A 142,317-nucleotide genomic window follows, 5' to 3' on the forward strand; every position below is an offset into this window, starting at 1 on the left:
GTTTTTGGTTTTGGGGTTTTTTTTGGTAGGAAGGTAATTTCAGCTCTGCAGCCATGCCCATGGGGCATCGCTGGGGCAGGCACCAGGGCCAGATGTGTGCCAGCTGCCTCCAGGGCCACAGATCCTTGCGTTGGCAGAGCTGCCCTGCACTAGGGCAGTGCCCTGCCCTGGGGTAATACCTTGTCCTGGGTTATTACAGTGCCCTGCCCTGGGGTAATACCCTGTCCTGGGGTGTTACAGTGCCCTGCCCTGGGGTAATACCCTGTCCTGAGGTGTTACAGTGCCCTGCCCTGGGGTAATACCTTGTCCTGGGGTGTTACAGTGCCCTGCCCTGGGGTAATACCCTGTCCTGGGGTGTTACAGTGCCCTGCCCTGGGGTAATACCCTGTCCTGGGGTGTTACAGTGCCCTGCCCTGGGGTAATACCTTGTCCTGGGGTGTTACAGTGCCCTGCCCTGGGGTAATACCCTGTCCTGGGGTGTTACAGTGCCCTGCCCTGGGGTAATACCCTGTCCTGGGGTGTTACAGTGCCCTGCCCTGGCAGAGGAGCTGCTGCCTGAAGAGCTTGAGGTGGCTGAGGAGCAGCAGGAGGGACTAAGGATGCTGGTCCCGACCCCAAGCCCCCTGTCCCAGCACCTGGCTGTCCCCTCTGCCCCATGGGACACCGTACCCTGCGGTACTCCTTCCCTGCAAGCAGCCTTCCTGGCCACCCCAGCAGAGATCTCCTCCGGCCAGTCACACCTCCATCATGTTTTGTGGCTTGCCATTGTCATTCTGGAAGCAACGCAGCCAGCTGATTTTTCTTCTCTGTAATATATTGCCACTATAATACCAAGTCTAGCAGAACAATGAACTCTGGAGGATGGAGATACCTTCCTCCTGTTTTGCAAACTAAACATAATTTTTATTTGTGCTCAGATTTGTGGCTGCTGCAGAGGGGGGCATGGGTTGGAGAGGGGGCTGGCGCGGGGCAGGGGATGATGCCCCATCCCTGGGTCCTGCCTGAGGACCGAGCACTCTTCCTCTTTGTCCCTGCGGGTCCCCAGCAGCATTGAGATTCAGAGGGGGATGCCTCCTTTTGTCAAACACCGCGGGGTTTCAGAAGAAACCCTTCAACCCAGATTAATTACTGTTATCTGTACCCACTGGGGCCCGGTCCACCTGCCTGTCTGCTGCAGCCAGAATGTGCTGAAATTCTCATTCCCTTTCTGCCTTTCTTTCTCTCTTTTTTTTTTTTTCTTTTCCTATTTACTTCTGCTTTAATCTGCATATTATCATCAGTGCAAAGACCTCTGAAATAACATCTGACAAATGATGCCTATTAAAAAAAAACTCTGCACTGTCCTCTTTCACCGCCTTCCAATTTGGACTAGCACTATAACTATGCATCAATAGACAAGCAATATTATGTTAAGAACATGATAAAATACCAGCAGCTTCATAATGGCAGCAGCCAAATGGTAATTTCTGCTTCAGAAATTGGTCATTTATTTTGCTGGTCTGTTCTTACGTTCAAATTAGATGAAGTTTAATATACTGTAAAATTGAATGTATTCTATCCTTTTCAACAAATATGGCATGTATGAAATGATTTATGGGTCTTACAAACCTTAAAATGTTAAATAATCTCCTTTTTCCTGCGCCTTAAGTCAGTGATGCCAAATAGTTTAAGTACAGAGAAGCAAAACTTTATTAGCTCCCATCCTGATCATCACTTTATTTTGCTGCATTTACAGAGGCAGGAACAGTATTTAACATATTAGAATGAGTTTTAGAAGCAGCCATATTAATTGGTACATTAATTTCACCCTATTAACTGTAATTGGTAGGAAAGCGATTCTTCCCCGGTGAATGTTGTAATTTGTGGTTTAAATTTTTAATAAAGTCATGATGGCACTGCAGATCCCTAAATAAGGGTGCTCCTTTTGGCTCGAACTTCTGGCCTCTGCTGTGATCCCCCCAGCCGGTGCACTGTGGGGCTGCCCCATGGCATCTGGGGACGCTGGCCCATGGCTTCATCTCTGCCCAGCATCCTCCCTGGTATCCGGCTCTGCACCCCAACTGAGGTCCCCCTTGATCCCCTAGTGACAGACTCCCGTGATTCCGTATGAGCTCAGTCTTGCCCGAATCCAAACGTGCCTCCATCTGTGCTTCCCCTACAAGGAGTCGCAGCGTCGGGCGCGATGGGCTGGGTGGGTGTGAGGGTGCTGCAGGTTTGTGTCCCTTGACCTGCTGCTCGTGGGTCTTTCCGAGGTGTGCGCCAGTGGGACGTCGAGGACGCTAAGGCTGTGGTAACCTCCATCCCTGACCAAAGGCAGGCGTGACAGCTGCTCCTTGCACATACACAGCCTTTGCTCCGGTCCCCGCTGTCACCATTGTGCGGGATCCATCCCAGCATCATAACCGCGCACACCCTGGGTTGCTCCAAGGGCTGACAGAGCTCCTTGAAACGCCTTCCAGCTTTGCACGCATGAGTGTGCCACACGGCAGAGCGGGCAGTGAGATCCTCCTGTAGTGATTTGGACGCAGCGGCCCTTGGAGAAATCCCTGCATTCCCGTGAGTGAGAAGATTGTCTGAGTCTGAGCTGAATCTGATCTACAAGTTGCTCCCCGTGCAGACAAGGATATCAGCTCCTTAACCGCATAAGGAGAAGGGAGACAACCTCACCCTGCCTGACATTGCTCTTCACAAGCACCGTCCCTGGGCTCTCTGCCAGCCCGCAGGCAGAGCTGGCTTGCAGGGTCCGGTGTCTCTGATCCGTCTTGGAGCCGGCAGCACGAGGTCCCTCCGTCCCCGCGGAGCCGAAACAAGCAGGGCTCTGACCCTCCCAGGTGGTGAGTGAGCTGCTCTGCTCCGGAGGTGCCGAGCAAGGATCAGCATTCTGGATGGGTTTGCTAAAAATTACTGACAATGTGTGAATCCCACCTCGAATTTGAAAATAGGCATTTATACCTGTTAAATTCAAAGTTTTCGAGTGCCTTGTGGCATCCAAAGCTTGCAGCAGTAGCTTGTGTGCAATCAGCTCCCTACAAGGCTGGTGACAGCAGCTCCTCCGAAGAGCGGGGAGGCTGGTTTGACGGAGGCTGCCCTCCCCTGCAGGGTACCTGCTCGGCTACGGGTCAGGAAGTAATTCCTCTTCCCCAGCCTGAGAGCGCATTAAACCCTCTCCTGAGGTCTGGCCCCAGATCCCAGGAAAATCACTGGGGCGACTGCCCTGGCTGTGGGGTGGGGTGACGGATGGTGCAAAATGAGCCAAGGAGCAGAATGAGGGTGACTCTCTCCTGGCTTGTAGTTATTTAAAAACAACTTATCTCCTTGCCCTTAGCCCTTTCTCTGTTTCCTGATCCGCAGCTTGTCCCTGAGGATAAGCCTCAGAGCAGCACAATCTCCTGCAGTCCCCTGGAGCTGCAGCCCTGTGCACCAGGATAATAGAGAAGCCTTTTATTCTGTTTATTTGCTCTATATAATTTTTCCTGCTCTTGCTGACCCTTCTGGGAAGCGTTCCACCCTTCAATCTCTCTGCTGGGTGCCAGAATTGTTGAGCTTAGGCTATATTTGCATTTCATACCCTAGTTAAACCAACATCATCAAGGTCAGAACGCACTGATGAATTGGAATAGGCTACCAGACAGCGTCCCCCTTCATGGCGCAGGGGCGGCGCAGAAACCGGACCTCCACTCCCAGGGAGAGCCCATCCTCGTCCCAGCCCGCTCCCAGCAAAGAGGAAGGGGGATTCTGCCCAGGGGCCCTGTGGCTAGAGGTGGCCAGGCAGGGGCTGCTCCGCCTTGCATCCCGCGGGTCTGCTCGCGGGCAGGTGCTTGGCAGAGGCAGGGGCTTCAGCTCCGGGGTTTGCTGCCCCGGTTTACAGCCCTTTGGTCACCCCCCTCGGACAACGGGTAAGGGCAATGTGGGGTTTTTAAGGAACGCTCTCCCCTGGAAAAGGCTGGCTGCTCCAGCAACATCCCCTCTCTCTAGGGACCTCCAGGACATTCAGGGGCAGGGTTGGATGTCCATTCCTGGCCAGTTCCAAGCTTTGCTTGGGGCAGCAGGTACCCTCACTGCCTCCTCTCCGCCCTGCTGCTGTGCCGTCACCATCCCCTTCCCCATTCCCATCAGCCGGTCGAGCCAGGGAGGTTTCTCCACTTGGGCTGCCCTTGCTCTGACCAACCTGTCCTGCAAACCCTCGGCACAGCCGAGCCGTGGCCATGGGTGACAGTCCCCCCAGGGCAGGCACAGGGCCCGTGTTTAAACACTTCTGTAAAGGCGTATGAGGAGAAATAGGCAGAATGAGAGAGAAAATTCAAGAAACAGAAGCAGCAACCCTCCTGCTCCCCAAAGGTAGCTGGAATTTATGCCCCATTTCAGAGCATAACCTCAATGCAGGGATGCTAATGTGCGTCTCCATGCGTGCATGTGTGTTCGTACAAACAGGCTTTAAAAGACAGCAGCTGTACAGAGCACAGAGCTACACTATAATGATTTTTACATCCGTGCACCCAGTCTGTCTTTCCTGTCATTAAGGAACATTTCTTATGGAAAAGTAGCTGGATTTCTAATGTGAAAAAACAATTCTGCTCAAGACTGAGAGCTGTTTAGAATAAACGCCAGACACAGTGTGATGGAGACATTGCATGGAGACTTAATGCTGGTCACATCTCTCTTCTCTGCCAGTAAGTCAAGGATGTGTCTTTGCTATTGTATTTGGTGACTCATCTTTCAAATAATCATCTCTGGAAGAATTTCGTGCCAAGATGAAAAAATGCCCAGATCCCAGAAGCATGTGTGTCTTTCCATGAGCACACGCTAGGAGGGAGCTGTGGGGCAGCTCTGCTCGTCCTCCCCACCATGGTGGGCCAGGGCGGTGGGGAGATGGGCTGGCACGGTCCGCTTGCTGGGCCAGCGCCTGCTTTGGGCACCAGGTGGGGAGGGAATGGACACAAACTCTGGCAGGAGGTTAGTACTGCCTTTTGCAGGTCCTGCTTGCTGTGATTTGGCTGGAGAATGGTGTCAGGCAGGTAGCCCCAGGCCACCAGCAAGCCCATGGCAAGGGGCAGCCAGTGGCACTCTGTCACACTTGCGTGTGCCCACCTGCCTCTGGGCTGGGGCCGCGACCGCTCGAGCATCCTTCCAGCACCTGGAGGTTTCCCTCACCCTCAGAGCAAAATATGCAAATGAGCTGAGTAAGCGAAGTGCTGTATGCTAATTAATTCAACAGACTCACTGTTCCATAACATCAAACCTACACAAGGAGGATGTGCTGGAATTAGCTTCCCCTGGAAAACATTTCCTCGCCGCTTAACAAAAAGTTACAGCAACTTATTAAACACTTAACAAGAAGGTGAGTACCGGAGAAGCGGTAGGTGCTGTGTGGGCTAAATCCGAGCAGCCGTGCCCACAGAGAGAGCAGGATTCCTCAGGGGCACGGGAAGGCTCCACCTGGTGAAACGTGCTGAAACGTGCCAACAGCATTTTATTTGTAGCCCGCAAGAAACCCGTAGCGCAAATGGCCCAGAAAGCAGCATGACCAGGCACCACGGGCTACAAACACCACCTCTTTCCCTCCGTATCTCATTGGGGTGGCTGCCATACGCACAGCACCACCAGGATGCTCACAGGGGTGACAGAGCTGTCACCCGCGAAGCCTTCAAAGTGACTCCACAACCTGCTTCTCTTAAAGTACATGCCAGGAGTAAAGTACACTCGCATCTAAAGTGAAACCCAGCCCCAAACCATGTCTGTTTGGGCTGCTCTGTGATTTATCTGGGATAAAGCAGCCCTTAATGTGAAAGGGGAGATAACATTGTGTGTCTTCCTTAATAGCGGGGCACACTCAAATGCAGCAGCGTGCAAGCACCATCCTGGGGCACCGCTTCTCTCTCACGCCTTCCAGCTGTGCGGCGTCTTCTCCCTCTCCTTCTCTGCTGGGATACGAGCTGACACCTCCAGCGTACACAGGTCTCTCCGGACCCAGGCCGTCTGGTTCTTCCCAAGCGAATCCAAAGGGAACTGCAAATATCACCCGAGAGCACTGCCAAAATGAGTGACGGGGCTGCGGGTGCTCTCCAGAACACAAACTGGTAAAGCCCCGCAGCAGGAGCATTTGCTATCACCTCGGCACAGCTGGGAAGAGCGGGTGGAAGAGACCGCTACAAAAGCGAGGAGGAAAAGGCTTTAGCAGAAACGATTTGACAGCTGCAATCAGGCCAGGAGCTGAAGGAGCTAAGGAAAGAAAGACGCGGTTGGGTAGAGGAGGAACGGTAGCAGGCAGCGCACCAGCTCCTAAGGTATCCTCTGCACGAGCACACACATTTAAATCTCCAGAAGCCCTACGCTCCCGCAGAGATCACTAGGCCAGCATGAGCACAGGGCTTCGAGGTTATTATTTAGTCTGGCTCTTTGCTTACGTATTCAAAATGCAAAATACTTTTCCCACCTGGAAAGGGGAATTCCACCTGGTTGAGGCCAAGGGTGCAACTCTGCACAGAGGGGCGATGGAAAGCTGCGGTTCCCAAACCATCTGGGCGGCACACGAGGTGCATGGACGCGCAGGAACGTCCTAAAAACGCCCATGCTCTTGCAAGGCACAGGCTTTATTGGGAAGGCCGTGTCTCTATGCATAACAAGATGGTGCAGGTCGGCTTGTTCGCTCCACACCACGGGAGGAAGAGTCTCCTCTGCTGCAGCGCTCGCATCAACACCGAGTCTGTCTCTTCTTCTTGGACACCACGCGCTGGTTTGTACCTTGCACCCTTGGGGATGCCTGACCTGTGTGTGTTACGGTCATAACTCCAGCTCTTATTGCTCTGTGGCTCCTTGTTTTCTGTGTTTAAAAGAATAAAGCAGATGCTGCAATTTTTGACAGGACCAATGGCTGGCTTTCTGGTTTGAGAGCTCTGCTGCCGCAACAGGGCGAGACAGATGGACAAGCCAGTGGCATATGCCATTTCCTCTCTGCATTGCATGAAAAGACATTTTTCCTAATAGAATGGGGATAAAACTCACAGTTCTCAGGGAGTTAGAGTATTTCTAATGTACGTCTGGGAACACGGGCTTGGGTTTCGGGGTTTTTTTCCTCTCTGAGAGTAATTCTCATATTGTAAATCTAACAAATCTACTTTGCCACCTAAGTTGTCATACCTGGAAGGAAAACACCAGACGTATGATTTTATTATTAAATCTTGCTAGAAGAAAATGTTAGTTAAACTATTTTTCTACCTTACCCTGTAGAGATGGCCCCCAACCAAACAGATGAGCCGAGTGTTTGCTGTTGTGTACGCACTCCAGCTCAGGAGCTGTAGCTCTCCAGAAACTGCAAAGCCCCTCTCAGCGTGGACCTCCTCTTCCGTGAACTCTGACAGATTGCGTGAACTGGAAAGTGGCCAAATTGCAGCCCAGATAAAGAGAACTTTTTTGCATAGTCACTAATGAACTGTCTTTGCAGACTGGCATCACGCTCGGCGGAGGCTGTCGTGGTGCCAGTGTTTAGGATTAAGGACTCGCCACGGTTGTGGCATTCAGGAGATGCAGTGGGCTTTTAAGACAAAGCAAACTTCTGAACAGTAAACCTTTGCTAGACAGTAAACCTTTGCTAGACAAACAGGGCAGCCCAGAAAGGGCAGCCAAAATCATTGGCACTTGGGCAAAACACCGTAAATTGCTCGACCTCCTTCAAGGAGATCATCTGCTGAGAGTGGCTCATCTTCATCTGCCAGGCCTTATTCCAGCAGCGCCCGTTGCCCACAAGTGTTTTCAAAGCCATGGGACAGTGTGGAGCAGACGGTCACAGTGCTGAGAAATTACACAAAATTAGCAGGAGTTAACTGTGGAGAGACACGTCTTCCCAGGAAACGGAGCACTTCTCCATCCTCTACCATCGTGCTGGACCAGGTGAGAGATTTCCTGCGCAGACACATCATCCAGCCCTCCAGCTTGGAGCCGGGCTGAAGTCTGACCCCCATCCTGGGTTTCATCCCCCAGCTCACAACCTGCTGAGCCGGGGGGAGCTGGAGGCAGCGCAGCCTCTGGTGCTTTCTGCATCTGCCCTCCCGTGCAGGGTCCGTCTGGAAAGGTTTCCTCCTCCTCCAAGCAGCCCAGCTGGATGGACCAGACCCCCTCTGGCCGGCAGGTGGGGATGGGCTGCCCTGGGCTGGGTCGTGCTCTGGGTCGGCCCTGGGGTTGGAAAGATGCTGAGCCCCCCCTTACCCACCCCATTTTTCACTGGAGGTTGGGTGCCCTCCTCCTCCTCAGAGAAGGACGTATCGGGGTGCCATCTAGTGCCAGACCCACCCAGCCATCCGGGACACTGGGGACACGGGCACTGTTGCTCCAGGACATGGTGAGAGCAGGGCACCCATCCGCGTGGGACCCGGGAGCCCTGCAGGGTAGTCAGCCCTAATGAAAGAGGTGGGAATCCTTTCACCATCTCCCATAGTGGGATTTGCTGTGTGGTCATGGATCGTCCTCCCTTCCCTTCGTCAGCAAGGAGGGAAATGATGGCAGTGTCCTCGGTACAGAAGGCAATGGCTGCTTTGTCTCATGGTCGTACACAGGATCTCACCACCATGTGGGATCTCTGGCCTGCGTACGTGGCCCTGCCCAAACCCCCACGTCTCTCTTCCCTCAGACCCCCTCTCCGCTGCAGACAGAGGAGGCTGAGCACTTAGTGGATGAGGGAAAAGCTGTGGATGTTATCTACTTGGATTTTTGCAAAGCTTTTGACACTGTTTCCCACAGCATTCTCCTGGAGAAACTGGCTGCTCATGGCCTGGACAGATGTACTCTTCGCTGGGTAAAAAACTGGCTGGATGGCCATGCCCAGAGAGTGGTGGTAAATGGAGTTAAATCCAGTTGGTGTCCGGTCACAAGTGGTGTCCCCCAGGGCTCGGTGCTGGGGCCGGTTCTCTTTAATATCTTTATCAATGATCTGGATGAAGGGATCGAATGCACCCTCAGTAAGTTCGCAGATGACACTAAACTGGGCGGGCGTGTTGATCTGCTTGAGGGTAGGTTGGCTCTGCAGAGGGATCTGGACAGGCTGGACCGATGGGCTGAGACCAATGGTATGAGGTTCAACAAGGCCAAGTGCCGGGTCCTGCACTTGGGTCACAACAACCCCATGCAGCGCTACAGGACTGGGGCAGAGTGGCTCGAAAGAAGCCCGGCAGAAAAGGACCTGGGGGTGTTGGTTGACAGCCGGCTGAATATGAGCCAGCAGTGTGCCCAGGTGGCCAAGAAGGCCAACAGCATCCTAGCCTGTATCAGGAATAGTGTGGTGAGCCGGACTAGGGAAGTGATCATCCCCCTGTACTCGGCACTGGTGAGGCCCCACCTCGAGTACTGCGTTCAGTTTTGGGCCCCTTGCTACAAGAGGGACATTGATGTGTTGGAGCGTGTCCAGAGAAGGGCTACAAAGCTGGTGAGGGGCCTGGAGGACAAACCTTGTGAAGAACGACTGAGGGAGCTGGGGTTGTTTAGCCTGGAGAAGAGGAGGCTGAGGGGAGACCTCATCACCCTCTGCAACTACCTGAAGGGAGGTTGTAGAGAGATGGGGGCTGACCTCTTCTCCCTGGTGACAAGTGATAGGACGAGAGGAAACGGGTTCAAGTTACGTCAGGGGAGGTTTAGATTGGATATTAGGAAACATTTCTTCACTGAAAGGGTTATTAAATGTTGGAATAGGCTGCCCAGGGAGGTGGTGGATTCACCATCCCTGGAGGTGTTTAAAAAAAGGGTAGATGGGGCACTGAGGGACATGGTTTAGAAGTGGCTTTTGTCAGGGTAGGTTAAAGGTTGGACTCGATGATCTTAAAGGTCCCTTCCAACCTCAACAATTCTATGATTCTATGATTCTATGATTCTATGATTCCCTGCTCCGGGCTGGAGCAAGGTGCTACAGGGAGCCCGAGGTGACTGAGCCCCCAGCATCCTGGACACACACTGGGGTCGGGGCACAGTAGGAGCGGAGCGGATGAGAATGCCCACTCATGGCAGAGTCCCCGCTCGTTGGGTCTGCGCCCATGGCATGGTTCCTGCTGGGAACCACGAGCAAGAGATTCCCGTAAGGGAGGAAACACGTCTGGGATCTGGCCAGTGAAACTAGAAGCCGTAGGTCACAGACACAGTGAAAACCTTAAAAACACTACTCAGAGAGACTGATGTCCAGGGGATTGTCACGTGAATGGAAAGATTTCCTGGAAAAAGCTGAATTTGTCAGAGGACTTGCTCTCGGCTGCTTATTCCGCTCAGAGGAAATCCTTCAAGAGGGGAGGGTGGTCACCCTCGATGACCTGCGTATTCCTTACTCCTTTCATTAACTGCAACTTATTCTGAGAGCAGCTTTCTAAGATAAAGGCAAAAATCATCCATCAGCTTTCCCTCGTTAAATTAGGGCTGAACCCCAGCTGAGTCCAAGGCTGGGTGCTGCGCAGGGTCCCTGGGAAGGGGGAAGGATGTCAGTCCTCAGGGAGGGACACTGGAGCACTGATGGACCTGCCAGGGGCTGGGCTGGTGGTGACCGTGCCAGCTGGGGGGAGCATGGCTTGGCCAGCACCTGATGGGGCGATGAAAGCCACCCCAACAGTTCTGCCCGGGCCGCTTACGGCTTCGTAACCCCTTATCTCCTCCTGGGACGTGTCTCCCTCTGCCTCTGCTGCGCTTCGTTTCGCCTCTGCTAACGAGGGGCTGCACGCCTGGCGGCTCTGTCGTACCTGCTGCTCAGGCGCCCAGCCAGAGCACCGGCCCGCTGGCTGCACGCTGGCCCCACAGACGCTCAAGACAAGCTTTGAAGGATGCTTGCACTATTAATGGGGTATATTTATAACTGTTTATCTCTGTCAGTTGGGTGGAAAATTGCCAGATGTGTCGTTTGCCTTCATTACACAGACATCTCTCGTGTTATCTGGATCAGTGCTTTTAAGCGGTGTGTCGCTACCGGGGAAAAGCTCATTGCTTCCGCGTGGTGTTGATGTTTGTGGGATCTGCCTTAGGGAGTGTGGAGAGCAGCACCCTGGGGGCAAGTGTCCCTGCGGGACAGATCTCTGTCCTCCGCTGCTCTGGATATTAGTCTCGTGGAAGGAAAAGGGAGTAGCAGAGCCGAGAGCTTCTTAACTGGGCTCCAGAGCAACCAGGGCTGCCTGGGCTGGGCACTGCAGCCTCGGAAAGCAGTACCCTGCCCCTCGGGCCAGCTTGTCGGGGACGGCTGTGTCTCTGTGCCATGGGGCCTGGCTGGCTCTGGGCAAACGGGCACGAGGAGGATGGGTGGAGTGGCCAGCATAGAGTGGGGCTGGCACTGCTGGGGTCGGCTGGCCAGAGGGCGGCTGCCCCTTTTCCAGGGCCATGATGTGCCAGCGCCTGCGGGGTAGGGACCACCCTGGGGCTACGTCTCATGCACAAACACAGATTATAGTGCCTGCCGCTGCTTAAGGTTACAGGATTAATTATCCTTCTTAAGAGCTGTAAGGTCCAAATGGGCGCACTACCCCCATACAGAAGCTTCTGTAACTGTTTCCTGGAGTCGATACCATGTGCCGGCCACCACCGCTTTGGCGGCATCAGAAAACCCACCGGACGGGGCCATTCCCCAGCCATGAGAAGTGCTCAGGAGTGGGAAGGGGCTTCCAGGTGGGCAAGGGGTCCCCACGTGCACTCCATGTGCAGGAGAGGCAAATCAGAGTCGTGCGGGTATCCCTTCCAACACAGAACAAGGGAGAAAGATAAGACCAGCTTAAATAGAAAGAAATTGTCTCCAAATAAAATGTTTTTCCTTGTTTCCCATGATACAGTGAAATTTCTTCACGGACAGATAGTCAGAGAAGAGTCCATTACACTCCACGCTTTTTGCCTTGAAACATAAATAGCTGCATATCATATAAGTGTTTGTTATGAGGAAATGTGTATGCTAGAAAAAGTTAGACATTAAATCATTATTTCATGCAGAAAGATATTGCTAAAGGGAGAGGATTACTTACTATATTAATTCTGTCCTTCAGCTACCCGTACATCTCTCTGCACATAATGACTTTAGTCACAAAACGTATTGTTGAAACAATCCTGGTTCCTCTCAATTTTGATTTCCTCGGAGACTGTGCACATAGTGTGCCTCCCTCCCGGCCCCATGCCCAGCTGCAGCACGGGGGGCAGCAGGGGCAGAGGGCAGTGGGGCAGCAGGGCAGTGGGGCAGCCCACCCCCCCAGGATGCCCACCCTGGGACAAAGCGAGGAAGGGTCTGCAGGAGGTTCCTCCATCCCGCCTCCGAAGATGGAGAAAGGGGAGGGAATCCAGTGGCTGCAGACCCTTTCCTTCCCCGCACAGCCGGGGTGCCTGGTGGATCCTCTCTAACGCAGGTGAGACGTGTCCTACCTCACCCAGAGCAGCTGTGGGGGCAAGGGCTGGTGGCACAGGGAGTTCACTGCTTTGTTCTGCAAAGCCACAATATCTTTCTCCTCTGCCATCCTAGACCATCACTAGGTTAGAGCAGAAATTCTTCTTCATCTGTAGGTAAATCCTTCCATGGAGAAACCTTCTGATCTGGCAGTCTCTACCCTTGCATGAGGTGCATACGGGCAAGTGCTCATATCTATTGGGATATTAGACCGTGCGTTACACCAAAAAATTTCCAAAATATCCTTGTTGGTAGTATAAAGTAACAGTCAAGTGACCCTCAAATGATTTCTTCTGATTCCAAGTCTTACCTGAAGTCGGAAAGAGCTTCTTAATAGGCATCAAGAACTTTCTAATCAGACTGTTTTTCCAGTGAGTGACTCACAGAGGGGTAGTTTCTGAGGTCAGCAAAACCAAAAAAAACCCTGAGCAAAAGGCACCATGAAAGCTGGGGAGGTGAGAGCATTGGGGTTTTTTGGTGTTTCTGCCTGGAACAACCGGGATGCCGCAGCCTGTTGGCCCAGGGCACAAAAGCCACCGCACTGCACTGCGCGGGGGTCACAGGCACCCGGCGCCGGGCCAAGGAGGCAGCGGCAGAGGGCAGGGGGCTGGAGAAAGGGGTTTATTCATGCTGACAAAGCTATAACAGGTCATTGCGGGTTTGCAACCTGGCCAAATAAATAATCCCCATGTTTCTCTCCTCCCAGGCTCGAGTGTCAAAGAAAAACTCTTTGTTCCGGTATGTGGAAAGCTGATGGTTGGAGCTCTTGCCTGATGCTCTGGTTTCCTCTATTTGCTGACGTAGGTGCAGAAAGCTCAGTGCTACACACAGCACGGGGGAAAGCAGTAAGCAACAGGGTCTTATATCATCATCTACTATGTTATCCTTATTCAAAGGGCTCTGTTTGAAACCTGGCATTGGCATATACAGAACATGTTGCATCTTTGCCGGTACCTCTTCAATCTGGTTTGCGAGACATCCTGGAGGATGTGACCTTGGAAGGCAGGCGGAATATTGAACCTGCATAACAAGAGCATCTCCGCATCGGTGGCAGCCTGTTGGGTACAGGGCAGTTAATAAATAATGAGGATGTCAAAGATAACAGCAGGAAAGTGGGAGCAGGTAACAGCTTTGCAGCCAGCTTTCTGACAGCCGCCTGGCAACGTCCAATTAAGAGGCGCGCGCCGCCGTTCAGCCCAGCGCGGAGCGTGTCCGGCGCCGGGACTGGGGCTGTCAGGATGCTGGCACCGGGGCAGCCTGCGGCACCGAGCTTGCAGCACGCGATCCCAAAGGTGGAGGGAGCAGGCAAACGCTTTGCAGTGCTGTGCGGGTCTTCCGGGGAGCAAATCCCCGGAGGAAGGGAAAGGCACCCGGCTACGGCGCTGGAGAGACAAAACGGCAGGGGATTGCCGGGAGGAGCAACGGTCCTCGTGAAGAGTTGTGCAAAGGGTGGTGAAGCCCCGCATGGAGCAGGGTGAAGAGACATTACAAGAGACAGTTGGATCTGCTAAATGTGGGACTCGCCATCTCGGGGCTTCCAAGAGAGGAGCACGTCGGGCCCGGCCCCGTGCCGAGGTGCAGGCGCTGCCGGGGCAGCTCCTTGGGATTGCGGTCCCAGCTCACACAGGTGTTTGTTTCAAGGGTTGAATTATATCACGCCACAACTCAGATATTAGGAACCTGACTACATTTGAGGTATAATTGATCTTCTGATGACTTCTTAAACATCTGGTAAGTGGGGACAACTTTCCAAACAGCAAAATCTACACCAAAATGATCTTGGTTTGAATAATAAGTATTCCGTCCTTGTTTGGTAAATATACCCAGCGTTAATGGTGCTTAATGGTGCCTGTAATTGGTGTCTAAAGTTATTTAAAAGTAAATTTACTAGAAAATAATTAGCAATTTTATAGTTCACTACTTCCTAATTTTGTTGATAAAAGTTTTTCAGTGGTTTTTATCAGATGACACAATAGGGCCGTGCTGTGAAATAGCTTTTTTCAAACTGCCAGGAAATTGTGCACACAAAATAAGATAAAAAAATTTTCCCCCTAATTTCTTTGCCTGGCAGCCAGCCCTCTCTCTCCTTTTATTATCCGCTGATTTATCCTTAATCAGCAGCAAGTGAAACCTCCCAGGCGTTGCTCGGGGATTTGTTTTTTGTGACCTTGGGTGATGCACCCCGAGCTGCCAGGCCACCGAGGAAAGCTGTCCCCCCACCGCAGTGACACGTTCTGCTGTCACGCACCGCGGGGACAATCCTGCTGTCCCCAGCGCTGGGCGTGGGGGGCTGGTGGCCGGTCCCTGCCTGCAGAAGAAAGCAGAGGTTGTGTTCTCTGTGGGTCCCTGACCTGATCCCGTGCAGGGCATCTTTGGGGATGCTCCCCATCGGGCTGGAAACCCCTCCAAGCCTGGGACCCTGCAGGTCCGGTGCTGGCCCGGGTGGTCCTGGTGTGGGTCTGGTCCTGGTCCTGGTTGTGGCATGCGCCTTCCCTTGGCCCTTTTGGCACCGGGGTGGACTGGCTAGTGGCCAGTGGACAGCCAGTGGCCACCGTGGGTCTGCGGCTTGTGGGGTGTTGGTGCTGCTGGGGGGCCTGGGAGAAATGGAGCAGAGAAATGCGGCTGCTACAACGTTTTATTGTTTAGTGCTGTGGGTTCAAGTGTTCAGTTCAGGATTTTCATATTGTTCAGGTACAGAGTGACACCGACAGACAGAGACGCGTTTGGGAGAAGGCGACAGCACAGCAGTTTGGTTTCAGAAAAGACTAACTCTCCATTTCCAGTCTCTGAACCATAAAGTACCAGCTTTTCCAGAACAATGAATCACCCAGTCTGTGTATAAAATTAAATATAATTTATGCTTTGCTAATTGAAATCAAATACAAAATTCAATTTCCTGTGTATTCTAATGCGGACATTTGAATAGTTAAAAAAAAAAAAAGTGTTATTAACCTGACTCCTTCTCGTTTGGCAGGCCACTCTCCGGCCAGATAGATAGAAAATAATTCCCCTGCCAAGCCCCTGCATTAGCACAGCAGACACGGGGTGCATTTCAGAAAAAAAAAATAACCCCCCCAAGAGGACACCCCCCCCATGCTGCCTGTGTCCCCAGCTCCTCCCTCCCCCCCCCCAAGGTGGCTGGTGTGTCCCTGCTCTCTCCCAGCGCTGGGAAGGGGATGGTGGCACTGCGGGGGCGTGCAGCGGGGCGGGTGGGTGTCTGCGGGGCAGACGCTCAGGGCGGAGGAGCGGGGCATCTTCTCCTGTCCCAGACAGAGATTGCAGCCGATATAAAAAATAAACCTCTGAATATATGGCAGAAAGAATGGGAGCAAGAGTCAGGCCCAGCATCTCCGGTGGCCAGCCCTGCTTCTGTAAACCATGGGGTGGCCCCTCCTGGGGGGCCGGGGGGGCCAGGGCTGGCTGTGCCCAGCTCTGGGACTCCTCCCCTGGGAGCCCTTCTCCAGGGCCTGCTTCCAGCTGCAGGACTGAGCCCCAGGCATGACTCGGCTTCATCCCAGTGCAGGATAGACGCTCCTTCCCAGCCGCACACAGCGACTTCCCTAACGAGGTGCTTCATTGCGTTGTAATTCTCAAAGATGCGTTTTCGGATCTCCTGTCCTTACAGCAGTGGGCATGATGAGAAGAGGTGGCTTGATGGCAGTCGGACACCAGAGGCTCTTCCTGGGAGAAGGTGGCTGGAGATACCCAGGGAGACATGGGGCAGTGCTGAGACCAGACCAAGCAGGGGCTGGGGTGTGCAGGGACACTTGCTGGGTGGAGATGGAGGTTTTGAGGGACTCTTTCAAGCTCAAGGAGACCTTGCTTGGAGATACTGCTCCTGGTTAAGCTGTGGATGGTGGCTGCGAGAGTCCAAGCTTTGGCCGTGGAGGTGATGCACGGTGCCATGCTGAGAACCGTTAACAACCACGGTCACACACAGCTGCCAACCTCCCAGGTCCCGGCGATGCCACGAGCTGGGATGGCATCCCCCCGCAGCCAAGCCCCTCCAGCAGGCAGCCAGGGCCACCAGTCCCACCGTGTCCACTGGCAGGCTCCACTCAGCACCGTCAGGGCCAGCCCGCCATGGTGTTGGGGCTGCAGCACGCTGGGAACAGGGAAAAAATTCTGGATATCCCGTCGGTGAGGAGCCTGGACACTGGGACTCAGTGAGCCCCTCATCCTCCAACTGAATCCATCAAGCAGCTTGCACCAAATTGTATAACAAGAGTTTTCGCTTAGGAGCCGATCTGACACTTTAATAACGTGTGAAACACTGTAAAATTATTCCTATTACATGCTTCCAATTTTCATGTAATAATTTTGGGATTTGTGGGTCTGTGAAAAACCGTGTTATGTCAGGAGCTGTTTTTAAATCTAATCAGGCTAATAGGAACTGACACGGCGTTAGCAGGGACCTTGCGGTGCCCCCCCCCGCATGGCCCGCGGTGTAAATTTTCCAAATGGCTTCAGCTCTTCTTTCATCCAATCCAAGGCACCAGCACCACTCCACGGTGTAAGGAACCACAGGAGAGGCCGTGAAACCCGGAGCATGTTCAGCTTCTTACCAAACCTAACGGCGATTTCACTCGGTTAGCTGGATCAGTAGGGATTCCTCGATCAAAACTGAGTCTTGGTCCTCCCAGAACGATCCCACGCTGAACCTCTGCTGCTTCCCAACAGCCAGGGACCTGGCACCCGAAAGGGGACAGGGGACTCTCACACAGCTACGCTCCACCTGGGAGGCGTCCTTACCTCTCATTAAAACAAAGACAGCGCCCAGCAATATTCGAGTGCCCTTAGAAATCGCCCGTGCGAAGGGAACATTTCAGCAACGGTATTTTTTCCTTTTGTTCCCTCTCTTACTGTTTTTCTCTCAGTTACGGAGCTGGAATTGGTGCAGCTGCGTCAAAGAGCTGCTGTCCTGCTCTGCGCTGGTTCCAGCATGCAGCTCTCATCACACTGCTGGAGGATCCAGTTGGGCAATGGGTTTCTTCTACAGTTTCACCAGGATTTGCAAATTTGGTTGACTTCGTCATTTCCACTAGAAAGCGCACATTTTTTTTGTGCAGAGCAGTGCTCACCCTGGGAATTAATTGCTTTTTTGTAATTCTGAAGTAAAGATGAAGGCTGCTTCCCCAGTTTGCTCACCCAGCCGCCAACAGCAAGCAGCAGAGATCTTGTTTTCAAGGTGCAAATGAAGGGCAGTGCCAGGGGTCAGCCCTGCCCAAACCCTAGGCTGGGGCTGTCCCCCCCCCTCCATGCCCCTGCCCTGCAGTCACCCCCTCGGTTCCCACCAGGAATGCCCGGCTCCAAAGCCCAGAGCAGGGAATGGCACGGCCTTGCCGGGATGCGCTGCCGGGCACGCATGGCTCTGCACTGCGCCTCGGCAGCCCGAATGGGCAGAGAGAACCCGGCTCGGTCCGAGCGGGTGCCTGGGAAGGGTCTTCGGTACAGCTTCCAGGAGGAGCAGGGGGGCTCCGGTCTCACTGAGCATCCCAGTAAAGCAGGAACAACTCTCTTCCAACAGCGGTGTCATACCCATCTGTTGGGGGAGAATCTGGCCCAGGTGTTTTGTGGCACTTGGTAAATACTAGTTTTAGTGCAACAAGTAATTGAAACATCTGGTGCAAATGAAGTTTCTATACATAGTTCCTTTGCAGCATAACTGGCTTTATTCCTTCCACACACAAATACCAGCGTGCATGTGAATGCACGTGTCCTGAATTTACCATGTCTGATGCTGCTGTTTGGGCAAAACTAAAAGCCAGGGCAGGAGAAATCAAATCTGTTGGTTTGTCCCAGTGCTGCTGGGTTCTGTGAGCCACCCTCCTCAGCTAGCCATGGCAGGAGGTCCTGGTCATGCCTGCCTGGCTGCGAGGGGGACACCAGCAGTGAACAACATGAAGCATCCCATCGCCCCGAGGAGCCCCTCTCCCTCCACTTTCTCCTCCTCCCACCTGCCCCCTGATCCCTCAGCGTCACAGGGGGAGTGCAACCCAAGGTGACGTGTCACTAAGGTTTCGGAGCCGGAAAGGCAGGGCAGCTTTGGCTGCAACCCTGACAGCGCAAGGTGCTTGCGCTCGCATGGCTGAGCCTCTAGCCCCGCGTGAGTTTTGGGTCTCTAACAATGATTTGCATCTCAAAAGAAAAGAGCTTTTTTCCTGATTTCGTGGTTCTACTTATCACTTTCTTCCTGCTCCCACTGGAAATCTTGGCCCGTCATTTGGTAAAACATGACATTGAACGGTTTGTAAAACTTCCGCAGTCTGTGGATGACATCTGGGTCTATTTTGGGGTGAGTTCGACCCTTGGACTTGCCCAAGCACCGGGGAGCACTGCTGTCCTCTGGCTTCTTTAGACAGGGGAACCCCTTGGTTTTATTAAAGTAAAAATGTTTCTCTGTCACAATCCTCTTGAGGCCTAAGAAGTCCTGGACCTTGGCCATTTCCCCGGCCGGGTCAGTGATGAGCCTCTCGCCACTGACAAAAAGGATTTGGGAGAGGGGGAAGTACTGGAGCCAGTTCTCCAAGTGCAGCGCGTAGATCCCAATGCGGATCGCGCTCCAGGAGGCATCGATCAGCCCTAGGGTCCGGTTCTTGAAGGCCAGCACCTCGAAAGTGGGGATCTCCGGCTTCTTGGAGAGCGTCTGCGTGTAGTCCGAGATGGCCCGGGTGACCGGGTTCCTCACCACCACGATCAGCTTTGTGTCCTTAGCCATGGAGTGAATGCGCCTGGGGGCCTCATTGGTGACGAAGTAGCTGGGCGTCTTCTCCATGGTGATCTGGCCGTCCAGCGTCTTGGGCATCACGTTCCTGCGCAGAAGCAGAGGAGGAGTGGTTAGCAAGGGGCCAGGCATGGGTGGGCACCTCAGTGTCCCTCCTGCCCCATGCAGATGTTGGTGGGACATTCAGGAGGAGGGATGCTGCTGCACCTGCGGGCCTTGGGGACCAAAGCACTTCTGGCTCTGTTTCTTCTTGGACCCTGGACATGGTGGGCTCCTTAAGTGTTAAATCAGCCTTGGTAACACATTATACAGTCAATTCGCCATAGGCATATGTAGACAAAAGTTAATTGACAATAAACCTGTACAATACCTGTCTGTTCAGCAAGCCATCTGCTTCCATTTGCTCAATTAAGCCCATTCACTTCAGAGCCTTGTACCAGAGTGGTGCAGTTAGGATTACACAAGACCTTTTTGTTATGATGACATGCTTTTAAATGTCTCAGCTAATAAAACTTAATACAGAATAAGATCCCTTGCTTCTAGTACAATAATTAAATTTATTTACTATCTTGTGTGTGAGAAAGAATGACTTTTCTTTTATCTCTAATTCACATGCTCTGTCAATAATTAATTGCTGCTGGGTTTTGAGCTTCCTGTGCAAGCACTTTTATTAGCCAAAAGGAATTTGCCTACTGGATAAATTAGCATGTAGCAAGACTTTCCTGGATAGCATATTACCATATAGTGAAATGAAACCGCAGCGAGATAGCATTTATATCTAAGAAAATGAAGAGGTAAATGCTTGTCCCAGCTGCCCCCAGTTAAAGATTACCATAGCAAGCCGGAAGGTATTAAATGATGTCCCCTGCAAGCGCGTTACAGCCTCTTTCACGCCTCCGGGTGCTGGAGAGGCGGGAGGGCAGTGCCACGAGCACTACCCACCTCCCACTCCGCACGTCTTGTGGCTGTGGCAGTGGCCAGTCCCAGCCTTAAGGCTTTCAAATACCCGTGCCTAGGCACAACCACACAAAGCGTACTTTGTTTAACCTGTTGTTGGTTAATTTGTCCCAAAGACGAGGTGCTTGCTAGCTGGGAGGCAGGAGGAGGAGCGGTGTGGCTGCTGCCGGGAAGCCCGTGCAGCGCTGGCCGAGTCTCCTGCAGCAGACACGGGGGATGGCGATGCTCAGGGTCTTGCAGGATTATCCCTTCACGTTGCGACTATTTTTAGCACAAACATATGGCGAGGAAACAATGTGAATCGGCTGGAAATGGTTCTGTGAGAGCACCTCGGGCACCGGCAACCGCAGCGATGCTGACGTCAAACCGTCGGGCCCCAGGAAACAGCCATTTCAGGAATTACGCAGCTGAAGTCTGCAAGCAGAAGTGCCTGTCAGGCAAGGCCCAGCTAGATTTGCCTGTCAGTGTTGCCTTGTATTTGTGACTGTTAAATGCATCGGCTTGCTTTAAAACTCCCTGTAATTTGTGTATTTACCGCCGGTGTAATCCACCCAGCTGGGCTTGTTTTGCCAAAGCGCTGCTGGAGGAGGTGCCGGGTCTCCTGCCAAGGCAGGAGCGAAGGTGGGTTTGGTGCTGCCACGGGGCTGCTCCTGCCTTCAGCATTTTGGGGTGAAGAGGCCAGCGGGGTCCTGGGGCTCCCCCTCTCCTGCAGTCAGCTCTTGAGCTCTGAGTCAGTATTTTACCTTAAGAAAAGCCTGAACAAATTGAGAAGGATGCAAGCACTTGAGGACTGCAGGTGCTGCAGAGTGACAGGCTGGCTGGGGGGTGGGGGGTGCGATCTAGCCCCCAGATTTAACAGCCCTATAGGAAGAAAGCATCTTTTATGGCTATCCACATCACAGCAAGGCCCACAGCATGACCAGGGATTGAGTCCTCAGGTCTCACTGCCGTACGAGTAGGGTACCCTTCGGCTGAGCGTGAGGCTGTGGAGGGGAGCGGGGCGAGGAAAGTGGACAGAAAACGAGACTGGGAGGTTGGCTACCTGGGCAGGCAGCAGTTGCCCCGAGGAGGACTGGAGTAGAAGTGCTCCCTGCTGCTCTCCAAAAGCGTCTGATGGCCAGGAGAGCATCGCTGATGGCTGGAGCGGGGCTCTCCCTCCCCAGTGCTGCGCAGCACCCGCCTCCAGCTTGCCACCCAGGCCAGGGGCAGTGGCCAGCTGAGCAGAGGCAGCACTGGCCACAGGGAGCAGTGGCTGAGAGCTGACCCTGCAAAGGCATCCCAACAAACTCCTGCAGCTGCACCGAGGCTCACCTGACTTCTCAGTCTCTGCGTGATTCCGACCAGTGTTTGTATTCCCACGGAAATTACGTTCTTTCTGCAGCAAGTCTCTGAAAGCGACTAGCCAAAGATAACCCCCGACTTCAGGACGTGATCCACTGCAGAAATCTCCCTGCTGCAGAGTCCCACTCCCTGGCCTTGGCAGACACTGCCTTTGAATGCGCGGCCAGCTTGCCGTGCACCAGTCCTTTCTGCGCTGACCACAAAACACAAGCGTGGCTGTGTAAAATTTCCCCTTTGATTTTTTTTTTTTTTTTTTTTTTTTAAATATTGCTTAAGAAACTCGGAACTGAAATGCTAAAATTTCTGCACGGAAATTAGGTCTCGGTCTTGATGTGTCAGAGCAGCGGAAGGAAGGAGGAGAGCTGGGGGGGGGCTGAATGGGAGGAGGGCTGGCAGCTGCCGGGGGCTGCCACAGGCAGCACCGCTCCGTGCGGCTGTTCTTGCAGCCCTGGTGCCAATTGCCAGCGGCTGAGGGTGGGGAGTGATCCACCTCCAGCAAGGACTCGCACTGGAAACCACTTTGGCAGCGGCTGGAGGCGGTTTCCAGCCCTGTTGGAACGAGCACTGCACACAGACTGAGCCACAATCCCTGCCCCGAAGAGCTTCCAGAAGAAGAGTGGGAGCCTGCGAGGAGGAGCGGCAGCCAAACCGTGCAGGAGCCAGCGCCTGTGGCTGTCCTTGGGGCTGTGCGATCGGCCTCGGAGAGCACGCGGAGGAGTAAGGCAAAGAACTGAGACCAGGGAATAAAGGCAGTTCCAATCCAGTGACTTTGCCCAGGGCGCTCCCAGAACAGGTTTCTATTGAACCATTAATTACCAAAATCAATCTGTTACTCTTCTGTTCCTTGCTCCACAAAATAGTTATTTTATCATCAGCTATAGCTAGCAATTTTTATGCATTTCCTTTCTAAAGGATTCTATCACAAGCTAGCCACAGACCACGTTTTACCCTGCTGCTTGCTGTCCTGTGCTAACACCCAGAGCACCCCCAGAGCACCGGAGCTGCCAGCCCCCAGGGACAGAGGTGCCACCACAGCTGGGAGTTTTCCTGCCAGCTCGCCTGTCTTTAACACTGGCCAGTAATGGGATCCCTTGAGGAAGGACTGAGAATCTCTCAACCAACTATGGGATTACTCTGCCCGTGCTCCTTTCCTCCTGATACCTATCACTGAATATTAAATGAAGTCCTGGAGCAGAAAGCTTTAGTCCTGCTTCTCAGCCTCTGTAGTTAGTGGCAAGTCTAGATATGGTTAACATGCACAGAGGCGTCCAGTCCCTCCTGTGTCGTGCCAAATTCTGTGCTCAAAGACATCAAGCAGCAACAACCTCCATGGACTTGTCCCTCAGTGCTCAGGCAGTTCTCCTTCGTACCGGCTCTGTATTCACTGCTGTCCTGCTCCGCCAGGATGGGAGAACAGAGTTCTCCACCTTCTCCCTTTATCCCAGCCTTCATTTTACACCATGGTAAAGTCTGAAAGGCCTGGACCAGCTCCAGTGCTCCCTTTGCCCCCTCTCCACAAGAATACTGAAGATCTCAGCTCACGGCAGGTTCTCCTGAAGCATCCCTTCCAGGCCAGGGTCTTGTTTGATCCTGAGCTGATAATCGGGGCGATGCTCTGGGGAGGCTGACCTGGGGCAGTCACTCCTGCTCCTGCTGCCCCAGCTGGGAGCTTGGATGAGGGCTTTGAGACAAGGGGGTCAAACAGGACCAACAGGATTGCAGTGAACCCGTGGCGTGTGGCATTACGGGGAACAGGAGGAGGCTGTGTGGTTTTTGTGTGATTTTTTCAGCTGAGACAGTGGCAGCCTGGATAACGGGAGAAGTAGCAGTGCGTAAAAGTCCTTCTGCCTTGCAAATGGTGCTGGAGTGCCAGGCAAGCAGAAAACACCATTACCCCGTGGTGTTCAATTACCCTGACACCCGCGCAGCAGCACCGCACACTTGTTTGTGCCGTCTCAGACAGGATAAGCTGTTTTCCCATGCAATTGTCTGAGCAGAAGGAGGGACCAGCACAGGCAGAGTTGGCTGGTGTACGCTCCTCTGAGTCAGGCACCCTGGCAGCATGCAGCAGGCTGTCAAATGTCAAAACGTGGCGATTATGAGATGCTAAAAGCTCTGCTGGACTACGAGCGGCGGACTCTCAGACAATAGGGCTCGAGGGGGCCATTGCTGCTGTCTGCTCTGACCCTCCGCGTGGCACGGCAGAGACCTGCCCTGGCCCACCAAGGAGCACTGCCTCCGCCAGCGCGTCTGCTCTGCAGCAAGGAGCTCCCGGGAGCTGGGGGGGCCGGGTGGTCCTGGGGGAGCTCCCGGGGTTAGTTAACACCACTCACTGCTCCTTAGCACCTCAGCTGCGCTGTGAATTGGTCTAGCCACAGCCACTGGCTTATTGGTTTTTTGTAATACATCTTTGTATCTGGAATCTCTCCAAGCTGACAAGATGCTGTTCTGCAAATAAGTGCCTGCGGACTCTCACGCTCAAAGCTCCGAGCAAATGGGGGCTGGCCGGGCCCCTGCCCCTCGTGCCGATGCTTGAGGCGTGCAGTCAGACCGGAGGGTGGTACTGGTAGTATCTGTGCTGCATTTGCTCCTGCTCCCCGCGACCAGCATCTCCCCGTCACCGCGAGCTGTCTACAGCCACTGGGATGTTTGGGCAGGTTCCCAAGGACCCGGTGCTTGCACAAGCCTTCGTTTGCTTTGTATTATGGATCGTGTTGGTGATTTGTGGGTTTTTAGATGACAATGCCTTAAAAGAGATGAAAATTAATCAGAATTCAGAGGAAGTACGGCTGCTCTCCTTCCCCCACGCTGCCGCTCCTGCCCATCCTGCCGCTGGCAGGGCTGGGTGACAGCCAGGAGCGGGGTTCCCTCTCCTTCCAGGCACTGCCATGGCAATAGCCCCTTCATGGACATTTTGCAAACAAGGATTTGGGTTCCCTCTGCCCTAAGGTCAAGGCAAGACGATTGCCTTGCCTTTAATATTATACTTACTTAGCTTTTACTTTAAATTATGGTTTCAATAAGCTGTTGCAAAAAAAAAAAAACCAAACCCAAATCTCTAAGCCTTTTCTCTGTGGTGGGGACGCTTCAGACAATACGCTGGAAGCAAGCTGGAGTTGCTGATGTTCAAGTATAAAACAAACACACCAGGGGTTTATAAAAGAAGCACGAACAAACTATTAATTACAACAGCCCCTTCAGATGATGGTATCACAATAAACAGGAGCCAAGAAATTGCAGAGCTAATAATCTGAAAGTGTTGCCACATTTAAGGACTGCGTTTAATTCCATGCACAATAAAGACAAATGGATAGATCGGTTGGCACTGAGGAGAGACAGCAGGGAAGTAGTGATCAAGGAAAAGAGGAGGAAAAGCAGATTCAGCTTTTGCTGTACAGTTTTAAGGATAACATTCGGAGCTGCAGTGTGTCCTCGAGACACCCCTGGCCCTGCAGAGCACTGGAACGACTGCAGCTCTGGGATGCATGTGCAGAAATGCTTTTTCCCAAACTCTGCCTTGTTTCAGAGTTACTTTCTAGGTGCTGCCTTTCCCGGGCAGGCACACGGACTGCCTTGCTGAGCTCCCATGGAGCAAAGGCAGCTTCGAAGGAGGCTTGAGCCTGTCAGCCCCGGGAGCCGGCGCGTCCTGCCGCCCACAGCAGCTGTTGCTGAGAGCAATACATGGCACCGCCGGCTCCTGCTGCTGAGAATAACAAGGGTGTTAAACCTGGAGCAGCCAAGCCTCTGGCACGGCAGGAATACTCCTCGGAGCAGGTAACCTTCACAGGGCTGCTGCCATGTGCTCCGCTCTAATTGTGTGTGTGCCGACAGAATGCTAACCAGCTCCATGCGTGCAGGCAGGAGGCCACGCTCCGGATCGCTCTGCGCCCGTGGCTGCTGCAGAGCTCTTTGCCATGCTGGGCCAGTGCTTTGCTCCTGGGGAGAACTCACACAACCTCTTGGACATGCTTTAGTTTTTCTTGCAGCGTTTCTTTCCCTTTCGATGCCAGGCCGGTTGATGAGGAGGCACGGCCGTGCTGCTGACCACCTTCACGGAGCAGCCCAGGAGATGAAGCACTGGAACAGGACACGTCTACTCATGGTCAACTCACCTCTCGACCCTCCTCTGCCTCCATCGTACCCACCTGAAAATGGGGGGGCAATGACAACAAGCCACATCCACACAACAAGCTCCTTCCACACCCATGGAAGGAGCTCCACTGCCACCTAGCACTAATGACTCCTTCATTCTGTTACGGAGATGGGCGTCATTTCTTCACGCTTGCTGGTAGCAGCATCCCTGCACTGTGCAATGTCTAAATGAAACTTTTATTGCCATTCCTGGGCTTGGATCCAGGAATTACCTGGTCCTCACAGCAGATGATCAAATATGTGCTACTAAGTGCTTGCTTGGGCTTTTGATATTTCTCTCCTTTTCCTACTGACTCCCCAGTGCTGTGGGAGGCTAAGGAGGGCCAGGCTCTGCGTGCCCCCAGCACTGCCACCGCTCCTGCGGCTCCCCACTCAGCCAAGGGACTTGCTGCCATCGCCCCTTCAAGTGTTTTTTTGCTCTGTGCATAAAAACTTCCCCCAGCCACCATGTGGCGATGGACAGGACATCTGGCTCCCGCGCTCCTCCGGTTTGTGGCAAAGGCCAGCTCTAAGCCCTCATTGGGAAAATGTGCTGTAGTAATTGTTCTTAACTGCTGGCTTCAGACAAGCTCTTTATTTTCAAGGGATACATTTTATAAATTTGTGAATTTGCATGTTGCCAAAATCCCCTTGTGGTTTATTTAAATCCAGATTATCTTGTTTATTCCTTCAGTCACAGCTGTCATTTATCTCTGTGTGGGCAGCTTGCTCACGATGTTGCAGGTTTCCTGCAATCCCACTCAAAAGGAGTCTTTGTTAACTGTATTTTCATGTTCTTAACAAGAGAAAAAACTTCACAGCAACTTCCAGGGCTGGGAGAACCACAGAGAAGGACATGGGGTTGCACAATTGCTCTCCGAAAGAGTCGATGGCCAGGTACTGCAACAGTGTCACCTGCCCGTGGAGCTCATCTCTGCTGCTCCCCAGTGTGGAGCAAACATCTGCTTTTGTCTTCTGACAAGACAAACATGAAGTCATTTTCCTTTTTATTATTAACACATTCCGGTATAATTGCTTGAGCTGTCAACTGTGACCTGCCAGTAATTCAGCAGGCGTGGGACTTTCAAGGGGAGAACGGCATTGCAACTGAAGAGTGCAATATGCATTAAAAGCAGAACCTATTTGCTGTAAGCCCCCAAGTCAAATCTCTTGTTGAATTTGTTCAAACATAAATTTACAGCTGAATTTACATAGGTTTAATGTTTTATAATCTTTTTGGTCTGTGAATCTATATTCAAGACTGACTGCATTAGCTTAGAAATATTGTGCTTAACGCTGAAAATAATTTTAATCTCTCCAAAGTCCAATCCTTTGCACATCGCTAAACCTCAGAATCCAATCCCTTCTAATAAGGGACACAAAACTTGCATCTGTCGCTGCCTAATAGATTCATACTGCTCTAATTCAAATGGCTTGCACATGTCTGTTAAAAAACATTAAACGCAAATTGTAAAGCACTTTCAGAAAAGTGTGTGCCAGTTCAGACTGGGGCTAAAGCAAAACAAATCTCCCCCAGGAGACTCACTGAGACAGTTCCACGGTTTGGAAGCTGGTGTGCCTCTGCCGGCTGTGGGAGAAGGGGTGAACCATCCCCCTCTGTGACTCCAGCTCTGTTCTTGCAGGACTCAGTGCCCCAAATTAAGGGCTGCATGGGACCGTTGGTTTCCCTCTCCAAGACAAGCAGTTTTCCTTTGTCCCAGATTTGCAAAGCCACTTGGTGTCCAAGTGCAAAACACTCACGTGGGGCAGTCTGAGATTGCAAGGACGCTTCCTTGCTATGTGCCAGCCGCCTCTCCTGACACTTCCCTGACGAGCTTCTCCTGTGCCATGGAGGACTCTGGGGCCCAGGACAACACAGCCGGATGAGGGGGCAGCCCTGGCTCCTGCTGCAGCCAGTGGAGTAAGGGGCAGCTGGGGGTTGGGAGCATCTCGCTGCCCCACATCAGGGCCATCTGTGCCCCCTCCACGCCCTCCCCTCCGGTGCCGCCTGGAGCCGTCCCTCCGGCAGAAGTGTCAGCCAGGATGGAGAACGGTCCTGTGTTGCCATACCAACGCAGGTGCTAACGCCGTGTTGACTAACTGCGAGCTGATCTGATCAGAGAATGGCAGCATCGAGTTGCTACGGTAACCAAAATGCCAAATTGGAAAAATGTGTCAATAGCAAAGTTATCCAAGAAGAGGCAATCGTGCGCAGCAGGGCACCGGGCAGCTGCCTGCCCAGGCCACCTGGAGCTCCTGCTTGTGGGCTGAGGAAACATCTCAGGACATCACAGAGGCTCGGCTGCATCCCAGGTGCCAGCCCCGGGACCTCCGTTTCACAGGGCATGGCTCCCCTGCGCCCTCCTTCCCTCTCCTGCTCCTCTGCTTTCCTCGCAGGCATGGCCAGGGAAGCCTGTGCCTCTCATTGCAACAAACCCCGAAGGAACAGGACTCCCCTCCGGCGATGGTGCAGGCAGCCCGGGATCGCAGGGCACTGCCAGCGCTGGCTGGGCATGTGCCTGGAGGAAGGATGCCACCCTCAAGTATCATTTGAGCCATTCTCCCAGGCGCTGAGGAAAATGCCTTTAGAGCACTCTGATTTTTCACTGTCTCACCCAGTCTACAGTCCAACAATCGCAAAGAAAAGGATTCTGTGTCTCCACAAAATGCAAAATCTTTAACGGCTCATTGGCATGTGCTTAAGTTGGCCTGGATAAGAAGTTACTCCTGAGAGCCCACTATTGATTCTGTCAGGGATTCAGAGGTTTTATAGGCATCGCTCAGGATCTCTTTAGTACTTGTACCTTCTTAATGGCTCTCATCGCCAATAGAACTGAAAATATCCCCTGCGCACTGGGAAGCGGCTGAATGTGTGCCAGGACACAGTGCCGCGCTGCTGCCGCAGGAGCGTGGCTGCCCTCCATGGCCAGCCGGGCAAACCTCCCCCGGCAGCCCTGGGGAGGAAACCCTTCCATTGCTCCTTCCACGTGTTTTAGAAGGTGAGGGAGATACCAGGGCTACAGGAAGAGGTTGGTGAACTTAACCCAGGAAGGCTCCTCTCCTCCTACCACTATGCAACAAAATCAGTGGGCAGCTGGCTGAGTAGCAGACAAAAATATAAATATGCTCCGATTTCACTGGGACCATCTGGCTCATGTATGATAGGCGGGTAAGAATGCTATAATCATGGAGCAGAGAACTAAGCTGATCCATTAAAGTCTTTTAGCAGAAGCAACTGTGGAACCTGTATTAATCCAGCGATGCTTTGTGCACAGGCATCACAAGGTTAGATCCATTCAGTTGCAATTAAAAATAACCCTCGCTGTTCAGGCTGGCTTGGATAGCTATTACAGCATTGCATTCCCCAAAGACTCTCGTGTATATAGATTGTTGATGCTTGCACAATGCAATCTGAAATTATGATCTTAATGCTAAATCTCGCTTTCTTCTGTTCTTTCCTCAAGTGGATCTCCTCTGGGATATGGCTGTTGCCTTGTGCCGAAATCCCTCGCCCATCTGACCGCACAGCTCACGCACAAATTGGACAGCCTCCGATTAGACAGCCTTACTAATGGGGAGGGTGCCCTTAACCACCGCCTTCCTCACCAGCAGCCACGACGAATGCATAGGGGTGTGCTAACTCCGGAGCTGCCGGGCCTGGCCCAGCAGCTCGCCTGGGATCAGCCACCAGCGCTCCGCAAGCTCCTGGCAGGGCTGGAAGCGCTCAGCACATCCACCCCAGCGCACACCATCTCGGGTGGCTCACAACTACAGCCCTCGGCACCTCTTGGCTTCAACCGCACAAAGCAATCTCGGTCCTGTGGACGGAGATGCGTGTTCAGCGTGACATCGTTTTACCAGGGATAAATTTGGCCTGATCGCTCCAATTTTAGTGTAAGATTTATAGTTGGTCAGCGCTCAGCCATGAAACAGGTTGTGAAAGAGGCTGGAAATGCATATTTCTGAGCCCGCTGCAGTCAAAATTGTTTTGACTAAGCCTCACTGCCGTTCTCTACACAAGCGCTGCGATGCTATTCACTGGGAATATCTCCGTGTCATCTACCAGATTTAATTACTGTATTAATCACAGTTATGGCAAAGCAGCACTGAGTGCCCTGCCTCACACACATGCTGGAACTCGCTGACAGAGACAGGGTGAATCCTGCCTCCTTTGACTAAGGACATTCAAGTCAAGGAAGTCTGTTCCGAGTCCAGGCTTCCCTTCAACGTACACGTCCCTCGAGTGCTAGCTCATTCATTTTCCACTGTCATAGGAGGAAGGGAAGAGACCTGGACATCCATGACTTGGTATAAATCCTAGGGCTGAGAAAGCAAGCAGCCAGCCCAGAAAGAAGCATGCCCACCCTGAGGGTGCGTGTAACTACATCGAGCTCCACACTCGAGGGAGGCTTGGTCTTGCAGAAGGGGTTCAGACAGTTTGGGGAACAAACGGCAGCTGTGTAATGAGCTAAGAAATACAAACTAGCTCTGAAAAACTTGGGGTGTCCCAACACCCATGTCTCAGTCATGGGCAGCTTGCTCTGCAAAGTGGGTCCTGCTGAAGAATGGGGGTGCTCTTGTTTCTCTCCACCCCTGTGGGAAGGTGTAACTAAAGGTGTCAGCCAAACCCACCAGCAGAGCCATTGCCACCCAGACTGGCCCAGAAAGCTGTTTGCAGCCCCAGCTCGGGCAGGAGCAGCGGGGGACAGGAGCTGGTACCCGGGGCTGGGCAGGAGCATGGGGCTCCCTCCGCTATCCCCCTGCATGCTGGAGCCCAAGCAGCGGCAAGATGCCGGCTAAGCTGAGGCATGCACAGGAACGCACACACATCCCTGGCTGTTCTAGTCCACTCATCAGTCTCGGACAAACCTCAGGACTGCAGCCGTGTCTGCCCACATGCCAGTCCTCAGCATGCCTGTAGATAAAATGGGCACAAACTACATAAAATGCTGACATACATGTTGGTCTACACTTGCAGGACAGAAATCCTCCCCAAAACACTAGATCCAGTGCACCTCGTTGGCAGCAGGCCATCACAGGCCTTCCCTTCCCACTTCCTTGGGAAGACCCATTCCCAAGGTGGGAACTCACCTGGGACACACGGCAGGACAATCCCCAGCACATCCAGCCATGTCCTCCTGCCCTGGACACGGCTGGCAGGCATCTGCACGGGCACCTGTGCAGAAGTGTTTCCATCCAGCTTTGCCCTGCTAATTGCAAAGTAATATCTCTGGAAGTTTCAAGGCTGTTAATACATGCTATTGCAGGCTACAGTTCCTGGAAAAGCCAATTTGATGTGGAAAAGATACAGCTGAGGAAGAGAGAGCTATACACACAGTCCAGTTCACTTTAAACACTGAATTGACTTAACTGGGCAGTTCAAGCCATCCCTGTTTCCCAAAGATGGGCCCTTACGGAGAAGGAAGGACACAAAAATAGAATATTAAAATGTAGTTGTATGGAGCTATACATCGTGCGGAGTCCTTTTTCATCTTCCGGAAAATTTACTTCTACCAGGAAAAAAAACAACCCTGAAAATAATGGCTGCCTAAGTGAAAGCACTGCTGCTGTATCATGCTAAAAGCTTTTCAGGGAAAAACAGTAAATAAATTCCACTTTTCAGATGTATCTGGATGTTATCCTAACACAGTGCCAGAGTAATAGGCGAGCCATCAACAGCTAAAAGGCTGGGAATTGTTATGGAGGGACAACAGAAGAGCGATATCTGCAGAATAGGTTGAATAACAAATGTAATTGTACACATCCCGCTGCTGAGCTCTTGCACTGCTGGCAGACAAGGGAAAGGAGGAAGACTCTCACCCCACCACTACAGAAAGGTTTGACACCAACCCACCGGTAAAGGCTGCCATAGGAGCTCCTGGCTGCTCAGAGGGAGGCAGCCAGGAGTACAGCCCTCCTGTGTCTTCAAATCTGCAATTACTAGCTTGATTTCTAGCTGTAGATGAGAAGGGTCAGTGCAGACCCACTGGTGTCGCAGGCAGAGGCTGAACACAAGGGCAGGTGGGGAGGAGGACAGGGTCCTGCAGGGAGGTGACAGGCCCCCCAGGGGACAGAGTATGCCGGCGGTCGCAAAGCCAGTCCCAAATCCCTCCACATACACATTGGGTGGCCAGATCTTCCCAATTGCATTAACCTCTCAGATGTCCAAAACACAATATCCAACTATTTAACATGTTTGCATCCAGTCTCTGGAACCCAATCCAGCACATACCATGGGCAGAGCCCTGCTGCCCTCCCTTACCGTCACCAGGCAGCAATGAACACCACCACCCCGTCCCCCCTTACTGCTTCTTCCCTGCTGCCCCTGATCTCCCCAACTTGGCACCCGAGGCAAGCTGGCTGCATCAGTTCCCAAGGCACCAGGGCACCCTCGAGGCATTGCGAGGCATCATCTCGGTCCCAGCATCAGACAAGCCCACGGTGGCCAAGGCATCCCCCAAAGCGACTGCCCAGACCTGAGACTCCTCCATTCCCATCCAGGAGCTGCTCTTCTGCCCCAGGAGGGAGCGATGCCAGCCAGGCTGTTGCTGAGGGCACAGCTATTTATTATTTGCTTCTGTCGATTATTTTGGGGTTTAAGTTCATTTATTATGTATGCAAAAATGGTAATACACTGGCATCTGAATGTCTTTTAGGCATACAATATCCTTATTATTCAAAATGTTTTTTCCTCCATAATTGAATGGTTTACCTTATTATTACTTTATGTTAATGACCCAGCATTTCCATTTTTCTATAGGATGCTTAATTGTAAGCAAAGTGCAATCAGAATCAGAGATGCCATCTGTAATTGACAGCATCATAATAACAGCCAGCATTGCAGGAACAAAGTACCAAAATAAATGGCAGTGGGGAGAAAGCCGCCTCTGAAAATACCCAGGAAGCTGTTCTGGGTTGGGACAGAGCCCCATCCACTCCGGATCCTCTCCCCGAGCAGTGACAGTTTGGGCATTAACACAGATAGAGTGCTATTTATATCAGTTTGTACATTTAATCAGTTTTTTTGCAGTTTTCAGCGAGATGTGAACTATATCCCTGTCCAAGGCATTTGGTTCAAATCAGCTGAGACAGAGAATAATCAAGATTTATGATTCTCATTCTGACTCGGATCACACAGTCAGTGCAATCGGTACAGCAGAGCTTCCTCTCTGAGCCCGAGTGACATCCCTTCACTCTCCCTCGCAGAAGTGATTTAACGTCCATCTCGGGAACTGTCAAAACACTGCTGCAGCTCCAGATAACAGCGACTCCGGGCTTCCCCCCGGTCCCCCACCACACACAGCCACGCGGTCCCCTCCCAGGCCGCCAACCTGGAGGGTCGCCGCGACCGAGTTAGGGGTTGTTTGGCACAAATCAATAAAATATCATTTCGCAAAATAAAAGGGATTTCATCTTGTTCTGCCTCTCAGTACAGTTTAGAGCAGCCAGGAGTAGCAGTCTGTGGTGCGCGTGACCTTCGTTACACAGGGCATCTTTGCTGGGGGAACAACATCACAGGTTCTGCACATGCCAGCGGTGTCTATGAGCCATACCTGCCCCACTGCGAAGGGAAGCAGTGTGGGAACAGAGCAAGCTCTGGGTCTGCAGCAAGGAGGGAGCCTGGGAACGGCTCAGGAGGCAGCTTCCAGTGGCAGAAAGGGTTGTCAGCGCTTCCAGCAGACAGGTCTATTTCCAGGGCTCAGCACTGGTCCAGGCAGCCAGAGCTGCACTCTCCGAGACCTCAGCTGGGAAGCAAATGTTTAGATAAAAATTAAATGATCCAAAAGCAACTCTATTGAAAAAAGAGGCAGGTGATGGGAATACGGCAATGACAAGGTTGTTTCCAAGCTGTTTTGAAGGCAGCCATGCCACATGAACCGGCTGGCCATGGTGTGCTGCTGCTGGTGTCAGCTCTCAGGATGGTCCAGCGGGCTCTTCCCCAGACATCTGCTCCCACAAGCACAAGACAGAGATGAACCCAGGCCTGACAGCTCAGCAACAACTGCGGAGGAGGCTTCTGCGACATCATATGCTTTTGTGCCCCGGAGAGTCCCCGCAGGCTACATCCACACCACCCAGCAGACCTGGGCAGGATCCTTCCTTGGGTAGTGCGGCGGAGCCAGTCGCTTGAATCTCAGCTGATAAACCCCATCTCCCATGTCTGGTTCATGAAAACAGAGCGCTGCGACCCTGGCGATGAGGGCTTGGCAGGCGCGGTGGATTCATCCAATAAACGGGGTGACGGGAGCTCTGTCTTGATTGCAGCAGGCGGTGAGCTGGGAAGGGGAGCGCAGGCTCATCTTCCCTCACGCACACCCTCGAAATGAAGGCAGAGAAATACACCAGCCATGAAGAGAAAATAAATGCTGTTTGCTTGCAGTACTGAAGTCTCCACGTAGTGACTTTGTCAGTACAGGTACTTTTGTTTTCTTCAGGGTTTGTTTGGCCATCTTTTCCCCATACACATACGCACGATGTGCAGCACAGCTTAGATTTAGCCAGGACTCTCTGTTAAATTCACACATGCATTCTAACGTTCAGGTAAGTGAAAAGACAGAGTGATCCCACTCCAGTCAATAGAGTAAACAATTCCTGGTTTGGATAAACAGAATTACTAGTGCTGAAGAGCCCTGGGCAGCACTGCACACTCTGATTAGTGTAAAATGCTAAACACAAACCAATTAACACTCTCTAAGTCTGCTTATCTCATGTCACTTAGTGCTAAAGTAAAGCCCAACACTAAATACACATATTGATTTAGCCATTAAATCTAGCATCACTCAAAATAGCTCATCATATTACTGAGAAACAAGTGAAGTCACCTTAATTTTCAGAACCTACTGTATTATGAACAATGGCTTAATTGCTCGATCCAGCACCCAGGAGTTACTACGGATACCAACATTACTTAGCCCAAAAATTAAACCTAGAAGGACCACAAGCAGAAGTGGCGAGAGGACATCTCTGTGCCACCTCAGGCAGCTTCCTTGTGGAAACACTCAGCACCCTAGCCTGGTGCTATGCCAGCAGCTTACAGAGCAAGGATAGAAACTTGGCCACTGTTAGGAATATTATTGCCCTGCTGGTACCAGACACAAGTCATGGGAATCAATTAGCGCCTCTAAGGAAGAGGACAAGACTTACCACACAGTCCTGACAGACACCGCTGCCTGCCGGCGTCCTTTTCTGGGGCACAGCTATGTGCAACCAACACTGACAAAATACCAATCCCAGTCCTTGAAAAACCAAAGCTGCTTGTGCTTCCATTTGGGTTTTATAGGGCTGTTAATTTAGAAACTATTGGAAGCTGGTGTGTGGGAAGTTGATGATGGGAAAAGCCCGGCTGGAGGTATCCTGCCCTAACAAACACCAGGAGAAGGCAGGGATGGGACATGTGGATGTTAGCAGGCAGTGTATGATGTTTACATTCCTAATTACAAGAGCTAATTCTTCAGTTTGGCCAGGTGTCCCTTCTGCAGACAAGGTTAATGGGATGTGAGAGGCCACAGCTGCCACAGCACCAAGTGAGGAGGACAGGCAAGGGACAGCAGTATTAATCAGCCAGGAGCGATGCAAAAATGGTTATCTCAAGCTGTTTGGAGGCACGGATTAAAAATAAATCTCCCAGAGTTTAATATTCTGCCAGTCAGCTCCTTTTTGTAGGTGGAATCTATTAAAAAATTATCTTTCTGCTAAAATGCTAAAGTATTTTTGACATTTAACAGCTTGCTTCAAGCAAAAAAGTGCAATAAATACATGGGAGAGCTAATTGGCTCCAGTACACCCAACACCCAGCCCGTCATGAATAAGCAATGCAGTGCCAGCTTTCTGGTGGCTCCAGCAGACCCCGAACGCCCCCCCGGAGCAAGGGCGCAACTGCTCCAGTCTCCCCTGTTCACTCAGGGAAACCGGGACATTCCCACCGTGATCCAGCAGCAGAACAAAACCAGCCGCAAACTGAGTGTTTAGACCCGAGGGTACCGGGGGCAGGGAGGCCACGTGCTGCAATTCGGTCTTACAAAAGTCTGTACTTCGAGGTACTCGGTTTGCTGTAAGATGCAGACGGAGCTGCTTGGCAACGTAGTCTTCTCAATAAAAATTAATGCTTTAACAAGAAGCCAAATAGCTACAGCTAATGTACTTCTGAATGAGATCTAAATTTTATTCATAAGCATCAGTGTCAGGACTAAAATAACAGTTTTATGGACACTATGAGCATAAACAGCTCTGCTGATTCAAAAACAGAAACTGCACTTCTGAATGAATCAACTCATTCATTTGGAACAAAAGCATCGTTTTAAATACATGCCTCAAATAAAAGAGAAAGCCAGAGACAATATTCTTCTTGGGAGCTGGCTTCCAAGAAATGCACTGCAGAGGAGAAGGGAGGCTGGCTCCTGGCGAGGGGATGGTGCTGGGAATGTGCTGGGGAAAAGGAGCAAAGACCACTCAGAAGCTGCCTGGGACATGGCTGGAGGCGGGGTGGAATGGTGTTCCCACCTCCTGAATCATCTGCATGTGGAAAAGAATCCCAGATGGGAAAGAAGAGCGCTACGGTGCTGCAGAACCCCCCGCTGAGCTCCAGCATTCAGGACATGTTGGCTCTGGTGCCTGCTGAAATGGCCTTCGTTTATTTGGGGTGGATTGAACCACGTTTAGATATTTTTCTAGATTCTTGAGTACCAGGTATTGGGAAATCAGAAGGAATCCAAAGAAAAAGAAGTCTCACCTTTGTGGACATCACTCACTGGTGTGTGGGAGGATGCACAGAGCCTCTGAATGTCCTTGCTCATGGATTTGCATGGATGCAACAGCATTTGCATGGATGGCTGCATCCACCCAGCCATCGTATGGGATGCAGCAGTGTATGATATAGCAGCAGCTACACTAAATTTGTGTCTCTGGAGAAAAATAATACCAAGGAGATGACTGTTTCTTGCCAGTGTTCCCAACTGTTGCTGGTCCCTGGTCTTTATGCTCTGCCTCTGTTGGTGGTGTTTTCCTTGCCCTCTCCTGGTGTAATATGCTGTGGTGGTTCCCAGGAGCTGCTGGTCATGGCACAAGGAGCTGCTGGCCGTGGCATGCTCCAGAGGCAGGACAATTCGGGCACGTTCCTCAGTTTGGGACCCTTAGCAGTGCCTTACCTGTCATTCCCAGATGTGATTTAACTGGTGCTGGCCAGGGAAGGGCCTGTGGTACCTTGCACGAAGGAGTCTCCAGAAGTTTAGTCTGGATCTCGATGTGAATATTGATAACGCACAGATATCTGTTGCTAGCCCAACAAAGAAGTTGCAAATGCAAGTTAAAAACAGTGGTAAAACTGGAAAACATGGAGAGGTGTATAGCTACCAGCTAACTGATGAAAGATTTCTAGAAAAGTACATCTTGGAGAGCGCGCTCATTACAGACAGAAAAGTCAGATAGATGTCAGGAAACTTTATAGACATAAAAGAAAATCTTTATAGACATGCATGACAGGACAAGAAAATTACAGTCATCTGGACTGGTGGCAATTCTTGTGCCTCAAGGCCTGAAATGAGAAGCTGCACAAAACGGCCAGCTCTGCTGAGCGAGGGTGAGGGCTCCCGCAGGGCACGGCCAAAGCCCAGAGGAGCTGCAGCTTGGAGATGGGCACCGAGCGGTTTGGCTGGGCAAGGGAGGCCGAGGAGAGACAGTGACACAGGGGATGGGGCTCCCTGGGAAGCCGAAGCCCTGAGTCCACACTGCTCATCCCCTCGTGGTGCCTCTAATGAGCATCTATGCAGAGACAGGGCTCCTCCTGGCCACCTTCGCCAAACCCCACCAGAGAACCCAGCAGGCGCCAGGTCACATCTCCTGATGGTGCCTTTGTGGAGGATGCTGAGGGCACCTGCCCTCCCACCGGCACACGGTGTGGCATGCAGGCACGGGCTGTGGCGTGACCACGCCAGCCAGAAAGACCCCAGAGCATGGTCGAAACTGGGTTGAAAAACACATTGCGTCTGGACAGTTTGTTTACTTTACAAGGCCAATTAGGGGCTGTGCAAGAGGAAAACCGCCAGCTCCCAGCGCCCCCCTGTTCTCGCACGCTTTCTGCAAGTGGAAAGAGGACAGAGCAATTGCAGTTGATAACGAAACACGCCGGGAGAAGCCATCCTCGTCTAGCCCTGAGCAGCCAGAGCTCCCAGCTGGGACAAAGCTGAGCCGAACCCTCCTGCACTTGGCAGCCCCTCTTTTCCTGACAGCCCCCCTTAGCTCGGGACGATGCGGGGGGCTCTCCCCGTGCTGGGGCTGGGAGTGCAGGCAGAGCCCAGCTCCTGCCACTGCCGCGTTTCCCGTAACTGGGGTAATATATCTGTGGCCACAAATGAAAGATCAATATTTATTTAACACACACACTACCCTTTAGAGGCCCTTAATTATAAATTAATCATCATTAACTGACAGTAATTGAACATGCTGAAAGCTACGATCACGGCGTTCCCCCGCAGCGGGAGGCCCTGGCATGGCTGCGGCAGCGGAGGGGAGCGGGCTGGAGGGGGAGGCAGGAGAGGGACCCGGCCGGAGGCACTGACGGTCCCATGCACCCACCCTGCCCGGGGAGCGGGGATGCTCGGGGGGGTTGCTGCCTCTCAGGCACCCTGCGCTTTGCTCAGTCCTGTGCCGGAGGGACGGAGCTCTGTGAGCTGGGGGACTCTCACCAGACCATGACAAAAGAGGGGGTGACCCCAGAAGCAGGCAAGTGACGCACTCCCAGATCCTCTGTCTGGACACACTGATGCTTTAGCTCCAATCTCGCCTCCCATGGGGAAAGACAGTGGCCTCCAGAGAGGAAGCGTTCTGGGGGGCTGAGAATAGAAATGTGAGGAGTGAAGGGACCTTCACAGGGACCATCAGGGGAGAAGGGGCACATCAGCTGTGCTCTGCCTGCCTGCCCTGGGGCTGCAGATCGTCCCAGGCAGGGGAGCACCCTGCGTGCTGCCTGCGGGAGGCACAGCTAGGGACAGGCTCTAAGCCCCCGAGGGATGCCTTCCCCTTGGGAGGGAGGAGCCACAGTTTGCTCCTTTCCAGCTTTTACAGAAACACAAACCAGAAGCCCAAGTGCCAGTTCTTCCTCCCTGGGCTCCCGGGTGAATCGGGTGGAAGCCCGCCTGCAGGGTAGTGCAGGAGAGCAGTTGGAGGAGGCTGGGGGAGATGCACCGTCTGGAAAGTGCTGCTTTTCAGACAAACTTGCACATTGGAGGGCTTTTGGGATACTGGTGTGCTCTCTGCTCGGGGGGGTTAGAGCAGCTCTACCCTGCATTTCTGGTGTTACAGTGATTAAGCAACAAAATGTGACTTAGTCCTTGGTGGGGAGTGCGGGAGAGTGCAGCTGATCTCTGGTGCCAGCAGGCTGTGCAGAATGAGCTGGCAGAAAGAAATGCAAATTCCCTTTCTGTAAGGACGACAGTGGCACGAACGCTGACTTTATTAAAATGCAGAATTATTTCAGGGCCCTTTGTTTAGCTCAGAGCCTGGAGGTAATTTATGCGCAAGGATGGAGCAGTGAGGGCTGTGCTCCGCTGCCTGGTGGTGCCAGCATTTCTTGGCTCGTGCTCCCAGTGTGAAGGTTTTCCAGCTCCGGAAGGAAGGTCTGGGAAGCCCATGGTCTCCCTGCTTGTTCTTGCTGAAGAAGTTTTCCTGTCCCCACAGCACCTGTGTACAGCTCCTGGGGTCTGGGCCTTTAACATGGAGGCTAATTAAGTGCTCATTTATCAAGGAGGCTGGTCTACTGCTCCTCCGTGCCTGAGCCTTTCCCTCTCAGCCTGCCCTTCTCTGCGAACAGCAGCCTGTTGGCACTCAGCGCCTGGAGACTGCTGCATGGGAGATGCCATCCCTGAACGCTGGTGTACGGCGTCCCCATGTGCCTTCCCTACGGTTCCCTTGGGACAGAGTCAGGAGCATCGCCCCCTCGCACCCTGCCAAAGGAGCTGTTGGAGTTGTGGGCAGCAAGGAGGAGACCCCCCGCTCTGTCCCACGCCTGGCTGTGGCTCTGCCACGCCACGGGGTGCGAGCGGCACCTCTCGCACGGGAAGCGCAGAAGCATTGACCCCTGTAGCCACTGGACTCGGCATCACTGCTGGATCTGCCCCAAGTGCCCTCAGGCTGGGCGGTTCATGGACTTTGCAGCCCATGAATTCTGTTTGGATTTGGAGACTTGTAGCTGGCAATCCGAGCCACGACAACCTCTGATCAAAATTTGGGGCTTCGTTGGCTCTTTTGGCTTTGGCCTCTATACTGAAGGGAAGCAGGCAGGATTTGGCAGAAGAAATCCCAGAACCTGGCACAGAGATGACAATTAGTTTCTTACGATGAAACACTAAAACTCGGAGGGATGCAGTTCATTCGCCCAAGTCAGAACCTCAGCACGGCTCAGAACAAGCGTCCCGGTTTACAGCTAGGCGGGTTCTTGGAAAGGGACCTGGAGAGCATGAAATGGGGGTTTCCCACAAGCCACATGAGGTGGACAGAAAAGAGAAGACGCTGCCTGAGCTCTCTGAAGGGCCGCAGCAAGCACGCTTGCTCATGACCACAGTCCTGGGAGAGGGTCCAGCCGAGTGACTGACGGCCTGGGGGAGCTGGCAGAAGGCTCAGGCTGATGCATTTTGGAGAAGCAGGTTCAGCCGGGGGTACCCGGGGTGAAGCGGCACAGCCCGGGAGCGTGGGGCGATGCCTGGGCAGAGGCAGCAGCCGGGTGCTGCTGAGGCAGCACCGACGAGACGCTTTCGGGCACGGGGACCGACGCCAAGCACTTCACCTCTGCCTGAACATCATTGCTAAGGCAAACAAAGGCTCCGGGAGCTTGTTGACAGGGAGGTTTATTGAGGTGAAATCTTTGCATCAGGTTATGTGTTCTTGTTTTGAGGAGCTTAAACTGTGTCCGAGATCAGGCTAGATTAAATCCTTGACTTCCACTGCCGTCCGGGAAGTCTCATCTAGGCTGATTTGCATTTTCATCTGCATACTAATGCTGGGCTTACAATCAGCAAGAAAACCTTCCCAGCTCATTGGTCCAAAGGTAAATGTCTGCAATGGAAAGCAAATAGGGAGGAAGGCTCCTGCCACTCTGCCGCTCGAACCGCAGCTCCCCCCGTGCTGCACGTAGAGGATTTGCCGTATCCTGAGTGACAGGACATCGGGGGCTCTGCCGCCTAATCCCTGGAGCTGCATGTCTGGCGTTAGGATGCGGACCGCTGGGGCTGTGTTTCGAGAATATTACAGTGTGTTTGACACAAAGTCTGGCTTCACTGAGCCAGGTTTATCGCCCGATAAAAGCTGCTACAGTCAGACATTACAGGCAGAGCAGAGGGCCTGCTATTAACAGGGGAAGGAGACGAATAAATCCAAGACTTCTGCTTTCACGCAGGTGGGGTGCAGGTTTGGGACTGAAGGAGAAGAACTGTGCTTTCTGTGTGACTCCTAAATTACACCAAGGCCCTGCATACGTCGATCAGCAGCAGCTGGTGAGAAGCCGCAGGTTTGCAGGAGTCAGGAGGAGGACCGGGGTGCTGTGAGCGCCTGGAGCTGAGAGGCTGGAACCAGCCGCCCTTCTGGAGGGAGAGACTATACTTGGGTGGGTGTTTGGACGCAGTTCAGAGGAACCTGCCTTCTCACATTTAAATTCCTCTCCCCGTGGTGGCACGGTGACAGAAGCCTTCCCGTATGGCGCCGTGGGAGGGAAAGCTTCCTCCTGCCATTGTCTGCGGCGGATACCAAACGGCGCGCTGGGTGCCTGCCATCGGCAGCGGGCTGGCACCACGCAGGTCCATGCCCCCGGGTAATGCTGTCTGCTGGGCGGCCAGCGAGAAGCCCCATCCCCACGTCCCCCCATCCAGGAGAGCACCGGGAGCGTCACCCATGTCACCAGGACCCTGGCTGTGGACCATCATTGCAAGGCATTTAAACACACCGTTTAACTTCCCCACATGCTCTGCTTTGCTAAAACCTCTTCACTTCTAGTTTCTCTGCATTTTGATCTCCTCACCGCACATGCTGCCAATTACTATGCAAAATAATCATGTTAATTTCCAACTCCGTTAGCAAACAGCCAATAAAATCCCCGGCGCTTGCCAAGAGCGGAGGCTGTGGCGCTGGGAGTGTGAGCGCGGTGCTGCCGGCGGAGAGGCTGGGCCGGCGGCGCCAGGGGAGCATGACTAGGAAGGAGCAGGAGAAGCCTGAAGTTGTATGGAAGGAAAATCGCCACGGCCTCGGCAGCAAGTGGGTTCTGTACTGTGAGCAACCTCATGCCAACTGGCAGTGCTACCGTGTCCTCCGGGAATGCCTATTTGTGCCCTGTCCTGCCCGAGGCAGCAGTGTCCAAGGGCACTGCATCCCACCAAGGCTCTCACACTGCCATCACCGTGTCACCCCCACCCCGACCTGATCCCGTGCCTGCCCTGGTTCCCCACTGCCAGGGACAATGCCAACAGTCTGGTCCCAAAATCAAGCAAGCACTGCATTCCCACTAACTTTCCTAGAGGAAACATTTCTCCTTTTGCACTTGAAAGTTTCCCAAAAGTTTCCAGCCAATTGGGGTTACAGTAAAGCAAGGTTGGGGTCAGCCTGTCCTGCACCAGAGGCAGACGTGCAGCCCTGCTGCAGCACACAATGGTACGAGGGAATTAATCCCCATGGCTAAGCTCCTTTCCCGCCACTGTGTCACAGCCCTAATTGTGCTTGTTAAGTGGGGTGTCTTCCTTGCACTTGGCTGGGGCCGCAGCTGTTTCAGATAAGGCAGAGCCTGGATCAATGCTGTTTGACAGGTGATGCACTCCCAGCCTGCTCACCGGGCTCGGGGCGACGCCAGCGTTTGCAGTGCCCCGACCCCTGAGCAGGGAACGGGGTGTGCTCTGGAGAGAGCTCCCACCCTGTGAGGAGGGCATCTTCCCAGAGCCAAAGGACCCAAATGTCCCCGGTGTGCTGCGGGAAGGGACATCTCCAGCGCGGCGTGGCCGGCATGGCTCTGCGCTGCTGACTCCACTTATCTGCACCGCTCTCCCTGCACAGCTTCTGCTGGGAAGGCACCGGCCTCCCGGGGAACGTATTCGCACTGCCAGGAATGATAAACCCCAACACTGTCCCAGCCCTTCTGGAAAGGCCGTTATTTCTGTTTGACTCCCTGCCCTCTGAGAGGCTTTGCCACAGAGGACTCTCGACTGCTCTGCCCTTTCATCGCTGCACTTAGCACGGGACAAAGCCGCCTGCATGTTTAACACTTCGGGCATTGCAGGTAATCCCATTAGATGTTTCTGTGTTCTCTGACCGGTCACAAATACCTTGCTCTAAGGAAGAGCCGGCTCTGCTGGCTGCAGCTAGGGATGCTCAGCTCGAATCTGGTCACCGCTGCCTGCGAGCAGGGGCTCACAGTGCAGCTCAGCCAGTGGTGGGCTCGGGAGCAGGGAGAGGGATGGGGACCTGCGGCCAGTTTGAGCACCTGTGCTGGCCAACTGGGACACCAGAGACCCAGTGGGGCAGGGATGGCCCTTCCCAAAAGCCACCGAAGCCCCAGGCACTGACGGTGACCCCGCTGCTGGCTGGCTGCCGAGCCGCTTGGTCCCAGCAGCAGCCCCGGTACCCAGCGAAGGGCAGCCCTGCTGGATCCCAGCTCTCTGCCCCCTGCCCCGGGCATGTCCTGTGCCCCTGGGGAACAGCAGCCTGTGGGGATGGGGATGAGCAGCTCTTCCCACCGTCACCTGGGGCTTTTCCAGACTCCAGATATTTGCTGTGCCTTCTGCAGCTCACAAGGATGGGAAGTGCTTGCTGCAGGCAGCGGAACAACTTCCCTGCCTCAGACACAGCTCCGGGGCAGAGCACTCTCCATGGGCTCAGCCTGCTCAGCTGCTGGACACTGTGGGGATGCTCAGCAGCCCCACACTGTGTGGATGCATTTCAGACCAAACACATCCCATTGTGCAGCAGGAAAACTATGATACAGTTGCCATTACTGAAAGTTGGTGGGATGAATCCCATGACTGGAGTGTGGCTGTTGATGGCTACAGGCTGTTCAGAAGGGGCAGGCAAGGAAGGAGAGGTGGTGGGGTAGCCACGTATGCTAGGGAGTGTTTTGATTGTCTAGAGCTTAATAATGGTGATGAGAGGGTTGAATGTTTATGGGTAAAAATCAGGGGCAAGGTCAACAAGGCAGTTATCATGGTGGGAGTCTCTTAAAGACCACCCAACCAGGTTGAAGAGGCAGACTAAGATGGGTAGAAGTGGTGCTTAGGGAAGTAGTTTAGTAGTAGACTTGGCAGTGCTGGGTTAATGGTTGAACTTGATGATCTTAAAGGTCTTTTCCAACCTAAATGATTCTATGATTCTATCTCCAGTTTGGGAGCATGTGGGGACCAGCAGTGATGGATGGTGGTGGTGGCTGCCCTGGGCAACGTCAGGCTCATATGGTGAGATGTCTCCTTCCTGTCGCAGAAGACATAATCCAGCCTAACTGCTGCTGTGATTTTCTTATCCATCATAGTGGCAGCTTATTTATACCTGCTCAGGACCCATTACCGTGCTGGCAGTGGAGAAGAAGTGGGGCAGCTGGCAGGGAAGCAGTGGGAGCGCCTGATGGGCATCCCCTGCTTCCTGTCATTGCAGCCAGATGAGCAGGACCAGCAGGATGAGTCCTGCTGACCAAAGCCAGCGGCGGGTGCCCATGGGCGAAGCCCCGGCTGCCCCAGGGAGGGGGTGCAGTGCTGGCCCTGTGCACCCCCGGGGCGGCGGGAGGCCCAGGTGGGTCCTGAGAGTGGATTTGGGTAGTTGTCACAGCAACAGCATCACTGACTGTCATGCTGGGGACAGCCTGGAAGGCTATGCCAGGGCATGGAGGGGGCTGCTTGCTCTCTGCCCTTGCCAGGAGCAGCGCAGGATGCAGGTGGGTATCGGCACAGGGGTCAGGTGAGGCAGGCAAGGGGGGGTCTGCACCACTGCACCCCAAGGCATGAGAACAGAACTCCACCGTGAGTCTTCTCTTCTTTTGAAATCAAACCAGGGGACAACGTGTCTCTGAATTCAATGCCTTCCTCTGGATTAGCTTGAGAGCGTACCATACCGCCTTTGGGAACATGCAATGTTTTGCTTTAAATCTACAAATTCTTGTTTGTTTGCTAGTGGTGTGATCAGAAGTGCTGTGCTCAGTGTGCTCTTCTGCTGACAGCGTCTCCGCTTGCTATCTCCATCTCATCTCCTGAGGGGTTAAACTGTAATCTTGCGGCTGGGAAATGGTGCATGCTAGGCAAGGTCTGAGGAGCTGAGCCTGGATCCTAGGATGGCTGTGGGGACTGGGGATGCCAAACAGGCTGTCAGGGTCCAAGAGATACGCACGAGGAGACATGTCACCACAAAGGAGCAGTAAACAGTTTCAATACTGGGCTGAAGGTTTAAAATCCTCATTTTACGGTAGGGGAAAGCATTCCTGTGTGTGTTTGCATGTGTCTGTACGTCTCTGTCTCTGATGAGAGAGCAAACAGTCCAACAGTGGCGGCTGGTAGAAGATGCACGTAGTGAGAGTGTCTCCGAAGGAATGTATCCAGCTCTGGCAGGAGCCTCTCCTGCACCCCGCTTCCTTCCCTTGCCACCGGCCTGGTGGGTGCAGAGCAGCAGCCTTCCTCTGCTTTCACCACTGCTTTTCCAGCTTGCTTTTAAGCACCTGATTAATCCAGCTGGCTCTGATGGTTTTCTAGAGAGCAGATGACCTGCTGGCCTGGGTCTGTGCTGGAGCTGGGGGTCCCTGGGCTCAGCTGCTCCTGGCCTCCGTGGGGCTGAGAGCAGACCAGCAGCTGGTGTCTCTTCCCTGCCTCGACACTGTCCTTCAGCGCAGCTGCCGGGAAGCTCCACAGCCTCAGCTCCACACTTTGATCCTCATCTGGGCAGCAACGACTTGTGGTGGACGTACAGCCGCTGCGAGGAGCAAACCTTCAGCCTGCGAAGGATCTGCCCTTCACAGCCCAGTTACCAGTTACGCCTCCTACACGTCTCTTCTCTATTTACAGACATAAATCCTCGGCATATCACAAGAAAAGATTCAGCTTTGCCAGCCAGACTTGTAAACCACTTTACAGTAGCCCACGACTCCGACATAGACATTTCAATGTGGCACCATTTGTGTGCTGAATCATAGAATCGCTTTGGTTGGAAGAGACCTTTAAGATCATCAGGTCCAACCGTTAACCCAGCACTGCCAAGTTACCACTAAACCATGTCCCTCAGCACCAGATCGACATATCTTTTAAATACTTCCAGGGATGGCGATTCAACCACTTCCCTGGGCAGCCTGTTCCAATGCTTGACAACCCTTTCAGTGAAGAAATTTTTCCTAATATCCAGGCTAAACCTCCCCTGGTGCAATTTGAGGCTGTTTCCTCTTGTCCTATCGCCTTGGGAGGCGATAGGAGTCCCAAGTCCTATCGTTACTTGGGAAAAGAGACCGACCCCCACCACTCTACACCCTCCTTTCAGGTAGTTGTAGAGAGTGAGAAGGTCTCCCCTCAACACCCTTTTCTCCAGGCTGAACAACCCCAGCTCCCTCAGCCGCTCCACACAAGACTCCTGCTCCAGACCCCTCACCAGCTTCATTCCCCATCTCTGGACATGCTCCAGCACCTCAATGCCTTTCTTGTAGTGAGCGGCCCAAAACTGAACGCAGCCTGAGTCAGCAATTGCCACGTGAAACCCCTGTTCCAAGGCTTGGAGCACGGCCACGAGCCCTTTAGCGTGGGTGTAGCTCCTTGGCTCCTCACCCCGCCTGCCGGACCCCCGCCCCCGCCCCCGATGCAGCTGGGGGGCTGCAGCCGCCCTGTCTCGGGACTCGTAGCCAAGCCTGAGATGTGCCCCGTGCTCCCGGGGAAGCTCGGGCCACGTCAGCAGGAGGTGCTGAGAGGAGCTCCAGGGGTTTTCACCCTGCCCAGGGATGGGAAATAGCAACTTTTCAGAAGTCAATTAGCTCTCTGTCAATTAGCTTACGCTGAAGAAGGTAATTACTTTATCACTTACAGCACTCCTGGAGAAGGCAAACATTCCTCCTCCCTGCCTGGCACAAATGATCCCCGCACTTAACGGCCAGCCTGCGGGGGCGATGGCGGGTGATTTTGGTGTCCCCCGGCCACCGCCTGCCCCGGGCACAGCACCAGCACACCCCGACTGCGCTCTTCCCCGGCAGGTCAGGCTTTCAGCACCTGCAAATACCGGGAAAAGCGTGAAAACCAGAACTGCAGCGTGACTCCCCGCTCTGCTCCAATGGCAGTAGCACGAACCCCCCCGTCTGCTGGCGAGGGGAGGGCTCACGGCAGGTCTGGGTCAGGCCTGGACACTGTGCAGAGCATCTTGCTCCCATGCCTGGCTCTGCTCTGTGCCCGGCCTCCGTTCTCTCCTGCTTTTCTACTAATGCTTCTCCACACCTTCCCCAAGGGCCGCCGTCCCGCAGCCTGCGGCTAAACAGGCTCTGGGTGAGGAGTGGGAGGGATACACTGGGTGCTCCCAGGTCCCAGTGGGATGCAGCACATTATCCTGGTCGGCAGTGGCTGATGAGCTTTTCTTTTGGCAAACGCCGCTGTTTCCCAGGCTGTTCCCTGCAGCGATGGCTTGGCAGACTCACCGCAGAAACAGCCCCGAGTTCATGAGCTCCGTCTCCAGAGGAAGACGTTCTCCTCATGGCGGCCTGCCTTGCAACATCTGCGGCCAAGCAGCGTATCGCAGGCGTGTCAGGATGGGAAATCTCCATAAAAAATCTCCATAAAAAATAAGGCAAAATAAAAAGGTTCCATTGTAATCCTATTAATGCATCTCCACACAGGTTGGTATCTCCTGAAGAACACTTCCCATTAAAGAAATCAATTTAGTATTCGGCTTTCTTCCTGTGGTGCATATTGAAGTGGGATTTGACAATGATGGAAAACAGATTTGTGTTAAATACTGCCAATAATGTCTCATAGCTCAAGGTTACAGCTTCTTGTGAGCGACAGACGCTCGTAATCCAAGGCGTTGAAAATACTGCACTCCACTATCAATTATCTGGAGTTATTAGGTTTTAAAATAAACTGCACATCCGGACTTCAGGCCACACGTTTATTGTATGTTTTCCTTGCAGTTGCTTCACCCTGTTGTGGGCTTTCTGGGGCTTTCCGAGGCCGTCTGCCACCAGCCCTTGCAAAGCGCAGGGCTGCTCTGCGGCACAGCTGGGTCGGGCTCCAGCTGTGGACTCACCCCGGCCCTTGTCTCCAACATCCCGCTCGGTGCAGAGTCTGTGTCCTCAGTGCCCCCGGATTTCAGACCTGGATGGAGCTCCAGACTTCAGAGAGGCTTAGAGCAGACAGGTAATTTCTTGAGCCTCTTCTGTTCGGCTAAACACAAACCGCGGGTTTCAGATTTACCAGTTTAGTTGGTAATTTCAAACAACTGTTTTTCTTCCTCTGGTTCCTCAGAAGCCCACAGAAAAGCAGTTTGCTTTGTGTCCTAAATCCTGGCTTTGATGCTTGACAAAAGCTTTCTTTTCTTTGAGAAAGAGAAATGAAGCTAAACATTAACGGATCCTTTTCTTCTCACTTGAGAAGGCAGGGGGGCCTTGCAGGGGTGTCAGAAGACCTTTCGGAGCATCGTTTTATTTTGAGTCTGTGGAAGTATCAGCCGAGCCGGCGGCTGCCCCTGTGAGCTCCCCCTGCCCAGGAGATGCCCAGGCAGAAGCACGAAGCGACACGGATCTCACGGCAGCCGGGTGCCAGCATGGCACGTCTGCTGCCCAGGGGCGTGCGGGGAGCTTGGTTTCAGCCATGCCGCAAGTTAAAAAAGGGACAATCTGGGAAAAGCACAGCGGGCTGGATTTCAGCCCCTGCTTGGGGATGCACAGCGTTACGTGTCTGCGGAGGAGGTACGGCCGAGTGCCAGGGAGCAAAAACAACAGGCAGAGCTGGGGAAACAGAGACATAACTGACAGGTTCATCTGACAGGTAGGAAGTGCAAAATGCATCCACACTTGGGTAGTCGGGCCAAGGAGCCTGGACCCCTATGCACTCACTGCTAGGCACCTTCCCAGTGATTTTTTACCCTAATTTACAAGCCAGTAAAGCCATACAGAAGCCCTGTCCCATTTTTGGATTGCATTTTTGAAGCAGTGTTCCCTCGGACAAGGAGTCTGTGGCATGAGTCCTTACAGGCATCCCTTTGCCCAAGCAACGGCAGCAAAGTCAACCAGCCACAAAAGAGACTACAAGGGTGAGCAGAAGGCTTGAGCTAGCCCAGTCGGGCTACGAGGCAATCATAAACTGGGGCACAGCTGATATTTTTACAGCCCACAAAGACATTAATTGGTCCTACAAACCCCAGGATAACAGTGAATATTCTTGATTCCTGTCTATCAGCACTTCATTAAGCAATTACAGATCTACAGACATTTCTCGTCTATAAAGTGTTCCTGCATCAATGGCAACAGCCTGCAAATATTCTAGAGGCATAAACAGAGTAATTAATCAGGGTGCTGTAATGGCAAGAAATTAACATAAGGAAAACACAGACTGAATATCGGAGAAAGTTTTCTGGCAGCAAACCATGTTAATCAGAGAATTGCCATCCCAGGGAAAGGGGGAAACTCCACAGCATGATACAGGTCAGAGATCCCTGGCAAACATCCCAGAGGGAATGCACGAATGCTGGCTCGTGAGATGGACAGGATGACCCAATATATGACTTGCTTTTCCTCCTATCAATCACTGCGTGGTTTCTAATGATGATTCACTGCTCTGGGTAAAGGCGCATTCATTCACGGCTTGCCTGGCAAGGCAGCAATGCGCTCACCGACGTCTCCCCCTGGGTGAGGGCTGAGGGACCCGAGCACTTGCTACCCAGCTCTCTCCATGCTCATTCTGCTGCCCTGCCACGGGCTGGGCTCCGCAGCAGGTTATTTCTTTGCAGCAGGTTATTTCTTCGCAGCAGGTTATTTCTTTGTGCACGCAGTCCCTGTGCACCTCCCATCAACCCGCATACTACCCAGGCGGGCAGGAGCAGCCCCGAGCGTGTTGGCGGCTGTTTGCCGAACCCGAGAGGAGAGAGGTTCTGCCAGGGCTGGTTTCTGGTGGACGGGCCGCTCGCAGGCTGGGCATGGCAAATGCTGCCTGTAGCTGAGCTCTAGGGCTTGTACCCACTGCAGCCCCCTCGCCCGGGTGCAGTGAGCACCGCTGGCAGACTGCAGCACAGGGAGCTGCCGGGGAGAGCACTGGAACCAGCTGCACTGGGTCCTAGGAATTGCCAATCCCACGGAATAAAACCAATTTCCGTTTGGATTGCTCTTTCCACATACGTTACTGTTTTGGGGCAGAAACAGGGGTAAATGCAGTTCTATGGAGGAATTACAGCTGCAGCCTTGCCTGGGAGCGGAGGCTCACAGAAAGGGGGGTGGGACAGGACTGGTTCCAGGCAGACAGCGGGGGGGTTGGACTAGATGGTCTCTGGAGGTCCCTTCCAACCCCACCGTTCTGTGACTCTGTGAAACGGCGCGTCTGCTTGACAGCTACCCGGAGCATCCTGCAGCTTCGCAGCAGAGACCCGCTCCTGCACGGCAGCTGCGAGCACGAATGCTGGGCTCCAGCCAGCCTTTGAAAGAGCAAAAACTGCAAGGTGAAGGAACGAAATTATCCCAAGCCATAAATTCTATTTTTACAGCAGCTTTCCCCAAAATTTGGGCACACCGTAGTGAGTGCAAGAGTGCTGCTGTGCCTACGCTGACCTCCTCCCAGGAGAGCCCTGTAGAAATGATGAACTCACAGATCTCGACTGAGGTTGAAACCCACTGGTCGTGGTATCCCACCTCGTGTCACCCACACAGCTCTGACCATGCTGTGCAAAGCCGGCATTTTTCAAGATGACAAAACATGCCCAGTGCTCCTCCCAGCCTTCCTTTAACCGTGGAGACTCCAGCGTCCTGCACCATGGTGCCTGTAGGCAGAAGCCCCCTGTTTCCAGGTGCAATCATGGAAACCAGAAAAAAAGCTCTCTATATCTGTGGCAAAGAAATGAATCCAAAGGGATGGGACACATTCAGCTGCTGCCCACTGCTCCCTCAATGCCTTCCAAAGGCTGTGCCCTACCTGTTGTGATGCTGGAGGTCGAAAGCAGAGAAGACACCAGCTGATTTTACAGCACATGCCAGGAGCTCGGGGTAGTAGCAAGTGCCGCCAACACAGTCTGGGAGTGCACCTTGTGCAGCTGCAATGGATGGCAAGGTTACCTTTACCTGCCATCAGAGGGGAGGCAGACGCTTGTAGGACGCGTCCCCTCCAACACTGACAGATCATTTGCTCCGTGCGTCCTGTTGCAAACAGATGTCTCCGTGCAACAGAGCAGCCACCCGAATGCTAAAGCAGTTTGTTCCTGGCGCTCCATAAAGATGTTATATTTGTTCCCAGAAGTTAATCTTTAAAGATTTTTAGAGCGATCAATAGCCAGTGGATGTATGCAGAGCAGCCTGGAGCGGCATCCAGGAGCACCTCCCAGTGCAACGAGCACCCGTGCTGAGCCCAGTGCTGGCTGGTGGTCACTGTCCCCTGTAGCTCGAGGCTGGGGGGGCACCCCGGCACTGGAGGGCTGGTGTGACTGGGACACTGAGCCCCACGGCACTGGGGGCTCTTGGCACTGATCCTGGGTGCCTTTAAGGGACCTGGGCAGCACTAAGCCAGGCCAGCAGCGGTGGGGGTTCCCAGGGCACACCAAGTCCTGCTGGCACGGGACTATAGTTGGGGGGACACTGAGCCCCAACCGCTCTGGGGCTCCCGCACGCCTGCAATGATCCGCAGGCTCTGGCTGCTGCCGGCTGCCCGGGCAGGTTGTGGGCACGCAGATGCCTGTGAGGAGCAAGGGGAAGTTTAGCTTCAATCTGGCAGGCAGATTAGCAGGGAGAGGAGTGTTCAATGCCAAGAAATTGGAAAACCACTTCATTTGCGTTGGGCAAACAGCGTGATGCTGGGCTGTGCTTGCTGGCGGGGACGACGCATGCTGAACGAAATGTGCCTGCTTCCGCAGCCCGCACGGTGCAGTCCCATGGTGACTGATGGAAAACCGGGTGCCCTTTGCGCGGGCAACGCCTTGTCACCCTCACAGAGCTCCCCTAGGTGCTTCCTTGGGCCCCTGCTCTTCTCCTCTTGAGAAGGAACCAGCCCAGCTGGTCCTCGGGGACCAGCTGCCCCCCGGTCCCTGCTCCAGCGCTGCCCTGGCTCCCCAGACCCGGGGAGGGCTGGGCGCTGCCTGCGTTGGCGCTTGCCCTGGGGTCTGTTTTGAACCCAAGCTGCCCATCGCTTCGGCATGTGGCACTGGAAGAAAGCCAGGACGTGAGCATGAGTGTTTCAGGAAAACACCCCAGGTCCCAGCGAACCCCCTCCCACCCTCTGAGAAGAATTTCCATATTCATGAGTCTTATCACTCCCCTCAAGCTGCTGTGTGAACGCAGGCAATTCAAAAAGCAGCACCACACAAAGACAGATTTTGAAGCCGTGGGGGAATCAGTAATATAGTTGCTCAAAGACTCACTCACCCTGTGCCTGTCCTGCCTGATTTCAGCTTGTGCTCCAGCACCGCTAGTCCCAAGGCGGTGAATTAGTCCCAGCAAGGCCAGTGAAGGTCTAACGTCCCTCATGGCACTTGACGTCTGGCAGCTGGCACGGGGATCAGTCCTTGCACTACCGGCAGAGGGGGGCACTTGGACTTTTCACAGGCACCGTGCCCGCCAGGGCTGGCTCCCTGCCGGAGGGAGGGTAGGAGCGGGCTCCTGGTGAGGTGCTGGAGGCAACGGGTGCCAGGGTATGTGCAGGCTGAGGCAGAGCTGGAGCAAGCCTCCAGGTTGCCGGATCAATGCTGCGACCAGCTACAAGCCACTGCAATTAGCCAGCCCGTGGCTGGCCCACCTGGGCAACGCTCCCAGGCTGGGATGGCCATGCATCCTTTGCTGTTTGCAGCTTTCAGCCTTGCCGGAGTGTTGTATTTAGCATTTTATTAAGGAGAGCCATTATCATTTGAAAAAACATTCCAGACTTAGTCAGTGCTTATCCTTGTCTGACTCTGCAAAGCTTGTTCGCGCTTTTATCTCCGGCAGACTAGATTACAGTAATGCCTTGCAGCTTGCCAGCTTGCCAGGAGGACTGATTACCAGCCCTCAGTCCCGCAGGGCAGTGCTACAGCCCTGTGCGGACCACGGCCACCATCAACCCAGCGCCTCGCCCCAGGGCTGGTCCCGGATGGTTTTCCCTCTTGGAAAGGTCTCGAAAGAAGAGTGCTCTAGGTCACCAGATTTAATGAGTGCTCTGCACAATTAGTGCTCCTAGTGCCCCCGTCACCCTGGCCATGAAGCGCTGCCAGGGCTCTGCAAGAATCACAGATTTCATCTGGCGTTTGCCCCCCGGCAGAGAAGCCTTTGGTGTTTCATCGGCTGCCTTTCCGCTGCGCCAGGAGAGCGGCTGCTCTTAACGGCGTCCCGGTTGTTTCACTGCTCACCCCTCGCTACAGGCAGCGATCGCGCCTGGCGCTGCAGAGTGAAACTGTTCTGGCATTCGTGAGGCCAAGCACATCTGTTAATGCTCCACTGGACTGGTGTAAAACTGCCTGGGAAGTGACTGCCAGAAGCCTCCTCCTCCCAGGAAAGGTCCAAAATGCCATTTCCCTCTTCAGGCAACAAATCTGTGGGCACCGGGGCCACCTGCGCTGCCCGACCCCTTCCCTGCTTGTGTCCATGGAGAAGGGAATGCACTGGGCACCGCGCTGCCCCATCGCGGCCAGTCTGCAGAGCCCACTGCCCCTCGTGGGACCACCCATAGCCATGCATGCCGCACACACACCCAGCACCCACTGGAGGCACGGCCGGAGCGATGCTCCTGGACCATCCCCATGGGACGGAGCCGCGGGCCCTGCGGGGCTGGCCGGGCAGTGGCAGGGGGACAGGGAGCAGAGGTGCAGGAGTCCAGGGGTACAGGGCTGCCGGTGAGACCTGCACTCCTGGGCTCCTCCGCTCGCAGTGCTGCCAGCTCCCCTTCCCATCACATGCCAGCTCCTGCACAAACAGCCGTGCTGCTCTCCCTGTGCTGTTCTGCTACAGGCTAAACTAATTATTTCTAATAAACCCATGTTTAAATCACAGAACCAGGCAGGGGCCAGCTGATTTGAAAGCTTTTCACTCCATTAGCTTTACTGCAGACAGCTTTGGGCCAGGCAAAGCCTCCAACTGTACCCCTGTGATCGCTTGGGAGGGAGTCCCCCAGCCTCCCCTTCCTCTGCTTTCACAATGGAGGATCTCGGCCACCTCTCTGGGCCTGGGGGCAACCCGAAGGGGCTCACCACACACTCAATCACACACCTCAGCTCTGGGAGACTGCGAGCAAACACCTCATCTGGTCTGTGCCAGTGACAGAGATGTCCCAGGCAAGAGGGAGATGGAGATGAGCTGGCTGTCCTCTGATCAGGGCTTGCAGCTCCTATTTTGGGGAAGGTGCAATGATAGTACACACTAAGCAAAGAAAGTGAATTTATAGCCAGCGCTGCTTAATGAGCAGGTGTTTCCCATAGCTTGCTACAGTCAGCAGATTTGCAGAGGCAATGCTGCTTTGCAGAGGCAGGTGCTGGGACAGGGGACACGCCACGGGGGAAGAGGCTGAAGCACCTGGGTAGGATTTGCCCTACCCTGCCCCGGGGTATCTCAGCTTTACCAGCCTGAACCCAGGGAGACGAAGCAGAAACACTTACAGGCAGCAGGTTCATTTCAGCACGTTGCAGTCAGAGCATCTAAGCTTGTCTGGCTCCCCCCACAACTTATCTGAACTCTTCCCAGATGGCTTTTATCTTTAAACTACTGTACAGCAATACAAAAAAAGACAACAATAATTTAAGATCCTCTTTGATTGCAGGCTAATACCAAGTCACTCCGTCTGCCAAAGGATGGTACTTTCCCTTCTTTATATAGCCTCTGTGATTTTTTCAGCGTATGCAGATAATCTCATGCTCCTCATAAATGCAACCATAAACTTTCCTCCCTCTGCCCCCTCGGAAGTGCATAAAACCTGCAGGATAACCAGCATCATCCCAGGAGGCTTCTCTGGAGAGGCAACAGCTGAAATGGGGCAGCAGCAGCCAGGCAGGTTTCGGAGGGAGCTCCCAGAAACTGGAACCCATCCCTTGCCCCCTTCACAAGCCTGAGCGGAGAAGGAAGGACAAGCACAAAGCGAGGGACCCTGAATTCCTGTATGTACAGGGTGGTCTCCAAAAGGGTGGCTGCCATCCAGGAAGGTCTCCATGGGCAATGCTCTTGGCTGGGCATGTGCTGGGGAGCATGGGACCTCCAGATACAAAGGGTTGCGTGGCTTGAAATCAGCTCCTGCTCTCTCTATCTCAGAGCCTGGCCGGTTCGTACAGACGCTTCTCAGGGACTGTCTGGAAGTAAATCCTGGTTACAGACCAGCCAGAAATGGTTCTCTGCTCCTGAAGAGATTTTGAAACATGAAAAGCTCTTCCCATATGGATGAAGGACTGACGTCTTGGAAAATGTTATGATCTCTCTGAGTTATTTGGGGTCTATAGAAAGGCAGCCTTCTCAGATTTCAGCCCTATTAATTTTGTTGTTGTTGGTTTGTTGTTTTTTATTTCCAATACTAGGTCTGAATTAATTAAGCCTTCAAATTCTGACTCATTTTCAAACCTGTTCACTGGAGCAGCTGGAAGAAGGTATTCTGTCAACAATGGAACTTTTCCCCCACGCACTTTAAAATCTGAAGGTTCATCAAAATCAACTTTAGTTTGCAAACTGTTTAGGTTTTGAGTTAGCAGCTTTTTTGTAGCAAAAAGAACGGTTAAGAAATGCTCACAGGCATCTCTGCTGCAGATTCTGGGAGAGCAAAGGGGGCTGGCACAGATCTCTGATCCTCAGCCAATTTCTCCAGCACCGGATTATAAGCATCCTTCTTCCTCTTGCTGGAGTGCAGACAAAAACTGCATGTTCTTGTAAAAGCCTCCAGCCATAAAGAAGACAAAATGGTGTAATGTTTAACAGAGCACAGTCTCCTGGCTATGGCTGGGTGTCCTTGGGTTTACACCTTGGCAGCTTGGGCCATTGCTGGCCTCCATCACTCTCAGGTACCCCTGGTGTGTAAGTACATCTCTGGTTGAGCAGCGGGAAGATGCCACCATGGGCATCTGCGTGCGTTATCCCCAGGCACCAAGCAGACCTTTCCATGTGAACAAAATAACGAAAACCCCTTCCCTGACAACAGAAACCTCCTGTCTCTCCACTGGCTGCTCTTTCTCAATTCTTCATTGGGAGCAATAATGAAAATGAGCACTTTCCTTTGGCCTCTGGTGGTGAAACTACCAGAAGTACGGACATCTCACACTGCTGGGAAAGGGTGCTGACACACAGGGCCTGGGCTCAGTGCTGGGCTCTGGGGTGCCCGGTCAGCTTTGACAGTGAGACTTGAGGTTTTTTAGGTTCTCTTGTGAATGTCCTGCTTGACCATCCCTGTCCCGAGGACCACCCAGGTTCTGTAGGTTCAGTGCTGCATGCACAGCTCCTTCAGCAAATGTTTCCCAGTTTACTCCCCCCAAGAAGCAGCATCTGTTTTTTCCAGGAGCCGTCTTGCTCATTACAGGTGCCTCCATCCTGCAGATGACAAATCACTCCCTGAATGTACGGGCTGCACAGCATGTCTCTGGTTGAGTTGAGATTTCACCCAGAACCACATCCCCAAGAGTTATTATCGCTTTCATTAGATTAATGATTGCAGAACCACCAGCAGCATAGCAGATGAGGCATTTACTTTTGCATTCGCGTACAGTAGCAACCAGTTGCATGGTTTTGCTTAAATCAGGACAAGAGACTGACTGGAGACTGACACAGTGAGGCGTGATTTCTTGCTGGCTTTAGCAGCAAGGAGACAGATTTATGATGCTTAAAAAATACAGACTGGACTGGGAAACGGACAGAAATCTTCTTGGTCTGTGCATAATGACACACAAAACTTTAACCCCTTGCACACTATAAATGTCTTCCCAGTCTATTCTCAGGTTAGCCTGGTGGTAGAAACACCCCCCCCCCAATATAACGGGGTGAAGAAAGCAAATTAGAACACATCCTCTCGCTGCCTAGTCTGTCATCTGTGCTGCTAATAGTCATGAGTAGACCACATGGTGGGCATGCTGAGATAAAAGGAAGCTAAGAGATTGTTTGTACCGTTAATACATCTCGTGATAAATGATGTGTAAAGTTTTACTGCAAGGTCTTAAGGAGTTTGTGAGCAGGGAACAGCAGCTGAGGGAATGCCAATTTGGGGGAAGGATCAAAAGGTAAATCTGAGGAGGGTGGGGAAGGGCTGGAAGCAGCCAGAGCCCAGAGAAGAGAGGCAGGGAAGGTTTATCCCATCTCCTCCAGGTCCATGTGATACCCCAAGGACAGACACAAGGTGCTGAGATGCTAGATCTGATGGTGGACAAGGGAGGTTGGGGCATCACATCCACACCGGAGAGGTGAAGTCATAGACTCCCATGATAGCTGAAACACTGAGGCAGACAAGGCTAATCCTAGTACCTAAATATGCTCTTAGTGGGTTTCCTTGCTTTATATTTTTCTTTATTTTTTTATTTTCTTTATTTTTTCCTAAATTTATGACCCAGTATTAAATGGAATAAAGTTATTTTTCATCCTGAAACCTTCCCTGAGATCTCTGGATCCTTCTTCCCTCTGGGAGTGGAGAATTATTGAAGAGTCATTGCAAAGTCATTGGAGACTGTTAGGAGCACGAGCTACAGAGGTGCCTAGCACGGGGGCTGTGTCTGCAGGACGTGTGGGCACCGGGCAGGGTGGGCTCCCCAGACCACTCACAGTGTGACTCCTGCAGCACCATCCTTTGGAAAACACTTAACTTCTTAGTAAACATCTGTGAAACTCAGGGCCGTTACTGGTGTCTGCCAAGGTTTCCTTGAAACAGCAGCTGTGTAGCAGCAAGAGAGATGCCGGCACAGCCTACGCTTTCCGTCCTCATTCAGGCTGACTCTTTTGGTGCTTTGTCCGCCGCTCGTGGCTGCTGAGAAGCAAGCGGTGGGTCACTGTGCACCAGAGCTGGTCTCTGTGCCTCCGGCCAGAGCCCATGTTTGAGCCCCTCAGAAGAAACCTGAGGGTCACTGGGAAGCTGCCACCCACCCACATCTGCTTCTCCGTGCTGCATCTACCGGTATTAGATCCTGATGCCAGCGGGGAGGCCGTGACTGGTGACTCTTTGAGCCCCTCTCCTCAGCTGGGGTTTCGTGACATTCCCAAGGCAGAGGATTAATGCCGTGGCTATCTCATAAATGCCATGCAAACACGAAGAGGACTGAGCAAATGATAAAATGGAGATGAATTTTTGGGAGCAGAGAGATTGAATTAAGAAACAAGGCATCAAAATATGCAGTTGATGCACAAGAAAGCTATATCTTGACAAGGACTAATATTTTATGTGAAGCAAATAACTCACTAGCAACAGATATGCACATTTAAAAATGTGGTATTAGGAAGAAAGTCCTGGTTTCCCCTACTTCTCATCAGAGTCCCTGCCAAGTACAACCTCCTCACCCTGCACTCGGCATTGCCTTGTATTTAAACATCCTCCTCTTCCCTGCCCTTCTTCTTTCCCGTCATCTTCTCTCCCCGCTGGAGCCTGGCATGCTGAGATGGGATCGTTGCTCCAGATCTCCGATGTGGAGGAGCACTTTCTCCTGATGACCGATACCGACAACTTCATGTGTAGGCTTTAGGTGCAGAAATCCCCATCCCACACCCTCCAATCGCCCTGTCGCGCCTGATGCTGCATGGTGCCCACTGCTCCCGGCCACCGAGGGCATAAGTCTCTACACAGGGGATGCTCTTCAGCTCAGCAGTGTAAGTTATTCATACTTGTGTGGTTACCATACCTTGAGAGTCTTTGAGTTCACCCCAGAGGAAGACGACGTGCTGAGGGACTCGTGAAAACCATGACCTATGAAGGTAGGAGCCAGCCCTTGGTGTGAGTGGGAGTCAGGACTCCTGTTACGCTCACCGTCATGACTTCAGAGGGCTCTGCCACAAGGCAATCAGGACGCCTTTTAGAAAGTGTGCTTTAGCAGGCTCCCAGCGCGCTTTCTGTGCCAGACCATCTGTCTGTGCTCCCCATCTCTCCTTGCCACAGCCAGAGATTTGCACAATCGAGCACATTTAACTGTCACTGGAATCTTCCTACCTGGCGCGAGGGCTGTAAGCCTTATCTGCATTTAGGAATTGCGCTAAGCCAGCAGATCTCCTGCATATTTGCTCTTTGAAACCATGCTATGAAAAGCTCTGGCAGGAGGGCCACATAAAGGGAAACCCTACATCTCCAGCCTACAGATAAAGCTTTGCACCGTACAAGACATTTTGATATTTTATGCTAGAATTTGGCATTGCTCCAGAAGAGCTCCGAGTTATCTTAAGCTGCGTAAATGCAGAGCTAAAGCATTAGCCGGGGAATTGTTCCTAAGTCAAGGGTTAGAGGCGCGCAGCAAAAAGGGTTCTTACGGGGTACTCTCACACTGGCTTTGGCGGGGATAAGTGCATGCTTACACCCTCCCCACCCTGGGGAAACCGCAGCACGCTCACCAGCGCTAAGCTGAAGGGCTTAGTGAAAAACTACAGCAAACCAGTTCGTCCGGGCTCCTAAGTACATAAAAGCATCCAAAAGTAAAAATGTATTTTAAACGATGGTGATTAATTAGGATGATGGATGGGGACACAAATCTGGTTACATTGCTTCCTTTGCACAGATGCAGAAGCTGCTCTGAGCGGAGGAATCCGAGACGTTCAGAACAAGATGTTGCTCTGGATGGTTGCAGCTTGTGCAGCCATGGGGAACACCAGGACGTGAGACCGCGGCTACCAAACACATGCGAGAGGCTCCTGCCCGCATTAGCACAGCTAGAAAGGTGCAAGTGAATCGGAGCTGCCTTCATGCCCACCCTGGGTTGCCCATTTTTGCAGGAGCGGATGGTAGGAGCTGAACAGCTAAAACAGGCGGTCTTGAAATAATCTTGAAGGAGAGAAGCGAGGCAGCTGCTCAAAGGCGTGTGCCAGCCTGGAGCTGAATCTCGCTCCGGGAAAGGTGCCGCAGCAAAGGAGACCCTGCGTCTGATCAGGAAGCTCAGTCAAGAGCTGGAGTGTTTAAACAGCAATAGCAAAGGAACTGGGAAACAGAAAACAGGAAAGAGCAAACGGCTTTTAAACAGTGGAAATGTTCTGCTATGGAGGAGGAGGAGGACTGAAGAGGGAGGATTAGCCATCTATAAATACAAGCAGCACTGAGTTAAAAGGCTAATTAGAATAGCAAAAAGAAATACAGCAGCACATTGCAGAGACTATTTCAACTAACAAAGAGTTTTTCAAATCTGTTTGCAGGAGTGAATATGAAAGAGAAAATTGGATCCCCATGAAATGATTTCAGGAATTGGAGGAGGTAAAAGGTAATGGCAGATCTCTTAAACAGCTAGTCAAGCCGCCTGACATCTTCATCTGTTGCAAAGGTAGAGGGAGAGACGACAGGCCTCAGTTTTCATGTCTTGGGAGGAAAAAAGAGCCGGTAACAAAGGATGGATTTGTGAAGAGATGGGGCACAAAGGGAAAGGCCAGGCATTCTTCCCCTGGCAGCCTGGAGAGAAGCAAGCAATCTAATTATTTCAGGCTGAACTGGAAGGGCATGAGCCCTGCCTTCCCTCAGGGGCTGGGGTGGCCCCGTGGTGCTGCGCAGGGACGGGGGACACTGCCTCTCCCCGTGGCCCCACTGCCATCCCCGGACCTGGCCCCAGCTGCTCCCGGGGATGGCTGCAAGTCCCAGAGGTTGCCCCAGCTGCACAAGAGGCAGCTAAAGGGGTGTCAGAGCACAACCACAGCCTGTGGAAGTGAACCATTGAGGTGATTTATTACCTACGGCCTCAGCATACGCCAGAATCACAGAATCGCAGAATGGCCGGGGTTGGAAGGGACCTCTGGAGATCATCTAGTCCAGCCCCTGCCAGAGCAGGGTCACCCAGAGCAGGTGGCACGGGAACACATCCAGGCGGGTTTGGAATGTCTCCAGAGACGGAGACTCCACCACCTCCCTGGGCAGCCTGTGCCAGGGCTCTGCCACCCTCAGGGTAAAGAAGTTCCTCCGCATGTTGAGATGGAACTTCCTACGCTCAAGTTTGTGCCTGTTACCTCTTGTCCTGTCCCCGGGCACCACTGAAAAGAGCCTGGCCCCATCCCCCTGACACCCACCCTTTAAGTATTTATAAGCATTGGTGAGGTGCCCCCTCAGTCATCTTTTTTCCAGACTAAAAAGACCCAAATCCCTCAGTCTTTCTTCCTAAGAGAGGTGTTCCAGTCCCCTGGTCGTTTTGGTAGCCCTTTGCTGCACCCTCTCCAGCAGTTCCCTGTCTTTCTTGAACCGGGGAGCCCAGAACTGGACACAGCACTCCAGGTGTGGCCTCACCAGGGCAGAGTAGAGGGGGAGGATGACCTCCCTCGACCTGCTGGCCACACTTCTTGATGCACCTGTGGAATAATTACTAAATTGGCCAAGAATACAAAAATACAGCATTGTTCACACATTAAGGAAAGTCATAAAATCGAGAGGCTTCTGAGGTAGAATACAGCCGCAGCTAGCACACGAAGAATGCAACATCTGTGATTCCCTGTACAAGGTTGTTTGCGAAACTACACGAGGGATGGAACGGAACACGCTTGTTCCGTGGCCTTCCCTTGTGACGAATAGCAGATATGGGGATGAGATGGTACTACAGAACTGATAAGCGGCCTACACGCTACCCGAGCCAACATTTCGTCGAATGTTGATGAAATGCTGTCCTTTTGTGCGAACTTTGCTCACCACAATGTACCAAAACACACCTCCATCCCGGAGGCTATCCGCCCCCGAGGTGTGAACACTCCTCCTTGAATACATTAATCATAATAAAAGTACGTATGACTAAAGTCACTCAAACTCCACTTTGAAGATAAAAAAATAATATAAAAATAGCCCAAGAGAGAGGGGATGTCAGGGAAGACACCATCGCGAAGAATTCCACCGCTGATTTCCGGGATCAGTCGACGGGCTGAGCCTCTCTTCCCCCCCATAGGGACGCCTTTGGGTAAGACTTCGATTACACCGAGTGCTTTCTCGGGGACTTAGAAATTTCTCTAGAGAATCTCTACCCTACATTTATAGCCAGGCTGTATCGTTTATAATTTTGTCGCGCGTTTGTATACTTAGCAATATCTTTATTTGCACGTGCTTTGCAGACAGTGTATTTATCACCGGCAATCCAAAAGAACCTGTATATCTGTTGTTTAAATAAACTGCACTGTTTAAGTAGCTAGCCGTTTCGCTTTCTCACTGAACGCGACCAAAACTTGAGAGAGGCCGTGCTAGTTCAGGAGTACGACTAGACTGAAGGTGCAGTCCACTATTAGTGTATCCAAATCGTAATAGTTTAATACACATTAAACGCAATTGGACTGATAGTGCTGAATTGGGCATCACTCAGAATTTAAACCTAGCCGCACCTAGCCTCCCACCTCGGTGAGGAGTGTTAGAACGCAAGGGGGTTTATCTTCTGCCAAAACCGCTTGGCCCCGTTTCACGCGACAGCACCCCAGGATGCCATTGGCTTTTACCTTCCCCAAAAGCTGTGACAGATGGTCCTCAAGTTCTTAACCTATTAAATATATACATACACGCACATACATGTACATACATATCCATATCCATATAAATACACACCCCCCACCCGCCTCATCCTGCAAACACGTGTGTCTGGGCTGGACTGCTGCAAAGCAGCGTGGGGAGCTGCTTGGTTCCCCAGCAATGCACACCCTGTTCTCTTTCTCCCTGCCAGACTGGTTTAAATGCTCCTTGGCCTGACGGCACTTCTGCTGAGGCAGGCGTGCAGCTGGCCTTACCGCAGTCTGGTCTTGCTTGGAGCTAGCCTGAGATGGAGTTTGTCCCACACACCTACTGGTCAGAGGCAGCAAGGACAAAGGAGATTGTCACTGGAGCAGAGGCTGGTTTGGATTCACATCCTTCACCTGGGCTTCCAGTAGTTCGGGATGTAGTATGAGGGTAACATCCAGACGCCTCTGCAGCTGGAGAAGAGGGACTGGCAAGCCCAGAGCTCACATCAAGGTAAACAGCTGAGGATTAATGGGATGACTTGTATTTTTCATCTGTTCGTGATATCACTGGTGGCTGCTGTGACCAGAGCCACAGGTCACGATGACATCAGGCCTTTAATGGGACAAAAGGGTGACAACTGGGGATGATTCAAGAACCAGGGACGGGGCAGGGGGGAGGAGGTGGTCACAAAGAGCAGACACAGAGTGCTGCTGTCTCCTCCCTGGTAGACGGCGCGAGCTGGCCTCCCTGAGCGAGCACATGACAGCGTGCAGACAGGGACCGCGCGGTGGCTGGGGAAAGGGCTGGCTGTCTGGGAACTTTCTGAAATTAAACTAATTACATTGCCTAGGAAATCACAACAGCAGCTATGATACTTTGCACTTCTCCAAGGATGTGGAGTGGCTTTATGAGCGTTAATTAACTCAGACTCATACAACACGCCTCTGAGGCAGGTACAATTAGGTCCACGGAGAGGGGAAATCAGTAGCCCTGTGTCCCACGGCGTGGCAGCGCAGAGCCAGCACACACAGCCTAGGAGATCCCGCAGTACCCCCAGGACCGGCTCCCTCCCCGGGGTGCAGTTACAGCCCAGGAGCTCCCAATCCCAGGTCTCCATGCTAATTACCCATCCCAGCTCCCTGCACGCTCGCATCCACATTCATCACGACTTCCTGAAACAAACAGAAGGCAAAACCATGAGGAGTAGTTTTGCTAATAAACAGACCTCTGTCCTGCCCAGGTCCAGCAGAGTCTGTCCGTCCTCTTCTCCTGACTCCCCCGCTGTGTCCATTCCTCTGCTCCTGCCTGGTGCACCCCCCCTGAGCAGCTCATGGGGCCTTGCAGCTCCGCATCAGACTGTTCCCAGTGCCCGGTGTGTGCCGGCCATGAGGCAGCAGTCGGACACAGGACATGGCTCCTGGATGCTCTATGCACTCGGCTCTGCATCCCTGTCCTCTCCCCACTAAAAGCCACCAACTCCATCCAGCCTGCGTTCCTGGTGATGTCCTCTGTAGTAGGGAGCGAAGGGGAGCGAAGCAGAAAAATTCACAGACATGCACCTAAATAAAATATTTTTTAGTGAGATTCCCCTGAGGTGTCAGCAGCTCTTTAATATTATGCTGCCTTTGCTGGCTGATCATGTCATCGCTCCAGCTGGTGGGGAGAGTTGCTGCCAGCTGCCTACAGGAACAGGAAGACAGCAATGTCTCCTCTCGCCTGGAAGGCCTGCGCTGGCTCATCCTCAAGCACCACTCTTGACTCTCCAGAAGAATGGCTTCTTGCAACGGGCAACAGGATGGCAGCAAGAGGGTCAGCAGCAAACGCGTGCAGTCACAGATTTCTGCTCTGTCCCCAAAGAGGAGTGGAGCAGGAGGTCCCAGCCGCAAGGTACATTTTGCTCAGAAATGAAGAGCTTTGTTGGTCTCAAAGGGGTGGAACTGGATGTAGCCTTCTGCATCACACCATCCCTCCAGCCCTGCCCAGCTGGCAAGCTGGGACGGCTGCCCTGTCCCTGGAGATCTCTCCCTTCCTCCAGCAGCCATCAGGAAGCAAAGGATAAAAGCCACACAGCTGCGCGCAGCCCTGCCTCGCTGGCCTCCGTCCTAGTCCTAGAGCTGGGGATGTTTGAGATTATTAGGGAGAAATACCATATATATTAGGGAGAAATACCTTGTACATAGAGGGATGCCCTGTCTGCATCCCTGTGCATCCACCTGTGGCCACTGTCAGAAGGTGGGATACTGGGCTCGCTGACCTGCCGCCACAATGACCACTTGTAAGGCGTTGTGCTCTCCCCACCGCTCCGGTCACTGCTGTCACTCCAGCAGGTGGGAGGCTTTTGTACAGAGCAGGGATGGCTGCTACCAATGTCAGCTTTAATAGCAGACTTCACCTTAGCTGGACAAAAAAGCTCTTTGCCCTGTGGCAAAGCCAATGCAGCTGAGCTACATAAACTCACCAGGTCAAATCTGGCCATTTGCAATTTGCACTTCCTTAGCACGGGGAAGAAATAGTTATTTCCCCTAATTACATGTTAAAAGCCAAATAAATGCCCTATCCTGTATGGTAATTGCAATGTCACTGAGTGATTAATGCCTGCTCTACAAGCTGAGAATCTGCACAACATTTGCAAAGCGTAATAACCCAGCTCCCCTGAGTTACCGAGCTCTGCGTGGCCTTTCTGTCACTGGTCATTTGCTGGGCTCTGGTGAGCCAACGCAAAGGGTGGTCTCCAGACTTGCCAGAAAATGTCTGGAGCAGGACACAAGCTGACAAAGAAAAGCTGTTCTGCACCAGCATCAAGAGCCGTGACTATGCCCAACCCATGGCCCAGCCCGAAATTCCCCCCCGGGTGGCAGTGCACTGGTGCGGGTGGCACACGGGCTGTGTGCTTTGCACAGCACCGGGTGCCAGCCACTGGCCTGCAGCAAGATGTGGGGGTACGGGGGGACAGCCCCGCTCCACACACCCCCGTAGAGAGCCCTGGCAGGTCCCCGGGGGCCGGAGCAGAGAGCTCCGCACGGGCTCCCGGTGCGGTGCCAGACCTCAGCCCCGTCCCCAGCAGCTCCGCGTCCCTGCGGTGTGAAGGCACCCACGTCCGTCCCAGAGCGAAGGCTCCTTGAAGCTGCTCATGCCACAGCCAAGCAACCCATCACGGCACTGATCGATACGAGGCTGAACATTAAAATTGATTCTCCAGCCGATCTCACGTTCCGGTAGCGAGCAGCACCCTCGTCCTGATGATTTCTGCAGACTTGCCATTGCTATTTGTACCCAGCGACATGGCAGGTGAAGAGGAGGGGTCTGGCCCCCATCACACCCCGCCAGCCAGCCACGGAGGCTGCCGCAGGAGGCCAGGACTGAGCCGCGCTCCCTCGCCTGCGGCCACTCCTGAGCGGGCAGCTGCCGGGGAGGAGGAAAGGCTTTCAAGTTTAGTTTTATATGTATATGAGGGTCTCAAACGGCGACACTTGCTAATTACATTTTAGAAAATAACAAAAGGAAATTCTAGAGAAAAGCTCAGCATTTAGTCTTCCTCCCCCACCCCACACAGGTTTTTTCCATTTTTTAAAGAAATAATCTTTTAAGCATTAAAAAACTCCCCAGTGCTGCTAGTACAAATGCAGTGTAACCTTGAATTATATGTAGCAGGGCTGGCTTTCATTATTTATTAGCAAGATCAATTAGAATATTCTGTTTGCAGAAGAATATAATCCAATATGTACTTCAAGCACTAACAGCTAAATATATGCTTATTTAAAAATCAATCTAAAAGTCAAGGTTTCCTTTGTAAATCCTTACTACAGATTAAAAAAAAAAAAAGCTTTGAGTGTTACCACCTGCTGAATGCTGTAGTCTCAAGGAGACAGTTATACATTTTAAAACATCTCAAATGGGAATTGATTGTAAAAGGCAAACAATTGCTGAACCCCCCCCCTCCAGCACTGAGGGCTGATGGCTGGCAGGAGCACGTCAAGGCTGCGTGGCACCCTGGGACCCCGCGGGGGAGCAGGGACAAGCACCCCCTGCCTGGGCAGCAACAGCCACCCACCTCCCTCCACACCAGGGAGGGCACCGGTGGCACCCGGCTGCCGCCGGCACTGGGAACGTGCCAGCCCTGCCGAGTGACTCACCACCGACTCACAGCATCCCGGCAGAGGCTTATTTTTCATTGACTTGCCTGGGCTGACATGGAGCCAAAGCATCCGCCTGACAGCCCGGCCCAGGATCCGCAGTGTCCTCGCCTTTCTCCCCCAAGTCGCAGGTTTCTAAGATTAATTGTCATGTATTATTTATTGACCTCAGCCGCGACCTTGGCCCGGCGCGGTTTCCTTTGCGAGTGCCTCCGCACCGCGGCGATGGTGGCGACAGGCAGCCGCTCCGGCAGGGTGGTGGGCAGGGAGACACCAGCGGGGCAGGGCGGTCGGTGGTCCCAGCCCTGGCCATGCCACGGGGTTGCTCGATGGCCCTGGAGACACCCCAGCTGCTCCATTCCTGCTCCATTCCCACCCTGCACAGCCATTTCCCTGCCTGTGCCAGCGCTTGCTTTAATCTCTCCCCCGCCACAAGCCAGGCGCGGGTGAGCTCAGTGAGCTTCCAGGTTCTCCGTCTTTCTTAAGCTCTTTCTCTTTCGTCTTTCATTTTTAAATCTTATCTCCAGGTAAAGAGGGTATTTGATGGGATCAAAAGGTGACCTTTAACAAGGTTAGCAGAGCCTCAAACGATATCCCTGCAAGTTCATGCACACTCGAGCGTTAAAGGGAACGGTTCTCTGATCTCCTGTTCCTCGGTGGAAAAGTTATTTCACAAAGATCTCTGCCAAAAGTCCATGCAGCCGTCTGAGAAAACTTTCTTAAAACCCCAACACCGAGAGTTAGGCACAGGTTGTCCTCCAGCTTCTGAGAAAGCAGTCATTAAAAACTTCTGAAGTATTTCTTTCTCTGTTCCAGTTCCCAGCCTCTTGCCAATTCCCTGGGTCTAACAGATTTCCGACTATCCCCCATCTTTCACTTAGCTAAATAAAATCACTCGAATGCCTCTTAGGAGAAGCATTAGTGCTGTGGAGGGAGGTCAGACAGAAGCAATCAGCATGATTAGAGAGTGATTAGTGGACTGGAAACGCATCCAAACAGGGTGTGGAATGGGGAACCCGCGGATGCCTGGTGGGCAGAGACGACACAGTGGCACTGCCCGGAGACCCCTCCAGCCCCAGGGGAGTGAATGGTCCTGTCACACTGGGGCTTCCTGATGGCTCCTCCGTAGCGTTGTGTCCTGCATGGGCCTGAGGTCCTCCCAGTCATACCGGGAGAGATGCAAAGAGGGATCAGCAGCATGAGTTAGTGGATGGCAAATCCCTTCCCGAGGGCTATTCGACTTACGAGCGGGGCGTCACTCCAGCCTCGGCCAAGACCAAGACCTTCAGACCTCTTCTAGACACCTTGTGGATAAATTCCAGGCAGGAGAAGAACAGCCTGGGCTAAGGGATGATGTGGGCATGTGGTGGCCTGGCTCCTGAGCTTCCACCGCATTGTGGGGCCAACTGGCTGCAGCCCCGCTTCCCTCCGGCGGACGAGGAGGGGAGCAGGGAGGGATGGAGGCTGGGCTGTGCCGGATCAGGAGGGCAGCCACCGTGGCACTGGTGGTGATGGGACCCCCATGCTACCAGCAGGGCGAGGGGCCGCGCACGGGCTACCCTGTCTGCAGCGGAGCTCGCCGATGCCTCTGCGCATGGCAGGGCGCCCGAAGCGAAGTGAACAGACGGGAGCGGGTGGGCGGGCGGGGATGATACCAGCGTTAATCATTTCCGTGCCACCGTACATGAACGCGGCAGTGCACAGCCTGCGCCGCTCCGCTGCCAAGCACTGTGCGCGGTGGACGACGGCATGGGCCACCGGCTCTGTGCAAAAGCTGCCCGTTCAGCCCTGCCAACCCGTCGCAGCACCACTGGCCAATGGAGTCCCCACCATGCCCCCACACCTCTGGGGAGAGGGACGAGAGGCAGCAGGTCTGGGTGCTCTGGGACTGGATGCGCCGAACCCCGCTCCCACCTCCAGCCTCCTCTGCACACACATCCCCACAGCAGCTCGCCGCAGGGATGGTGAAACCACCCCAGGCAGGCCGGCAGCCAAGGGGTTAAAGTGCCTTGTTATTCCTTTCATACCCAGGCTCCACTTATTTGCAGACTGAATTTCCCAGAAGCCAAGGCTTTTTACTAGTGGATCTGCTGTAGAACCATGTTATTATAGATTGCAAGTTCCTTAAAGGTCAGATAACACAATACAATTGAATCATATTAGTGAGCATAGCGACTTGGTATTTTACTAGGAAAACCCATAAAGCAGATTGTTTGTTGCAGAGAAACATACGTTGTATAATAAAGTCGGTGTAATTGTCTCCAGAAACAAACAGTCAGTTTACGAGAAAAAAAACCTCCTGTAATTGTGGGTCCTCGGTGCATCCGCCGTCAGGGCAAAGCACTGGCAGGGTATCGAGTGCAGATACTGCAAGTCTGTATTTTACAATTTAGGTTACAGTACCTAAATGCATTGCAGAAGACCTAGTAGGGAAATAAACAATTTCCAAGTGTGTTGTTGAGAGACAAACATTCAATACTTCATTTAATGTATGGTTTGCAGTTAGCGGTTAATCTAAGACAATGCAGAGCGAGCCATGTTTCACACTGCTATTAAGGAAATGCAGAATTGATTGTGAGGATGATTGAAGATTTCTGAAGAGCACAATTCCCAAGTGCGTGATGACCCCTCCTTTTTTTTTTTCTAATTTGCCTGTAATCTACTCAGACAAATCCTTTTATCACGTTTATTTCCTTTCCAAGTTACAACCGGTGTGATTAATTACTTAACTTTGCAGTCCTGCTTACCCTGCTGTACGCTCTAATTTTTCTTCCGTTTAAAACGGTTTTCCATCCCAAATAGACATATTTCCTTTTTAACCTCCTTTACTTTGTCCCACTGAAGCTCGCTGTTAATATCCAATCCTACCGGCAAAGCCTCCAGCTGAGGTTTCCCCGGGATCAGCCCGTTCCCCCTCTGATTTCGCAGTTCCTTCTGGAGGCAGCCGGTACCATTCCTCATCCCGCTTCCCACTGCAGAGGGGCTCAGGACTTTCCACGGGGAGCGGAAAAGCACAAAACTCTTTCTCCAAAAAGTCGGGCGCTCGTCAGGCCCAGGGGGTCGCAGCTGCTCCGTCAGCCTGGAAATTCTCATTTGGCTCTAGATTTAATCTCGTAATGAAAAAGGAATTGGAGCCAGCACAACTGTTTTAACCTACCCTAGTCACAGAAAGTAGAGGAAAAGTAATTTAAAAAAAAAAAAAAAGAAAAAAAAAAGAGTACACAAAGCCACATCTCCTTTCATCCACCTTTAACACCCACGTTGGCTGTTCACCATCCAGGGGGAGAGGAGGAAGAGCTCTGCATGGCTCCCACCTCCCACCCCGTGCTGGTTCCCGGCTCCCTCTCCGCAGCCTGCCATCGTGTCCCAGCCAAACGGCAGCGAAACACACGTGGAAAAGCAATTATATTTAAATCTAGCTTCCTCTTTCTACCTTGCCTTTCTCTTTTCTCTACTTAGATGCTCTTCAGCATTGTAACTAATATGATTTGCGTTTAGCACAGTGTGAAACGAGAATGATTTATGGGTCTGTTAGCGCTACACGGCTACCTGACGCCATCTCAGCCCCCCAAAAGGGCACTCCAAGAGCAGATTACCGAGAGAGTTCTGGCACTACTTGTAATTATTTGTACACCCTGCCCACATAATCACTGTTATTCTGGCTCTCACGACGCCTGCGTGCTTTCCTACACCACTCTGGGCTCTGCTTCGGGAGAAAACGGGACCAGGACCCTCGACCAGCCCCCGATGCCATGCACCGGCCGCTGCCCAGGCTGCTTCCATGAACTGAGCTGCCAGCTTTAAATTGCTGTTTCAGCTCAGATTAACTTGTGCCTCACCTAAAATAACTACGGGCTCAGTCTCTGCATTTCTTTACCGACGGCTAATGCGAAGGCTCTGTGTGCTTGGGAACCGATCAGACCCAACTCCTCGAACGTGTTCAGAAGCCCAGCGTGTTCGAGGCTAGCTCAGAGACTGGGGTGCCAAAGTCCTATCGATAGTCTCTGGCACGGGTCAAATTTTACCCGTGGCTCCGAGAGCGGCTCTGTCAGTGAGGATCCCGCGCCTCTGCGCTAGCAAGTGCCCTTCATTAATTCTTAATGCTGCCCCAAGTACATCCAGTGTCCTCCTCGCCTTGGCAGCCCGCCCCTGCGAAGCGGGGCAGACAATAAGCAGAGCCCCCCTCCCTTTCCTTCAACAGAAAACAAGAAGCCAAATGAAATAATGAAAGAAAAGAAACTCATTTTAATGCCACAGAGGGAATTGTTTTATTGCTAAAGCAGCAAATAGAACTAATTGAATCCACTGGAAAAGAAAAAAAAAAGGAGTGAAGGAAAGAAGAGGATAGGTGCAGTGTACAGACAGAAAGGGCGAACTGGAGTCTGAATATTCATGGGCCTGGAAACTGCAAATCCTTGAATGCAAAATATCTTCATAACTGATAATACTGCCAACAGCGATGCATGCACAGCGCTCAGAGAGAAGAAGTCAGGAACGGTTGCATTTACAATATTTTTTTTTTTTTTAAGTAATATTATGGAACAAATTCTCTGGTTCGTTGAGCTGCCTTGCACTCCCTGGTAAAACAGAACAGCCTGGGAGCGAGCACCACGGCCGGCGCTGATTCCCACCCGCGACTGAGCGCAGGGCAAGGCTGGGCAGGGCAAGGTGCCCAGGCGGGCAGGCGGCAGAGCCTGGACAAGCTCCACCAACACCCACGGTGTCACGTTCACAGGCTCTGGGCACCTTGGGACAGTTTTGCTGCCCGCCAGGGACAGGCAGGCGAGCGGGCAGCTGCCTGCGGGATGTGGGGGTCTGGGAAGGCAGCTGTGATCCACCGTCCCCGCGGTGGGCTCAGCCCAGTCCCGCATGGCTGGGCTGCAGAGCTGGGGCGCTTCGTCCCAAATCACTTCCCATTTCACACGCCGCCAGTTAAACCTGCCACAAGCTTTTAAACGCACTGTTTGCAGTGAACCTTAATTTTCAGTGGCAACATATATATTAATGTTGGGGGTTGCATTTTAATTAAGGCAGCATTCATGTTCTTCATTACAGTACTAAGTCATCCAGCAAGAAACACCAAGGATATAAATCCTGTTAATGAAGAAAGAGCTACATATTCTGCGCTGTACGTTTAAGCACAGGGGCACCACCTTACAAAAGGACTGTGACATGAGGTGCAAGGGGGTGTTCTGGGAGAAAAACTGGATTAGAAATGCAATTTATACTCTGAAGGGCCACACAACATTAATTTGGCACCACCACATCTGTAGGCACCTAACCTGCATCCCAAAGGCACAGCAAACAGCCTGTTGTACCTCAGTTTCCCCCCCTAGAAAAAAAACAAGGCACAGCTAGGCTGCATGGGTTTGCCAGTGGGGTCACACTGTGCCCAGGCTCCTCCTGGCCCCCGTGGGCAGGAGGGGAAGGTCTGCGGAGACCCTCCGCCGTCAGGAGCCAGCAGAGCCGCAGGAGAAGGGAGCTTTCCCCCCCGTCCAGCTCCTGCAGAGCACTGTGCACCCAGGTAAGTGGTAACTCGGGGCTGAGCATTCCCCAAGCTTGCTGGAGGGTGAAATCCGCCTCTCTGCAGAGCCCCCCCCAGTCCCTCCCTACGCCAGCATCCCAAATCCTTGCCCTCTGGGCACGGCAAGGAACTTCACGCTCTCCTCCACCAGCGCTGCACTCCAAGCATTAGCAAAAGTTAATAGGGGGCATTGGCAGAGCCGCGCTGGGAAGCGCCTCGCCGGGTTACCCCGGGGAAGGACCTCGAACCGGGCAGCAGAAGACCACGGTGCCCTGCGGGGACCTCGGCCAGCAGGATTCCCCCGCTGCTGAATACATTACCCCGACTGCAGTCAGCAGCTTTGAACTTCAACATTAATAAATGAGGTCCTTAAACACTCTGGCAATGGGAAAGCACTTTCTCACCGCTGCCTACCGCAAAAAATGGCTGAAGAATTTCTGCTCAGGTTTTCCAAATGAACCAGTCCGTGGCAGGGACAGGGATGGTCTCCCACAGAGACAACCACATCCCAAGACGAGAGTGTTTCAGAATATTATGTGGGAACAGGGTAATAATAAAACACTTTGATGTAACTTTACCAGCAGTGACTCGAGCAGAAAAGCCTGTAATGATCTAATAACACATTTCCCCTGCTGCCACTCCAGCCTCGAGAAATCCAGGGTAGTCTGAGCCTTAAATCCATCCCAGCTCTTCCTTTGTCATTAATTGTTAGGCTATTTGTATTACCCATTTTACATACCAAATAGACTCCAATTTCATGGTGGGCTAGACTGCGGAAATGCTTCTTTTAATCTTTCTAATTCCAAAGTAGTATAAAACTTTAATATTTTCTAATGGAGTATACATTTACTTACATCTAACAATATCACTACAATTTAGGAGCAATAAAAGTCAAGCTCCCGTCTGTATGATAAGCTTGCAGCTTTATTTCCAAAGTTCAATCAGTTAACCTAGGAGAGCAATAGCTTCCCTACAATGAGTAACAATGCATAATAATATTTAGATAGAGATAAACCCTTTTTGCATAGGAAATTTTATTATGATTTGCTGGGTCTTAGAAATTCTCAGCGAGATGCGTTAGTTTACCAATGAAGTTATTGCCTCAGGCATTTTTCCACAGCGCTTTGATTTTTTAGGGGCTTTCTAGAGGATTTTGAGCTGAGTAAGGAACCTTTATTGTTCCTGATCCAGGCGTGTGTAGCAGACCCAGCAGCACCGCCTGCGTGCCCTCCTCCTACGCTTATTCACCTGCAGCGAATCCCCAAAAGCACCCGAAGAGCATCCCAAAGAGCGGCTGTGGGAAAGGACCGGACCCCCATCTTGAGTCAGGACTGTTCAGCCCCAGGCTCTCTGCCCCTCATGAGGGGGAGGCGGGTGGGCACTGCCAATGCCACTGGCCGGGGACTTCCAGGGCTCCCCTGGTGCCCAGGCCCCCGTTGAGCGTTTGCCCTGCCAGGCCCAGCTCCCTGGTGGGGGGAACACACGCGTGGTTACAACAGCAGTTGCAGCGAATGCCTGGCTAGCTTGGATTGCTCTTGTTTGGGTAGCCACTAATGAAGACTAGTGAGCAAGAATGCTGCCAAGTGCCTCCCCTCCACTGCTGGGCCCTGGGCAGGTTTAATCCCCTCCTGCCCGTGGCAGAGATCAGCATACAGCACCAGCCACCACGCTTACACAGGATGTTAGAGTTGGAAGGGACCTTAAAGATCACCTAGCCCAACCTCCCTGCCCCGGGCAGGGACACCTCCCACCAGACCAGGCTGCTCCAAGCCCCGTCCAGCCTGGCCTTGAACCCCTCCAGGGATGGGGCAGCCACAGCTTCTCTGGGCAACCTGGGCCAGTGCCTCACCACCCCCACAGTCAAGAATTTCTTCCTAACATCTAATCTAAATCTCCCCTCTTGTAGTTTACCCGTCTTCCATCACACCAGCTAAAGCACCTTCCCCATCACGCTCTCCGGCTCCCCTAGAACCTCTCGAGTTTGTGCCCGGCTGTTGACTGCAGCAGTTCGCCTTTCTATATGTTTTTAATGGCTCAGGTGAAAAAATCAGAGCCCTTTCCTGGGGTACTTCTGTCCCCTCTGTGTATTGCCCAGCTCTGCAGGCCCCCAGACCGCGGAGCAGCAGAGCAGAGGCAGCAGTCGGTGCTTTGGGATTAACACGGTTCAAATAAATAGCCCAGAAATTAGCTCAGAGGTGCGAGTGCTGACGGTGCAGGCGAGCGGCAGCGGGATCAATGCTGGCACTCCCCAGGGGACAGACCAAGCAGGGATGAACCAAAGGCCAATTAAAGACCTCCAGCAGCAACGGCTCCAGGATCCATGGTCTGCCATCAGCATCTCATGAGTCAGCACTTTGGATGTAAAAGGGTCAGTTTGTTTTTAAACAAGTGGGACTGGAGCCGAGTAATTCACAATTAAAACCTGCCCAAGTGATGCGGCCCCTTCCACCCACAGGTGAGCCAGGAGATGACTCCTCCTGCCACGTTTGGGGGCTCAGAGGTGGGTCTTGAACATGGGGAGGGGGCAGTGGAGCTTCCCAGGGTGTGGGGACACCTGGAGGAACCCCAGAGCCTCTGGAGCTGGTGCCTCCTTGCAGTTGGCCTTACACAGATTGGGTGGTTTTGTCTTTCCCTTGGCTGGGTGATGGCAGCTCATGCTGTCAGCTGCTGAATCCAAATGCGAATTTAATACGCGCTTCCGACGCTGACGTTCGCTTTCCATGAACGTGCTGGCTGCTCAGCTTAATTATATGAATGTCCATCAAGAACAAATAGAGAAAGGGCAGAGCTGAGGCTGAAATAAAGTTATTTGCAGATGTGGATGAACACTAATAGAAAGTATATTGTATTACTGTACCCATCTCAATGCAAGATGAAAGGAAATACACTCTAAAGCAAAGGAGGGCTGTAAATTCAAGCTACCAGAGCAACGTGGCTCTGCTCAGATCCAAAATGATTACCCACTAATAAAGGAGGGGGCCAAGTCCACTGCAGCCTGGCTCAGGAGGGAATGGAAATCAGATTTTGGCTTGAAATGTGTTACAGCAATCTCTGTAATACAAAATAAAGTCTGGCAGATGGAGTTATTTTTATCCAAAGCCAGTTCTGTTTAGTAGGTCTGTGGCTATAACTGAAGTCTCTTTGCTATTTCCTCTTCCCCCTGGTGCCCCTGCCTCAGTTTCTCCAAGGCACCGACGAGATTGGAGCAGACAGCCACGGGTATATTTTGGGAGGATCCCACATTACTTAGCTGTAAAAATCAATTGTGAATTTTGCATCCACCCTCAGCATTTGGCCTGTTTATATTACCAAATAAATTCTTTAAAGAAGTACTGTACTTCACAGGAGAGCTTGTCAAGGTAAATACCTTCATTTACATAAAATGTGACTAGCAATTGAAATGTTAAAGCCATAAAGAGCAAGTTTATGATCCATCCTTGATGCTTGGATGTATAATATGACAAGGGGGAAAATAGCGCGCCTTGCAACATTTACTAAATTGGTGTGTTGACTCTGGGGATGGAAACGGGAGATTTGAAAAAACAGGTTGGAGGGGTTTTTTGAGGTTGGTTGTTTTCGGTCTTTTTTTTTTTTTCCTCTCTTTTTTTTTTTCTTCCCATAAATAGGAATCCTTTCCACAGCCTTCAAACAGTTGGCTTTTAAATACTCTCCTTCAGCTTGGAAACAGCAGCTACCTAAACAAACAAACAGACGGCCGGGCAGGAATCTGCGTGGGAAGGAGCTACCTGGCACATGGGGCTCCCCGGGGGATGCTCGCCTTGGGTCACAGAGAGGGGGACAGGAACCTGGCAGGGGACGTGTGCCCTGGCCATGCTCTCCCACCCACCGGTGTCCCATGAAAAAGTGGAAGCGGAAAGTGGTGGCCACATACTATTACGTGTACAGCAGAGGTCTGAGAAGCAGCTCCTGCAGCCCCATCGCTCATGGCCGGCTTCAGTGGCCGCAGGGGGCTGAGCTGCTCCCGGCATGGGTCAACGGGGACCGATCCTGCCCGGGCCTCTCTCTCTACATCCCACACCCCAGAAGAAAAGGCAACACCAAGCTTTACTGCGGCTGACCCCGTGCCTTTGATCTAAACAGTAATTTCTCACTGTGATTGAAGAGACTCTTATAATTCAGGGTTTTCTTTTAAACTTTTTAAAAGGGAGGGGAAACCAATTTAAACCACTTCAAATCCTAAATAATATTTTCAAAAAAGTGAATAAAAAGAATAAAATGGACTGTTGCCTGCATACATACCACAGTGAAATTATAATATCCACACTTAATGCTCTGGAAAGTTTGATAGTGCATGTTCCTCACCTGAACTCGGTATGAACATTTCAGACACTCATTCATACTCGTACCCTTCTCAATTCATTGAAACCACTTCAAGCAAAAATCATTTGAAAGAAATTACCTCTGTGTATTACACCACGAGCAGTGAGAAATGTCCCACATGAGCCTCTCCAGCCCCCAAAGCAATAAAATTTCTGTTGAAGTGCATGATATAATGACTCAGGGAAAAGAAGTCCCCATGACAACAAGAGGTAAGAGAAATCCATGAAAAGCAAAAGACTCCGACCTCTCTCGATACAAGGTGTCACCAATTTGTGCTAGAATTTTCACTTTGAAAATCAAAAGCCTTTGTCCATAACTTTCTTTGAGAACCTGTTGTTCCTTCTTTGCTAGTCTGGGCTTCGAGCGGAGCGGAACAACCCTCGCTAAATCAGAAACCGAGCAGGGGTCAGGCTCATCATTTAAACCCATGAATGCAACCAACTGACTCTTCCCCTTTCTCTTTTCTAAGGGCGCTGTTTTTCCCCAGGCCTATTTTTGGATTTTCTGTAGCGTCTACGTGCTCGAGCCATACTGCATTCACACAGAAAGCGAAGCTCACAAACTTTGACACTACGAATAACACTTAAACTATTAGCAGCGAAGCAGTGTAGTGTTTACTTAGTGGATTATTGAGCAAAATCCTAGAGAAAGAATGTTCTTGAAAATACAGTGCAACGGTTAGATTATCCCAGGTGCGGTGACATATGGTGGTTCCCCACATGCTCCAAGGGATGCTCCAAAAGTTATCGGAAGAGGCACCTCTGCCTTGCTTGGCTGGTTTTCTGAGCCCTGGGTTCATAACCAAGCCTGGGCTGCTCCCGTTCGCAGGGTCTGTGCACGTGCTGGGGCTCAGAGGGGGAGCGGGGCAGGACCCAGCTGGGTGCAGTGGTGGGATGTGGCCCTGGTGTGTCCCCCCCCCGGACCATACTGAGTGAGTGGTGCTGGCCGCATCCCTGCCAGGGCTGCCAAGGGGCTTCATCCATGGCCGTGCTGCCTCCCTCTCCCCCTCCCTTGTCACCTGTGAACAAATCCATTTTACACGGAGGCAGAAGCAGCGAGCAGCTCTGCAGGAGCGGGTGCTCCCGAGCTCTCCCCTGCCAGCGTGTCGCCCCTCGCGCTTCTCTCACTCTCTTTGCACGAAGAGCAAGCACAGTGTGGAGGGGCTGCGGGTGCTGAAAGCAGCTGCCATTCCCATGGCTACAATCGAGTAGCCTGTGGATAACCATCATTAGGTGATAAAACACTGCAAAGAAACCTGATTCATTCCTCCATCCCATCCTTTGAGCTGAAACTGAGCAGAAAGGCAGGTAGAAGACTGCTGCCCAGCAAGGGTGCAGGGTGAGCTCCCCTGGCCCAGCACACAGGGCAGGGGCAGAGGACAGGAGAGACCCAGCTCCAGCACGTGGAAAGAAAATCCATGCCTGATGCTGGAGTGGCCTCTCTCCAGCCTCCAGATGGGTGAAACACAGGGACCGACCAGCAAAGAGCCTCACACCCCGCTCACAGCCTCCCCCTGTAACCCAGCTCAGCCCAGACCTCCACCAGCTTCACCGAGAGCTGGACGCAGGCATCGGTGGGAGGTCAGTGCTGCATGCCTGTGCTTGCTCTGCATGGGAGACTTGGGGTAGAAAAAACAGCGCACATATAGGATTTAACCCAGACCTAAAGGTTTAGGAAAGGTGAAAGATACAGAGTATTGAAAGAGCTGTTACATGGAAATACTCGTACAGTCTTCAACCCGGATTAATCCCAATGCATTGGATCCAGAGAGGAGGGAGAGCAGCTGAGTCACTACATTTCAGCAAAAGCCAACTCACAGCAGGTCCCAGAAAAAAAAAAATAATAATAAAAAAAAATCAATACACTTTTCCTAAGTTACCAGGAGCGCAAAGGGCACAGTACACTGGGAAAGCCTTTTGTAGAGAAATACATGAGTTACCAGGCTTCTGCAGCCATGCCTGTCATTAGCAGCAAACCCCGATCTATCCGTCCACTGTAGGTGTTCCTGTAGTGCCCATCAGCACAGACTCACAGCGCTGATGGAAGTGGTTTGATTTTCTGAATATCCTGAGCTGATCGGAGAGGCACAAGCATTACCCAGCAAGGCAATTACAGCTCACAGTGAGGGTCACACTGTGTGGGACGGAGGCTGAAATGGCCCCAGGCTATTGCTGTCCAACAGCTGTTAAGGGATGCTGCAGGGGGGTCTCATCGCACAGCCTCGGACATGCCCGGCTGCCAATGGCTGTGGTGGCAAGAGCTGGAAACTCCGAGGTAGGATCAGCCATGGCACACACAGAGACAGCCCTGCCATGCCAGCCTCCAGATCAGCACAGCAGGAGGGTAGGTGAGATGGCGAGCAGCCCCCAGGAGGAACAGAGCCCGTTAGAGCGATAACAGTGCATGACAGCCGCTTCCCCAATACAGACGAGTTTAATGTCCACAGGGACACGACTGAGAGCTTTGGCTCTGCAGCCACAGCCAGCTGCTCCTTGGAACCGCTGGCTCAAGAGCACATGTTTATTACTGGCAGAAGAGCTCCCTGTCATGGTATTATTCATTATTTGTATGAGGGTAGCAGCTCACCGAATAACACACAGGCCTGACTGTTAGGGAGAACGCTCCAAAAAACCCAGACAGGCGGTGAAAATAGCATTAGACATGCAAACCATTTCATTGCCTGTCATGGTGACTGCTCCCTGCAGTGGCTGCAGTGGGACCGCTCTGCACGTAAAGCTACGCCCCTGTATAAGTGCTTAAAGTATGGAGGCCTAGGGCAGAGTGAGAGGAACATGGTCCAATTAGAGAGACATCGCTGCAGCTTCTCTGTGAAGGCTCCACTGAGAGGGAGGCAAGGAGTAAAGCAATACGTGTTTACATGTAGAATTCCACTCCTGATTATTTGGAATAATATTCAAATCAGTGAACTTTAAAACTCCATAATTTAAGTTCACCGCTTTCAGATACTCTCTTTGCACTGTGGAGATCATATTTTTGTTAAAACTGCACATTTGTTTTTAAAATACTGTTACGAGTCCCCAGTTTTCTGCTAAACATAGGATGTTGAGATGGTCTTGAAAGTGTGAACGGACAAAACTGAACCACCTCCCTGTGGGGAGCCTGCAGACAGCTGGGAACGGTGGACTCTGGGCTGTTCCACTCAGCTCGGAGAGCTACCGAGATGCCGAAGTGCTGAGATCTACTGCGCTGGGCATTCACACAAGCAAAACAACCCAACTAAAGCACCTTCTGTCCCGGTGCTAAGAGCCCCTGCTCGCTTCACACAGCCACCTGAAAGCGTTTCTGTTTTGACACCTCCAGACCGGTCACCAGCAGTGTCTGAGCATCTGGAGGTGCACACGTGAAACCATCCCACAACTGAAACCGCTGGCAAAGGGGCAGCACGACAGCTGTGCTATGCCAAGAGAATTGCCTCTCCCTCTCCTCCAGTCCCATAAAGCCACCTGGGACCACACCGAAGCCAGGGCTCCCCTGCAGACCCCAGGTCCAGCCCTCTGGTACACAGCCTCTCCAACAGCTGTCGCAGCAGACACCAAACCAAGGCCTCCAGCACTGCAAGGTGACAAACCTGTCCAAGTGTTGGACACTGCAGGCAGTTTGCAGTTCCCATTATCCACAATATCCTCTCATGCTTGGGCACCCTTATTTCATGCCCAGGCAAGAAACTTGGGCATATCCCAGGTGCTGCTTCCTTTTGTGCTGGTAATGAGCATTTGTAGATGTAAGCTAAATTCCTTCTGTGCTCAGAGGCTTCCAAAGTCTCCCCATCATTCTGCTGTCTTTGTTGCACTCTCAGAAAGGCTCTCACAATTCATTTCCAACTGCAGGATAGCTCGGGGCAGAGCTCACGGCATGGGACATGCCCACTGAGGCATGAGCATCACGCTGAAGAGAGCACGTCACCCGTGCAAATGCCTCTGGTCCAGCCTGGCCACGGGGGCCATGAAGTGGGGTTAGCAGTGCCTGGGCTGAGTGGGCAGCAAGATCTGCCCTGGACACGTGAGGGAGCAGAAGGACACTTAGCACTGGCTAAAAATCAGCAGCAGTTCCTACAGGGAAGGATGGCGTATCCTGTGGCTTAGAAAGAACGAGGAGGTGGAAGAGAGCAGCCAGCAACTTCCAAAGGAAAGGCAGGTACCTGCTCCTCGTCACAACCTTTGTCCATGGCAGGACCAAGTTCTGGCATATTGTAAGGGATGAAGTCAGCAAAGTTCATCACCAAAGATAATATTTACTGCCAGCTATCAGTGTCCTGGACTTAAGAGAGAGAGGTGAAGATATGCGAGTAAGAGAGAAGTATTGTCACACTGTTAACAAAAGGAAAGGTTAAAAGTCACTTCCCACTCAGCCTTTACACACTGTTTAATAGTAGTCAAGTTACATTTTGCATTAAAGAAAAAAAAAAAAGCAGCAAGTTAGGAAATTTATCAACAAAATCTAATGTACATGGGGGGTATGAAGCGCAGTTTAAGGAAAGCTGTATCATTGGACTTGTCCTTCAGACAGCCCAACATTAGGATGTACGGCATCACAAATGAAAATTACACAAACAACAATTACACAAACAATTCTGGCAGCATAACACTAACCAACTGAAAGAAGCCTTCAACCCAGTTCATGTTGGCACAGGTGTAGGAAGACCTCAGTTCGGCAATTTCTACATAAACTTTGACTGCAGAGCTAAAGCAATCACAGACAGCACAGCTTTCCCTAAAGGTTACCAGGAAAATAGAACAGACTGCAGAGAGCTGGCGTAACAGGCTTTCCACACTGCACCAGCCAACAGGCAGAAAGCTATATTTGCACTAACTTCAGCTTCTGACTACTGTCCTGATATAAATCCTGGACACGGTGTTTATAGCCGACTAACCTCAAGGCAGCAGAGACATGAATAACACAGCACGGGACACACACAAAAGAAATGGTAGTGTTTAGGTGCTGTCTCCATTTTACAGGTGGAGGAACCAAGGTGAGGAAACTGCTTCTCTGCCCTACAGCTCTGCCAGACGAGAAGATATTCTCAGTACTGAATAAAAAAGCAAGGAACCCTGAGGGTCTGCTGTTTCCTTATTTCACTGCATAAGGAAAAACTTGACAGTATTAAAAGCTAACAGTTTATAATGCACAAAAAGAAGTGTTATATGCAAAATATAAACAAATGATAGAAGTCACTGTAAGGAGAGGCTGGTATAAACACTTCAATAGTTGCTTCTTTGCTTAAAGAAAATTGGCAATTCTGTGGATAGGAAAAAATCTCCAATTACTCTACCTGGGACACAGCTGCAAGCAGTCAGCCTTCTTAGTGCACTCAATCAGGTAATCTCGGAGAAGGTCAGGAAGAAATAGCTGCTAGCATGGATGGCAATCTACCCCCGCCCCTCCATTTTTGCTTAGTATTTGTACAGCACCAAGCACACCAGCCTCCTGGTCTGTGACAACAGCCTGACACTGGTACAGCACCAGGGGAAACCTGTCGCTCCTGCTGAGGCACAGATCACAAACGCTGTGCAACCTGGCGTCCCATCCCAGCGAGGCTGACAAACTTTTGCAAGGAGGGAGGAGAAGCAAGCTGTTTGGCTTGGATAGGTGTGAAGATGGCTTTAGGTTAAACACACAGGACAAATCCTAATGGCAATTAAGCAGCAGGGTAATTTATTTATCCCATGACCAGAGAATCCATCCCCCAGCCCACTCTGCCCAGGACCTTCACAAATCAGTTCTGACCCAACCTTTTCTTCTCCCACCTCTCTAGCAGTGCAGCACAGCACCAGTGCTAGAAATGAGCTAAACAAACCACAGAGCTACTGCAGGGATGAAAAATTTCAGAATGCATTCAGCAAATGAAAACCTGCGTGTGCCTTTTACTCCACAAGAGGAGTTATACCCACTCTCTAGCCCTTTTCTTGTAGCATGACTTTAGAGATGAAAAAGCAGCTGCTTGCCATATTCAGTGCTTGATCCTCTTCTGCCTGTTTTGAATAAAACAAAGCCTTTTTAGATGCCACTTTCTAGCCTATGCCAGCAAGTTTCTAAACTTATTTTTCAAGGCAAGCCTTTCCTACAGGAAAATCGAGTAAAATAAGATACTGTGCCTGAAATTATATATATAAACAGAATAACCACAGTCGGTCCTTTATTCTTTCCTCATGTTGGTACAGCACACTGAAAACACTCTCAGAGACAAATGCGCTTTCTCAGCGCTGATCTCCACTTTATTGAAGTCCCTCAAGAAAATCCCTCAGCATTTTAACAAAGCCAAGTGGATGCTACACCAAATAAGTGTTATGAAGACTTTGCCTCCACAATTGCCACAGAAAATCGCCTGGAGTTCCTCACATTTAAATGCCATTGACATGAAGACTGTCTATTCTATTCTAACAAAGAGCGACCAGATAATCCAAGCAGTAACTAACTTGCTGCCTCTACTTATTTTTCCCTTCATTTTCAGAGCAGCTAAACGGCTACCATACCAAGTGCAACAAAAAGACAGAAGTCATCTTAGCTACTATTTCTTATAAAGAAACTAGTATGGGTTGCTTTTAACTGTAAACTACAGAACTACTAGTAATTTCCAAGTTCCACTGATGTACTGCATTCTTTTTAGTTTTGAGATTTTTAAAGAGAGAGAGAAACCCTGAGCCATTACAATTCACTGATTTGCTAAATCTGCCAAGGCATTTAACACTTCATTACTGCAGTCCAGTATTTTCTAATAATCAGCATAAGGTACCCTTAAAATGTTACACTATGTCAGACAACAACATTTAGAGACTTCTTCATGAACAGAATTAAATCTTGTCAATGGAAAAAACTTTCTGACTTGGAACTTGTTGAATAAAGAGTGAATCTTATTTGTGAAGTGAACCCTGCAGCTTGTATGAAAGCTGGCACCCTTCTTCACTTCAAAGCCCCTATCATCACCTGGAACAACTTGCAACCTTGTTTATTTCAGTAATTATTAATTACTGACCCATTTATACATGTTTTAACACCAAGTGCAGCTGAACTGCTGCGATCTGCTCAAGCACTGTGTGCACAGGAGTTACAGAAGAGGGATGTTTTTACACATTTTCTGCCTTCCCATCAGAACACCGCATTTTAAACCACGACAGCTGTCAGGCGAGGCACCAACGCGATCGTCTGGCCTGCCCTGACAGCGCGGTTCGGCTGTCGGGCTCCGCACCCGCCGCGTCCCCGCGAACCCTCGCAGCAGTCCCGGGACCCGCCGCGGCCCCTGACTCGCCATCGTCCGGGGCCCCGGGTCCCACCGCCCAGCCACCTACCGGGGCCATCTGGGGGGGACTAGGACCCCCCGTCCCACGGCCCTCCGGGACCCCCCGCCCCGGCGGGCACGGACACACATCCTCTCCGCCCCCCTACCCCGCGATCGGGACGGCCCTGCGCTGCCCTGCGGGTCGCGGACGGAGCCCCTGCGCCCTCACCTGTACCACTCCAGCCCCTTCTCGTAGTTCCTGTCAAAGAAGTGGGGCTCGGTGCCCACGGCGCGTACGTCGGGGTGCGCCCGGATGGCCTCCAGCAGCGCCCGCGTCCCCCCCTTCTTCACCCCGATGATGAGGGCTTGCGGCAGCCGCTTCTCCCCGTAGTCCGGCGTGGTGCTGCCGCCGCCGCCGCGGCTCCCCGGGCTGCCGGCCCGGCTCAGCTCCTCGTCCGTTGTGCTCGACTCCTGCGGGTCCCTCTCGAAAGCTCCGCTCTGCGCCGTGATCACCTCCCCGGGGGCCAGCGGCGTCCGCAGCCAGGCGCCCGCCGCCCCTTCCCGGCTGCTGTTGGAGGCCCGAGTCGGAGCCGCGGAGGGGGCCGGGGCGCTGGAGCTGCCCGGCGGACTGGCGGGGGAGCGCGGGGCCGCCGTGCCAGGGAGCGCGGCGGGGGAGCGCGGCGCCCCGGGGACCGCCGTGCCGGGGAGCGCGGCGGGGGAGCGCGGGGCCGCCGTGCCGGAGAGGGCGGCCGGGGAGCGCAGGGCGCCCGGGCCGGTGCCCCCCATGAGGCTGTAGCACAGGTAGGTGAGGCAGAGGGAGAGGCTGCACATGCAGAGGAGCTTCCGCGCCGGGGGCACCTTAGAGCCGCGCCCGCCCGGCACCCCGGGCTGGGCGGGGGGGGACATGGCTGCTCCCCGCTCCTCGCCCCGGGCACCGGGCGCACATGGTGTCAGCCGCCGCCCGGCCGCCCCAGCAGCATGGGGCGCCGCTGCCCTCCCGCCCCGCCGCCGCCGGGGGGGAGCCCCGCATGGCACGGTCGCCGCCGGCCCCCGCCGGGCACCGGGGCGCCTAGGCTCAGCGCGGCTGCGCTCCGGTGCCGCCGGCTCCGCACTGTTGCCGCCCGAGTTCCTGCTGCTAAACTTTGTGCCGGGTGGGAGGCGGGAGCGCGCTCCCGGCGCGGGGAGGGCCCGCCCCCGCCGCCGCCGAGAGCGCGGGGAGCGCGCCGGGTCCCGCCGGGCGCCGCGCAGGCACCGCCGGGCCGGGCGGGGGCAGCGCCGGGGGCAGAGCCGGGAGGCACTGCGGACCGGGGCCGATCAGCACCGCGGACAGCGTCCGGTCAGCACCGCGGACAGCGGCAGGCGTGTCCGGAGCAGTCCCTGGGAGGTGCTCGTAGCCCCGCCGGGGGCAGAGCTGGCCACGGCAGGCCCCGGCTGGCTGCGGCCCTGCTGACCCCCGGTGTGCTGGGGACAGCCCCCAGCAGCCCCACACGTCGCCTGCCCCACCTGCTCCCCAGATCCACCTGCAGTGCCACCTGCACCCCCTGCCAGTACTCACGGATGCATGGAGGCCGTGGGCCCCCAAGAGCAGGACTCAGTGCCAGCTATCCTCTATGCTTCTCCTTTCCCTCAGCAGAAATCACCATGCCACAGCTCCTTCACCCCTTGTCTCGGCCTGCTCCCCTCTGCCTCCCCCAAACTGCATTCTGTATTGTCACCCTCTTGCTCCACTGCCCCCAGCCTATGGCTCCTGCCCAAATCCTCCAGCTCCCCAAAGAGGAAGACCCAGACAGGTTCTCTGGGACAGCCCCATGTAGCACAGCCAAGGTCCCCTGGCTCTGTCCTTCTGAGGATCTGGAACAGAGTGGAGAGGTTTCACAGGGTAGTCTGATGCCTCTTGGGAGCCTGAGAAGTGGCAGACCGTGGGCAGCGGGAGGTTGTAGCTTCTTTGCTGGTACAGCGTAGTTAAGGGCCATTTGGAGCATGGAGGGTTTATAGTTTAGGTGTCAGGAGCTGCACTAGTAGGTGAGGCCAACTACACCCTTGCATGCTGCTCTTACAGGATTGCTGTCTCCAGCCTTGGTGAAGCAAGCTGGAGCTGAGAGCCTCCCTTCTCACAGTTTTTCTGGAGCAGCCACCACATCTTCCCAGCTCCACATTTTGGCACTTCCCACCTCCAGTTCTCAGCTTTGGCTTTAGCAAGGATTTTCTGAGGGGAAGAAATGCTTCAGTGTCTCTCAACTTCCTCTTATCCCTCATTCTGGGGTCTCCCAGGAGTCTCATCTTTGTAGGTATCGTCCTGTGGCATTGAGGCATGTCACAGCTTTTGGCATCCTGGACACCATGGTCCTCCTCAGCAGAACAGTGCTGGCCTTGCTGTGGTACAGAGATGAATTGAAGAACGCAATCATTTGCTAAAGCCCTCACAGGTGAACAAGCAGCAGTCTAATCTGTTGCACCTGAACTGTTATGTCAAAACCACCAGCACCATCTGAATGCTGCAGATCACCCAAAGAGCCAGCACCTGATCCAGGTGTCAAAAGCTGCAGAGCAGCTGCACTGCCTGTTAACACATATGAGGGCTACAGCTGGGCTTCTGAGCAAGTGGTGCAAAAGTGCAGAGTACATTTCTAGCCTCATGTAGCCATGAGTGCTGGGTACCTCATCCTGCCTGTGTGCAGGAGGAGTATTTAGAGGCAGTGACCCTTCTCCATTAGCCTCTACTTCAGGAAACTGCAGAGCTGTGTATCCCACCACACAAAGGTGCTCTGGGTGAGGGCTGGCCAGAAGAGAGCTGGCCAAGCTCCCTCATGCTGTCCCAGCTGATGAGCTGTGGCCTAGATTTCACGGGGAAGTCCAGGGATTGCTCCAAATCTTGCCGTTGCTGTGTGAAGCTCAGCAGGGAACACCTTAGAGCAACATGCCATTGGAGTCTCAGCTATGCTCCGTCTCACGGCAAAAGCAACATCTGAAAAAAAAAATTAAGTGCCAATATTAACTAGATACCCAGAGCTAAGAAAAATATTCATTGAAAAAAAGGAAGAGAGCAGACTTTTCCCATAATGAACAAAAGCTCAATGCTGCTCTCAGCTGGACATGTGTTCTCTCTGTGCAGCTCCAGTTCCGATAGAGATTATTCCTTCATAATATATTTTTTATGGTACACATGAGACCTCTGAAATGCAGTGTCTTGTGTCCTGTAAATCATTTCCTGTAACTCGTGGATTCCTTTTCAACTGCATTACAGTAATGTGAATGTTAAGGGACTAACTTGAACTGACAGAAGCAATGCCTTGCATCCCTTACTCACAGCTTCCTACCCTGGTGCTCAAAGGAGGCTGTACAAGTCCCTGCCCGGGGAGTAGGCACTTGGCCTGGGGGTGTCCCCTAGAGCTCTGCAGAACCCACCAGGGAGGTGTGCAGTCCCTGCCCTGGAGAGGCTGAGCCAACAGAGAGGTTGATGCAAATTTAGCAACCAGAGTTGAACCTTAAATGAAAATCCTGAGTATGTGCAGTATGGGTCATTGTGGGGGGAAGTACATGCTGCAGGACTGAGGACAGACTAACGTTCTCAGGAAGCCCTGAGCAGAGTGGGCTCACTGTGCTGCTCTGCTTAGCTCATAGATATGTCTGTTCACATAACTTATAATATGTATAGATCTACCCTGAGAGAGATGAATCCTCTTTATATGTGGAGATACATTTATTCCAAATTGGAGAACCCACAGAGAGTCTACTGGTGTCAAAAAGCCTGCTCTTGAGTTTCACAATAGGACACACGAAAAGAATATACAGTTTTCAATGCCAAAAATATAGGATAAATCTCAAAATAGACACCATTTAATGAAGAGTCGCAGTGCTTTGGTCTTTCTTATACTAAGCACACAACTAAACCACAGTGCTTAGCAAAATGCCCTGGTTTGACATCCTCATGTCTCTTCTCCTGTGATGTGCTGCACAGAAGACTAATAGGATTTGCAGGCAAATCACACATAACGGAAAGACTATTTCTTCTCAGGCACCAGCTTCCAGCCCAGAGGAAATTTTACAACCAGAATGTAAAGCCCCCTAAAACAAATGGTTTAGTCTTAAATGCCTGCTGCCTGGGCTCTGACTCTTTTTATTCATCATAGAATGTGTATTTCTCCTGCATGGATGTCAAACGCATCCATGAGCAGATCTGAGTGTTATCCAAGCGTCTGGTGGTGTTCAGCCAGTGGATGCAATAGGAGCTGATGGAGTGTAACACTTTATTTGACAGTTCTACTTTTAAAGGCTTATGTATTTACACTGCATACCTGCACACTTCTAGTCACGTTAATTAGCAATAAGAGTGCTTCTCAAGCATTCAGTAAGTGTCCAGCCTAGCGAGGCCAGCTGGTGCTGTTAGACCTGTGTGGCAATTGCCAGGATAGGTCATTCTGGTGGATCTTCTAGTCCGCTGCCCAGATTTTGGCAGGGATCTAGGCCAGTTGCTTTAGAGAAAGGTGGAGGAACTCTGGAGTGGGCAGACATGGAGCAGTCTCCCCTCAGATGCACTTTCTTCTAAGTCCCCATCACTTAGTGTGACTTGTGGCTGTCCCAGCCTGGTGGACACATCTGTGATGCTCTCATCTCCAAAGGGACAGCAGCACTGAGATTCATGCCAAACTTTTGATTATGGGGATGAGTTACAATAAGTCATGACAGGCAGCTGGGAGCTCTTCCCTGCACCAGCTAGTAGGGCCTGCCTCTGTGTGTACTAAAGGCAAGACTCTAATTAAAGCCCTTTTTCCCACATAATAGACTGGGCAGTTCTTTCTGAGATGTTGCTACACCTCCAAGCAGACCCAGGATCTCTCACCCCTGGCTGGTGCCGCACAAAGGCTGGTGGTCTAGCTTGTGAAGGGGAAGCAGAACTCCGGTCCAAGGCAGGGATGGGTGAGGGTTGGCTCATTTGCTGTTTAGACTTGGGAACGTCCACCATTCTCATCACCTCTGCTCCAGGAACATAAACTGTGAGAGGGAACGGGGGCAGATTCAGACTCCAAGGACAACTCCAGACTGAAAAGCCCATCTGAAGGGACCTGGGCATATTTAGCCAAGTGAGAAGAGGGCTGGGGACTGTATCCCTGCTCTCTAAACGCACAAGCAGAAGAGCACCAAGGAAGGAGGAAAATGGCCTCAGATAACAGGCAGTGCTGGCACAAAACCAGAGGGTATGAATTGGCACAAATACATTTTGGCTGCAAATCAGATGGTTTCTAACTGTGGAGAAATGTTGTTCTGGAACAGATTCCTGAGAGGAGTATTGGGGGCAAGGCATGCAATTAGTTTTAAGATTGAGTTTGAAATGGACTTTACAACATGGTTGCCAGCAATTGCAGGGAAATGGGATTTGATGGCCCAAGCTGTCCCTTCCAGTTCTATGCTCCTGTTGTGATTCACAAGCACCGATCTCAGAAAAAGACCTCTGACAGGAAAGGGCTCGTTAATCTATCAAAGGCTTAACAAGACCCATTGATGGGAAACTGGAATTAGACACATTAGAGTGAAATGAAAAATGTATATTTCAACAGGGACAATAATTTCCTTTTGTAATAATTTGTGACTTTACACTGAGGCTGGAAGGCTTTTTGAAAGAAATCATCCTACTGGACCAAGCCGTAAGCCGGGGATGAGGTCCCTGCAGGAAAGTCTCTGGCCTGTGAATATCTACATGCCACTATCCTAATTATTGCTTCTGCTAAGAAGTAAGCTTCCAGAGATTACCACCTTTATTTCCTGACTTTTACAAACACTAGAAATATATTTTTCAGAAAACTTCAGAGGTTAACCTCCCGTAATTCCTCCTCGTTATTTACTTGTCATCAGAAGCACTGAAACACCTTGAAAAGAGATAGATTAATTCACTCAGTGCTCCACCTCCTTCAGGGAATGAATGAAGTTTGTAAATACACACTGAATAGAAAACAAACAGAAAAAATGCAATGACATTTAAACTCTAGTCCAAGAAGGCACTCAAGATGTTTTGTAGCGGCATTCCACACTGTTAAAGCTTTTTCCCCTTCATGCAAACAGCTTCAGGTTTAGAGTAAGTGTTTGTTCTGATGGCTTTTAGTCGTGGCTCCTGTGATCTAACCTATACCGCCTAGGAACCTACATCCATCTTCCTTGTCTAAAATTAACAAAAGGTAGAAGAAGAGCATCTTTGGGCAAGCTGCTTAGAAATCAACCCCCCTGTTTCACTGATGCATTGTTCACAGTTGCTATAAAAAAGGGAAAAGCTTGTAGACTTGGAAAATTGTTTATGCCACAAATATGTTGTGGTACATGATTTATACAGTGAATAGTCCTGAAAACGTAGCCAGAGGGAAAGCCATTCAGTCTGAGAGGTGCATGCTGGCAGAGGCAATAGAAGAGGTTAGACAAGGGGCAGTCTGCTGTGGTTTAACCCCAGCTGGCAACTAAGCACCCCACGGCCGTTGGCTCACCATCCCCCTCCACAGTGGGATGGGGAGGAGAATGGAAAAAATAGTAAAACTTGTGGGTTGAGGTTAAGACAGCTTAAGAGGACAGCAAATGAAGAGATGATGATGATGAAGATGATGATGTTAATAATAATAATAGAATATGAAAAACAAGTGATGCACAACGCAATTGCTCACCACCAGCTGACTGATGCCCATCCCATCCCCAAGCAGCGAGCAGCTCCCCCCTGCCCCCAGGGACAACTCCCCCAGTTTATATACTGAATGTGACTTCACATGGTATGGAATACGCCTTTGGCCAGTTTGGGACAGCTCTCCTGGCTGTGTCCCCTCCCAGCTCCTTGTGCACCTTCTCGCTGGCAGAGCATGGGAAGCTGAAAAGTCTTTGACTTAGTACCAGCACTGCTTAGCAACAACTAAAACATCAGTGTGTTATCAACATTATTCTGATACTAAATCCAAAACACAGCACTATACCAGCTAATAGGAAGAAAATTGCCTCTATCCCAGCTGAAACCAGAACACAGTCACAGGTGACACAGAAATAGGAATGAACTAGATGGTCCCTCAAGGTCCCACCAGCCCTTAAAGTCTGTTTCTGTACACTCTGCATGGCCAAAGATCATAAAGGCCCTTGGCTCCAATTGTATGAGCAATCAGAGAGGTTGTGGCAAATGCTGGGGTAAGCAAGGGCTTCTGGGCTCTCTTGTTTCTTCTGTCACTGTTTTGATAAGCCAGTGCTTAGGAAAGCTGTGAAAAGACTGAAGCCAGGAATTTTCCTTCCGTTGCTGAACACCTGAACTACGTATCTCCTCCCTCTAATCCTTCCCTTGCTTGCAGTGATGGTTCTCTCTCCCCTCCCTCTTGCTTTTCCTACAAGCAGCCTGCTGTCCACCTGGACCCATGAGGCACTTTGGGGAGAGGTGGCCTTGCTTCTCCTCAGGAAGGAGCCTGTCCACAGGAGATGCGGACAGAGAAACATGAAGGCTGCAGCCACCACGCTCGTGGGAAGCCCAGCCTGGGGCTGCTGGCACCCCCAGAGACATGACCCCAAGCAGCGAGGCTACACAGGGCTCAGCCTGACGAGTGTCCCACTAAGGGGGGCTGCACATCGAGGTCATACTCTGCTGTGGCCAGAAGATCAAACCTCCTTTGGCTTCTGAGCAACGTGATCCCACTCTGCAAGCCCCAGTTATTGCTCAGGACTGAAGCCTCCAGTTCCCCTTACAGCTGCCCTCTGTCTCACTGATAAGCACAGGAGCAGGCTGTTCTCCCTGTAGGAAGGGTATTGTGGGACCTACCCCATCTGTCATGTACTTACTCAGTGGAAGTGGGTGAGTGGCTCTATCTGCACGTTATCAGGGGATAATCTCCTGTTCTAATCTCAGCTCTTGCAGAATGAGGACCAGGGCTTGCAAAGGAAGTCCTTTGCTGATCGCACGACAGGATGACATGGCAAAGCCACGTTGAACACAGTGTTAGCTGGCTGTCTCCATCCTGTGCTAAAGTAGTGATAATGGTAGGAAAGGGGAAAGCAGCAGTCACAGAGAAGCTGTCTCCTGTTTGCAAGGTGGCTGAGTACATTATCACTTGGCTACAGAGGGGAAACCATGGCCGGGGGGAGGAAGAGATCCACCTGTGGTCACAGAGTGTCTTTGATCCCAATCTTGGAAGGCACATTGTCCGTATCGCAGCCCCGGTGTGGGCACAGCATTGCCCTGCTCTGCCTCGGTGCTCAGGGCCGAAGGCTCACAGAGGCTGGCAGCACATCACACAGAGACCTGGCCCCAGCTGCCGATGCTGCAGCTCTGCGGACAGGGCTGCCTCCAGGGCAGCTGTGGCCAGAGCACAGACATGTCCTGATGCTGACGTGGACTGCAACACTGCTGGCTGCAGTGAGCTCATTCTGAGCCATCATGACATCATGCAGCCAGCCAGCCAAGGATGAGAGATTAGCGGGACAACCAGGACACTGCCTGACCTCTTCACCTCACCATCTGAGCCCCTCCACGGATGCTGCTGATGTCCTGCTCACTTGGTGCTCACTGGAAGACTGGGGCAAATCCTGAACTGGGAAGGAGTGGGATGTACCTCCCAAACAGCACAGAGCCCAGGGCCTTGGATAAGGCTCATCTGCAGCTCAGCCTGCTGCCAGCTTTGCATCCGGAGGCCGGATTAGAAATGTTTTGCCAGCATACACTATGGTTTCTAAAACACCCTTCACCAGCTGCATGGTCCACTCCAGAACACCACACTGGTCAGCTTGGTTGCCCGAGGAGCGTGCTGGGCCACTGTGCTACTGCCTTGCACAGCAGCATCCGCTCTGATGCAGGACATCTTCCGCACTTTCTTATGGGCCAGGGATGATGGTCTATGGCAAGATGCCATTGAATCAGCACAGTCGTGCCAGCCTCCCAGCTCTACCTCGGGTAGCTGGCTCATGCTGCACTCTGAGGTGCTCCTCATGTGTTACCATAGCAATCGGATAGGCTGCCTGGAGAGGGAACAGCCAGCCTAGCCTCTGCAGCCATGTGTCCAGGGGGTGCAGCAGCCCTTGAGCCCCAGCCCAGAGCCCTACCAGCCAAGATGCTCTCCCTTTCCCTCTCCATCACACACTGATGCTTGGGCCATGGAGCTAAGTCACTGTCACCTCACTCACTTCATCCCTTCTCCGTGGAAGACCTTGTGGTAGTCAGCAATGCTGCCAGTTTAAGCTGTTAAATTAGAGCTGACAAACCTGTACGGGCTTCAGAACCTGATTCTGCATCATAACATGTGATTCCCCAGCACTGCCCCAGACAAGGCTCAGCACCGTGATGTTTTTGATCTTGTAGCTTGGGATAGCCACAGAGAGCTCATGGCATCTGCTGCTCATTGCCACAAGCCTCGGCGCTGGCTGTAGCTGGGTGCTCAGCCGGGAGGGCTTTCACCCTACTGCCTCGGTACAGAGCTCCCCCCCAAAATCAGCATCAGGTTTTACAGAGACCCAGCAATGAGGCTTGCCAGGACCTGCCCATGATCTACTGGCCTTCGCTGGCAGGAGCAATGCCCAATGTGAGTCTTTGTAAATCATCCCTGTTCTTACTCATCCTTTCCTTTCCCTGCGCAGTTCCTCCTCCCCTCCTCACTTTCCACTCAGCCAAGCCCTGCCAATTTCAGTAATTTAATCTCTGCTCATTAGATGGATCCTCCACCTCCCTCATCATTTCTGTAGCTCTTCTGTGAGCTGCCTAATTTATCACTCTCTGCCTGGTAACGAGGTACCCAGCGTGTTCCCACTAAGATTTATTCTTCAGAAACACCCATGCCACCTACTCTGCGGGGCTCTGCTCTCTTGACTGCTTAGGGACTCTTTCTTTCACAATTTTGAATTATTTTACTTGGGATAGAAATAGGATTAGTAAGTGATTATGACTATTCTTTTACTAGATTTTGATACCACATCTGCCACCTTTGGTTCTGCTATCTTCTATAGTCTAGAAAAAGAAACCTCTGCTGATGTATCCCTAATTGCTGTGACGCAAATAATACCTGAATTTCAAGCGGGGAAATGAACTATGCTCCATGCCTTATATGACCAACTTGACAGCGGGCTCTGAGCGAGACAGCAGTTAATGTAGCCTGGGATGGCATTTAGCGAAGTCTGAAGTCATTTTTTCTCTATCAAAAATGAGAAGTTCTTGCTCTCTCATGTTAGTAATATCATTGCAATATTAAATTTTACAAATCTGTCTGTTGTTTCATCATCATCTGGCTACCGGCATGGGATCAGAGCCTTGTTTGGCCAGCAACAGCACAGACACAGCCCGAGACCTCCTGGGAGCCCACTGCGGTGCAAAGCCAGTTCCTATTACCCCTCCTTCACCAGCTGCAAACCAAAGAAGGCCACTGCCTGCCGCAGAAGAGCAAGGTGATGTTGCCAGTGCTTGCCAGAATTGGTGGTGGGATGCAATCTTCACCAGCACCAGAACATCCCCCAGAGGTGGAATTCACATCCCACAGGTGCAAGTGATGGAGCAGTCCTGCCCTGGAGTACAGAACATCAAGGGATTAAGAAAAGGACCAGGAAACAAAATAAACGTTTGCTACCCATTCACCAATTTGCATGCAACCCTCTCGGATAAATTTTGCAATCTGAGCTTGTCCTCTGCTGTGTTAGAATTGAGTAAATGTATTCAGCCTGTAATTTAGTCCAGCTGTAGGTGCAATTTCTAGGTAGAACCGACTCATGTAAAACATTTGGCTTCATTTGGGAGCAGAAAACTCCTGCAGTGTGTCAAGTGAATGAATTTCACAAGCTTGTGTCGCTGCGTGTCAGGACAGGGCATTATCTGCAGCTAAAGCACACAGTCCACAAGGAAATATCCCAAATCACCTCCTCTTGAGGCTGTCAGGAACCACAGCAGAGCTGCACTCACATCTCCTGGGCTGCTGCACTTCGACCACGCTCTTCTCTGTACCTTCTCCCTTGGTACCCACCAGCTTGGAACACCAGGGCTTGGCCTCGCTGGGAGCCAGCAATCCCTGGGTACCCCTGGGAGCCCAGCAGCAGGATCAGGCTGGCAGCACACACTACCTGCCTCTGGCCTTTCCCTCCAACAACTTGTAAGGAGATGGCCAGCATGGTCCAGTGCTGTCCTTGCTGTGAGACTAGCCCAACTCCCAAGACCTCTTAAATCTTCAGAATGGATTTAGGGTGCTCCTGGGCTGGCTCCAGACCAGAGGCAGTGACCGAGAGGGAAAGGCTGCTGCCTCTCACCAGGGACACAGCAGGGAAAGGGTGGAGGATGGAGCTGGAAGTGCCTACTCAGGGATCACTGGACCATTTTGCTGCAAGGATTTCCCACTCCTCTCTCCTCGCCCCCATCCTGTGGATGGCAGGAGCTGCGCTGGTGACTGGCGCTTGCCTTCACATCCCCTACCCGTTTCTGTATTTCCAGCTGTGCATCTTTCTCTTACACACGGGTAACGCAACTGGTCCTGGCAGCATTCAGTTTTTCTTCCATGACATGAGAAGTGACATCTCATAAACTTGACAGAGTATCTGGAATGTTTGAGGAAACGGAAAGCAAAGAAACCCCGCAATGCCAATGCAAGGGACAGGATTTGGATATCTGGCATTTTGGGATTCAGAAATCCACCATGTGGTGACCTGAAAATAAAGTGGCTGCCTAACTAGCTGCTTAAACAAACTTCAGATTCATCTGAGCACAGTTTCTAAAGACTCGGATATAAAGGTCAAATAGTCCTTGCCAGCCCATGAGCCTCTTTTACGGAGAAGAATCAACTATGGCCCTCGTTATGGAAAACAGTCAAAATAATACAGTGATGCTACCTCCAAGAGAAAATAGATAGTGCAAGTTATTCCATCTTCCCTTTCAGCGATATCAGTTTAGAAAAAGCTAGGCTATTTACAGAGAGCATTTTGCTTCCAGTACTTTTGAAGTAAGTGAATTTTGAATTAGTTTAAGTGCAGGATAAATCAGTGAAATAGGAAGATCTTTACACTCCAATAAGATGCTATTACTCATAAGCATATTGCACTCTAGCTTGTGGACTAAAACTATCAGTGCATGACAGGACACCAAGGGCGTGAAACACAGGGGATCCATGAAAATTAGCAAAGCACCTTCGATATGAAGAAGTAATTTGCGATATTGATTGGTGATGATGGCAGTCCAATCCTGAGATAATCTGGCCAGATCCTGTGATCTTGGGTGCTCCAGACTGCTGTGAAAACTCCAAAACCCCTCCAAGAGCAGTCTATATTTCTTCAGATTTCACACCAGAGGCTGAAGCAGGAACACAGAATTAAATGTGCTGTTGTTAAGGACACTGTGTCCACTGTTACTCTTGTTTATCACATCCATCATGCTGGCGTGGAAGAACCACAGGCAGGAGCCCGGTCCTTGCTAGGCACACCAAAAACCTGTCTGGTGGCGGGGTCACTCTAATGAGCCGTGTTAGAGCAGGGTGCACAGGATGGCAAACGCACAGAGACGGAGACGAAGGGTGGAGCAGAGAAAGATGGAGCATCACCACAAGATGTTTGAGGAAATAATAATTATTCTTTTTTACACCTATGACCTCACTGCATGTAGACACCCGCAGCTGGGCCGAGGAAACTTGGCGCACAAAGCCCCATGCCCTGCTCCCCACTACACAGGTTGTTCTGATGGTAGAACAATATTGGGGCATGCCCTGCCCCTGGCAGAACATCATGGAGCTCTTGGTGTCTCCAGTGTCAGTTTGTATGATACGAATGTGATAAGCAGTCAGCAAGGCAAACCTGGAGGGCTCCAGGGATGGTCAGACATACCTATCATGCTACATGCACACTATCAGCCCCTGCGTGAGACATGCAGCAGAGACAGTCGGTTTTGGCCCTTATCTTTGGACATCTCTCCAGGGAAAGAGCCTTCTTGGGTTGCAAGTCCAGACAGAAGCTGGTCAGAAAAGAATGATGCAGAGCCTTCATCATCCACAGTCCCACCTGGTTTCATGCATGAAAATAAGAGGGTGAAGAGCAGAAACGGCTTTGCAATTTCCACCATTTCTCTCCCCCTTCTCGTTACAGGGGAGGAGTTTCTGAGGTGAAGACATTTCCATGCCTTGGGACAGTGCTTCCTACTCGTGACCCAGCCATGCCATATCAAAGCAGCATGCTGATGTATTTTGTGCTGAGATACCCACCGGGTTCCCAGCTGCTTTCCAAAGACTAGCCAAGTCACCTTCCTCTGGGCTTGTGTCTGGCTCTTGTGTTGGCAGCAGAGGTGTCGGGGACCTTTCTGGGAAGTGAAACACAGCCATGCACTGGGTGCAGAGAGACACGGAGAATCTCCTCCTTGACATCTTTCACCCTACTCCTCACAAGCTGCTTGGATTTTGTGTCAAGAGGGTGATTCTACAAATTAAATCAGTTCTTGTCTCCTCTTTGTTGGCATAGCAACCTGGGAGGATAGATGGCACAGCCTTGCTACAGCTTTCTAGCTTGGCTGGAGGCACATCCCGGCTCCTTCGTGCCGGTGCTCCTGCTGATCTAGGCAGATGGTGCAAAAATCACAAACAGAGCGGGTCTGTGGGCAACGCTGGGCCCAGCTCCTGGGATGGCTTCCCAGCATCTGGGCTTGGATTCCCTCCGGTTGAAGGGCCGAGCTCAGCCCAGGCGAGGCAGGAGCAAACGTTGGTGCAGGAACCGGGCGTCTGGGCCAGCAGAAGTTACGGAGCTGGAACAACCACAGCAAAACTGCACATCAGCACGGTCGCCTCCAGGCTGTTGGACTTCCCAGTCCTTGGCAGGGATCCGCTTTTCCCTGCTGTCTCAATAAATGAATTTAAGCATTTTCCAGCTCAGCAACTAGAGCCTTTGCTAGTCTTGCATTTGTGTTTGATTAATGAGATAGCCAGTAATTTAAACATCTCTTGAGGTCTCTGTCTTTCCTGAGTAATTCTGAAGTTATTGCTGTTTACATAGAAGAAAATCATATTGCCTCACAGAGAGCATTACTGTGGTGATAAGAGTGGAAATTGATCCTCAAGGAGCAGAGGCAATGGCACTTCCACAGAGTTTCACTGAATGCTCATCATTTTCTGGAAGAGTAAAACACCTTCTGCAGGAGGACAGTTGCCCACCCACAACCCGGGAGAGGCTGGGGCCATTCCCGCCCCACGAATCCGAAGTGCCTGAGACTGTTTGTCTGCTGCTTCCTTGGGAGAGGCACCAACAAGCCAAGGGGGCCAGGACTCACCATCATGAAAGCCCCCATATTGTGGATTCCTCCAGGCTGGGGTGGGGAGGATAAATTTCCACGAGCAGACTGGCTGTCAGACCCACTTGAGATAAACACGTTTGCAAAATTATCATGTTAAAAGGTTTTAATTATTAGGGACATGTTAGGAAGACAGCTGGGATTTACCTTCTGTTGTTCCCACCAGGCCTGATCAGGACTGTTTTTTTCTCACATCCAAGCATAAATCTGGAATAATCCTCCAGGTCAGAGGAATCAGGCTGCTGTCAAGGCAAAACCCGGTCTGGGAAGAGAGTGCAGACACTCATGATTTGGGGGATACTTTTACAAAACCAGGACTTGCTCCTAAGCAGCAGACGTGAGATTAGCACTGAGGCTAAGCCACGCAGATTTCTGCATGCGTAACCTTGAAGACGCTTTGCCTTTGAGGAGAGAGTCCTGCAGCCAAGCATCGCACGCAGCACCCCAGTCTGGCTGGTTTTCCAGAAGGAACTTGGAGCCAGTTCAGATCCTCAGGTCTGGTTAGGGAGAGCTGTCATCCTGCCACGGCTGCCATCAGTCACGGTCCTTTCCTGGGGCTGCAGAACCGCTCTGGGCAAATCCTGAGCAGAGGATTATCTGCTTCTTCTTCTGCTCCTTTGCACTGAGATCCATCACCCACCACCCTCCAGTCACCACTCGCAGGGTGAGGAGAACCCCAGACTGCGGAGCTGAGCCAGGACTGGCCCCCAGCGGGGACTGGGCTGAGCAGCGGCCACCCGGATCCACGGTGGCAGTGCCAGGGGACAGAGCGGGGACACCAAGCCTGGCAGTCCTCCTGCCTGCTCTCCCACAGGCATGGGGAGCCCCAGCATTCTTCTGCTGCTCATTTTCTTCAACTGCCTCAGAAAAAACCTACAGAAACGGCTAAATCCAGATGAGGTTAGGAGTGAAACAAGAAGTGAAAAAAAGGGGCTAAATGAAGGCCCATATACTCTCCATGTGTTCTCTACATTTCGGAGTCATCCTGTCTGTCACCAGAAGGTCACCCTCTTTCCCACGCATACCGGTCAGCCCAGCAAGCCTAAATGCTTTACAAACACTGGGCGACTGGGAGCAGTGTTGCCTGAGGGCAGCAGAGCTTGGCTTTGCCTACGCAGCTCTTCCTACTGACGAAACGCAGAGGAGCCCGGCGCCAGGCTGAGCACGGGTCCGGCAGCACGGAGCGGGCGAGAAGGGGTGGGCCCGAGATGCCCCCCACCCAAGGTTATTTATCGCAAGGCTCTCCCGGAGCATCCCGCTCCAACGCTGCCAATCCTCCCACCAGCAGCCCCGCTCAGGACAGCGGGCTGAGCACGGGCCTGGCAGCCGACCTCCCACTCGTGTCTCCTGCTCGGGTGGACTTGAGGCGAAACTTTCCCAGAAACGCGGGGTTTGATACCTCCCTGTTCTCTAACAGAGCTTTTCGCAGGCGCACTCTCGTGGCCCTGTATGAAATAATTTCAATTTAATGAGCTCAGTTAGCTGCAGATTAATCGAAAACAATTTTGCACAGGTTCCTTCTTCATTATAAGAAAATTCTGATCTGTCTTCTCATTTCTCAAACTGTCTCTCTGTGGTCTTCTTCCTTCTCTGCGCTCTCCCCTCATGCTGCTGATACAAATTACCCTTCCCTACACGTGCTGGCCGGGAGAGCAAAAGCCTCAGAAACTCCCTAACTCCTGCATCTTCCCACGGGAGAGGTATAGGGAGCTCCTCCCTGTGCATGTGGAGTGTCCTCAGGAGAGATGCTTAAAATTCCTGCCATGGCACGAGGCAGTGTTTGCTGCAGAGCAGCATCTCCCCTGTGTGCCCAGAGCGCCTGCAGTGGGGCCAGAGCTGGCAGCAGCTGGGAGAGCCCTGGGCTGGGCTCGCACTGAGAGGACAGAGCATCCCCAGCCAGGATGGGTGAGAGATCTCCCGGCTTCCCAGCCCCACCGACCAGACTCTCCCAGCACCGCTTCCTCCCGTCGGCTTCCCACATGCCCGACGTCTGGGCCCACAGACCCTTTTGATTCTGTTCTCCTGTACCCAGCAGGCTCTGAGCCTTCTCTTTTTCAGGGCACTCACGCTGCTGGGTTTCTGCCCTTAGGAAGTCCAGCTGCGGAGCTTTGAAGCCTCCTGGTGCTTTTGATGTGCTCACGGGAAGGAGAGCGTCTGCGCAACCCCACCTCAACGCTCTGGGCAGCCTGGGAGTCCTGCACTCACCAATTTTCATCCAAGCTCCTAAACTGCAGTTTCTTTCTGCTGCCAACCACATTGCTGGGCCCAAGGGAGCTGCAGCACATGCCAGGCTGACGAAGTTCCTAGCGCCGGCACCGCCGAGGCTGTGGCACACGTTGCAATCAGCTTTTATCCCCAAGCAATCCCCCACCCCTCAGCCGGCCCACCAGCTTTCCTCCTGGGAGGCAGAACCAGCTCACCAAAGTGATTTCCTTTTGGATTTGGGTGTGATTTTCAGCTGCTCCAGGGAACGGGAGGAATGATGCCCTGGGCAGAGCTCTGCCGAGCCCCCACTCCCTCCAGGTGTCGGCTGCCACCCCTTGGGGAAAATTCCCCAGACTATCCCCTGCAGCTTTGCAGGAATCCCCGTGACAGCATAGTTCCAGCTCAAACATAAAGGAAATATTAATCATCTCCATTATCTCCCAAGCAAATTAACCGCTACATAACATAAACAACCTTGAGCCCCCCAGCTCCAGACGGGGCGTGTAGCTGTGCCAGCAGTGCTGGGGCTGGGCTACCCCTGCGCTGCGGGGCAGGAGGAGCTGCTCCCTGCCAGTCCCTCCAGCAGCCAGGCGTCTGCGTCCCCAAGCACCGCCGTGTCCCCTGCGCGGGGCTGGCAGAGACCGAGTGCCCGCTGCGCTGCTGCCGCAGGCTCCTCACCCGCCGGGAGCCGCTGGTTGAGGTGAGCGACCGTCCCCTTCGCCAGCTGGGCCCCGAGCCATCCTCCTGACCGGGCGAGCTCCATCTGAAAGGCAATCCATCTCGCAGCCTTATCGCTGCGTGCTGCTTGAACCTGATTTACTGTTATTGGCAGTCAGCAACCTTTGCCATTTATATTCAATGCCAAGCTTCAATTTACAGTATACTTTCTGCTTCAGCTCACCCTGGCCTCTATCTCCACCTTCCACGTTAATGCAGGATATGCGTGGAATTCATCTTGGAATTTATTTTAAAAATGTCGGCCATGCTGGCTTTAATACGTTCCCTCATCAAAGCAGCACAAAGCTCAATTTAAATGAAAACTAGCGAATTACGGACCGTTATCCGAGCCAGAACCCTGTTTAGTCCCATTGAACTGGCAGTGTCCCCAGCAGCACAGCAGTGCTCCATGCCAGCAGCACTGCCCCAGGGTGGCTCCAGTCACTTTTTCTGGGAAGCTGGGGAAAGAAAGCAGGAGATGAGTTGCAAGCTTGCAGCCAAATGGAATTTGGTGGCAGAAGATGGCTAGCCACAACCTGTGGTGTGTCCCTCTGGCACGTCCCTCAGCAAGCCTGCTGTCACCCCACCTCAGCCAACCCCACGGCTGCCTGGGGGGTTCCCACAGCCCTCCTGTGCACGGGGACCACCACCTGCGGCTCTGTACGTCTGCCTGGGAGCAGTGACCCCGTCCCCGCCACACCAACCCAGACACAGGAGGCCCTGCACCCGGACTGGCACATGATGGGCGATGGGGATAACGGGGGGGTGGGGGTGGGTGGTGGGAAGGGAGGGTGGGCGCAGGGAGTCAGGAGAAGGCGAGAAGGACAAGAGCCTCCCCAGGTCCCAGCCTGGGGACCTGCAGGTCGCTGGCTGTCTGCTCTGCAGAGGGCTGAGAGGAACACCCAAAGTATTTTTAATAGCTATAAAACATGAAACTGCGAGGCAGCTCTCCCTCCCAGGGGAAGGGCTGTCCCCAGGACGGGCCACGCTGTACAGGGATGGAGACCCTGCTCCCCAGCAGCATTTAGTGGAGACTACGGGCAAGGACCAGCAGCTGGGCACACAGGGGAAAGCAATAGCCATTAATTAGGATAAAAGCAAGAAGGAGGCATGGCTGCCTGTAGGTGTGTGTTCTTGTGTTCAGGATGGGAGAGTGGCCATGCCACACCGATCTTCCTTGGAGCATCTTCTGTTGTTTGAATTACTGGTTTGCTAACTTGTGCTTCACCTCTTTGGAGCATATAGGGCTGTTCTGGATTTGGGGGGTGTTTAGGGATGTCTATTGAGACAACAGCTTCTGCTTTTTGTGGTTCTAACTAACTCCATGTATAGATTTACTTTTGTGGTGGTTTCAGCCTTAATAGGAGGCTCAGTCAAGCCTGCGCTAAAAACTTTGATGTGAACAGCAACAATTTTGGGAAAGAGAAAAGCTGTAAAAGGAGCCCTTAAAGGGAATTTCATCAGGGCTTAAGGAAGAGTCTTCACCTTCACAGTCAGCAAAGCCAGCACCTCCTGGTGCGAGGGGCACCCAGCACCTTCTCCGGCTCTGGCCGTGGGGTGGAAGCTGCCCTGCCTTCAGCCTGAACCTGCCGGCAGCAACCTGTGGTGGCTGCTGCTTTCCTTGAAAAGAGAGTGGAAAATGGGCTTATAGCTAAAAGAGAAATTAAAATACTGAAGGAACAGCCTGGTGGTGAGTAGCATATAATCCCCCTGCAGAATAAGCAGAGATAAAAAGCTGAAATGAGCGTAAACAGAAAATGAGAAAAGTGGAGCTGGCCGAGCCGGGGATGATGTGACGAGCAAGAGGCGGGCCCTTGCCCCGGATTATACAGACCCATTAGTTTCCCTGTAATTAAATAAACAGGCTTGATGGTTTACGGTGTGCACTGTGCTAGACCGTGGGAGCTCCAGGGTGCTTTGGCTCATTGGCACCAGCCGCTCTGCCTGGATTTGGACACAAGAGACCCGAAAGGCAGGGTCGGGGGGGGGAGTGTAGGGCTCCTACCCTGGGGGCTGGTGTCCAGGGCGTGCAAAGGTTCCCAAAAGCAGCTCCAGCTGCTCCCCACTGGCTGGGGAAGGGATGGGGATGTGTGTGCTCGCTGCTGGGGGGAGAGGTTTCTCTGCACAAAGTCAGGAGCAAACAAAAAACATCATTGCAGAAAAATGCTGTTTCCCACATTTTGCACCAATTAATATTCTTTTGGAGAGCTAACCATTGCTCCTTTGAGAAAGGGACAAAAGAAATATCATTGACAATTTTTTCAGCCTCATTACAATATTCTGTACATCAAATGTGCCCAGTGTACCAGAAAATACAGATGTTGCAGCTGTCATTTGGGATAACCTGATTATCCTTTTATTTCTAGCTTTGTTCAAAATAAATTAGCTGTGGTAGTCTGTTCAGAGAGATAATTAGAGTCAGGCTAAACACCAGAATGTAAGCAGCCTTCTCTAGGTCAGGGACATAACTGAGGCCAAGCCAGGCTGAAGACTCAGCCCTGCGCAGGAGTCTGCGCATCCCACCGTGTTTGGGACCTTCTCTTCTCCCTTCCTATGGAGGGGACGATGAAGAAATGCTGGTGAGAGACGAAGCCGTTGCAGGCTGGTGTGTGCTGCTATACCATGGCAGGGTTGCCGGGCAAGGGCTCCTTTTGCTAATTGCAGTACAAACACCCAAGAAAAGGGGAGTCCTTGCCTGCAGCTGCCGGTGGGCAGGAGAGTGCGGGGAGGTGTGCAGGCAGCGAGCCGGGAGGGCTGCGCAGAGCCGAAGCCTTTGCAGGATGCTCCCTGCCCAGCCCTGTGTCACCAGAGAGTTTCAGGAGGTTTCTGCGGGAAGATTTTTCCCTGCATTAGGACTGGTTGGGGAGAGAGCCCCGGGATGCTGTGGCTGCAGGCGAGCTGGGTCTGGCCAAGGCTCCCTGCAGGTCTCCAAGCAGCACCCCAGCTCCGGCTGAGTATTTAGGCTGAGAACTGCATTGCTTCTAAGGCCTGATTTGCAGTCTAATTAACAAATAGACTCAGTACCAATTAAATGCTTCCATTCCAGTTATTAGCCCTACTCACTTTTTAACATTAAAAAAAGTGAAGGCATTTTCTTTTTAAGACTGATGTGATTTTGGCAGCTGTTGAACGCGTCAGTCTTAGCAGAAGCTAATTCTTCTGAATTAGGCCGTAGTCAAATATCTGTTTTCTAACTCTAAATATTTAAAGCCCGAATGATTAGATAATCCAGAGCACAAATGAATAAAGCTTGAGAAAAAGGAAAAACAAGCCCGTCCCATATGTTCTGACAAAAATAATGCAAATAAATGCAGATGCAGATGAGTAGCAGAAGACCAGTGTGTAACCTTGTGGCACTTGGTCCAAATTGCTGCTTTGCCTGTGCTCAGTACGCTGCTTTTTGGAGGTTTCCCCTCGCTCCCTCTAAGGGGGATCCCTTTCAGTGGCACCTGCTCCAGGCTGATTCCAGTACAAGCTGCAAAGTGGCAAATTGAGTGAAGTTGCATGGAGCCGGCTGTCGTTAATTAGTAATAACCGCTGCAGGTCATTAACATGGCCAGCGGCTGCTCCCTGCTCCCTGCCCAGCTGACAGGGATCAATCCCGGCCACCCTGCACCCTGCGGCTGGGTCATGGGGAGCCACGACCGATTCCTGCTTAATGAAATTACGGTTCATAAAATTTGCTGTCTCACAAGAGACAAGTAAGCACATGCTGAGCCTTCCCAAGGAGCGTAGCAATGTACGTGTCGGGGCTGGGGGACGGACACAGGCGAAGTGAGTTGGGCTCAGCCTCACAGCATCTGGGGATGCTGAGCTGCCCCCAGGGACCTTCCCTTCCGTGGGGCTTTTCAGGGAGGGTTCCCGCCCAGGAAAGGTGAAACACTTGCTCTGAACCAGTATGCGTGAGGATCTTGGGTCTCTCGGGGGTTTATCGGCACCGTGGGGAATTAGAGGGTGGCAGGAGCACCATCCGAGCTGCCAGCCCAGTGTGCCAGCTGCATTCGTGTGTGCAGAAGAGCTTATGTGTGTGTAGCTGCTCTGGTGGTCAAGGAAATGCTGGCCATCCCTGCCTCCAAGGGAACATGTGGACAACATGGGCCTTGCAGTTATCTTCTCCCATGGGCCGGGGTTTTCTCTTTGCCAAGGACCGCTGGCTGCTCTGTGTTGCCCTGCATCTCACAGGTCCTGGACACCTGCACCAGCCCCATGCGGAGCTGGCAGGGTGAGTGCCAACGGGCTTCCCTCGTGGCAGAGGTGAGCAGCCTGAAAGAGCAAGAAGATTCTGGGTTTGATTGGGTACCAGCGTTTCTGGGGATGCTCACGCATGCTCTTGACAGGCAGTGTGGAGCCACCAAGGCTGAGCAGGCTTCCCCAGCACGGTGGGAATGGGTGGGAAGGAGCAGGAGCACTCAGGCTCTCAGCAAGCTTCAACGAAGCCATCATCCTGCTGTCAGGGTCCATGGCGTCGTGTCAGGCACTCACAAGGCCCTGGCTGTCACTGCTTGCCCCCTGGGTGCTGGCACGGGCTGGGGCTGGCACCATGTTGGCAGAGGAGCTTGGTCTCTCCCCCTGACTTGCTTTTCTGCACCTGGCCAAGGGGAGACCCCACACCGTGGGGCTGCTCGGGGGAAGCTGTGCAATTTGGGGTGAATCCCCTGGGGTAGGGTCGGGTGCTGTGAGGTCCCTGCCTGGCGGGAGGTGGCTTCTGACAGGCTTCATATGGCTGCTTGTGCTGGGGTGGCAATGTCCCGTGCACGGAGGCAGGAGGACCCCAAGGTTTATTCCTCGGGGGAACCCCAGCTCGGCTGTGGAAGCCCCGGTGTCAGCCCCGCGTGCTGCAGTGAACAGGACGCACTGTGGATTCGCAAGGAGGCTTTCCACTGCCTGCTTAAAATCATCGTGTTTTAGAAAAGTAAAGAAGGAAAAACTGCCTGATGAGAGGCTCAGAAGAGACGGTGCACGTACCGGGGAGTGGAGCGGGACACACTGCCCGGGCAAACCCGGAGCTGCAGAGCAGGTGCCAGGCGATGCCAGGGCTGGGGCGCTCATTACCGGAGCAGAGCTGGCTGCCCGTACGTTCATAAATATTCTCGATGCAGGCAAGACTGGCTGGGTTTTGATCGCGGTTTTGCTGGAGAGCTTTTGCAAGGATCTTTATCATTCAGTGTCTGTGTAAAACACTTTCCAGAGTCTAAATTCCGCTATAGAAAAACTATTTATCAACTGCCCCCCCTCTGCTGATACACGGGACAGGAGTTGCCAGCACGGTCTGACAGCCGGCTGGAGGCAATATGATAGATATGTGGCTAATAATCAATCGATACTTTTGTTTAGGCCTCTGTCTATCAGTCTGGCATTGTGTGAACTAATTAGATGATAAAATGTGATGAATGTGTATTAAAGTCAGCTTCCTCCTGTTAGCACTCCAGGGACCCTTTCCATTTTCTAGCTGACCTTTTAGATCTCAGCTTTATTGTACGTGAATGCAATTAAATCAATTTGTCGGATATTTGCATTGCTCCTGCTAGTTCAGAATTCAATTAGTCAGTGTCACTTTACCGTCCTTGTCAGCCTCTGCACCAGCTTGGGTAAAAAAAAAATAAAAAAAAAATAAAAGAATCCTGTGAAAACCAAGCCAAATCCTGCCAATACTCAGCTTCTCTCTCCGTGGCTCATTCCTTCGTGGCTCGCACTATTTACTGCGCCAGGGCCCCGCACAGGAGGCTGAGCCCTGCTGGCATGTGTGGCCGTGACACCCGGGGTCCCCGTTGCGTGGGGCAGGGGGGGACCCAGCTGGAGCAGGCAAATCACTTGGGTCTGATGGGGCAATTAGCAGGCGCCCCTCGTTACCTCTGCTCTGGCTGTGCCGAGTAGAAATCTTGTCTAGCAAAATTATTCACACAAGCAGAATGAAACTGCAACAGCCTTCTCCATGCTACAAGGGTTTTAAACAATATTCAAATGAGAGCCAACCTTGGCAATTATTTTTCTTCCCGCTGTTCTAAAGTGATGGCTCCTTTATCCATATTTTATCAGCCAGTGAGGAGCTCTGATAGTTAAGATTCTGTTGCTTGCTTAGATCCACGAGAGCACATCCTGAAAGTCTGTTTGAAATTAGCATACAGGAATGCGCCTGGCGAGCCAGGACTCGCTCCGCACCCTCCGCACTTGAATTTGGAGTTACTTCTCAATGGCGAAGCAGCTGCTCGTGGCTCCTACACGGTGTGCTGCCCCTCTCCCTCCTGCGGCTTTCTCGGGGGCTGTTCTTAGGCATGGGCAGTGGTGGGTGGAATGTGTTTGCAAAAACGTTTGCAAAGGCTGAGCGAAAGGGACGGCAGTGGGACAGGAGGGGAGAGTGAGCGGCAGGATCAGGCACTGCAGGGCTGTGTCCCCCTCCAAGGCTGGTTGGGGACAGGGTTGGGTGCTGGGGGGACAGTTGGGGACAGGGTTGGGTGCTGGGGTCAAGGGAGGGGGACCAGGCTGGGGCACTGTGGGGGGGTGGCAGCAGAGCTGGCATGGGCAAGAACCGGACTGATGCACCCCAGCTGGAAGCATCCCTTGTGCTCTGCTCCTGCAGCCTCAGCGTCATCCCTATCCCCTTCCCTGGTGCCATGCGCCATCTTCACCCTTTCCCATGGCTGATGAGATGGGCGCATTCGTTCTTTACCTCCTCAGAGGTAAAAATTCAAACACGGTGGGGTGCAAGCACCAAGCCCGCTGCCAGAGTGCTGTGTTAAAGTCTCTGCTCACTCTATGTTGGGCTCAGACTCATCAGTCACCAAGTCCCAGCCCGAGGTCTGACCGGAACCTCCCACCACGCTGGACTCGTGCTCCGACTCCTGCCCTGGCAAAGGCCTGCCCAAACCCAGCCCTGAAGGGCTTTGAGGGAAGTTGTGTCTGAAACCACCCACCAAGGTGCAGCTGCAGGTGCTTCCAGTGGGCAGCTATTACTGGGGGCTTCCCAAACCAGTGAAATGCCAGCAGGAGGGCACTGGGGAGAGACCCTGCAGGGGGGCTGGAGCAGCGGGGAAGGGGAGGGAGCTGCCGCGCTCTTGCACCCTGCAAGCATGTGGTGCCTTCGAGCAGCAGCCAAGGAGAGGAGTCAGAAGCTTGCTGGATCTCATGTTTGGATGACAAGAGTTTTGCTTGCACAAGCTCACCTTCCTCCTCCGAGTTCTGGCTGGGATATGAATATCTGAACCATGGCAGGTATAATTAACAGATGGAACTAGCTAATTATGTCCTTTGCATGTGAGCAGAAGACGCAACTGTTAATTGCTATTTGCACATTTATTATTCCAAGCACCGGGACTGCTGGCATTTACTGTGACATGTGCCCTGTTTAAAAACAAACAAACTGCACTCCTGTCTGTGCTGTGGTACAATTTAAGGCCTAATTAATATAAGCTGCTATGTCGCCCTGTTGCTTTGAGGGGGAGTGTGGAGGGAGTGTGCCGGTGTCAGAGACAGCCCCCAGGCCCCGCAGCCGGCTGCACTGGAGCCTGGCAGCCCATCTACACGGCGGGGACAGCACTCCGAGCCGTGCAGGGGAAACGTGTGGGGCCACTCATAGGGAAGCAGACATCACAAACATACAAACCTTATGAAGAACCACTGAGGGAGCTGGGGTTGTTTAGCCTGGAAAAGAGGAGGCTGAGGGGAGACCTTATCACCGTCTACAACTACCTGAAAGGAGGTTGTAGAGAGATGGGGGCTGACCTCTTCTCCCTGGTGACAAGTGATAGGACGAGGGGAAACGGGTTCAAGTTACGTCAGGGGAGGTTTAGATTGGATATTAGGAGACATTTTTTCACTGAAAGGGTTATTAAACATTGGAATAGGCTGCCCAGGGAGGTGGTGGATTCACCATCTCTGGAGGTGTTTAAAAAAAGGGTAGATGGGGCACTGAGGGACATGGTTTAGAAGTGGCTCTTGTCAGGGTAGGCTAAAGGTTGGACTCGATGATCTTAAAGGTCCCTTCCAACCTCAACAATTCTATGATTCTATGATTCTATGATCACCCCTGCGTTGCAGAGCTGCGAGCGCTCCCGATGAGCCACGCTGACCTCCAAAAGCGCCTCTTCACGCGGTTATTCCAGAGACAACTCAGGAGCCAAACCCTGGATGTCAGCAGGAGCACCCTCACTTGCCATTCTGCATCTGCCAGCTTGGAGATCTGAGACCAACTGCAGTTTAGAAGTTTCTTCCAAAACTGCCTTTCCATCCTGAGTTTGAGCACCCTTCACAATGAAGCCCCTCCAGTTTAGAGCAAGTCCCAGCCCACGCCTCATCCCTACCTCTGCTCCGAAATCTGCAGCAAAGCTTCCCATGAGGGGAAGTCTCCCTTGGAGCCTCTCCCAGGCTCAGGCAAGGACCGACCTGCACAATGAGAAGTGACTCCACACACTGGGGGCTGATCTGGGGGCTGCAAAGACCAAGGAGGGGTATGCAAGTGCCGCCTCCTGCTCCATGTCCGGGCACAGGACCTGCAGCATTGGAGCATACCCGTAGCAAACCCAAGTCTGGTCTGAAAAAGCCACTCTGCCTCTCTCTGAAATATAATAAGAAAAATAACAGCTATGTTTTCAAAAGTAATGATTAAATCTCTAGTCTTGAATAAGTATTTGTTTGAGATCAGTGCTCAGAGTGTGCCTTAGCTCTGTGGTTAGTTATATAAATATCGGAGATGAATAGCGGAGGAATTTCTACCTTTTCTATTAAAGGGTTGAGATGGATTTCAACGACCACACTTACATCAGGGGGTCTGAGCTCATATTCTCTAGGTGAAGGCTTTCCTTTGTGATTGGAGAAAGCGGTTTCTGAAATGCTGTTATTCCCCAGTGAAGGAGGACATACTGCACCAACCTCCGCTCTGCTATTAGCGCGAGGTGAGAGAGCATCCCCCCCGCCGGGGCTCTCACCGGCACAAAAAGGGGTCTGAAACCACCATGGGAGAAATGATAGAGCCTGGGCTCCAGGAGAGGCCAAACGCCTTCCCCAGGGAGAGCAGGGATCCCTGGCTTGTCCCGGATGGGGACAAAGCCAGCCCGGAGCTGCTGCCCCTCCAAGGGGCTCCGCAGGCAGGTGAGTGTCCAGCCCATCGCCCTGGGGAAAGCAGCTGCCTGGACACACCAAGGGGCTCTTGCTTGGCCACCTCCCCTTCTTTTTCCGAGGAGGTTAGTCTTTCCTTGGCGTTTCCAGTGAAATCATTCCTCCGAGTCCCTTTCCCTGGAGCAGGGGACCCCAGCCCTGCATGCAGCCTTTGCATTGCAGCTTGGAGGGGGAGCTCTGGGTCCCGGTGCCTCCTCCCACCCCTGCCCACAGCCTGCAGCCAGCTCCCGATGTCCCTCTGAGGTGACCCCGTGACTGCAGAGTGAGAGCACATGTTTCCATCGAAATGTGTCCTTGGAGAAAAGCATCCTGTGACCTTGGGACCCTTCCTGGCTGTGTCGGAGAGAGCTTTTTGCAGGTGAATGCATTTCTGGGCTCGTTAGCAGGACAAATAAACTGGACTGAATAAGCCTCTAGATTATAGACCGTGAAGAAGTCCCCAGTGTCATTTTCCTCCTGGTAGAGCTTCTCCCAGGGCCTGCCTGATGCTACTGGTCCGCAGGACCTCACGGGGACAGGGCTCCATGCATGTACAGAGGGCAGGCACCCAGGGACCCCCAGCCTGCCAGCACAGGGGTAGCCAGGCAGGGGAGAGATTCCAGCATGATTTCTGATGAGTTAAGCAACCACCACATACAAATCCCACAGAGTATATTCCGAGTGCATCCAGGATACTGGGTTAATGGAGAACTACACGACACAGAGCAAAGTCCAAAGCCACAGGCAAGATGCTTCACGTGTGATGAATCCCAGCTGCTGCGGCTCAGCACAGCTATGCTGTTGCGGCGCTGCCCTCTGCCTGCCCTGGCCCTGCCTGCGCTGGGAATGAGGAGGAGTGTTCATCCAGAGCCTGCCTCACTCTCCGCATCCACGCACAACCTGTGGGATTCAGTGATCCCGCACTGTGCGTGTTGCAGGCACCATAGAATCAGAGAATCATAGGGTTGGAAGGGACCTCTGGAGATCATCTAGTCCAGCCCCTGCCAGAGCAGGGTCACCCAGAGCAGGTGGCACAGGAACGCGTCCAGGCGGGGTTGGAATGTCTCCAGAGACGGAGACTCCACCACCTCCCTGGGCAGCCTGTGCCAGGGCTCTGCCACCCTCAGGGTAAAGAAGTTCCTCCTCATGCTTAGGTGGAACTTCCTATGATCAAGTTTGTGCCCGTTACCCCTTGTCCTGTCGCTGGGCACCACTGAAAAGAGCCTGGCCCCATCCTCCTGACACCCACCCTTTAAGCATTGATAAGGTGCCCCCTCAGCCGTCTTTTTTTCCAGGCTGAAGAGATCCAAATCCCTCAGCCCTTCTTCATAAGATCATACTCCTGTGTGGGGATGGGGAAAAATAAGGGTGTGCAGGAGGAGGCTGGCAGGGTGCTGGGTGCCCAGTTTATGGGAAACCAGGCTGGAGCAAGCTGAGCAGAGGGGAAATTAGGCAGGGCTCCTCTGCATGCAGCACGAAGCAAAGCCCTGGGATGCTGGGGAGGGGCTGGGGGCAAGGGGCTGTGTGCCCAGGGCGAGCTGCCTCATGCCCCAGAGCCCAGCCAGGCTTCCTGAGCAGGGCACCCACCGGCTTCTGAGGGACAAGCCCCTCTGGGCTGGAGCAGGCGAGGCAGCAAACAGGGTTAATGCCAGTTTGCTTTGGGAAAGGGTCTAAGGATGAGAGAGCAAGTGAAATATTTATAAGGATGTGAGAGATTCTCCCATTATAGACAAGCCAACAGGCTGCGCAGCCCCCGAGCAGATCTCCTGAGCACGGCTCTTTGAAGTAGAGCTCTGCAGAGCCGGCGTGTGCTCAGCTAACGGGCCACGCGCGGCTCCTCACAACGCTGCCAGGCGCTGCCCCTGCGCTGGGCATGCCTGTCCGTGGTGCTCACACACTTTCGGGGCTTATCGGGCTGGCAGATCCCACCACCGGTCCAGCGTGCCGCTGTGGGAGGGCCAGCACACCAGCTTTCCCTGTGGAGAACGCCCCATAGGTGGGGTGGCAGCTGGAGTGGTGGCACTGCCCCAGAGCCTGGACCTCCAGCACTGAGCCCCCACGGAGGGAGGGTGCCCGACCCCTCCGGAGCAGCTCGCCCAGCGATGGGCAAGTTGATGCAGTGAAAGAATGAAGTTATTGGGAAGCAAAGCGTTGATGTCTCTGCTGAAAGGCATTGAGCAGGGCTGGGGAAGGTTCCCCTCAGCCCCAGGTGGGCGTCTCCTCCGGATCCGGCCTGGCCATGGCTGGGAGCCAGGCAGCACCCCGGCTGCCGAGCAGACCCCAGAGCGACCCTTTGCTGTCAGCAGGTTGCTGCTGTAAGTAAATACCACGGCTTACATTAATTGTTTTGTGTTTCCTGTAAAGGGCTTGGGCTTCTTCAAATGCAGACAACTTTTGTGGGTACCTAATGAACATATTCCATGCCAAATACCTGTGAGTTCCACTAAACAGCTGTTTGGGACCACTGGGTGCTGATGTACCACACATTCTAGGAAATATATTAAAAGTACTGTGTGAGGTATGGGGACCCCAGCTATCAAAAGCAATTTCTTCAACCTTATCTCAACGGCAAAATTATGTATTGGAAATTTCAGAAAGCTAGGAAATGCAAAAGTTAAGTTTCTAATACTGATGTTAACTCAGACCCAATTGGATTTAACTTGTCCGTTTTACATAATATGTCTTGATATGCACTTTGTCATCAAACTCCAAATAGGAAATATTTAATGTGTGCAAGATGATGAATTTTGTGTTCCTGTTACAAATACGTATTTTACATGCCCCTGACTGATGACTTCCAGAGTACAGTTTAAGCGTTGCAATGCTATTTTATAATTTCAGAGCACAAAAAGGGAGGGGCAAGATGGAAAAGAAGGAACAAAACCAAATGAATGACCTTGGCATTAAAACTGCCTTCAGCGTTCATATTTGATGTCCATTCCCTGTGCATTTCCTGCAGATGTGGGTTCGCAGCTCCGCACAGCACCTGGTCTGGGGCAGCAGCGTGGCGACCGGCTGATGGAACCCTGCTGCAGTGATTTTGGGGGGACTTGAGGGAGATTCCCGGTTTGGAGCCACTCAAATCCAAAGGTGGGCTCCTGCAGAAAGGGAGAGGTGGTGAAGCTGACGGTAGGGAGCAGCAAGTGCCCAGGCCCCAAGCTGGGATGGTGTTCAGGTGTGAAATGTTTAAGCTTTTCTGAAGGAATTGCATTAAAACAGCTCTTGTCCCAAAGAAGTAGCAAATGCTGCAACTGCTTCTTTAATTGCTTGGGGCTTTTTTTATTTCTTTATTTAAAAACTCCAAAGTTGGTCCTCGGTACTTATAAATTCATCAGGCATCGACCTGGTGATTGGGGTAAAATAACCGTGGAGCAAACTGGCGGCGGGAGGAGGCCCCAGTGGGTGCAGGGTCTGCAGAGGAAAGCTTTGCCTTGCGAGGTGGGGAGGAATTTGGGGATGCTGGAGAGGTGGCTGAAGCAGAAGGGGGTGAGCCCCCTGGGATGGTAAGGGGGTGACCCTCCCAGGGCGATGAGGGGGTCCTGCCAATGAGGCTGGTGCGGCAGCTCTGGTCGGGGGGAGGCACCCGACACCCCTATGCCTGGCACGGTGACACCCTCCCAGCACCCTGCCGGTGCCCCCCCGACCCTGGAGGGGGAAGGCAGCTGCCTGCGGGCTCCGGCAGCACCTCCCAGCACCGCGCAGGACTGTCCATGCAGTTTCATCTTCTGCCCGTCCCCTGCCTGTGCACCTGCCTTCAGGCAGCTACTCTTTATTCCAGCCAGTCCCAGCGTGATAAACAAATGTTTTCCGGAGGTCAGGTCTAAATGTCCCTTTGCAGAGCTTGCTCCTGTTTGTCCCTCCCTGCACTGCTGTGCGCAGCTCTTTACAGCGCTGTGAAGAATTACAATTCTGCACCACAAAAGCAGGAAACAGAGCTATTAATTTCCTTGGGAGTCCGCAGGGCGCTTCCAGGATGGATGCTGCCTTAAGTAAATGTTACCCATTTCAGGAGGAAAAGGGGAGATGCACTACACAGGGCCAGGTCCCCAGTGCCACCCTGCACCAGACCCACAGGGGACCTCATGCGGGGCCACACAAAGTGTGCCTGGGAAGGAGAGGGGAGAGCTGAGCCCCTGGAGGAGACCCTCCTCCGACTGGCGGTCTGGAGCGGAGTTGGGTTATGTGCCTGACAGCCTGGAACGCCCGGCAGGGGAAAGGTGGAAGGCAGGGTGGGTAGAATTGTCTAAACACCCCAATTCTTATAATTGAAGCAATCGTGAATCATTTGAAATGCCAAAATCTTGACAGGATAACGAGTTAAATCCAAGAGTGTGAATTCAATTATGTCTCGGGGTGCCGCTCGGTGGGAGCTGCCGCAGCGCATGCCCGGAGTGCCAGACTGGGAGGCTTCCCGCTGCCCTCGGCAGGCTGTCTCCCATCCGACCAGGCTGGTACCACGGATGCTGGCAGTGCTCCCCGGTCCCCTTGCGCTGCAGCCGGGTCAATGCAGAGCCGCAGCTCCCTAAGGTCTGGGGCAGCCAGAAACAGTGGGCAGCAACCCCCAATCACACCCTGGCCCTCACCTTCTCCCACAGGCTCTCGGATGGCTCTTGCTGGGGTCAGGACCTGGTGATGGTCTGCTGGGACCCAGCAGATACTGGTACCCTGCACCTATAAATAACAGGTGAGGAGATGTTTGTCTTGCTGTCTGATCCTGCCGCGGCTGGGCCGGCTGCTCCCCCAGCTCCCACCCTCTGGGCGCCATCACACCGCTCTGGCACTGCCGGCAGCGGCCGCAGCTTTGCATCTGGCTGGTTATTAGCTGTGCGGCGGGAGCCGGGGATGTGCAGGGCATTAGTCATTCAGTCAGCCGTGCTGGCAGAAAATATGTTCACAACTTTCCCTCTCCTCCAGCGCTGCCCCTTCCAGCCTGCACACCGGCGGTGTCTCCGTAATTGCCTCGGATGGCTGGCTGGAATGAGGGAGAGCCATTGGAATGGAGATGGATCAGCAGCCAATGTTCGTGGGAGGGACCCCAGGTGGACAGAGCCCACTGGTCATCTCCTGGGATGCCCTGGCTGGAGACAGCCTCCAGGGTGGCAGAAACCTTGGCTCAAACATCTCTGAAATCAGGGAGCCATTTCTGTGCCAGAGCTGCTGCGGGGGGAGAAGGGATGAGCTGGGACAGCCCCAGGGAAGCGCCTGGGGGGACAATGTGGGGTGGGAGGGGGCTCTGCGGGTGGGGGACAGCACTGACCATCGGCGCCTCCTGCCCGGGGCTGCCCAGCTCTCCCCTCCAGTCACAGTGAGCCCTGAGGTTGTCACCTGCAGTGGCAAGACCTGCCATCCCCTTTGGCACTCTGGAAAGGGTCCCCGTGCCTGCTGCCAGCTTGGGGGGGGAGGGGGGGGGGGAAGACATCCTCCAAAACCCATGTGGGTCCTTCGCGGGTGCAGTCTGCACGCTTGGGAACGGGCAAAATCTGCCTCCGTTCCAAGGCTGCTTTAGCACCAATATTGCAGGAGCATCTTTACATCAAGCCCCCAAGGTCCTCGCTGGTCGTGCTGCGGGTGGTTGGGGTGTTGTCCTGTCCCGGCACGCTCTGGGCTCCGTCTAGGGGCCACAGTGCCTGAGCCCCAATGGCCACAGGCAGCACATGCTGGCCCTCCCTGGCTGCCTGCCCTGCCCATCCACGCGGCACAGGGACCAGGCAAGGGCTGCAGGGTCACTGCCACCCATTGCCTCCCAGCTGATTGGATCTGCATGAATTTTCCGTCTCAAAAACCATCACCCTTATTTCCCAGCTTGTGCCAGATCCAGCAAGCTCTGGCTACTTGCAAGCACTGCAAACTTTAAAATAGAGGTGGCTTTGCAGGATGATGGATTTCGGTGTCTCTCTGCTCCAGCTTATTGAACAGGGTGAATTTTTATGGACATCTCTTTCCTCTCCTCATCTCTATTCATCTGAGTGTCTCCAGAGCACAAGCGGCTGGAGGAGCACTAAACCAGGGGACATCAAATTGGGGCTGGACGAGGGAAGAAGGGAGCTGCCCATCCTTTTCATTAGGTGTGCACATCCCAGCGTGCTGTTTCCAGAGCCCATGTCCCATGTCCTGGGCAGCCACAGGGAGCGCTTTGCACCAGGAACAGCTCAAATAGGATTTGTCACCTCCTTAGTAGCGGTTCGAGGACATCCTCCCTGCAGTCCCCCAGGGTATGGCTATGTGTTGGCCGGAACAGGCACACGTGGCTGCGTTGGGGCTCATTTTGCACCGATGGCACCGGGCAGGTCCCACACAGGGAGCCGGCACCAAGTGGCCATCTGTGCTGCCAGGACAGGGCCAGCCCGTGGGACCAGCTCTGTGTGGGGAGAAGGAGAGGAGGCCAGCTCGCTGGGGTAAGGGGTCCAGCAGCGTGACCTCCAGCCCTTCTGCCCAGCACAGGGGGCCAGAGCATCCTGGGGGGCAGCACCAGGCTGGGCTCTGCTGCTGCTCAGAGCCAGGAACCAAACACCGGTGGCAGGGATGTTGTTCAGCCCATCGCTATCGTGCAGGAATGGCAGGTTCAGCCATTGCCACCACCAAGCAGTGGCATTTCCAGGAAGGGACAGTGGGGCTGGCTGTGGGGCGCGTGGCAATCACCCAGCGTGTCCCTGTCCCCTGTCCCAAACCTTCCCTCCTGTACAACCACGTGAGGCCGCCTGCCAAGAAACTCAATATGAATCAATCAATGTTTGTGCCCTCTCAATAACTCTATTACATTCTCAAGGACAGATCTAAACCACCCAAACGGGCCTGAAGCAGATGCTTTGCTGCCAGAAGAGCGGACGCGCAGGAGATTGTAAATCATGCAACATTAATATTGTCACCGACAATGAAAATCTCTGTATCTCCGCATCTGCCTGTGAGTGGTGGCCTTCAGATGTGCTTAATAAGCACCCGAGCTCCTGCGCCTGCAACAGAGGGTGGGTGAGGGAGACACGGAGCAGGCTGGGGCTACGGCACCTTTTGCCAGGCAGCCGAGCCCAGGCAGCAAGCCGGGGCCAGGCTCGGGTCCCTGCGGGGTGCGTGCAGGGCAGGCATGGCCTTGGGGCTAGGCAGGGTTTAGGAAGCGCACCCAGCACTGCTCCCAGGGGCTTGGAGGGTGAGCTGCAATCCCCGGGGTTATGTAAACAGAACCTTTTCTGACATAGTTGAAAGAGCAGAGAGCCTTTTGCCCCATCGCACATCACCCCAGAGCGGGGAGGCTTTTGCCAGGCCAAAGCCCAGAGCAGACACAGCATTCCCAAGGTGTCAGGGCACTGCAGAGCAGGCAGAGGCGGGCAGGAGGAGACGGAAAAGGTGCAATGGCTGCAGAGAGCTGATGGGGACATGCACACATGTCTCCAGCCTCCAGCAAGGAGGAGAGGGCTGGCCCGATGGGTGCAGTGCTGAGGCACTCACCAGGTGGAGGGGGTTATTTGAGGGGCTGGAGAGGCTGGCGCAGCGGGGAGCTGGCGCTGCAGGCAGGGCCCCTTGCTCTCCCTCAGATATTAGGCAAAGTGCCTTGCTGGGAAGTTGAGCAAGACACGCAGGGACTTGCTGATGGAGGTGGCTGAGCCTGGGCCCGGAGGATGCTGAGATGAGATAAAGCACTTAGGCGGATGGTGGAGAGGAGGAGCCAATGCTCCACGGAGGCTGCCTGTCCCGGGGAGCCCTCCCTGTCCCCCAGGACAGAGCCAGCCGCCTGAGCCCACCACGCCGGCACTGCTGGCTCTAAGTGCTCCTCTCAGCTGCAGAAAACACAGCCTCCCACGGTCACACCAGCCCCTCCTGCTACCGGGATTCAGCCCAGGACGGCATCCTTTTTGGAATTCTTTGGATGTGCAAGATGCTATTAGAGCCACGTCTCCAGAGCTGGCCTGGCGGGACTGAAAGGTCAGAAGACATTCTGTCGCTTGTAAATAAATAATAATAAATTACCATGTTTGAGCACACTCAGGAATGCCTCTGCGTGCAGAAACATCAGGCTGGATTAGCTCACAGCACTGACGTGGGGACGGGAGGGGTTGCTGCTGCCGCCGCCTCCTCCCTGCCTGCGGCGAAGGGCACGTCCTGCCACGGTAGCAGCTCCGCCGCGGCTGAAATGTCACTGTCACGCGATGGGCAGCGCGGGATGGCCCCGTTCCTCCCGAACGCACGTGAGATATAGACCGAGGCCCATGGGGGCTGCACCCACGGGATGCTGAGACCTGCTCGCTGCGGGGCAAGGCTGGAGGCAGCTTTGCAGCAGGTGCCGAGAGGACAGCAGTGCCCCGAGGAGAGGCGAGGGGCTCCTCCCGCCACGTCCCCCAGGAGAGGGAGACCTGGCGGGGAGATGATCCCCCTGCTCCTGCAAGTTTCAGAGCAAGCTAAAACTCAGTTTATTTTTTCCCTCAGCCCGTAGCTCGCCTCAGCCCTGGCAGCTGCTCCATCCATCGAGCCTGTCTGTTTGGGGTCTATATGAGCATTCATATGGAAAAGATCCGTTCCTTTGAGTCATTTTTCATTAGTTGCAATACTACTGAGCAAAGCAGAGCTGGTTTTGTAAATTAAAATGGGTTGCAGTTCAATACAGAATACTTCATTTGCAGCCAAGTTAAATAAGAGAATTGACATAAATATAATGCAATTACTTTTGCTACTTTCAAAATGCCTTTATGAGGAAGATAACCATCCACATGAATACATTATCCCACAGTATCTCTGCATCATTCCTGGACTTAACTCTTTTGAGTAGTATCAGAAGAATGGATACATTTAATTAAGTATCTTATTTTAGAAGTCAATTTTACGATGATCAGGAAGCAGTATCTTTAATTTTAAGCCATAGAAGTGGCTTTCTTTTCGTCTCCAGAATGTTGTAATTTTAAGGATGCGATCTTGAATGGAGCCACTACACGTGTGTGTCTTGCAGGAGAAGCTGGAAGGTCTGAGTGTCACCTCGCAGCCCCAGACAGGAGAAGGCTCCCGGGGTCCCCCACTGCACAGACTGCCTCTCCGTTCCCAGCCTGGCCGCAGCCCCAGGACGGCAGAGATCCCCCTGCCCGCTCTGCGGGGTTATCCCTTCTGATGGCCAACGCTGGGGCTTCAGCAACAGCGAGTAACAGCCCTGCAGGCGAGGGGCAGCGCCGAGTTGGGGGGCCATGTCCGGAGCAGCAGGGCAAGCAGAGCCCTTTGCTGGGCTGGGCATAACGTAACCCCCGCCTTGTCTGGGGTCCTCAGCACCCACCGGTGAGTCCCGGTGACCTCAGAGGGCTGGGAGGCAGCAACAGGGCTGTAGGGCAGCACCAGGGAGCTGGCACTTTGCTTTGCTGACTCGTTAGGCTTACTGCAGCTTTTTTACCTTTCTGCTGCCTTTACAATTAATTCTCAAGTGCTCCAGTGCAGCTATTACCTGCTGCGCCCCAGCCCACCTCCACCAGCTTCCTTCATTAGCAGTGACTTCTAATCAGTGCAGAATTAATTGCGGGTTTGCTGGGAGAAAGGTGAGTTTGAGAAAGCGCATGTTGTATTTATTGTTGCTCTCAGCGAGTGTTTCATGTGGGGACCAGGAGAGACGCGAAGGGACAGGGATGTGTGTGGCAATGCAGGGAGACAAGGGACATGGAGCAAAGGGATCCCTCAAGCTGTACTTTGGGTGCAGGCGGGGAGGGGGAGAGGTACAGGGCCAGCCCCTGCTCTGTGTCCCCATCCTGCAGGGCCATCACCCAGGTGTGGCAGCCTGGGCATCATCTCAGGAGCCTGACTCCACCACGAGGGACACCACAGAGCTGCTTTGGCTGGAAAAGAGCATTCCAGAGGCAGGGGGGGGATGTTCAGTGGGGTAAATAAGGTTTATATTTAAAAAGAAAATCCTCGAAGAGCATAAATCTTAGTTAAATTGAGAACATGTAGATCTTACTTAAGAGCGAAGACCTCTTATACTTCTGTTGAAAGCAAATTAACTTTTTTTGCTAAAAAAAAGATAAGGCATCTTTAGGAAACACCATTTTTTGGTGAAATCAGTATTTCATTAAAAGACATTTTCCCATGCTCCCAAAACCACCCTCAGAAGCTGCTGCCTGGTGCCTGGCCTGGCACTGTGTGTTCCCTCCATCTGCAGCGCTGGAGCCAGCGGCGTGGCCATGTCGGCCACCTGAGGCCAGCAGGCGATGAAGCCCCAGCCCCACCAGCACCAGCCATCGCTTTCCACGTGAACGCCATGGCAACTGCTGATCCCTGCTGCGGGTACCGGGCTCTGCCGAAACCATCCACCTCCTGCGAGCCAAGATTACTGTTCCACACTTCGTATCGGATCCTTGACTCAGAACACCTCCTGCTCGCTTTGCTGGCTGGTTTTGGAAAGGCAGGGCTCAGCCGCTGCCTCTCACCCGGGCACCGCAGGGTGAATGCCCTGCTGATGCTGCTTCTGCAGCTGGGTCCAAGAGACTGGAGTGCCTGGTGCTCTGTGGGCAGGGACGAGTGCTGGGTGAGGAAGCTGCTGCCTGTGCTGCTGGATCCAGGGCACACGGCTGCAGGAGCACTCCTGCCCACCCTGCCTGCACCCCTGCCCGTGCAGCCTCTGCCTCCACAGCAGGAGTTCACAAAGCCTCAGAGGGAGCAACCGAGAGTGGGAAGAGACTTTTCCTATTCTGGCTCTGTTCCGTAATAACCTTCACAATTTCTGTCTCCAGGTAAGAGCCCCCAAGGGCAGAAAGCCCCAGGGAAGACCCTGCCTCCCCAGAGGGACCTGCTCTGGATGCCCTGGCCAAGGCTGCTCCCAGCTCCCCTGTGCCAGGCTCCACTCACAAGAGGGGATTTGCTGTGTGCATGATAAACCCCTGCGCACATCACCCTATCTCACTTCAGTCTTAAAATACAAAGAGAGAGAACAAAATCCCTGAAACTGGACTAAAACCCTTTTGAAATGTGCTTGGTGCCAGAGCAGATGGAATCTGTTTCCGTTGAGAGGGGGCCTCTGCAGGCACATTCCCTAGATTTGCTTTTACATCAGTAGCTATTTCAGACTTGCCATGCCACTTCTCTGCGAGCGGCCAATAAAAATATCCTCCTGGAAGCGATGGGATTCTTACCTCTGTACTTAAAGCAAAGCTGCTTGTCTTGACTCGAAAGTGCCTTCAGCTCCTTGGGGGAAGGAGCACCTTCTGTGGCCGCAGGACAAGCCCCTGATATTGGGACTATCCGTGGCACCTCCATAAAGGCTGCTCACCCTCCATTACGTGCTGTCCCTGCTCCCCACGGCATTTCTGGACATGCTCCCCCCAGCCCTGGCTGGGTGCAGTGTCCCTTGAGGACACCCCCTCAGCACCGCGGTGCAGGCAGGATGCTGGCTTGCCTTTAGCCCTATGCACTAACCAGGCGAGAGGCAAGGTGTCCCCAAAGCCCTCGCGGGGTGGGCAGGGACACGTTGCCTGGGGGCAGCTCATAGTGCAGCACAGGGAGAGAGAGTCCCGGCCAGCTCTGGCTGCGGGAGCACTGGGGGACAAGGACACTGTGTGGATGGAGATGGGAAGTGGCCCCACAGCCAGAGTGCGGGTCACGGTGGGAGCAGGGCTTGGGGCTGGCCGGACCCAGCAGCACAGGAGGACAACGTGCCCATCTCCTGGCGAGGGAATCGACTGGTGGTCGCTGGCTTGCAGCTGCCCTCTGTGGCATTTTAATGCCACAGCTTTTCATCTCAAGGCTGAGCAGCTACGTTTTTAAATATAGAATATTAGGATTTTATGACAAAATCAAACAACACTTGCTGGAGAATTGATTCTGCACCTTGTTTCCCTCCTAGCTGGTGCCACAGTATTACTCCTCGGTGAGCGATATATCAGCCCTGTAGGAGCGCAAGGTTTGGTTTTCAGGACGCTCTTATGGCTGGCTTTTCAGCATGAGGAATAGCAGCCCAACTGTAGATGGGAGGATAAAAAGTCCCTCTAAAATTCCTCCCGGCAGATCCATACTCCATTTCTGGGGGTACGAAAACAACTGCACAATTGATTGGCTCTTAAGTCCAAATTTGTGAGTTGCAGAAAGTTGCCGTCTCCAAAGTCACTTAAATTCCCTGCGTGTCCCAGGGGTGCTGTTAGTTCTCAGGAAGCTGAAACCGCAGAGCTGAGCCCCAATCCTGCACACCCACCTGCCTGGAAATCGTCTGCGCCTTGGACTGCCCACGTAATCCAGTTCCTGGGGAATGGATCCCTGCCCTGCAACAGGGCAGCTTCTGCGATTCGTTATGCAAGAGCAGACGAAGAATCCCAATCTTCCCCTTAGTTATTCCTTCCCTACTTTCTCCCTGATTGCTCGGTACAAAAGCTTTGAGCCATCTTTAAACCAAATTGCTTCACAAATGACAAATAACATGAAAATAGGCTTCATAACCAGGAATAATGAAAGAAATCATTCACTTTGATATCAGGAGATGGTCTGTGGTAAAGGAGCCCTTCAGCCTGAATAGCAGAAAAGCACATTGCAATTTTCATGTACTTACTGGGATAAAACATGTGACTCCATGGATGCTGCAGCTGTCATTTCATGCTGGTCTTTGCACTTTGATTCTGAATTGCATAGGTTATCTTGACACTTGCTGATAAATTTTAAATCACCTCTTTTGCTGTATGTGAGAAAGGGCAAGGAGAGCATATCTGAATACAAACGCTAATGACATTTTTAAGTCCTTGCCAGAGAGCGGGAACAGCCCTGGGGACAGTATTCAGCGATGTGTCCCCATCTCTGAGATCCGCCTGCCACAGCAGCCGTCCCGTGTCCGGAACCTGCACCAGAGCGCAGTTGCGTGCTCAGTCTCTGCACAGATGGGGCACCAGGCTTGCACTGTTCTCGTCGCTCACGGGGACAGACCCCAGGCTCTCCCTCCCACGCCGTGCAGAGGCTGCCCACCCGCTGCCGACGCTGCTGCACTGGGGCTGCAGGAGTGATGCCCTCCGCATGCCACAGCACCAGGAGCTGGGAACACCCTGGGTGCCCGCAAGGCCAGCTGACGGGGCGGCGGCAGAGTCCTCATGAAGCTGGTGGGACTGCGGGGTGTCTTGGTTTCTCCTCCGGCACGAGCACAGCTGGATGGAGAGCGGTGGGGCACCTCTGCAGTGCAGTGTCCCAAAGCCCCCAGCTGCCCTGGCTCCCAGTGTGTTGCAGGAGTTGCCATCTCCACCAACCCTCAGAGAACAGCAGCCGGAGGGGTTTGGAGGAGACCAGAGGCTGACAGGACCCAAGTGGAGCTGGGGCCAACCTGGGCTGCAGAGGTAGCTCCAGGCTCTGCCCTCCAGAGCCCGGCCATAAGAGGGGACCCCCCACCGTCCTTTCCACCCCCTCCCCTCAGTTCCTCACCTACACACCATTGACCAACACCATAATCTTAGTGTAATTAAGCAAATTTCTGAGTAAAATTTAATAATTTTTCAAAGCTTTTATCTCGGCAGTTATGAAGATCATGGATAAAAATAGGTGAGCCCATAACGACTGGCAATTAAAACATCAGAATTTTGATTCCATCATGTTTTAGTGCACAGAGGGCTCTGCTGGGAGTTAGATTAACTTGTTGTGGCCAATTTACTCATCGAAATATACATAAAAAGTGGAGCAACTTGGAAAAACACCAGACAGCAGATTCCTGCAGAGCTCCCCAGTCAGATGTGCCACACCGGAGGGAGACAGGTGCTGCCAGTATCGCAGTGTGGGTTTTGGTGACACAGGGCATGGGGCTGGTGACTGGCCATGGCTCCCCAAGCGTGGGGCAGCCGTGCCCAAAGGGGCAGGTGAGCCATGGCCAGAGCGGGGCTCTGCACCAGCTGCGGGGCTCACAGCATCCCTGGGCAGCACCCTGCTTCCCAAAATCCTTTTTACCGTGTGCTCCCCTCTTGGTTTGACTGGAGCAACCAGGCCCTTTCTCCACCTTGGCGATGCTTTTGCCCTTCTCCCCTTTCTTCCCCAGTTCAGACAGAACAGCTCAGGGTTCAGAGAGGAGTTTGCCCCGAAGAAGTTCAAGTGTTAGGAAAATCTCCAGTGCAAACAGATTAATTAATCTAATCAGACGCATCTCTCTAGAGGAATTGGATTAGTGCTTTTTGGATAAGGATTGTATTAAGCTGATAAGAGAAGTTACACATGCAATGAGATGCTGATTTATTGCAAAGAGAGGACTTGACAATTCTCACAGGTTCATGATCTCATCCATAGGGCTGCAGGTTGCTGCTGAGCAAATAAGACAGTAATGTGCTCCAAAGTTTCCTTTGACATTGCAGAAGCCCCTTTACGACCGGGGAGCCACCTCTGCCCCAGCACGTACCAGCACTGGGCCAGCTGCACAGCCAGAGCTGCATGACCACCAGCCCGGCAACCTCCATACCCAGTGCTGCTGGAAAAATGGATTTTGGGGATCTTCACACAGCACCAGACCACGCCCTGGGGTAAAGAGTGGGTTGTGTGAGTATTTGCAGGCTGTTAGTCGCCCTGCTGTTAGATCCGGGAGCTCTACAAGGGTTGTGATGCCCTCGGGAAGGCCATGGATGTTGCTCAAAGCGGGCTGCAAAGTGTTTAACTACCCCAAGACGTTGACTGATCTTTCTTGCTGGTCGCAGGTCAGTTCCATGAGGGCAAAAGCTGATGCACGAATAAGAACAGCCAAGATGTGATTTTTTTTAATTTATTGCCAGAACATGAGCATACTGAGGGAAGATTTTATCTGAAGATACAGAATTCTGCTCCTCGCCTAGCTCACACTTTAAGTGCCAGAAGAGACTTCTCTGCTCTCATCTTGTGTGAATGCAAAGCACCATCTGTTTCCTCTTGTACCACAAGTCTTGGCATGCAAAGAGTTACCAGGTGCTTCACTATCTGTCTTCACTCTGAGACAGAAAAGTCCCCAAGACACTTAATCAGGGCAGGACTCCATTTATAGTATGTCCATTAAGTGACTGTCCATGGGACAGCAGACATCCATCCCCCATTTAATCAAGTGTCATTGGTAGAGCCTACCCACATTTGGCATGTTTAAGTGTACCAGTGTAACCCACTGCCCATGGCTTCCAGTGCCATTTCAGTGGCCGTGGCATCTATGCCAAAGCCGGTGGCACTGGGTCTTGCTCTGGCTCTTCAGGGGTGGACGAGCATATTTCCAAGGTCCTTGTCCCCCAGGCAGGGGACAGCGTGGATGCACCGTGGCACAAGGAGCTGGATTCAGAGCATGTCCTGGCACAAGGCATGGTCCTAGCTGTTACAGGGAGGAATGGTGCATGCACGGAGGGACCAGGTCACCTCGTGCTTCAGCACCTGGTGACTGGCGCATGGAAGGGGACAGACCAGGAGGTCTCCTTGGCAGGTAGGGCACGGAGTGGGCGGGAGCACAACAGCAGGGCAAGGTGCCCAAGCACAGTTCCATCCTTCATTAGGTGCTTGGTAAGCCATGCCACGATGGCTTTGTCAGCAGCCGTTTTCCCCGCCTCCGGATTTCCCTACAAAGCTGTTGCTTTTCTTGCTGCAGTTCCCTCAGCATCACTTCAGGAGCCCGCGTGAATGTCTCTACACAGCTACACTTGTCCTTTGCTCGGCTCTGTGCTGCCAGCGCAGCAAAAATACGACTGAAATGCACATAGCAGCAGCCGCCCGCGGAAGCGCCATCGGTCATAGTTACAGGGTGCTTAACAAAGTGTAATGAAATGGCAGGTGCAGGCGCTGCGTTTTCTGGAGTCCCATCTATTAGCAGCAAGGGGACGTGAATGCTAATCCTCCAGCCCTGCTCCCTCACTGGGCTGCGAGCTGTGGGTGCCCCCAGCAGCAGCTCTGGCTCTGACGGGGATGTGGCTCCCTCGGTCAGGACATCAGGCCTGGCTCCCCACGGGCTCAGGGCACATGCTCAGACCTGCTGAGGAAGTCCCATGGCACCCTCTCTCCTCTTTCCTTCACTTTGTCCAGCTGCCTGTACAAACCAGGCAATGGAGAAGGCTGTCTGGCCACATGTCCTCCTCCTGAGCCTGGTCTGGGCTTGTTCGTGCCCACATGAGGATCTTCTGCCCAGAGGTTGCCCTGGTGAGCCCCACAGGAAATGCAGCAAGTCCTCCTCTTTGCTGAGCCCCCCAGATTCCCTCCATTGCCATTCCCAGGGTGACTGTGCATCCTGGGATGAGGCTGAAGAGCCACCAGCACTGCGAGGAGCAGAGGGGATCCCTGAAATCACCTCTCTGCAGGCACATGCGTGCCAGGGACGCCAGCTGCCTGCGTGCCTCTTGAGTTCACGAGGTTAATTCAGCTGGAAAAGCCTCTTTATGAGCAGGCAGCAAACACAGCCGCTCCCCACCGCCTGCCTTGCCAGCCACGGCCTCTCCTGCCCCAGGAGAAGAGGATGAAAAGTTCACTGAGTGAATTTCTCAGCTGGAGGAAAGGCAGAAACAAACACAACTTGAACTGTCACAGCAGGTGCATTGTTGCCTGCTGCTCAGGAATCAAACAGGCAAGCAGGCAAGTGGCTGGTCTTAAATACAGGCAGTTGTTCCCCAGGAACCAACCGTGGCACCCAAGAGGTGGACCAGCCTTTGTTTCTCCACCCTGGGCACCACACAGGGCACGAGCTTCCCACAGCCCCCGTGGGCAGAAAGCTCGCCAGCCCCAAAGGGAGGTGGACTCTTGGGCTGACACAAAGCTTCTGCCCACAGTCAAGGCAAAGCCTTTCCCGAGCAAGCAGATCCAGCTGCAGTGCTCCTTCTGCTGCTCAGGAATGACAATGGCAGGAACTGGAGATTCAGCTGGGATGGGGTGTCCAGCTGCCCAGTTGCTCTGGAGGGAGATAGCAGCTCCCTCCCACTGCTTGCTGTCACCGCTGTCCTGCCCAGGGCAACAGAGCTCCCTCGGCTGCTGGGATTTGAGAACCTCCATCCCTCTCCAGGAATTTTAGACCACCTTCACTGTGGTAGTAAACTGACATACCAAATTAAAGAGCCCAGAACAGAAAGTTGCTTTTCTTTCTGTTCCTTCGGGCAGTGGAGATAAAAGAAGATGTCGCTGCTACCCAGCTTTGCTCCGCATGAGTATATTGCTCCCATATACCCATGCAGGGTGACAGGCACTTGGACTCCACCATGCTCAATCACGCCAGCACGGCAGCAGTGTGCAGCTCGCAGAGGGTCCAGCTCCAGCCTGGCAAGAGCACCAAGGAACTTTCTGCTTGCAGAGCACTATGCAGTATGCTGCTTTCCTCAGGGACAGGCAGCTCCGGGGTGCTGGGGAGAGGCAATGCCACTGCTGTGGCTGGACCAGGCTCCCCCATCCCACCAAGCCTCCAGCCAGAGGCCGTGTGGTGGCACAGCACAGGGGGCTGGCACAGCACTGGCAGGGTACAGAGCCACGCTTGTGGGCAGCACCTCTGAAATCGCTCGGGCCTCTCTAAAATCCAGAGGTTTGCAGAGTGGGAGCTGAAGCAGGCAGTGTGAGCGGTGGCCCTTGCTCCATGCAGGAGCTGTGGCACTGGGCAGCATCGGGCAGTGTTGGGCAGCATCGGGCAGTGTTGGGCAGTGTCTGCTCACACTCTGCCTCAGCCGCTCCCAGCAGGCGTTTGCCTGGGAGCTGAGCAAGCCGCATCCTTACTTCCCTTGCCTTTCCCAGCCACGTGAGTTTGCTAACTGCAAAACAGCCACATGCTTTCTAGGTGAGACAGAAATCCAACAGAAGTGACCTTGCCATTTCAGCACAACTCATCAGGGTTAACAGAAGGCATTTTACTACTTTATTTCTTTTTCCTTTCCCGAAAGAGATCCCCAGCCGGCGCGATAGCAGTGCAGCTAAAGCCCAGCCTAATCCTGCTTCACTCATTACTGCAGAAGGTGAAGGAAGGGATTTGTTGCTTTGAAGCCTCTTCAGAGGCTCTCTGGGGGGCCAATGAGCACAAGTTGCTCAGAACTGCTGGGAGGGTGTGATGATTAGTGAAACCAGCTGCTAGCTCCGCAGTGGCCCAAGTGACAGGATCCCCTTGTGAGCCACACGCAGAGCTGGGCAGGAGGGCATCAGAGAGAGCTGGACTGCAGACTCCTTTCTTGATGGAAAAGGCTGGTGAACGAGAGGGATGGGGCTCCGTCTTCTTTCAGGCAGGCTTTCTCCAGAGCGGCAGGGCTTCGATTCAAAGCATTGCAGGAAAAGAATATGCAAACTTTCCTCCTCCGAGGCAGCAGGAGCAGCTCCCTGCCCACGCAGGCAGCGTTGTGCGAGCAGAGAGCACACTCTGCTGAGCCACCGCAACACCGCAGCCTGGGTGATGGCAGGGCCAGGTGAGCAGGAAGGTGCCTGGCTACATTGGCCCCACACAGGCCAGGCACGGCCCCAAGCCTGCCCTACAGACAGGGTGCCGGTGAGCTCACTGGCCCCGGGGGGCCACGGTAGCAGAAGTGAGTTCAGATGCGGCAGTGCCAGGCCTTCCCCTGTCACCCCCTTCCTCTGCAGGGCAGGAGCTGGGAGAGGCCCCTCTCCGAGGAGCTGGCGGTGCAGGCAGGGTGGTGCAGGCAGGGCCATGCAGGCAGGACAGTGCAGGCAGGGAGGGCAAACAGGGTGGGACAGGCAGGGCCATGCAGGCAGGGCAGGGCAAGGCAGGACAGGGCAAGCAGGGCAGTGCAGGCAGGGCCATGCAGGCAGGACAGCACAGGCAGGATGGTGCAGGCAGGGCAGCACATGCTGGCCCAGGGCGGAGCGTCCCAAAGCCCCAGGCAGGGGCTGCCATGGCCCCTTGTTGGAGCAGCCCGAGCTGTGTGGCCCACAGGGACTTCTCCAAGGGGCCTGCCTATCCCCAGGCAGCGTGGGCACCTGTGCGGTCACCCAGCGGTGGGGACACGGCGTGGTCTGAAGGGGTCCCTCAACACCCCCCTCGACTCTGCCCCACTCAGTGGCAGCTGCTGGGGGACGGCTTGAGGGGCTCCTCAGGCATGGGGGTCCCGCATGGCCGGGGGTCTCACAGCACAGCCCGCTGCGGCGGGTGCGGCCTACCCCGGCCTGCCGCCCCCGCAGGGCCTCGGGGCCGCGGGCACTGCTTTCCCCGTCCCCTTCCCCGTTCCCCGCCGGCCCTGCGCTCTATGGCCGCCAGGGGTCGGTGTCGGCCCGCAGAGCCCTGAGGAGAGCCCGGGGTAGAAGGGGGAGGCCGGGCGAGGGGCCGCACCATCGGGCCTTCATCGGTGTGACAGGCCGCGTCGCCCCACGCAGGCCTTGGCCATCATGGCGAGCTGCATGGGACCGGTAGAAGCCCCTTGGGCCACCCCTTGCCCGCACTGCAGCTGCGGCCCAAGAGGCTTCTACCGGTCTCACTCAGGGGTTTTCTGAGGGATTCCTCAAAGCCTCACACACACAAGGAAATCAGAGTAATTTCCTCCAGTTTAGGATATCAGAACCTCCAGCTAATCAAGCTGTATGCCACGCTACTACTTTTTTTTCCCGGTGCAACATGCATCTAAAAATTGACCTTGCTTGCATGGGGACAAAAAAATGACGTGGCTGCAGTTGCGATTCTCTCTGCTGGTTTTAACATCAGTTGGTCGCTAATTGCGTTGACGTGGTGGTGGTGCTCCGCTGGACGGGGACGGGGTGTAGTTGCGTGACGGTGTCCATCTCCATCCATTGTGTGTGGAAAAGCCTGCATGCTAGAGGGAAGGGATGCCATCCAGAGCGACCTGGACAGGCTTGAGAGGTGGGACTGTGCGAAGTTCATCAAGTTCAACAAGGCCAAGTGCAAGATCCTGCACCTGGTTCAGGGCAATCCCAAGCACAAATAGAGGCTAGGCGGAGAATGTACAGAGAGCAGCGCTGAGGAGAAGGACTTGGCAGTGTTGGCTGATGAGAAGCTCAACATGAGCCGGCTGGAGCCCCTCTGCTGTGAGGACAGGCTGAGAGAGTTGGGGTTGTTCAGCCTGGAGAAGAGAAAGGAGACCTTATAGCTCCTTCCAGTACCTAAAGGGGCTCCAGGAAAGATGGGCAGGGACTTGTTACCACGGAGTGGAGTGATAGGATGAGGGGTAATGGTTTTAAACTGAAAGAGGGTAGATATAGATTAGATATTAGGATGAAATTCTTTACTGTGGGGGTGGTGAGGCACTGGAACAGGTTGCCCAGAGAAGCTGTGGCTGCCTCATCCCTGGAGGTGTTCAAGACCAGGCTGGACGGGGCTTGGAGCAACCTGGTCTGGTGGGAGGTGTCCCTGCCCAGGGCAGGGGGCTGGGAACTAGGTCCCTTCCAACGCAAACCAGTCTATGGTTCTATGATGTCACTGGGGGAAGAAGCTGTGCCAGGGATGGGCCAGAGCCCAGCCATGCTGGCAGAGGGATGTTGTGCCTGGCAGAGCCCTGGCACATCCGAAGTGCCTGGTCTGGGTCAACGAGGGGTATGGGGAGGTGCCTCCACTCAGCCACCTTCCCCTGCATTTCACAGGGGGACTCCTGCACGCCTGGTGCCTGCATCCCATGAGAATTGCTCTCCCCTGCAGCCACAGCCAGCCAGGCAAAAAGTTATCCCTTGTCACTTATTCAATATATTGATCACTTAATATTTAAAAAATAGCTTTCATTCTTCGCTCAAAGATTTCTGAAGGCCTCGGTGACAAAGACTTATTTTATAATCGATAACTGTTAGCATCATGTTAGGCCCATAATTCATGCTAAAACACTTGGTCCATCAGTCATTGGGTTACGACGTTCATTGGTCAAACTGCTAAAATATTGCCTGCTGCCTCTGCATCCAGAGCAGGAGAGATGTGCCAGCACCCCTGTCCTGCTGCCTGCTGGCAGAAGCTTGGCTCCCACCCTACCGCTGCAGCACCCACAGCTGAGGGTGTCAATTCCCAAGGCTAATGTGAACCATAGAGCTCATTTATGGTGCCTTTGGCTGCTCCCAGTGCTTATGGGGCACCCACCAACAGGTCTCTGTCCCCTCAGAAACCCTCCAACATGTTTGACCACAACATGGTGGTGAGCGCGGTGTGTTTGAGTTCTGGTTCACTGGTAACGTAGCAGTTTCTCTGGCTGATCAGAAAAGGACATGGCAGCTCCACTACAAAAAGTTGGTTCCCTATGGCCACGTGTAGGGAAGTTGCAAAGTCATGCAGCCATTGCTACTCTTGTTTGGAAACATTCATGCTTTGCAAAAAGCCAGCACAAAAGACAGTTTCAAATCATGCACAAGCCCAAAGCTCACGAGCTGCTTTCTGCCTCCAAGGAGGATGGACCATTGCTGGGAGCTCTGGGATCTCGGGGACCACTGCTGGGGAGTCACAGCTTCACACCACGATGTATCACAGTGTAACCGGAACATTTGCAACATTACAGCTGAATGAGTTGAAAAAAATGGGGTTTTTATAGAAAAACCTTCCCACGTTACTTAGGATCTGATGGATGCTTTGAAAATGTTTTTTCTGATGGAGCACTGCAGGGCACAAGATAGCATCTTCCACGACCTCTGTCCCTCCCTGGGGCCTGGGAGAGTGGCTGCCGCTTCTGCAGGCAGGGAGGCTGGCTGGGGTGACAGCAGGCAGCGTTGTTTTCATTGTTCAGTTTGGACCTGTGCCCAGGAACTTTAGCAGCAGAAGCAAAACTGTGGCACTGAAGACACTGAAAAATAAAATCAGTGGGAGAAGACAGTAACACGGAGATTTTTGCACCAGAGCTGGGCAGTTTGCTGCTGCATCTCCATCCCTGAGAAGAGCCGAAGAATTCTGCAGCTGCTCAGAGTTTGGCCAAACCGGCTGGGCCAGGTTGCCTTCTTGAATGGCTGAGCTGAATTCATGGCCCTGCGGCTTTCACACCATATGAAATCCTTTTGCTGACCTCCTCTTGAGTAACTTTGCTCACAACAGTTCCAGCTGCCCTGAAACCCTTCTCTGAGTTTACAACCCAAGCACTGCAGTTTGTTCCAGTGTGGATGGCGAGGGCTTTGCATTTTCCACGAAACACCATTTCTGTACAATCTTTCATAGTGACAAAGCTGGACCGCGGCATCAGGCCTACGTTCCCACCAGCTGGGATCTTGCTGGGGTCTTTGAGAGAGACCTGACTTATGGTATTTTTCACCTCGTCCCCCCTGACCCCCACCATGCTATCCCAGTGGCACATGTAGGACATGGTCCCAGGTCGGGGTTCAAGTTCTTAGGACCATGTCCTACACAGACAGAAACACAAGGAAAGTTACTAGAGCAGTGCTTGTGCCACATGTCGTTGGTGGGCATGGGATGCTCTTGCTCCATGGCGTATTGCACCAGCCCTCCCCCGCCTCCTGCTTCTCCTGGGTGCCAGGCCACAGTGCCCTCAGGAATGCAGATACCCAGCTCCAAATTGGCGTAAAGGTGTAAATTTCAGTGTAAAGGTCTCAGTGTTTCTCTCTGTGCCAATACCTAGAAGAGGGAGTTTCGCTTTTCCCTTCCTGTCCTTCCTTGCAGCCTCCCTCCCACCTGCAGCGCCTTCCCAGCCCTATAAATACCCACAGCTCCGGAGGAGAGCTGTGCCGCCATGCCTCCTCGGCTGCCTGCCCTGCAGCCTCACACGGCCCGGCACCTTCATTCTCAGCATAAACCCTTTAAATCACACCTCGTCTAAAAGCGTGAGGGACTAGCAAACAACACAACTTATATTGGTTCCTGGGCCATCTGGGAACCTGATTTAGATGTAACATTTTCTGAAGTCACCTGGAGGAGGCTTTGGATGAAATATTTCAGGCCTATTGATTTCTATATCCATCAGTCAATCCCCTTTATGCTTCCTTGTTACTTCCAAAGCCATTGGTGCCGAACAAACCACCCAGGCTTCCCACTGACTTAACGCTGTTCTCTCAAGCGTGCACAGCCAGCCTGTGCCGCTGCCCACACGAGGTGACACAGCACGCCTTATTCACTGGTCCCAGGAACAAGCTGTCAAACTCCCCAGTGCAGTCAGTGTCCCCAGCCTGTGGGGTTACCCCCTGGAAATAATCTCTCCATCATGGTTTCGGACAGAGAGCTCCTTGGCACCTGGTGGTGCTGCCCGAATGGGCATAGCCATGGTGGGTCACTCACTGAGCACAGTAATGACTGTTGGGTGCAGCCAGGGCAGGGGTCACGGTCACCAGCTGCGTCTCTGCAAGGCCAGAGTGTGGGTGCTCACAGACAGGCACCCAGCGCTGCTGCTGCTGGGGACAGGAGAGCTGTAATGGGGATGCTGGGCTGCAGGGTCCGGCCGTGCAGGTCAGGGGAGCAGGGTGCAGGAGGGGAAATCCCAGCCGGCTGCAGTGTTCTAGACAAGGCTGCAATAGAAATAAGTACAACACATGATACGATCCTCCTCAGCACTTGCTGATGGCCACGGGAAGCTGGGGTCCTGCTCTTCATAAAGGATTCAAATTGATCCTTTCAGCGGTTGCAGCCCTGGAGCTGGGGTGCTGCAACCCAGAGCCCATGGGCCGTAGTAGCAGAAAGAGGGGGGTAAATCCCTGGGTTCCTGCAAAAGCACATATCGCTGCTCCTGGAACTGGTTACTGTCAGCAAAGTGCTGCGCTTTGAACACTAGAGAGCAGTGGGCTTTTGCAGGGACTGCGCTGCCTGCCCTGCCCAGGCTCTGCGCTGCTGCATCCTCCATCCCGCCGGGGGGAAACCGGCCTCCAACTCTGCTTGAGGGGACGTGGCTGGGAGCGGGGCTCAGGCCAGCAGGTCCCGCGGGAGGTCCTGCCTGCGGCCACCCTCACAGGCAGTGGGCACAGACCCTTTCTCTGAGTCGGCTCCCCGCTCCCCCAGCCCGGTTTTGCAGAGATCTCTCCTGAGGTGGAGGAGGAGAAGTCCCCTCTCTCAGCTGGGGTGTCCCCATCCGCCAGCCCACCCTTGCTCCCGCTGCCCCGGCCAGCTCCTGGGGCACCAACAAGCAAAACCAGGGCAAGTGTAGCATGGCAAGGCTCACTTCTCCAGGGTGTCCCTAGCTTTCCCTGCCTGACCCTCAGCTTTCCCTACCAGAGACGCCAGCGCCCAGTGGAGCAGGTTTCGTTAAACAAGGGAGATGCTGTACACGGCTTCGCGCTGAGCTGTTCATCCAACACCTACCGAAGGCTCTGTGTTTATTTTCCTAGATAAGTCACTGACTGAAAAATGAGCTTTCGAAGTTCACCTGAGTTACTCTGGATTGATATTTAATGAGAACAGTAACCTCTGGCAGCTGGGGCAACACCAGCCTGGCTGTGCATTCAGTAATAGCGACATTTGATAACGAGGGTGTAACTGCACAGACACAGTCTGGCTTTAACCAAATTAAAAGCTCATGCGATTCCAGATGCGCAGCCCGGTCCCTTGTCACCTCTGATTTTTCACTAACTTTTTTGCACATCAAATGTGAAAAACCTCACTCGTACCTGTCTCTCCCCCTCTCGTCCTGACTGGGGGTGTTTAATGAGCCCCCACATATGAAAGGAAGAGGAGAGGGAGGAAATCGTTATTTAGGCCAAATCCACGTCTGTGGCTGGCACTTTCATTAAGGGAAATTGATTAACTGGCACTGATTGTGCTTGTTGCTCTTCCCGACTGCTGCCGGGGCCGAGCGCTGCCAAGGCTGTGCTGCGCGGAGGTGCCGGGCTGCAAGGCCTGGGTAACAGGGTCCTGCTCTCCGGGCTGCTCAGCCCACATGTCCGTGGTTCAAAGGCGCTGGGGGAGAAAACAATGGGCAGCTCCAAACAAACCACGCTCCGATCTGGAGTGCAAGGGTGGTGCCAGGGGCTGCAGAGGTGAGAGCTGTGCCCGGGGAGCAGGCTGGGGGGGAAGGACCACTTCTTGGACACCGCAGCAAGAAGAGTTTTAATTAAACGAAGTTGGCTGCTTGTTTCGAGTCCAGTAATCTTCATTTCATAGGGTACGCTGCAAAAGCGTCTGCTTTTAGAAACTTAATGTTGTGTGAAACTCTCATAATTAGGAGGAACGGGGCCAGCATGTCCATCCCTCATGACCTCACAGGTGCAGACAGAGGTAGCTGAGGCCATGATTTCACTTCAGGTACCTCATTATGTAGGTGTCTCCAGAGAGCCTGGGCAAGGGTGGTCCCCAGCAGTGATCTTGCCACAACAGTTCGCATGGGCTGTGGAATCGGCTTTGGCATATGCTGCCCCCCAGCCTCTCCAGGGACCCGGCAGGAAGATCCAAGGTGGGGATGTAGCCCAGGTGTTGGCAGTGCCCAGAGCCCTGGCATGCCATTGTACTCGCCGCTCTGCAGGACACCCACAGCCATCAACCCCATCGCTTCATGCCCCCATCACAGCTGGTGTCCCCACCATGCTCTGGTGATTCATGGGTTTGTCAGTGAGCAGACAACATTAGCAGCCAGGAAAAGCAATTTGTGAAGAGAGGGCCTTCGCAGCCACTTCTGCAATCTAGTTGTTCAGCATCTTCAAAGTTTGGCACCGGCTGAACCCAGAGTGCCAGTTCTGTATGATAAATATAGCATCTGCGCACCGCTGCTGGGGATAAAAGATTGTTGATGACCTTTCTGAATGAAATCTTGGAGCGCGTGGAATAAATGTAGAAAAGGTCATAAGTGGAAACTTTTATTATGTGGTAAAGTCAAATGTCATTCCTAATCAGTTAGTAGACACCTGGGCCTGTGGTGCACGCCTGCCTGCCACCACGTCCTCCCCGGGAGCAAGGAGAGAGGCTGCCAGGCACACGTTCTCCTGCCTGCGTGAGCCTGCCTGCACAGGCAGGCGTGCTCCTCCAGCCAGGCACCTCAAGGGGTCACCCCAGGGATGGGGCTGTCCCACCCCAGGGTGCTCCAGGGAGTCATCCCCACGGGACCAGGCTGTCCCACCCCAGGGTTCCCCACAACGCGGCTGCAGCTGCACATGGCCAAAGGGGCAAAATGCTGAGCAGGCAAAATCAGCTGGGAAAATAGGGGCGGCTCTGGCAGATCTTGTCTTAAAATGAACCTGACACAACATTTGGGGGTTGTTATTATTTTGTATTATTTCTAGGCAATGTGAAGGGGCTGAAATCTCAGTCCTGGATAAAGTGAGATGGGGACGAGGTGCAGTGTGCCATGGCAGGACGCTGCCAGGTGAGGATACGTTCAGGGGGGTGTGAAGGGGACCTGCCAAGAGGCTCGGTGACAATCTGTGCCATACATCAGGGAGCAGCCTGCCAGGGGAGGTTTGTGACCTTGCCTCTGAAAGATACAGGTGCATGGAAATGTTCTGACAATAAAAGTGCTACATGGAAGATGATGCAAAGGAGGCGAAACCAGGAAAAACTCCTGCGGGTGCCTCATCCCCCAAGCCTAGCCAGGGAGCGGGGGCCGTGGTGGAGCTGGCCCCTGCCTGCCTCCCTGCCTGCCTTTCCATACCTGTGCCAACCGGGAGGGAGGGAGGGAGGAAAAGCGTGTCTGTGCACGAGCAAGCGGTGGAAAGGCTCGGTAGCATTCACACGGATGCCTTGCTACAGGACTGCTCTGGATGGATATTATAACTGTGCTAAACGCAGGGCTTTAATGTTGGCTTCGGTGTTGCAAGCAACTGTTTCAGCTGCACGAGAAGCAAAATGTAGACAAAGCATTTTGTTTTCAAAGGCTCATTAACCGCACCTGCAAGCCGAGGTGCTGGTGAGAGGAATCCTCAACAAGCTCTTGTCTTGCGGGGTCTTCTCCTGTTTCTAAGAATGGGCGTTTACTTTGTGTGAATGTTTTAAGAAAGAGTGTAATTGAAATTCTATTCCCAGTGCCTGTGAAGATGACTCATACATCACTCGGTTACTTTCTGTATAATAAACAAGATGGAAAGCCGGGATTGGAGGAGCTGGACTTAACAAATAGCTGAAGCTCTTTGCATTCAAACAGAAATGACATCAACATTTAAATCCCAAACAACCCTGCTAAGATTACATTTGCAGTCAGTGTAAAGGGCCCAGACAGCCGGGAGCAACGGTGCAAATGTGTGTTTGCATTTATCTTTTGCAATAAATATTTCCAGTTGTGTACATGAAAAATTACATAATTTTCTGGGTTTCAACATTTTGGGTCTTTCAGCGCCTACATCAGCAGTCTGCTGGATTCGACCTTTTCATAATGGGCTTGGGAATCCGGAAGCACTTTGCAGCCCTGCCTCTTTTAGCAGGATCCCTGCTGTGTCCGATCCCGGCTCGCCCCAGACGGGGAGCTGGGATGATGAAGTGGCTGCAGCGGCACAGCCACGGGGCTGAGGCTGGGCACAGGGCAAGGAGCTGGGGCAATGTCCTGCTCTGTGGGGAGCCCCGGCAGGGCCGGGACGCGTGCACCCTGTGCCCCCACAGAGCCCTGCCCACCTCCACAAAAGGGGCTGCCTGCCAGGACGCAGCCCTGGCACCGAGGGCTTTGGCAGGGACTGGGCTTGGCTGGCTCTGCGGGGTGGCAGCAGGAGCCATCCCACGCTCCGTCACTGCTGGAGTGAAAAGAATCATCCCTGTGCTCAGGTCCAGCTCCCGGGCACAGGACCCTGCCATGCCTCTGGGACAGCAGAGCCCTCCGGCTCTGTTGGGCTGTGATCAGACCACCTCCTTCCTCTCCTTCACCTGGGCACTTCTGCACCTCCCCAGGCCCCGTCTTTGCCACCGTCTTCGTCACTCTCCACCTGCGCTACCGGCCCATTTGCGGTGGGACGGCCACGCAGACCCAGAGCCCGTCACCCAGCACCTCTGCCAGGAGCTGGTGCCATGTGACAGGCACTGATGGAGCCAGCCAGCACACCCAGCCTCCCATCACCCTGTCCCACCACCCCGTCCTCTGTGCAGAGACCTCGTGTTTGCCTGGATGTCCTCTCACCCGCCCAGCCAGCCCTGCTCCCCGTGCTCCCTGCCATCCCTGGTGCCAGCAGCTCGCTGACGGAGGAGCAGTGCCGGGGCCCAGTGCTGTCTTCTCTCTTCTTCCCCCTGCCACGCACTCAGAGGAAGTTTTACAACACATTCCTGAAAGCTCAGAAATGCTCCCCTCCGCCTTCCTGAGCCACCCCAACACACCACATCCCCATCCCGGGTGCCAGGGCTCCCGTCCCGCCAAGACACCATCCCCGAGCCCTGGTGTGTGCCCGGCAGAAGCAGCTCATCTCCCTGCAGGGTCCAGGCAGCCCCACTGGCTGCAGCCGCCATGGAGAAGAGAGGGAGAAACCACGGAAAACAATTTGTTTTCCTCTTGCATTTCTCTCTTTCGCTAAAAGCCCCAGCGCCGTAATCTGAGTGGCATTGTTTAGCCAATTACTAATTTACTAGGAATTAACTTTAATGCATTAATAAATGTTGTCATTTTCCTGACAAATTATCATAATAACGCATTTTAATGGGCTGCAGGAGTCGGGAGAATAGTGGGAAATAAATATATTTTAGTATTACTTATTCACTACATCTGTACCTAATTATATTTGCAGAATAATTACACTGCCACCGCTTCCTCAAACTGCGTTTGTGTCAGCAGCACGGGGGTGATAAATCCCTGCCAGGCGGAGGCAGCCCCCCGCAGCAGTGATTACAGCCTTTCATCACCCGCGGGGGAGGCCCCTGGGTGACACTGTCCGGCCGGGCCCGCCGCCAGCTTGCCCTGATTTACTTACCTCTGCGCAGGAGAAACTAATTCAGGAGACGGATTGCTGGAAGGACCCTCCGTGTGAAACATGAATCATTCTTTAATCACAGCCCAGCCTGGGCTAAAGAGCATGGCTCCAAGGTACCAGCGGGGAGAGGAGGGCTCCAGCCCAGCCTGGATGGTTTGGGTAGAGCCATGATGGGTTGGAGGACCACCATACATCCCACCACGGCCCCTCTGCAGCCCCTGAGCATCGTGCGGGCTGGGGGTGCCGGAGTCCCGGAGCCACAGGATCCCTGCCCAGAGGACGGGGCGGTGGGACTGGGTGACAGGGGGCTGGATGCGCAGTCTGGCTCCATCGGCGCCTGGCACATGGCATCAGCTCCTGGCAGAGGGGCTGGGTGACAGGCTCCGGTCTGCTGCGTGAAGGACATAGAGCAGAAACACTGGGCTGAGGGCTTCTGCTGCCATTTGCAGTTGATGTGCCACCCTACAGGGCAGGGAGAGGGACAGGGATGGGGACAGGGACAGGACAGACTGTCAGGGCTGTGGGCAGGGCACTGGCATGGAGAGCCTGGGAGAGAGCAGATCGCTGCTTTTGGATGTGGGAGGACAGGAGGACAGGAGGACAGCCCTGCACACGCTCTTGCAAAGGTCAACGCTCAGGCTGGCCATGGCACCGCTCCATCCTGACACTTTGTGTGGGCTCTGAAGGGTCCTGGACAGCAGCAACGAACCACAATTATGCGAGACCTTTCGATCACAACAGATTTATTCAAAACTCATGCATAAATATTAATGTCCCCAAAGATTTCAAACAACTATTTGGAGTAAGAAGAGCAAATATTTAAATCAGACCTGACTGCTGTGCTTTGCAAACAGACGGGGCAGTTCTGCACACGACGGCACCTCTGCCAAAGCCTGTCTGTGCGCTGGCATTTCTGGGAGCCCCACAGGCATCTGCAACGTGTACAGCACGTGGGCCTGCACCCACGGATGCCCTCTTCTCCTCTCTTTTCAAGGTGATTGTTTTGGGGACACAGGTGGCTCCTGGGTGAAGGGGAGCACCTCTGCCTGGCCTTATCCCAGGCTGGGGGACGGGGCCACCCCAACCATGCGATCCCTCTCCCTTAGCGGGGGCTGGCACACAGCATCGTGCCCACAACCGGCAACGTGGTCCTGCGGCTCCCGGCGCCCAGGTGGGTTAGCAGTAGGTGGCCATGAGTTCCAGCCCCTTTGCCCCGTTCTCACCCCCTCTCCAAGGGCAGCACAGCGGGCACACGACAACTGATGTATCTGCAGTAACGAACAAAGATGTATTTGCTGTCATCAGACAGCGTGAAAGGTTATGAAATTATAACCGGCTCCTCTTAGCATTGATGAAGCATGTCCACTTTAGGCAAACTGCCGTTTTCCTGGTTAATGGTATTTCAGCTGCTCTCCAGGGAGCTGCCCAAGGGCTGGCACGGGGCTGTCCCTCTCCTGCTGGCAGCCGGAGCTCCTGGCCCTGCAGGGCTTGGTGGCAAAGGGCACAAGCCAGAGGTGCCGTGGCACTGGGCAGAGCACAGGGAGCTGGCAGCCGGAGGTTCATCTAAAACCTTCCCTGCTCCTACTCCTGCTGCTCACAATGCAGCTCTGCAGACCCGAGAGCAAGGACAATGGTTCATCCCCGGTGCGACCGCCTGTGATCTGTCCTCACGGAGGAGATAAGCTCTTTGCTGTAGGAAATGCAGAGACTTCACAGGTCCTGCCTGCTTTCTGATCAGCCTGTGCACTAATGACACGATCGATGCTCATTGATTGTTCAAGGCCATAATATCAGGATGCTATCAGCCAAAGCAGCAATTGCACAGAGACCCGGTGTCTCTGGCAGTCGCAGTGCAAAGCAGAGATAACACAAGGCCTGTTCCGCCCTGATGAAATAATTGTTCAGTCTGTGCCGCGCAGGTGAACGTGTCACTGCATTTCGTGGCCGTCTGGGTGAGCGGTGCCGTGCTCTTTCCTGGCTGGGGATCCAGGCAAAACAAAGGGACAAAAGAGGTCCCTGCTTCATGGGCATCCCAGGGTGAGTTGCTGGTGTGCAGAAGAAGCAGGAGTCATTCAAGACGTCACCAAAAGGGATTTTTTCTGCCTCAAAACACATGGGGATTCCCTGCCTGAGCACAGGATGCTTGGCAGTCTCCTTCGGAAGGGAAGGACTCGTCGACATTTCTCTCTCACCCTCAGCTATAGGAGGTGGGTGAGGTAAAGCAGACCTCAGGGATGCATTTAGGCAGCCACATCTCCGGGGCCTGACTCCTGCCAGAGGCTTAAGCAGGGGCTGAGCCCCTGCCCCACCGCCTCACACAGCCCCTCGCGTGGGGCAGGACCAGGCTCTGGGCAGGCTTCTGCCTTTTCCCCGCTTCCTCAGGTGCCTTGCCCTGCTCCCTCTTGTGCTCCTGGCTCCCAGCTAGCACTCAGCAAACGAGGGGAGCAGCAAATCACCTTGTTTACAAATATCCTGGGCCAACCTGGAGCTTACACAGAATTGGATCAAGAAAAAAATGCACACAAATGTGCCTTTGGTGCATGATTTCCTTGTAAGGTTTGGAAAACAGCCCCAGTTCTGTCCCTTCCAACAAGAACAGATCCTCTAGTAGGTAAAGGGGGGAAAGGAGAAAATTACAGTGATTTCCTGTAGAAATGGGCTGGTTTGAGGCTACAGATGCTGGCACCGGTCTGTCTAAAATAAAAATAATGGCAGACCATTAAAATAAACCAATCTCTTCAGGTGAGAAACAATTATGCTTTTCAAAGCAAGTGCACATGTCTTTACACCTAGTAATTATCAATTACAGAAGATACCTGCTCTCTTATCTCAACAGCATCTCCAGTTATCTTTTCAGGGCTAATTGCAATGGATTTAATTCAGAACTCAAAAAACTAATGATTTTGACCTTTATGCTTATTCCTGAGGTGTGATAACACTTTAAAGGCCGTGCAATACTGATCTGCCTGTTGTTTGCAGCGCGCTTCCCCATATTTTAACACAGAACCCCCGCTTCTGCCCCTGTCTGTCCTTCCTGACATCTCCGAGTGCTGCAGGTGACAGAGAGGAGGTGGCGTGTGGCTCTCAGCCCCAGCCTGCCGGGGCGAGCTGCCAGCTCGGGGGATGCTGTGCTGCCAGAGCTCCAGAGCGGTCCCCATCCCAGCCTCCCCTGAGATGCGCGCCCAGGGGCATCCCCCGCTGCCCCAGCCAGCCCCGGCTCCCGGGGGAGCGCTGGTCTAATGGCAGCACCGCACAGCTACGGTCATTCCTAACTCCAGATTATTTACAGTGAAGTTTGTAAATGTCCCTACAGCCTTCCCCAGTCAAGCAGGGATGGAGAGAGGCTGGAGGGAAGCTCTCTCATCGCAGTCTGTCATAACCCACAGCGGTCTTTGTTCATAAGTACTTCTCTTGTTGCTATGTGATGTTTAAAAATCACCTTTTAAATCACTCTGAGAAGCATCCATTGAAGTCTAGTCAAGCAGCAGCTTTAGGGAGCAGAACCGCGCACGGTGCTGCGAAGGCTGCACACAGAGCAGCGCGAATCACTGATTTATCGTGTTTCAGCGCTTTGTCTACGCGTTAAACGTGGACGAGCATCTCCCAGGGCCCTGCAGCGTTCACTCCTGGGCAGCATTTCCCAGTCTCTTCCTCTCACTTAAGTGTTAAGCGGGTGGTACTGGGGGCATGGAGGGGGGTGCACAGAGCCCCTGATGGAAGATGAACATCCCCGGGGAGTTGCCGGACCCTGTGGTCCCTCCAACTGGATGCATCCATGGGTACACTGGCTGCTCTCCTGGATGCCATCTCCTGCGCCCCAGCAGGGGCCAGATTCTGGCTCCTGGTGCATCCCCAGGCCCTGAGGCTGCGGGATGCTCTGTGGAGCAGGCACTGTCAGCCAGAGCAGGCCAGCCCCATGCCCTGCAGATCCAGGGAGGGCTCCAGGCTCTGCTGCGGTCAGGCAGAGTGGCACCAGCCCCCCGGCATCAGCAATGCGGCCACAGGCCAGGTGTGAGCCTTGCCACGGGAGGCTCCTCGGGAGACGGAGGTGGTGTTACAGCTCTGCAGGTCTCAGGGAGCGAAACTTTCTCATCT

General features: G+C 53.2%; 1 protein-coding gene across 1 annotated transcript; it reads right to left on the reverse strand.

The window, feature by feature from the left end:
• Positions 1–14,988: 14,988 nt before the first annotated feature.
• On the reverse strand, positions 14,989–84,570 carry HS3ST4 (heparan sulfate-glucosamine 3-sulfotransferase 4). Its single transcript, XM_063344727.1, has 2 exons — positions 83,656–84,570; positions 14,989–19,191 (listed from the first exon to the last, which is right to left on the reverse strand). The coding sequence occupies exons 1-2, from the start codon at positions 84,330–84,332 to the stop codon at positions 18,555–18,557; spliced, it is 1,314 nt and encodes a 437-aa protein (XP_063200797.1). The 5' UTR covers positions 84,333–84,570; the 3' UTR covers positions 14,989–18,554.
• Between the last annotated feature and the right edge of the window lie 57,747 nt (positions 84,571–142,317).

Source organism: Chroicocephalus ridibundus, chromosome 8 (genome assembly GCF_963924245.1).
Source record: "Chroicocephalus ridibundus chromosome 8, bChrRid1.1, whole genome shotgun sequence".
Classification (NCBI taxonomy): Eukaryota; Metazoa; Chordata; class Aves; order Charadriiformes; family Laridae; genus Chroicocephalus; species Chroicocephalus ridibundus.

What these genes read in the sequence shown, in the direction of transcription:
- HS3ST4 (XM_063344727.1), bottom strand. Translation starts at nt 84,332, where the DNA reads ATGTCCCCCCCCGCCCAGCCCGGGGTGCCGGGCGGGCGCGGCTCTAAG. An exon ending in AAGGGGCTGGAGTGGTACAG is followed by an intron (nt 19,192 to 83,655) that starts GTGAGGGCGCAG and finishes GCTTCTGCGCAG; the next exon opens with GAACGTGATGCCCAAGACGC.